General features: G+C 38.1%; 2 protein-coding genes across 8 annotated transcripts in view; both read right to left on the bottom strand.

Moving 5' to 3' along the window:
• Positions 1 to 14402: 14402 nt before the first annotated feature.
• rad18 (RAD18 E3 ubiquitin protein ligase) lies at positions 14403 to 67653 on the bottom strand. 6 transcript variants are annotated; one of them, XM_058403079.1, is made up of 14 exons: positions 67497 to 67653; positions 65138 to 65216; positions 64697 to 64758; positions 64426 to 64496; positions 52191 to 52528; positions 50136 to 50235; positions 49630 to 49674; positions 48168 to 48349; positions 46143 to 46213; positions 45968 to 46028; positions 40237 to 40359; positions 39636 to 39774; positions 24602 to 24648; positions 14403 to 24511 (listed from the first exon to the last, which is right to left on the bottom strand). In XM_058403079.1, exons 1-13 carry the CDS (start codon positions 67545 to 67547, stop codon positions 24624 to 24626), a joined length of 1347 nt encoding a protein of 448 aa, XP_058259062.1. In that variant the 5' UTR covers positions 67548 to 67653; the 3' UTR covers positions 14403 to 24511; positions 24602 to 24623. The 6 variants fall into 6 exon arrangements, with proteins under 6 accessions (XP_058259062.1, XP_058259061.1, XP_058259059.1 ...); XM_058403078.1 differs by having other exon boundaries at positions 14403 to 14629; XM_058403076.1 differs by lacking the exon at positions 24602 to 24648 and having other exon boundaries at positions 14403 to 14629.
• A 41790-nt stretch (positions 67654 to 109443) lies between these two features.
• Positions 109444 to 133860, bottom strand: part of srgap3 (SLIT-ROBO Rho GTPase activating protein 3) — a 129749-nt gene continuing 105332 nt past the window's right edge. For both annotated transcript variants that reach the window (XM_058402764.1, XM_058402765.1), the window contains exons 13-22: positions 133395 to 133455; positions 132149 to 132226; positions 131253 to 131387; positions 130950 to 131055; positions 128871 to 129098; positions 124702 to 124775; positions 120709 to 120889; positions 117697 to 117846; positions 117091 to 117406; positions 109444 to 114820 (exon numbers count right to left, since the gene is read on the bottom strand). In XM_058402764.1, the coding sequence (XP_058258747.1) occupies positions 114380 to 114820; positions 117091 to 117406; positions 117697 to 117846; positions 120709 to 120889; positions 124702 to 124775; positions 128871 to 129098; positions 130950 to 131055; positions 131253 to 131387; positions 132149 to 132226; positions 133395 to 133455 (1770 nt within the window). In that variant the 3' untranslated portion in view covers positions 109444 to 114379. The remainder of the gene's footprint in view (positions 114821 to 117090; positions 117407 to 117696; positions 117847 to 120708; positions 120890 to 124701; positions 124776 to 128870; positions 129099 to 130949; positions 131056 to 131252; positions 131388 to 132148; positions 132227 to 133394; positions 133456 to 133860) is intronic.

Raw genomic sequence — 133860 nt, 5'->3', positions numbered from 1 at the left:
TCTATGGGTCACAATTAAAAAGTGTAACCGATGTACACTTTAAGGATGAAGTCTACAAACCTCTGCTCCCACACAAAATTCTATTTTTAAGTCCAAAAAGGTTTTGCTTTTATCCAGATCCTATTTCTGGCCATCTAAACCTTTTAAAAACCTGCACCCAGGTTTTACTCCTGCCAAGCTGAGGCCTATAAGCTCCTTTTCCTATAGCTGGTTACTAAAAGGCACTGCTCCTTCTTTATTGATTGACTGTGAGTTATGCTGAATATGTCTCCTTTGCCTACTGTGAGGCAAACTTGTATATCTGTATCAGCACTGGCTTTTAAAAATGGGCTATTAGGGCTAAGCATCTCTATCTCTTAAAAAACATACAGAATGTTATGAAGGAGCAGGGCTAATTTCTTTCTAGTCCAGACTGTAGCTTCATACAGCCAATCAGTCATGTGAAGTGATTACACAGAGTGAATCCATCTGTGTGCATTCATTTTATTTAAGCCTGTGTCCTGACACATTTATAACACATCATCAGCAGTGATTGAGAAGGTGCATGGGTTTAATAACAAGAAAGTAACGGATTATTTTCTCAATCACAGATTTTTCAAAATGCTTCTGGATCAGAAATAGAGGTTCATAGACTATTAAAACACAGTACAGATTATGTTTAGGAGCAAACGGCAGAATTGTATATTTAGTGAGAAAAGAGCTGACTAGAAGCAACACAGCTTTTCAGACTATACTTATCATTTAGAAGAGATATGATTACAGAATTAAAAATGCTGCACATCTGTCTTCCAATTTGTGTGCTCTTATGAGATCTTCTGCTTTAAGACTCAACAATAATGTTTTTTTAATAATTGTATAGCATGTTACTTTCAATTCAATTCACTTTGTATAGCACTTTTAACAATGGACATCGCCTCAAAGCAGCTTTACAGAACATACGAAATATAGCACAAAAAGTTCAAGATTAATATTAGACTTATATTTAAATTTATTTGTATTAATCCCGATACTTATGAAAAGTAGAATTGTTTTAGCTCTCCAATTCAATATGATAACCAGCCATTACTGATTAATAGATTTATTGTATATCGTTAACCAATACTCCAAATAGACTGAGATAAAAAAAATAATCTATAATCCAGTACAGGACAAAGGAGAATTGGCTTCACCTGCATAGAAATGGTTTCTGACAAGGTTTCTTCCTTTTCTCTTCCATCTTAGGGAGCTTTTTCCTTGCTGCTGTTATCCTTGGCTTGCTCACTGGGAATTATGATATAAATATAGACAACGGATTATAGACTCAGGCTTCTAAGCAGCTCATGGTAAAATTGAGTAACCCTCCAGAACGTGTTAGCTTGGAAACATGACTGAATCACGAGATCCTGATTTATTGGGTGCCCTTTATTGAGTGCACACAGACGATCAATACAGCATCATAGTCTATCATCAGTCTATCTGTTGTTTACGCACCAGAGCAGAGACTTTAAATGGACACGGTGTCTTGAGAAGGAATGACCTTGTAATTATTTTTTGAACGACTATACACACTCACTCTTTCACTGTACAGGAAGAAACAGAGCTGACACAGCATAATAATAATAATAATAATAATAATAATAATAATAATAATAATAATAATAATAATAATAATAATAATGGTGGAACAGTTGTGCATTGGGCAGCTCCTCTGACAGACAGACAGAGAGAGAGAGAGACAGAGAGAGAGAGAGAGAGTATCCCTACAAGCTCTGTGACATGAAGACACACAGGAGTTAGCCTCCTCTGATAGCTGACCTTTTCCAGAGCAGACATAAGAACCGATACAGCAGAATCAGCCAACACTGAACATACACATTACTATTAGCAACAAGGCATCCACTATAATTATCAATATCAAAATATGCTATAGCCAGCATATTTAGAATTTTCCAAGGATAGACATCATCAATGTCGACCGTCTTTAATGACTGACCTTCAGGATGCAATTATTAATTCCTAAGCGAAGCAGCAGGGAGAATGAGCTATATTGAAAGAAAGAGGGCTCTGTTTCAGCACTGCTGAACTGTAGCTAGGCTCCAAGGGGCTTATCATCTAGCAATTTTAGTGGGAGTAATTTCAACATGAAATCCAACACTCTGAACTGTAATGTCATGGGGCTTGTGCAGTATCCAACTGATGGACGGTTGTGGGCTTTAAAGCTAGAAACACACACACACCAACACACAAACACCAGGTATGTGAACAAAGAACAATGATAATTTATTGTGGTTAACAACAGCAAATGGTTCATGGGTGAAGGTGTCCTATCCAAACCGGGAAGCCTGCTGCAAGACACACATCAGCCAAGACATGATCTGTGCCACAACAGAATGGATTTAACTGAGTGGTTTAATTAGCATGCACAGATAAACAAACTTTTACAAATTAGGATCACGCGGGAGCAAATACTTACACACCAGTGTAAAATCATATTTAACACAAAGCTGCTACATAACTGAAAATAAAGACACTGAACAGACAGAGATTATGTATTTTATTTGTGTGAGGACAAAACTCCATATATCAAAGCCAAAATGCTGGGCAATGGCTTGCAGACTTTTGTCAAAGACAAAAACACAGCATGCTATATTATAGACCGGAGGAGATGATTCATTTCCCTCAGTCTATACTTTACTAGCGAACGAGGTCTTTATATGCTATTTTAGCTACATTCTATTAGCACCACTAGATTTTACATAGGATTCAGGGGAACCAAAACATGGAACCAAACTAGAGCCCAGTTACTTGCCCAGTTACCTAGCTAATGAATTTATGATTTGTCCACCTTTGCCTTAGTTTCCATCATGTTTTTATTCTCATCCTTGGAAGACAAATGGAATATATCCTCCAGACAGCTACCTCAGCTGTGGCATAACCTGGTGATCCATCTTCCTAGTGGCTGTATGACTTTCACTAAAAGTGAGGAAAGCTGAGTACATGTGAGAAAGTCTGGGAGCTTAGGCAAACTGTCAGCTCCAGCGTAGTGGCTGATTATTAATAACTAGCATAGATATTTAGTTTCATCTAACACTCATGACTCATAAATGCTCATTTACTCAGTGTTTAGGATTCATAGATGCAATTTACTAATGAGAATGACTGAAACTGATGTAATATGCTAGTTCTAGTGGAACTGTCGAACAATGAGTGATTTATGATTTATTTTGTTTAATCATTATTCATGCACTCGCAAGGAACTGTACAAGGGACATTTTTACTCGCCTGCATCACCAAAGTGCATACTTGGAGCATTACCAAACTGTTTAGGGCACAATTTGGAACAGAGCCCAAGTCAGCACTTAACTCCTGCTAGCCCTTAATGTCCGTAACCTTAGTTACAAACACAGAGAAATATTAAAATGTGCGTCTTTGCTGTCTGTAATATATTAAAAAAAAAAAAAATGCTTCATAACCTTCTTGTCATCATGTTACCTGCAATTGCAATTTGATCACAAATTTCCACAACGGGAGAAAACTGGTTGGCAAAAGAGCATGCAGCACTATATCAAATGACTACAAGGCTCTAATAATTTCATGGCTGAGGTTAGTGGCTCATTTTAAGTTAAAAGATAATGTTCAAGAAGTTAAACATAATACATTTCAGTAGAGCAATGATTTTGAGTTATAACTGAAAACAGCCATATGGTGGTGGATTAGGAGGCTATGTAAGCACTTGCACAGTTGATGAGGAAGTTTTGTGGGAAACAGCCTGTCTCTTTCTACATGCAATATAGTATATAAAATGTTTAATAGGAACCTTTAATCATATGATGTCTTAGTTAATATGAGGAGACAGAAGCTCTGGTAACAGTACTCAATCAGAAAGTAAACACTGATAATGACATTGTTATGCTGTACAACTATATCTTTTTGTAAAACATGTATATGTTTAATTAGAAGTAGAATATATTGTATGCATGATTAACCTCATCATGATTAATAAACATAAATGAATTATTAATAATTATCTAAGCAGTAACAGCAACGTTTTCTTCTAGTTATTTTGTTTTTCAAGAGTAAAACATACAGTTTAACTTTCAAGGACTATGCTACAGTACACTACACTACAATACACTATACAACACTATGCTACAGTACACTACACTACAATACACTATACTATACTACACTACAGTACACTACACTACAATACACTATACTATACTACACTACAGTACACTACACTACAATACACCACACTATGCTACAATACACTATACTACACTACAATACACTACACTACAGTACACTACACTACAATACACTATACTACACAATGCTACAGTACACTACAGTACACTACAGTACACTATACTACACTATGCTACAGTACACTACAATACACTATACTATACTACACTACAGTACACTACACTACAATAAACTATACTATACTACACTACAGTACACTACACTACAATAAACTATACTATACTACACTACAGTACACTACAATACACTATACTATACTACACTACAGTACACTACACTACAATAAACTATACTATACTACACTACAGTACACTACACTACAATACACTATACTATACTACACTACAGTACACTACACTACAATAAACTATACTATACTACACTACAGTACACTACACTACAATAAACTATACTATACTACACTACAGTACACTACACTACAATAAACTATACTACACTATGCTACAGTACACTACAATACACTATACTACACTATGCTACAGTACACTACAGTACACTACACTACAATAAACTATACTACACTATGCTACAGTACACTACAATACACTATACTACACTATGCTACAGTACACTACAATACACTATACTACACTATGCTACAGTACACTACAATACACTATACTACACTATGCTACAGTACACTACAATACACTATACTACACTATGCTACAGTACACTACAATAAACTATACTACACTATGCTACAGTACACTACAATACACTATACTACACTATGCTACAGTACACTACAATACACTATACTACACTATGCTACAGTACACTACAATAAACTATACTACACTATGCTACAGTACACTACAATACACTATACTACACTATGCTACAGTACACTACAATACACTATACTACACTATGCTACAGTACACTACAATAAACTATACTACACTATGCTACAGTACACTACAATACACTATACTACACTATGCTACAGTACACTACAATACACTATACTACACTATGCTACAGTACACTACAATAAACTATACTACACTATGCTACAGTACACTACAATACACTATACTACACTATGCTACAGTACACTACAATAAACTATACTACACTATGCTACAGTACACTACAATAAACTATACTACACTATGCTACAGTACACTACAATAAACTATACTACACTATGCTACAGTACACTACAATAAACTATACTACACTATGCTACAGTACACTACAATAAACTATACTACACTATGCTACAGTACACTACAATACACTATACTACACTATGCTACAGTACACTACAATACACTATACTACACTATGCTACAGTACACTACAATAAACTATACTACACTATGCTACAGTACACTACAATACACTATACTACACTATGCTACAGTACACTACAATAAACTATACTACACTATGCTACAGTACACTACAATACACTATACTATACTACACTACAGTACACTACACTACAATAAACTATACTACACTATGCTACAGTACACTACAATACACTATACTACACTATGCTACAGTACACTACAGTACACTACACTACAATAAACTATACTACACAATGCTACAGTACACTACAATACACTATACTATACTACACTACAGTACACTACACTACAATAAACTATACTACACTATGCTACAGTACACTACAATACACTATACTATACTACACTACAGTACACTACACTACAATAAACTATACTATACTACACTACAGTACACTACACTACAATAAACTATACTACACAATGCTACAGTACACTACAATACACTATACTATACTACACTACAGTACACTACACTACAATAAACTATACTACACTATGCTACAGTACACTACAATACACTATACTATACTACACTACAGTACACTACACTACAATAAACTATACTATACTACACTACAGTACACTACACTACAATAAACTATACTACACTATGCTACAGTACACTACAATACACTATACTACAGTACACTACACTACACTACAATACACTATACTACAGTACACTACAATACACTATATTATACTACACTACAGTACACTACACTACAATAAACTATACTACACTATGCTACAGTACACTACAATACACTATACTACACTATGCTACAGTACACTACAATACACTATACTATACTACACTACAGTACACTACACTACAATAAACTATACTACACTATGCTACAGTACACTACAATACACTATACTATACTACACTACAGTACACTACAATACACTATATTATACTACACTACAGTACACTACACTACAATAAACTATACTACACTATGCTACAGTACACTACAATACACTATACTACACTATACTACACTATGCTACAGTACACTACAATACACTATACTATACTACACTACAGTACACTACACTACACTACAATACACTATACTACAGTACACTACAATACACTATATTATACTACACTACAGTACACTACACTACAATAAACTATACTACACTATGCTACAGTACACTACAATACACTATACTATACTACACTACAGTACACTACAATACACTATATTATACTACACTACAGTACACTACACTACAATAAACTATACTACACTATGCTACAGTACACTACAATACACTATACTATACTACACTACAGTACACTACAATACACTATACTATACTACACTACAGTACACTACAATACACTATATTATACTACACTACAGTACACTACACTACAATAAACTATACTACACTATGCTACAGTACACTACAATACACTATACTATACTACACTACAGTACACTACACTACAATAAACTATACTACACTATGCTACAGTACACTACAATACACTATACTACAGTACACTACACTACAATACACTATACTACACTATACTATACTACACTACAGTACACTACACTACAATAAACTATACTACACTATGCTACAGTACACTACAATACACTATACTATACTACACTACAGTACACTACAATACACTATATTATACTACACTACAGTACACTACACTACAATAAACTATACTACACTATGCTACAGTACACTACAATACACTATACTACACTATACTACACTATACTACACTATGCTACAGTACACTACAATACACTATACTATACTACACTACAATAAACTATACTACACTATGCTACAGTACACTACAATACACTATACTACACTATACTACACTATGCTACAGTACACTACAATACACTATACTATACTACACTACAATAAACTATACTACACTATGCTACAGTACACTACAATACACTATACTACACTATACTACACTATGCTACAGTACACTACAATACACTATACTATACTACACTACAATACACTATACTACACTATACTACACTATGCTACAGTACACTACAATACACTATACTATACTACACTACAGTACACTACAATACACTATATTATACTACACTACAGTACACTACACTACAATAAACTATACTACACTATGCTACAGTACACTACAATACACTATACTATACTACACTACAGTACACTACAATACACTATATTATACTACACTACAGTACACTACACTACAATAAACTATACTACACTATGCTACAGTACACTACAATACACTATACTATACTACACTACAGTACACTACAATACACTATATTATACTACACTACAGTACACTACACTACAATAAACTATACTACACTATGCTACAGTACACTACAATACACTATACTATACTACACTACAGTACACTACAATACACTATATTATACTACACTACAGTACACTACACTACAATAAACTATACTACACTATGCTACAGTACACTACAATACACTATACTATACTACACTACAGTACACTACAATACACTATACTATACTACACTACAGTACACTACACTACAATAAACTATACTACACTATGCTACAGTACACTACACTACAATAAACTATACTACACTATGCTACAGTACACTACAATACACTATACTATACTACACTACAGTACACTACAATACACTATATTATACTACACTACAGTACACTACACTACAATAAACTATACTACACTATGCTACAGTACACTACAATACACTATACTATACTACACTACAGTACACTACAATACACTATATTATACTACACTACAGTACACTACAATACACTATACTATACTACACTACAGTACACTACACTACAATAAACTATACTACACTATGCTACAGTACACTACAATACACTATACTATACTACACTACAGTACACTACAATACACTATATTATACTACACTACAGTACACTACACTACAATAAACTATACTACACTATGCTACAGTACACTACAATACACTATACTATACTACACTACAGTACACTACAATACACTATACTATACTACACTACAGTACACTACACTACAATAAACTATACTACACTATGCTACAGTACACTACACTACAATACACTATACTACACTATATAAGATTCTTTTTATGAAATACACTAAAATGTATTATGTCCAGCACATTTACAATAAGGCAGAAGACTATGAGCAGGTCATCATGATTCCTCAGTAAAATCTTTTGTTTGTTGAAGCTGAGCGTCTACAGTGTTTCCCTGTTATGTATCCCAAATCCTCCTGAAGTATAATAGCTGTTTAATCCAGTGCAACTTTGTGTTTCTGTACCTTTATCTGTTTAATGCTCCAAATATTCATATTTGTATCTGTCTCTCTTTAGTGTTCCAAAATATTTAGATTTAGATTTGGATAGCCAGTGCCAGTGGGCATATGCTAAACCAGGAGGTTTTAAATTGTATATGACCCCAGCTCCCACGTGGTGCAAAAGAAAAGCATTTACCTTATTGTCTAGAGATTGCAAAATTGCCTTTGGTCTGTTTTTAGCAGACCACTCCCCTGTCCCTCAGTGACTATAAACTTTCGTGGGCATCTGCGTGATATGGCATGCCTGCAGAAGGAGTGGGCAGTGCTTTCCCCTGAGAATATTTCGCTGTCCTATTGCAATTCAGTTGGCTGGGTTTGTGTGTCTCGGAGGAAGCTGTCATATGAAAGGGCAGGCATGACTTGGGGTGTGAATTGGCCAAAAGTAAATTGGGAAAATCAGGGAAAAATTAAATATGCAAACATGCCAGAAATTGAAATGCCGGCACTGTCAGAATGTTATAAATAAAGGCTGGAAATGCGAAACACAACATGCTATGTTTTTTTCTTTTTATCTTCTGTTTTATCTTACATGAAAGTAAAACTTCCCACTCGCGCATCATTTTTTGGTGCATCCTGCAGTCTCAATGTCAACCAGATGCTCTGGGATGTTTAGTCATAAGCTTCATAAACTCACAAATTCATAAGTTAAATTTGGAAAAAAAGCACAAATATTACTGCTCCTATTCGACTCTATTTGTACCTATTTAGAACATGTTATACAATCTAAATAATATATTCGGTTACATCCCTACTTTATAGGACACTTAAAATGTATTTTTTTATTTTAAGAATACATTAATGTCACAGTGGATAGCAGAGTAGCACAGTGGGCAGGACTGCCACCTCACAGCTCCAGGGTGTCTGATTCAATCCTGAGCTCATGTCTTTCCACTAAGCTGAACTGTCCATAACTGTAAATGTGTGTGAATGTGTGTGTAAATGGTTGCATTTAAATCTTTTAATTTGATGGTTGAGTGTAGGAAGCTTGTAACCCAAATAATATAACCAGGCAAATTAAAATTATTAGGGGTTTTCTTTATATGATATTAATTACTGTCCCTCATTTGTACCCAGGAATGTTTGAATACTTCAAATAAATGCCAAATGTATTACGGTTAAATACCTACCGTTTTAAAATGCATATAATTGACTTTCGGGAATTCAAGCAAATCCATAATCCAACCTCTGACACTACACAGTAAAATTTGTGTTTGTATAAGCTCTGTCTCAATGCTGAGCGACAGCCCTGCTCTCGCTGTGTGAAAGAGATAGAGACAAATGTACTGCACAAATAAAGGATGAGACTGAGGTGTGTTTTGTTCCTAATACAAGCTAAAGGTGTGTATGCATGCACCCAAATGATTTTTATTCCTAGCCTAATCTCCTGTCTGTCTACGTAGCTGCCAAACCCTGAGCTCAGCTCTGCCATGTGTGTACCTGCTGTGAATGATAAGTACAGGATACATTTTACTAGCTGACAAAACGGTGAGCAAGACGGATACTGTAGGTAGCATAAAAAAAAGGTGAAAGACAGTGTAGTAGTGAAAAGGAAGGAGAGAAAAGTGGCTGAGATGAAAGAAAAGTCAGACAGTAAAAGGAAAATTAGGAGAAAGGAAATGGACAGAATGCTAAAGTGACAAAGCAAAAAGGTGAATTTTAGCAGCTGAGTCAGCAACATTTCCAAACTGAGCAGCATCCCAACTGCTTTTCCCTTTCTACTTTTCCTTAGCTTGATGGTTTTACATTACTAGTTTAAATCTCAAATGTTCTCATGTTTCCTCTCATCTTTCTTACGTTGAAAAGAATAATTTCACGGCACATGCTTCCGAACAAACACAGAATCAGTCTGATGGCTATTTATAGTCAACACCACATATGCTCGGATCAGCTAACAGATAACTTCAGCAGCTTTATGCCTCACCAAGCTGCACATTCGACCTGCATTATAGTTTGGATCAGGGGTAGTGAAGTAAAAATAATGAAGGAAAAGCTCCATAAAATTCTGGATCATTCTTCATAACAAGATCTGAAACTAAGCAGCTAATAAGGCTGACTAGAGACAGCTATTAATGCTTAACCACTCATAATTAGCTCATGCCTATAAATAAAGCAATTTGTTGTGTTTCCCGATTTGCTTTACCATTTTTAATTAGGACCACAGACTCTGAACAAATGAAAAATGTTGAACTTAACTGAAGCAAAGAATAAAAGCATACCTATCTGTCCAGTCCACTTTAAACATTCTGCTTTTCAAGTTGACTTTTTCTTTTTGAACAAGCCTCTTAGTGTCTTCAGTAATCAGATCACAGAAATAAAGGACATACAGGTACTTCTCAAAGGTTAGTACTGCTATAGTGTTTTTAAGAACTTAGTTCCGTCCACTGAAACACTTTTCTGGGTCTACCAGGAGACAACGCCACTTGTTTACTGAAAAGTAAACAAGAGATCATTTTCCTGCTCTTGCTATCACCAGGTGGTTGCACATATTAAGCACATGGTTGAATGGCTGAATACTCATGTGTCAGGCCTTTCTGAATGGATAATAACATTTATAATCCCAAACATCAAACGCACCAGTGAGTGGTTACACAAGTACGATTTTATGTGCTTACTGTGTTTAACACTATACCTGAATTAAACGTAGACTATATAGCTATACTATAGCTACATTATATATACCTTAAACCTACATTAAGCATATACTATACCTATACTATACAGTTGGGTCCATAATTATTTGGACCCAGTTTTTGTACTTTTTCCATGATACACCACCTCAAGGGATTTCAAGTCAAGTCAAGAAGCTTTTATTGTCATTTCAACCATATATAGCTGAGACAGTACACAGTGAAATGAAACATTTCTCCAGGACCCTGGTGCTACATAAAACAACACAGAGCTAAGGACTTAAAGTAAGTTTTCCTAGCCACATAAAGTGCATTGTGTGCAGCATGGAATTTGTACCTTAATGAAAGGGATTTAAAATAAAGCCACTTTTACAGTCCCCCATTTTCACTGTCTCAAAAAAAATGGGACCGATCAGGCATAACATTATGAGCACTTAGAGTTGAAGTGAATAACACTGATTATCTCCTCATCATGGCACCTGTTAGTGGGTGGGATATATTAGGCAGCAAGTGAAAAGTTTGTTCTCAAAGTTGATGTGTTAGAAGCAGGAAAAATGGGCAAGAGTAAGGATTTGAGCGAGTTTCATGAAGGGCCAAATTGTGATGGCTAGACCACTGGATCAGAGCATCTCCAAAACTGCAGCTCTTGTGGGGTGTTCCCGGTCTGCAGTGGTCAGTATCTATCAAAAGTGGTCCAAGGAAGAAACAGTGGTGAACCTGTGACAGGGTCATGGGCGGCCAAGACTCATTAATGCATGTGGGGAGCGAAGGCTGGCCGATCCAACAGACGAGCTACTGTTGCTGAAATTGCTCAAGAAGTTAATGCTGTTTCTGATAGAAAGGTGTCAGAAAACACAGTGCATTGCAGTTTGCCTCTATGGGTCAGGGCTGTTTTGGCAGCGAAACAACACAATACAATATTAAACAGGTGGTCATAATGTTATGCCTGGTTGGTGCATAATAAAAATACATTTTTAAAATTTGGATGCAAAGCCAAAGATGTCAATGACTGCATACCATAGACTTAACAAATATTAAGTTGCTTCCTTTCAGATGATTTATCAGGTATTTACCACAGACAATATAATTTAATTTCTTTCCATTCCATTTCTGTCTTTAAAAGCTCTTGGGTTGCATTCGTGGTATGTTTTTGGTCATTATTCATGTGTACTGTGAAGCGTCATAACATCTAAGAAGTTAGAAGTCACATTATTGATAAATGCCAGTGACCCAGTTCCTCCACCAGATTTAACAGACACTTTGGATCATTAGCTCTTCCTTTTCTTCTCCAGACTCTTCTCCTCCCATCATTCTGGTACAAGTTAATCTTTTTCTTTTCTTTTTTTTTTTTGCATTTTCTGGCAACTTATGTAATCCATCAAAACTTAAATAAGATGACATTTAAATCTTTTAGTAGGCAAAAGGCTATACATGTTAGACTAATTTAAACTAGAAAATCAACCAAAAAATGCAGGGCAGTGCATGCCCACATTAAATAAACTACAACTGAAACAAGAGATTTAATGCTTGCGAGTGTGTACGTTGGGTAAGTGGTCAGAAAATAAACCTCAGCAACACTGCTGATCCTGATTCAAGTTCACAAGGCAACATGCACTACTGCTGTGCTGGGAATAAGGTCTGGTCAGTGTTGTTTGTTATGGTGATCCTTTTCTAATGAATGGTGTAGAGGGGATATCAAACATGCTTTAGTCAGTAGATGATTACCAACAAAGTGCACCTGCTTTATGTGGATAATGAAGAAGATATTAAAGCTTTAATAAACTACCAAATCAAGAGCTTGAAAACTTTTGCAGTCAAAGAGAACTTACCAAAAATATTAATGTTAAAGTAAGTAGCTAACTAGCTTTCTCTTCCTCATTTCCATTCATATTTCAAGCGTGGCCATCTGGCTTTAATAAGACACAGGTCAAAAGGTACCTCAGAGCCTACAGTGAACACTGTACCATGATCCCCAAAACAAACAAGTCAAGTTCTACCTTAAACTCCTTACCTTTGCTTGTTGTTTTTAGATGTTTACCTAAATGCATGTGCCAAGCCATGTATTGCCTTTAACCTTTTGCAGATGTGAAATGCAAGCAAAAATATGATTTTCAAACATCCTGGCTCATGACTGAAGGAACAGATAGCAAAAGAAACCAAAAACATTCACTGAGAATCCCCATATCTTTCTTTTTATCAAACATCTGAATCTTCAGCTAGGTCAAGACAACTTTTCTTTTTGTTCTTTACAAAGAAGTACGCAGTTAATCTTGTTTATCCTATAGGGTACTGTTAATCCTTTTTGCCCATAAGAGGAAAGTGGGAACATAAGTGAGTCAAGTTGGAAAAGACAATGGTCTTATAACTAAGCAAACAGTAAGAAGAGGCCCGGGGCTTTTGTATGTGAAGATGGAATTGGAAAAGTGCCAAATATTATGAGCATCCAGGCTGGGTGAATTATGCCTCTATCAGATGTTTTAAATTCAGAGTGTTATAGTGTGTATAGGCTTGATTCAGATAGCTGGCTATGATGTACACATTAGTTATCTAATTATTTATCTAGTGCATTTAGACAAGCTAATATGATCATGCCATTTTTGATTGTTTTTATGACAAAGTGTGGATCCTGTTTTCATTTTTGCCCAAATACAAACAAATTAATACATTGTTTAAATAAACAGTGCATCAGCATCAACAGCAGTAATTAGTAAGTCATCATATGTAAGTATTTAATAATAATCATAATCACGAGGAATAATTCAATGGGACACAGACATTTAAAAAAAAAATAGATTTTATTGTTCAAAATCTATGTTCAATTCCCATAAAGAAAATAGAGAATCGTGTGTGAAGGTATAAAAGGTCTATTCAGTGTTAATTTTAAATTAAGTCCAGGTATCATGCTGGTTCTGTCTAGCCTTGAGTGCATGTTCCCCTCGCAATAAAGGATTCATCTCTCAGGAGCCTGCGGCTCTGCGTTAGCCTCTTGGACCACTTTCTGGGACTCTGTGGATAGAAAATCAGAGTGTTGACCTGTCTGGCCCAGCAGTAATACCCAGCTGTACTGAGCAGAAGGAGACATAATCGAAGAGAAATGAGTGTTTAAAAAAGGAAAGAAACATCAAACTTTTAGACTTGAAAAGCCAGAAGTAAACTGCATATTGAAATAAGTTAGCGGTTCCCTTGAGTGGTTTCATTTTACTGCTATGATCAATCGGGATGATTTTCTCTGTGAAAGCACATCATTCAGCTCTCTAGACAGTGTAAGTGGCAGTACCAGACCAGAGGGTCAGATTTTTCTGTATCTCTATTTAAAGTTCAATTCAAAAGCGGCACAGTGGAGCTGTCGGTATCGCTGCTGCCTCACAGCTCCAAGGCCCCGGTTCCAACCTGACCTTAGATAACTGTCTGTGAATGAACTTTCTCCATGTTTCCTGAGACCTCAGTGGCTATGCTAAATTGTCCCAATGTGTGTGAATGTGTGGGTACGGTGCCATGTGAAGGACTGGCCCATCTCTAGTCTCTAGGGTATGGTTCTGGGATAGGAGCTGAAACCCCAGTGACCCTGACTAGGATGAAGTTCATGAAAAATAATGAATGAACTTCAGGTCTAATTCTGTTTGCTGATATACATTTTAGTATATGTATATAATATGGATGCATATGTGTATGCTATTAGTTACATCGCTACAGTATGGAAGACCTAAAAGGGCATGTGTTATATTTTTCTTGTTTTCATGACATTTTTCTCATGATCTCGACATAACAAAAAACACAATGCAATTGTATTGTGAGAAAATCTTGCACTTTGTGAATGTTTCTGGTGTAAATCATGGGGTATGAGAAGAAGGCACAAGTGTTGGTCTCATATGTGGACGTTATGTCAATCATCGACAGATACAGAGCTATGGTGGGCAGTGATAGATCAAGTGGTTAAGGCTCTGGGTTGTTGATCAGATGGTCAGTTCAAGCCCCAGCACCTCTAAGCTGCCACTGTTGGGCCTCTGAGCAAGGACCTTAACCCTCCTTGCTCCAAGGGCACTGCATCACAGCTGACCCTGTGCTCTGACCCTAACCTCCAACCTTGGGATATGCGATGAAAGAATTTCACTGTGCAGTAATGTATATGTGACAAAGACGACATCATCTTCAGTTTGAGAGAGTCCCTAATCAAAGTAAAAGCAAATGAGATCATCCATGATGCTGTGTTACTGTGCTTTCACTGGCTCAAGACGGGAAAACAAGAAATATATAAATACATTATAAATGCGCATACACAGGATTAAACAAGACTACACAACTCTCAACTAATTAAAGAATGAAAAAAATCAGGCAAAAACTGCATCAGTACAGACGATAATACAGTGAAGCATACAAGATATTCAAATTTGTTTTCAGAATTAATAAGAGGATTACTGTGAGTGTTAAGTAATGTGTTCTGACATGGTATTATATACAGGGTCTTGCTTTCCTCTAGCAGTTCTGCTAGAGCCTGTTCATCATTTTTCACCCTTCATCTTTCTCTCAGCTCAAGTGCTTCTCAGAGTGCTCACCGAAATCACATGGCTCTCTTAAGAAAACTTTTCACAATTAATTACCACTACAACTAAGTGGCTTCAAGGTCAATAATCCACCTTCATCATTTCCTGCAAGACAAGTCAAAGAGGTGTGATTAGAAAGGAAGTGGGATAGGAAGCATGCAGGAGGCAGTGAAGTGAAGAAAACCTGCAGGAAGGTAATTTCGGGAAAGTTCAGCACACAGCACTTGGGGGAGAGCGCAGCCTGTGAGGAGGTAGACGGCACCCATGTATGAATTGAAGCAGAATTAACCACCGCAATCCAGCATCAGCTTTACTAATGGGTTCTGGGGAGTCTAGCAACACTTGATAACTCTTGGTTTTAGATTAGATGTAAGGACTTGCCAGAGCTGCTACAGCCTCAGCACTCAAGTGTTTGAAGTGAGGCTCCTGTCTCTAATAATCTGGGTAGATCAAGGCCAGATGTGAGTTATGTCTACTTCTGGTCTTGTTTCTGAGGTTTGATTGTGTCTGGCATATGTTAAAACCTAATTTCATCACCTTATGCATTTCAGCTCAGATGTTAAATACACTGGTGTAACCTTGAGCAATGACTTTCCTTCACGTCTGTTTTTAAAATACACTTCACGTTCAATCAGCAGAAAGAGAGAGAGAGACGCACAAGGACAAAAAACTCTAGAGATTCACCTTCAAATGCACTCAACAAGAATTGGAGCATACATTTAAGGAGAATTCACAGATGCAATCTGTGATTTTTGGATTTCTTACTTGTACAAATAACCAGCAAAATGTGTAGAAGTGATTATGTTTGTGTGTTATTTGGCTGAGAAAACCCATTTGGAAAATGTTTTATGATCCATGGCACTTGTGTGTATTTGGTTGTGCTTCTTTTCAGTTGTTTTACAGACACTTGCTAAATCCCATTCAATCCATACATTTCAGTCTGAAATTAGCAGGTGCCCAGTGCAGCCAGATGATTCTCTGGTGCGCAAAAAAAAAAAAACTAAACTTAAAGAAATAATAATAACCTAATGACAAGAAAGCAGTAAAAGCAGAATGAACACTGCCAGCAATTTTCCATTATGGACAACAGGAGAATCTGGGCACAGAATCTGTAATCTGCTCCTCGAAATGTCTGTAAACTTGACCTGTATAACGCTTGTAATTGTCTGCATGGACTGTTTACATAGCAAATCAAGTAATGTATTTTTTCATCCATTAAAAAGTAAATCAGGAAAGCAAAAAAGCACTTGACTTTTCACATAAATTGTTGTGAGCCCAAATTTTCTAGTTTTAACTTGGTCATTCATGCAGCAGAATGGACTGTCACATAGTTTAAAGTTTTAACACCAAACTGTAGACGCTCATAACCTTATTATAAAGCAAACAAATAAAACAGCAAATGCACTTGTGATTATTTTTTTTTTTTTTATAAATTACTGGGAATCAGCTGCACATGTGAAGTGACTGGTAAAGGAGCTCAGCATGTCTGAATGACAGACATTGTACACTGTACAGTTATATAATATGTAATATAACTGTTTAAAAAAAGCTTTTCAATGTCTTTCAAATGACACTGGGACCTCGCACCACTGAAACCTCCAGTTCTTGAGAAACAGGTCAAGAAATTGTGCATTTTATCCAACTCTTTACAGCTGAAATGACGCCTCAGACACTGCAGAGCTCAGAGTGCTCATTCTCTATCAGCTGATTATTCAGATTTTGGGGAGAACATATACATCTGCTTGTTTACTGTTAAGATATAGTAAACTTGAAGATTTTGTTTCAAATATTAAATTTCATTTTATACAAACACACAGTCTGTGACACAATGTGTTTATATAATGAGAGAGGAAAGTGTAAAGATGTGTTTAATTGAATTAATACTTCATTTTTTCCTCTAGAAAGCGTATTTCCACATTCAGTTCTGACTCATTATATCTTTACATAAATGTAGTAGCTTCAGAGAAATAGAGAACAAGATTATACGCATTTAAAAATGAATGTAATGAAACCACAAATGTTTGATATACATTTAAAATGTTCCTGCTAACACAAGAATGATGAAGTAACCTGGGATGCTCTGGGATGGAAATAATGTAAAGCCTGACAGTTTTAGATCCTTCTACCTAGATTCTGCACTGCATAAACAAATAAAGCACTGCCGTAATCTGAACACATGGAAAAAGGGGATGCTGGTCACACAGCAAGACAGTCGCCTTGCTAGCTGCACGTGGCCAACAAGCTGCATGGTAAAGGCCAATAAAACCCACTGTGTGAAGGTGACATCTCCTCTGCTTGACATACACTCAGACTGATGACACTTTTATTACGACAGCTTTACTGTAGGAAAGCGAAAGGACCACACATGGATGTTTTCATTATATAGGAACGGCTAAAGCTCCTCAAAGCCGCTCCTCAGGGTGAAGCATGCAGCCCGACTATTAATCAAAGTCAACAAGCAGCCACGGAGGACAACGTGACCGTTTGGAATACCATAAAAATAATACCTCACTCTGTCTGCAGAATTATCTGTGGAGAATTTTCAACAAATTAGCCAAGTCAAATATTTTTCAGATCCGTTCCTAACTAGTGGAACTAATCAATTTGAGACATCTGAAATGGGCAGTGAGAGATCGCGTGCCAAGGACTTTTCTCCACGGCTGCGCTGGCAGAGTTAAAATTCTAAAGAGACATGCATAAATGGAGCAAGTCCTTGGATTGTGTATTCCAGGCCATTTCTCAGACTAGAAATAAACAGAATGGTGCGTAATGTAATTCTTGTAAACCACAGAATTGAATGAATAGTCTACTGAGAAAATTGTATTTAGGAAATGCACAGAAATTATTGTGCGCTTTCTATTACCTTTGCAGACATTTAAAGGACACACTAAATATATCATTTAAGAACAAAATCCGCAGTGATTATATAAACTAAACCAATTTAATACATTAATACTTCAAACACAGTGGCTAGATAACATTAGCTTCAGTTTAACACATACTGGTTTATGATGTTATGGCCAGCTGCCATCATATCCACCTTTTGTGTAATGTGATATCTATCCATAGCAGTGATGGATCAGGATAATTGCTATCAGACCAAAAATGGAAGATCCCCAGCTGTAATTATGCCCAATATTGATGTGGATCTGTTGTTACCATAAAAAAAATCTGGTAGGCAGAATGGAGAAGTAGAAGAAAACAACAAGAACAACAACGACAAAACAAAAACAAAAAAGCAATTTACTGGAATTTTTTTTACTAGTGTGTGCTGATGGAAAAGAAGGATAATTATTATTATTATTATTTTTTACTATTATTTGTATTTGTATTTATTATTTATATCCACATGTTTTTATTTATATCCTCATATGTATTATTATGATGTTTAATTTTGCACCAAGCAGCAGTAAGAAAACACAGACAAAGTTTGGGGTAAGTCGGGGGGTACTTCTTCTGCCATGTGAATTTCAAACAGTGCTGGTTTTAGCTGTGTCCCATATCAACATAGCAAGGGGTCAGCTGAACCCTTTATGTTTACATATCTTCCCCATCAAATACGTAGGTCCATGGATTGTGTACAAACACACACAGTCATAATTAAATCTGAATTTCTGTTTGTGGAAATTATGAGTTTAGGCGATTGTGATTCTGGCTGAGGTCAAATCCAAGAAATGATGAAGCCACACACACACACACACACACACACTATTCCCTCCTCCATCACCTCTCCCAGCTCTCACCAGACTGACAGCGCTTCAATTAACAGCTGTGTCAGAGGGTTGATGACACAAGCTGAAAGTTGCAGATAAGGTTTCTCGTTGAAGAAAAACTCGCATAGGTGAAATCTTACCCAGAATGTGGCACAAGGGGTTCGCTTCACACTCCCAGAGCAAAGGAAAAACAAATAACACAGCTGGGGTTCAGTGACAGCAATGGTTAAATTACCCTTTAGACTAATCTGAGATGGAGCAGGGAATGATTCACAAACACAAAGATGAAGTCACTGTGAAGACAAATCCATTATCAAAACACACCACCACACTAAAGCCATTTTAATTCAGTGGAAGTCATTAAATCTAGCGTTTTACACTTAAATCCATAACTGAACTCCTGAGATCTTTACAGAGGCGTCTTTCTCCTCGCACTCCCAACTACGCATCATTAACAAGTGCAAGGTTCTACCTTCTTTTTTTAAATGATGAATCTTCCTCTCATCACTCATCATTCTATTATAAGCAAATGGACCATCGGTGGCTCTCGAATTTGACCCGAGGTCACATGATGACATCTTTCTGAGAAAACTAAGTCAATCATGCAGTTAACAACGTCGTTTGTGGTCAAGCTTCAGAAAAGAGGTGAATAATAATATAGATAAATGATGGGTATTTCTAACAGTGATGACTAAAACCACCAGTTAATGTTTAGAGGTCCTAAATGTTAATAGCATTTACATAATTTACTAGGGCCATATTCAGAGTACAGACTGAAGTCAGTTCAAAAGTTATGATGTATATTTTTTTTAGCTTGGTGTTCTGGGAGGCCCATTCAGATGATTAAAGTTACATGAGTCTAACTCACACCTGTCATATTTGATTGGACTATAGGCCACTTGCTTTACATCACAAAGGCTGATAAAGCATATCAAATTTACTAAGTAAAATATGCTGTATATTGAAATACTATACAGCACAAAAAGGGTGAACAAATGTTCCACAAATATGAGGAATATTGCCAAAAGATGTCAACTAATCACATTAAGTTAGGCAATTACACTAAATATACAGCAAATTTAATAGAAATACACAGCAACTGTTAACACATCAGGGTAAAGAGATACTTGACCAAAGGCAACAGGTGACTCAGCAGGTAGGGCTTTGGGTTCAAGCCCCAGCACCACCAAGCTGCCACTATTGTAACCCTTTCTGCTCCGGGGGTGCTGTATCAGAGCTGACCCTGTGCTCTCACCTTAACTGAGATATATGAATTTCACTGCCCTGTAATAATGTATATGTGACAACTAAAGCATGTTATCCAAGTTGCAAAACTGCAAGAAGTCTAATTGAATATGCTGCTGATTACACTGTAATCATACACCGATCAGGCATAACATTATGAACACAGAGGTGAAGTGAATAACACTGATTATCTCCTCATCATGGCACCTGTTAGTGGGTGGGATATATTAGGCAGCAAATGAACATTCTGTCTTCAAAGTTGATGTGTTAGAAGCAGGAAAAATGGGCAAGCGTAAGGATTTGAGCGAGTTTGTCAAGGGCCAAATTGTGATGGCTAGACGACTGGATCAGAGCATCTTCAAAACTGCAGCTCTTGTGGGGTGTTCCCGGTCTGCAGTGGTCAGTATCTATGAAAAGTGGTCCAAGGAAGAAACAGTGGTGAACCGGCGACAGGGTCATGGACAGCCAAGACTCATTGAAGAACGTGGGGAGCAAAGGCTAGTCCGTGTGGTCTGATCCAACAGATGAGCTACTGTTGTTCAAATTACTGAAGAAGTTAATGCTAGTCTGATAGAAAGGTGTCAGAATACACAGTGCTTGATGGGTCAGGGCTGTTTTGGCAGCAAAAGAAGGACCAACACAATATTAGGCAGGTGGTCATAATGTTATGCCTGGTCAGTGCAAACTGTCCACGCAACCCAGGCTTTATACATATTTCATAATTTCGCAGACTTGTGATTGCTGTGGCTTTTTTTTTTTTTTTTTTTAATTTGTGATGCAACTTGGAGTTGTTCATGCTTTTTTTTTTTGCAGAAAACTACTTGAATTAGAGATACTGAATTAGAATTAGAGATATTGTAAGCACAGGACACTTCTTTTAAACTCCTACCAGTGCAGACACATATGGAATTACTTTCTGTGATAGTTGTACTCATGTTTGATGCATGTGATTGGAAGAGAGCTTTGGCTGAATGTGACACACAATGTCTCTTGGCCCAAATCTGTGGAAAATCTGCTCTGTGTTTGAAAAACTGCAAGCTCCCCTGAATATCACAGAATTTGCTTGATTTTGCGTTAATCTCTGTACTCATAAAAATCCTGGTGAAACTGATTAGCTATTAACTAATACATTAGGTGAAATGAACCATTAGTAACCCTCTCTGATATGCTAGACTATTACAACTAGTTTTCTAAGTAAACAAGCTAGCTAAGACGAGAGCAAGCTGAAATATGCCTGATAGTCATTATCACAAGTGTCATACTTCATGAAATCGTATCTCCAACCTTCACTGTTTAACTTGGCATCACAATTGTAAATTCATCAGCATCCACATTAGCCTGTTCATAAAAAAAAAAAAAAAAATACAAATTATTAATGTTATGCCAACATAACAACAGCCAATGTTATTCTTCTTGCTTTCTTTTGTATGATTTCTGCCAAAAATCACTCCTGCTTGTTAAAATCCGTATAAATTTAAGGGTGGACACACTCTCTTGCAAAATCCAAAAGGAATTGAGATGCTGCTCGAGACCTGGAGTGCAGGTTCAGATGTGTAGTCCGACTGTGCTCTATTTGGAGCAGAGTATCACAAACAGCTTGCCTAATTTAATAACTCTAGAGAAGGGAAATTTAATAATCTAAAAAAAACTGTGATGGATATGTAGAGGCGAGCAGGAATTCCAGCAGAACAGGACATTACCATGAAGAACAGTACACTCGTGTAGGACAGAATAGAGTAGGATCCCTAAAACCTACATTTAATAACTGTTAAAGCTAACATTTGTCCTGTCGTGTATATTTTGATAGATCAGCTCTAAAGATGTACTGCAAAGAAATTTGGGGCAAAGCAAAGAAAATGAAAAGAAATGTTTGTATCACTCCAAATGCATTATTATTATGTCAGCAATCTATTGTTTCTTTTTGCTCTGTAAACTAGAGGCTTAAAGATTTTATTTTTTTTTCCTTCGTCACATTCTAGTCCATTCTTAATCATTTCCTGCCTGCAGTCTGTTCTCCTTCATCTCTCTCTAGAATCAAAATCAAATCTGCTCATGCTGATCATGTATCTGGGCTACATATAATATGATATAAATCTCATAATTCTATATTCTCTGTAAATCTCTAAAAAGAAAAAGCTCCTTAACTTTTTTACCTGGAATATCAAGGAGGAGTTCACAACCTCGAGGTCAGCACAAAGTTCTGCTGCTTTACTTTTTAAATACGCTGTAACCCTAAGAGTAATTTAGTAGATTTCCATAAAAACAATAAAATACTGTATCTTTTACATATACAGCAGGTCTCGTTTTTCTGTCTGCTTCAGCCGTTATACAGTGTTACAGTGTAGAGGCATTGCATTCTGGGATTGATTTTCGTCATGCAGTTCTAGAAGTTTCTAGGTCCAGCAAATTCATTGAATTTCTCTGGCTGACCTATAACGCTGATTAACGTTCACACACGGGTTATTCTTTGTGTGAAAAGATCACTGATATATCACAATGAGCCGGCTTGTCACTAGCCAAACGACAAGCTTTCATGGAAGACATCCATGTTTTCTGCACTTTTGTAGCTAGGAGGTCGAAAATGAATTAATTTAAAAGTTTCGATTTCCCACTTCTAAAGCGAATGCACCAAAATCTAGCCCGGAGCATTATATAAAACTCCTGCTTGCAGAAATGCAGTTGTACTTAGTCCAACAAGGATATTAGCCAGACATGAATAGTATATTAAACATATGATGTGAGAACACTATAGCTAATGGCCAAAGCATTCGAAAACAATTCTTACTTCTTGTAGTAAGCATAAATACAAGTGTTAGATGAGGAGAATTACTATAGCTATACAAAATCATACACTTCATGCAACAAGTCATATACGCATTTGTCTCCTATAGTCTTTAGTAAAGCTCAAATTATGTTAGTTATGACTTGCTGAGACTTCAGTTTCAAGTTTCACGTTTATTGTCTATATACAATGAAATTCTGGTGCTTCAGCTGTGCACGCCGACCCAGACAATATTATAAGTAGGGTTTTTTTTGTATGTAGTACAAAAAGCAGCTAAAGTAAGCAAGGGAATTAATAGTAAACTGTATACAGTGTGTTCAGTCATACAGTGAAACAATGGGAGATAATACAAATAGAGTATTCCAAATTATTCATGTATTCGAATAAGAGAAAATAATAATATTCTTTGAACAATGTAACACTGTATGCAGTCTAAAGGTGTCACAGTGGGAAGTCTTGCACATATACAGTACAAGGACAGTCAGAGTCTGATTTTAGTAGGATCCATCAGTCAGAGTCCAGTGTAGATGTGAGGGATAAATGAGTTGGATAACTTGCTTGGATTTCTGCATAATTCATTTATTACGATTTATCCACCTGGCTATTGCTATCAAAATAATTAGAAAATAATGTGATTAAAAATAAATTCATCAAAATTCATATTCATAAAAAATAAATGTAGATTAGAAGAACTTACACAAGTAGCTTCCTTATGGTCTTCAATTGAACACATCAGAAATGGAGCTACAACACAAAACCAAAGAAATGTTTACTTGGCGTTTAAACAACATGGAAATTAAACAGTGAGAAAGGGCATTGTGGCATAGCAGAACATCCGAGCAGTGATCACCAGCCCTGTTCCTTCAGATACACCCACAAATCAGTTTCCAACACTAATCCAGCTAAGCTGATCCAACTAATCAGGGCCAGGGCTGAGGATCACTGCTACTGCTACAGAAGGTACAAAAGGACAAGAATGCCATCATGAGACACAGGCTTAGGCAAACCTCAAGTGATGACATGTAAGAGAGTAAATACACGTCAAATGTGTTTGGAATGAAGCTGTCTGCTTAGATTATTGTGTCTCAAGCGTTTGCCGGTTCTTCAAATTCGAAAGTATAGTAACAAAGAGAAGGCAGACAGAGCCATTATTTGAGATGGAGGAAGATTAAAGAGCTGCCACAGCAGACAAAATTAGTCAATGATGGACTGCAGATGTGAGCGTTTTCCTTTAGCAGTTTCATCTATCACTGTGCAAGTGTTCAAGAGAAGCATCTGTTTTCCACATTTAACTCGTACGTAATACCTTAAAAAACACAAACAAAAATGAGGTGGAAAAATATACTAAGCGGTTTCGAGGCACTTACACGTAATACAAGACTTGTAACACAAGAGTTAGACATACACAGGATCTCCACAATATACTGTAACAGCTTCAGAATGTGGCACGCAGGGAATGAGAAGGGCTTGCCTAAAATCCAGGTCTCCATGTGTGATGATGACAATATTGTGCTGCACTAATGAAAAGCATACAAATAGAACAAAACCACTTTCAGGCCAGAAAAAAGTGAGGAAATTGCAATGCTGGAGGTGGAGTGTGAGCAGAGAGGCAGTGCTGCTGGTGTAATGAAGAGACACTGCAAGCAAAATTGAGGCAGTGGAAGGAAAATTGAAAAGTCTTTGGCTTCCTATAAAGTTTAAAAGCTTGTAGGTAATTTCATGCAGTCACTCCAAATGTATTACTTGATTCTCAGTCTATTGTTACTTGGTCCTCTGTAATGTTCAGTATATTACTATACATTTTTTATATTAGTCATACTTTTCCTTAGTCACATTCTACTCTATTCTTAATCTTTCTTTGTCCACATTTTCTCATCTTCCTAATCTCCTTAAGAAGGAAAAAATCTCACACAGTGTGTGTAGATTTTTTTCCCCCCACTCTTTCTTTTTCTTTCTTCAAAAATGAAATAAATCACTTTGCTACCTCCTTTCAGAGCTTAGTTCACTTAGAGCAGCTATATTTTTTAAGAGAGCAGGTGGAAAAAGGAATGCTGGCTATGATTAAAAAAAAAAGACATCAGAACACACTGCATCACTGCTTAGATAGCTGCAAACCAGACTGAGTTCACATGCTGACCCCTGTCCACCACCTAAAATGCCTACAATAGGCACATGAGCATCACAACTGGACAACTGAGCAATAGAAGAAGATGGCCTGCTCTGATGGATCATGTTTTCTTTCACACATTATGTGGATGGACAGCTGCATGTGTGTCACTTATCTGGAAAACAGATGGCACCAGGATGGAGCATGGGAAGAAGGCAAGCCAGCAGAGGCAGTGTTCTGCTAGGAAACCTGTGGTTGCTACCTTGACAAGCAGCACCTGCCTAAACATTGATGTAGACCATGTACACTGCTTCATGGCAGCATTATTTCCTAATGGCAGTGGCCTCTTTCAGCTGGTTAATGTCACACTTTCATGTTCTTCAAACCATTTCTGAACATTTTCTGCAAAGAGATCAAGGTGTTCCCCAGATCTCAATCTAATCGAGCAACTGTGCTGCACAAACAAGTCCTATCCTTACAGGACTTAAAGAACCTGTTGCTAATGTAGCACAACACACCTTCAGAGGTCCTGTGGAGTCCATGCCTTACGGGATCAGAGCGGTTTTGATGGCACAAGGATGAACTACACAGTATTCAGTGGGTGGTTATAATGTTATGCCTGATCTCTGCATGTGTATACACCAACCAGACATAACATTATGACCACCTGCCTAATATTGTGTTGGTCCCCCTTTTGTTGCCAAAACAACCGTGACCCATCATGCACTGTGTATTCTGACACCTTCCTATCAGAACCAGCATTAACATCTTCAGCAATTTCAGCAACAGTAGCTCGTCTGTTAGATCGGATCACACGGGTCAGCCTTCACTCCCCACGTGCAACAATGAGCCTTGGCCGCCCATGACCCTGTCACCAGTTCACCACTGTTCCTTCCTTGGACCACTTTTGATAAATACTGACCACTGCAGACCGGGAACACCCCACAAGAGCTGCAGTTTTGGAGATGCTCTGATCCAGTCATCTAGCCATCACAATTTGGCCCTTGTCGCTTGTCCATTTTTCCTGCTTCTAACACATCAACTTTGAGGACAAAATGTTCACTTGCTGCCTAATATATCCCACCCACTAACAGGTGCCATGATGAGGAGATAATCAGTGTTATTCACTTCACCTCTCAGTGCTCAAATGATTATATTATTATATTATTACATACATATCATTTAAAACACGTGCACACACCTCGTCATGGCTGCCTCACCTGTTCATAGTGATGAACTGAAGCTGCTGTATCAGATCAGATAAATCAGTGACGGACTACATCTGTGATCAATTTACTTCCAGCAGTTTCATACACACCCATGTTCCCAGAAAACATTTCACAACTCGCATTAGATCCATGTTAATACTTTTAAAAAGGAGCATAACACAAGCATGGAGAATTATCAAAAGAAATTTGGACTAAAATTAAACTGATTGAAACTTGCAGAAAAACAAAACTTTTGGAAAATGTAATCAAATGTACACATAGATGTCATGACCTGAACGCTGCAATCTTGTCATGTTTAAGTTGTCACCAGAATAACAATGAAAACTGACAGCAAATTACATGACCAAAGGGCAACACATGAAGGAGAAACCCAAGAACCGATCCCAGGGAAATGAATTTGCTCATGAATGCCTTTGCATCATCTGTCTGTTTGATAAGCAGCAACGTTTACTGATCTGAGAGGAAGAACTGAAGCAGGTCTGGGGCAGGTCTAGGGGTCCAAGACTGCAGGGTCAGCTCAAATCAGGACATCATTCATTATGCAATACCCATCTAGTTTCAGCACAAAGATCACACAGCTCTAAGCAATTTAGTCCTGCAATTACTTGCTCATTTTAGATAGACAGAGTGAAGAACCTACCATCAAATTGAGCAGGTCTTACCCATGTGAATTTGTGTGTGTGTGTGTACTGATAAAAGAAAAATGAAAAAAAGTTTCCTCCACCAACTAAAACTGTTGTACTTTACTCATGTAAGCAACAAAGAGTGGTTTAAAACTATTACAATGCAGCAAATTATGCCAAACGCTGCTGTTTTCTACTTTCCTACAAAGAGATTTTTACTGGCACCCGTCTAAGGAATCAACAAAAATCATCATCTTTTTTTAAAGAATTTTTCTGGCATACCTAGCAAGAATATTATCTGGTAAGATTTTCTATCAAACAAAGTTAACTAAACAGTAACAAACTGTACGCTCACATATCCAAGAGCTTTAAACCTGCTTGTACCATAATTTTACATTTTAGCTAGATTCTATGTTTAGAATATACAGTTTTGGTAATAAAATCTGATTAGCTGTGCTGTGTTCAAAGTCACAAAATCTGCATTCCTGTTGCTGCAATACAATACAATAATTAAATTCTGTATTATTTATCCAGTTTTAACAATAAAATCATCACCTTTAAGACTTTGTTCTCTCCATGGAACGCCTATGGGCTTTTGTCATGCCGCTTTCCATCATATACACGCCTCTTATGGCTTACTGCATACGTATTTTAGCGAAATGAGGATCCAGATAAACTTCCACCATCTTGTAATTCACAGTTAAACCGATCCCAAATGCCTTTCCATTCACTAAATACTGTATGTATACTCACTACATAGGGTTTGTAAGATGCTTTCATAAGGCTACTCGCTCTGCAGCAAGCACATGTCTTGCTCATCACGTTCTACCATCCCTAATGTTAATGAAGCCGCACTGGTTTTCTCATGTGTAACTATGCTAATTACTTAAAAGTTCTGTTCTAAAATCAAAGCACAATAAAAATAATGTACAAAAGTTTCATTATTCAGAAGTCAAAGGTTTAAACAGCGAACGGAATTATGCATGAGGAGCTGAAGATTTTACTTTTAATTCAGCAAAGGCCAGAAACTGAAGTTCCACTGGAAGTAGCAACATCTTAAGGAGTTAAGAGACACTTCTGCATTCTCAGGGTTGGGGCGCTGTTCAGTTTGGACCATTTAAGAAAGGAAAACTTGCATGCACTGAAGTGTTACTATATTAGTCATGAGATATGACTGTTCAGGTCTTTTTGACCTTGCAGTGACCTTGACCCTGTTGAGATAAATTACAAAGTCTAAACTGTTCATCTGCTGGGTAAAAGAATAAGTCCATATAAATCCAATAATATTCAGTAAATCAATCTGGAGCCATTGTGCGAACAGATGGATGGATGGATGGATGGACATAAATAAATAAATAATAAATACCTTCATCACCCAGTGGAAGTGACCTAAAAATATCAAGAGTGGGTTTAAACTGGACTCTATTAATGTCAATGCAAAGGTCAGAATGGGCACTAACCAGACAGATTAATTATATCTGTGATTGAAAAAACTTCTGCTTTGTCAAGATTGAGTGTAAGGAACTCATCTAGATCTCAATACTGAGGTTAAAGGCGGTAAGAGAGAGTTAGAACTGAAGTAGATCCAAAAATCGTCAACATAATGATGATAAATTATGTAACCAAGGAACGGTATGAAGACTTCCACAGGGAGAAAACATCCCCAGTGACCTGAATGACCTGAACAGATGGGGATTTGCTGTCAAATAAGGTCTGTCTGTAAGGTACATTTGTACATTTACAATATTTTGGCAGATGACCTTTTCCAGAGTGACTTACATTTATCATTTATATTCATATCATTTACATTTATATCATCTTATCACTTATCATTTATTCAACTGAGCAGCTGAGAAATAATGGTCTTGCTCAAGGGTCAGTAGTCCAACATCTTAAGCATTGAGCTACCACTTCCCAAGGTGGGACATAAACTAGTGATGTGGTGCCAGTAATAGCATGCGCTAAGGGGAAATGATCAAATCTAGAGCTGACATCAAAGAGAAGTAAAGCCTGAGCATCAGATGCAAGAAGGAATGAGTTAGTGACCCTCAGATCAGTCTCAGTGCCGAGGAGGGGATGGAAACCAGATTAGAAGTGTTCAAAAAGATTATTTGTTGCCTGCACTTGGGAGGCATTGCACTCTTTCCAACAGTTTAGCAACAACAGGTGGGTTCGAGATTAGCCGACAGTTATTTAGATCAGAAGGATCTAAATCAGATTTCTTACAAATTGGAGTGACTGCAGCCGTGTTCAGATGTAATGATACAGAGCCTGTGGTAAGTGATGCATTAAGTGACATTAGACAAGCATTTTTAAAACAGAGCAGAGGAACAGAGGCATTGTCAGGGATTAAAGCCTTCTATGGTCTTCATATTGTGCCAATAAGAAATATTTTGTACAACATACACTCACAGAACAGTTTATTAGGAGCACTATACTGGGTAGCGTCTCCCTTTGACCTCAATTCTACATGGCATGAATTCCACAAGATGTGCTGAAGGCATCGCCTGATTCCTGCAGTTTTTTACACTTTCATGCTTAATTGCCGATTCTACTACATCCCAAAGGTGTTCTCTACTGGATTCAGATCTGGGAACTGGGAAGACCATTGTCATGTTCATAAAACCAATTTGAAATGACCTTTGTGACAATGTGCATTATAATTGCTGGAAGTAAACATTAGAAGATGGTAAAGTGTGGTCATGAACGGCTGCACATAGACAGCAACAATATTCAAACAGGATGTGGCATTCAAGCGTTGGTATTAACAGTCCCAAAATGCAAAGAAAACATTTCCCACAGCATTAGACCACCTCCATCAGCCAGGACTGCTGACACAAGCCAGGTTGGGTCCATGATATTTACGTGCCTCAGCTTTGGTGAGCCTGAGCCCACATTTGTCTTATTTGAGTTACTGTAGCCATTTCTAGGAGCACAAACTATTCTTTGATGGTCTCTCATCAATAAGGCATTTCCATCCACAGAACAGCCCCTCACTGGATGTTTCTTCTTTACAGCACCATTCAACTCTAGAGACTGTTGTGTATGAAATTCTCAGATCATCAGCTGCTATAGAAATACTCAATCCTGCCTATCTGGCACCAGCAACCACTGAGATCTCATCTTTCCCACTCATTCTGATGGTTGATGTTAACATTACCAGAAGCTGCTGGCTTTATTACCTGTATCTGCATGACTTTATGCACTGCAGCCACCCGATTAGCTGATTAGATAATTGCATGAATGAGTACTCAGTGCACAGTGAATGTAAATAATCATTGTTGTTTTTCAATTGGTATGGCAGGTCCTGCAACAAATCTGCTTATTGGTGCTGTGAAAGCTTAAAATAAAGTTAAATAAAATCCTGATTGACTTGTGTTATCTGCAGGAAATTTTACAAATCATTTCAGGAAAAAAAGCTTCTATTATGTTGAGCTGGATTTCTTAATTAAATTCGTGCTGAATGATGGAGATGTGAGCAGAGAATCGGGAGAGATCAACCTATCTGAGAGGTCAGATAGGTTGATAGGAAAATCTTTTAAACTCTTAGAAAGTGAAAGAAATGGGATTCTCATAACTCAGTAGAGTCTGATGTGGTAGAGGCAAGAGGGCATATCAATTTACTTATGATAAGGGATTACAGCATTGTTAATTATGGATTATTATTATTGAGAGTGATGTGCTCAGAATTGGTTATAGTATGCCTATCAAGGCTGTTTTTTTTGGTGTTTTTTTCCGATTACAAGGCCCTTAATGCAGAAGTAAACTAGGTCCAGATGTGCGGCTGTTAGAGTTACAGTGGAGACGCATAAATAGTGACACTGCTTAGAGCAGAGGAAGTGATCAGATTAAGTATGTGATCATGACCGAGTAGAAAAATTAAAGTTCACAATTAAAATGAAAACATTACTACAATCAGAGCAGAGGAAAAAACAGAGACAAAGGCAAGTCGGTTTGTGGGTTAAGTGAAAACAGATTAAGATCACAATCAGGGGGTTAGCTTCATGCTCTTAAATACTATATATTTAAAAAATGTACATGTAATTGTGGGATCATAGTGTTTAGATGACGGTGACTGACAACAGCAGGAGCTCCACCTAGATATCAGATGAAGCTTTGAGCAGGTGCAGGTATAAATAGTCATCACCAGTTTGCCATGTTTCTATAAGAAGCAGCATATCCAATTAATTGTTGGGGATTACGTCAATGTGGCTTTTTCAATTACGGATTGTTCAGCAGAGCAACAATGACACTATACTAGATCATCTCACAGCAGGATGAGTTGTCAGCAAATCTACATTTATTCCAAGATGTTTAAATTAAAAATGTCCAAATTATTGGAGCAGACAGAAGGGACTGCAATGTGTCCCTTCTCCCTTCCAATTCCAATCTCCTTGCAAGAACTTTAAATTAGAGCCATGAAGGGACTAAAAGTTCAAACTTGCAACTTGTAGCTTCCCAGGAACTTTGCACAAACACAGATCAATTATTTATCCAAAAGGCACAGGAGTGGCTAAAGACTTACAAAAAATTGCCATATGTTGCTAGAACACAGCACCTCATAGAACCGTAGTTTCTAGCCGGTGCTGTGACAGAGAGACACCTAACAGAAGACTGATGGAGAAAGACGAAGCACCACATAAACACCAAAAAACTCAGCTACAAAGAATGGAGGCTCAATCCCCATCCATGCTAAAAGGATGTGCATCACATCAGGGAGCAGCCTGGCAGTAACTTATGGGCTGGCCTCAGAAAAAAGGTGACAGTTAGAAGAACTCAGGATATGCAGGTACAAGACTTATCGGGAGTCACTCAGTTAAATCTAGGCCAGACCCTGACAGGGAAGACTTGTGTTTAGGTGCAATGGATGGAAAGTGACAGTAGTGTCCTATTAGGATTTCAGATAAAGTGATGGTACTCTTCTCGAAGACCAATCCAGTTAAACAGACTCCACAATGTCTTCTGTTACAGTTCTGAGATTTCTTGGGAATACTGAACAAGGGCAGAAAGAAACAGCAGATATTTAAACAACCAATGCTTCCTAAAAAAGCTAACCAATAAAAATCAGACTCATGCATCTTCATAGAAATGTCATTAAAATTATCATTGTGATATAGTCACTTTTGAATTTAAGGCAATTAATAATATATTACAGCAGTGCACAGTCATCTAATATTACTTTTATTGCTGCTTCAACTGAACATCTGAAACAAACACATAAAACCTGACAGTCCTCAATTGATAGAAAGCATAAAAAATGAAAGATTAACTAGACCTCATGCTTATTACAAATTAATTTACAGTGGCTGTGCAAACAGTGATAATCTTTTGACACAAAAAAATTGAACCATAGGTTCTACACATATGCTTAATCAATATTTGCACTGATAAGTACCCTGCCACTACAACAAATAGATGGAGAAATATTAAGCAGCATAACCCAAGCAAATATGTATGACTTATGTCCTACAACTTAAACTAGTATAAACACTGTATTTAAAGTGTTCCAGCTCAGCATCCTGCATCAGTGGAAAAACAGTATGATTAAGCATAAAAAAGTTGACTTGGCTCTAGAAAAGAAGAATACTTTTCAGCAGTTACTGTAATTGGACAAATCCGACAGCATAATCCTGCTTAAATCCAAACTGATTATTTTCACTGGCTAACAAGTGTGATTAAGTGCACGGTACAGATAAATAGATAAACTTCATGCTTATGTGCCTCCAAAGCCTGTTTTGTGGTCATAAACAGATCATACAATGTAAATCATTTAAATGAAATTAGACCAAAAACACACAGCATTAAATACCCTCACTTGGTTTGCAATTTAATATGACTAAAGTAACTAATTAGATGCTGTAGGAGCCACTGATGTAACAAAATGAAGGATGTGGCATTTGAGATGCCAGTGATGCTCTGATGGAAAGGTGGATAGGTGACTAATGCAACATTAGGGAATAAAATGCAGAGCAGGAAAATGTTAAATCCAGAATCAAGCTATGCCTTATGAATGTGTGGATATGCCTGATAAAGATTTCAAACAACAGAGCATTAACAATTAAAATACAAAAATACTAAAAAAAAATAAATAAAAAATAAAAAAAATACCATGTATTAAAAACACCATTGTATAGAAAGATATTATTAAAAGAATGCTTAGGCATCAGTAAGCTCATGTGTATAGAAAATGCTTATGGTGGGATTGGGCAACAACTATAAGCTATGACTACACAAAGTGCATGTGTGTATAGATATATGTATAGTGTGAACATGGATGGATGGAAGGATGGATGGATGGATGGGGGGGAGAGAGAGACAGAGAGAAAGAGAGAGAGAGAGAGAGAGAGAGAGAGAGACAAAGAGAGAGAGAGAGGGGGGAAACTGGAACACACTCTACTGTAAACAATCTTTTCATTCGATTGTTACTGACTAAAATACAACGTAATCTCCTGCCTCAGGCTCCAAGCAACAGTCTAGGAAAGCACAGATCTCCCATGACTTTCCTCCACATATTGCACTTCTGGTGACATACAGCATGTCTTCAATTCATCCACAGCCCTGTCAAAAATGCTTCAGATGTGCACTGAGATGAAGAGATCATATTTTCTTTTTTTCTGTAGCACTCTCTCTGGCTCTGTGCTTTCTGTAAGGAAAAAAGAAATGTTTTTTAAAAAACAGTTCCAGAAATATTCAAAAGAAAGGTGCCAAGTGTGTGGCACACAAAAGGCTTTTTATTCATTCACCTTAGCTTAACCATTCTACTTCTAAATAGTGCAGCAGCGAAACTACACAGATCCAAAACTCAAATTAAGCATCCAGGCATCTCACAGAACTCAAACGGAAATGGTGTTGGATGATGCCAAATTGATAAGAACAAAAGAACTTTCCCATGCCAATGGACTTGACCTTAATTTCTTCAGACATGCAACTGGAACACAGGCTTAATCAGAGATATGATGGACGTCTTAAAGCTGAGAATGAAGGACTGCTTCTAATGTGTGTGAGAAATGGGGGGGGGGGCAACTAATAAATACTACATATATACAAAGAGAAGACTTGCACATTATGATTTGGCTCAACACGATCATATATGGCACAAATGTGATGGTAATGCTAGCTCTAATCAATGTCTTGAGGTAGACAGAGCAAACAAGTATATACCAGATTTTACTGTTTACTTGGACTCATGATCCATCATTTCTCAGGGTGTTGAAGAAAATTCTGATGACCCAACTATCTGTGCGGTGGCCTTCCAAAACCCATTACCATCACACCCATCTTAAATCTTCTTATGTTACATCTGAGAACTTTTCTTAAGTGAAAGATCTCTATCTTCTGCACCAATTAACCAAAATGAAACAGAAAAAAAAATGTAAATTCCCTCATGGAAAAACGACACCCTGATAGAACGATGAGAAATGAGCTTTCTTTGATTTTCAGCATCATCCACATCAGTCTCTGTCTCACCACAGTCATTTAAACACGAGCCTCATCTTGCTCTTCAAATAACTAATACCTAGCTCACACCACGAACAAGATCTGTGGGGAAATAATCACTGATTAATTCGGTCAGTTCTGTTGACTAGATTTCTTTTAATTAAAACTTTTATTTTGTTATGTATATCCAATATCAGATTACAAACTTAATTAACTAATCTTGTGTCAATATCATTAAAACAGGTAAATCCTAGCTGGCAAGCTTACAGACAGCTTTAGATACTCTGTATTACGTGTGTGTGTGTGTGTTAAACTGGCTCCTGTTCAGACTGCTGATCACAAGGTCACAGGTTCAAATTCCAGCACTGCCACTGTGGGTCCTTGAGCAAGGGCCTTAATCCTCAACTGTTCAGAGGTTTAAATCAGATAAAATGCAAGCTGCTCTGAATAAGAGCCTCCACAAAATGCTGTAAATGTATCTAGATATAGATATTTGGTAAAATAGATTTCTTCCCTTAAAGCGTATTATTGTGAAAACCAGATTTGGCCAAAAGAGGTGCTTCCAGACCACCTCACAAACTGCTGCACAACAGTGTGGTAATAACAGATGATTAGAGCCCAGACTCTATTCTATGTACATGTGGAACATATTTATTTCTCTTATGTAAGGTTTACCTACTCTTGGTGTATGTGCAATTAATAAAAACAATGCAAGAGTTTTTAAGTGTGAGTAACAGAACAATTTCTAAAATATACACAACACACACAAAGGTTACACATCAGCCTAAAACTGCCGCCATCCATCTCGGCTTCACATCTTTGATCAATTATGTAGAAAAGTCCCTAAAGCAATTATGCAGACAAACAGATCGATAATTCCCACAGCAAGAGGAACTTGCGTCACAGGTTTACTTCTATCAACACTGCTGCAGGACATGCATCCCTGGCTGTGTTGAGCATGGCATCAGAAACAATCATTACAGCGACTGATAAGTCATCATAATGATGACACTGACTGCTGCCTTTTGACCTACAAATAGGACAATAATATATTCTATATGTCAAGGGTTCAAATGAACTGAAAGCAAATATGGGTATCCCTGGAAAGAGGAATCACATACTCAGAAATGCATTAATATCCGCAGGGAGATAATTGAGACATTTAAAAAAAAAAATTAAAAAAAAAAAAGATATGAGGAGTGAAACTGGAACTATTATGTGCCATTTACTCTGTCAGGGAAGAAAAAATGAAAGGGCAAATGTGCTAATCCATTTAACACAAGATATTTAACAGCGCTGTCAACACCCCTTGTTCTCTAATAGAACGTAATGTCTAGTTTGTGGGTGCCCATTTAATAAGCATTATTACTCATTTAAAGCTTTTCATAAGACAGAATATTTGATTATTTTGGGATACACGAACACCTCAGGAATGCTTATGGACTAAGCAAATGATCAATATTCTCTGTGTAAGTAAGCCAACACCATTCCAGAATAATTACATACGATGATAAACAGCAGTTTTATAAACAGTGGAGTCGGTGATCATTACTGAAAATACTTCTATTTTGCATTCTTATGTAATTTCATGCAATTTGTTTCTTTATATTTTCAGCAATTACATAAGTGAAAAGGAGAATCGTAGAAATATTTACAGGAATCGCATAGGTCCTTCGTAACAGTCACTTCCCCCTCTGCGTTAATGACAGTGTGTACTTGAGCCGACACGTATTCCACAAGTATGTGTAGTTCCTGATAATCCATGTTGGATCAAATCCGTCAGAGTGTCGCCTGAACACGTGCTTCAATAAAGAGAAAAAGCCTTGGGCTCACAGGGTGGTACAACAGATACGCAGTCGCTGTATCGCCTGAGGAACGCACGATCGAATCTCACCGATGCCATGACATTAAATCCTGATACTGATATGTTGATTTTGGGACACTGCAGTCGTTAATAAGAAGTTGCTCCTCAGCAGACTGTACGCTAGTCTACATGAGTGTGTGAGAAAGTGACTGACAGTTGAGGAAACAGACGGTACATCTCTCTCCACTCACTTCAAATATAAATAAATAAATAAATCATTCTTATCAGCGAGACAACTGACGGAGCACAGAATTCTAGAGAACATAATTAATCAGATTGCTCTCATACCTGAACGAGTTCTCGACCATGCAATTCAAAAGCTTTTAAAATTCACTACAGGCAGAGAAATAGGTGCTAAAGCACTGCACGTTAAAAAAAAAAAAAAAAAAATACTATCTGCTACTCTGAAAAAGACCAGGACATGAATACAGAGTGCAGAGCACAATGCAAGCTCAGTCTACATTTTGCTAAAATGTTTCTAAATTGTCACAATACATCAACTCTGACTGAGACAACTTGCCAATTACCTTTCTGTGGAAGCTTGTAGATACTTACATCTGTCATGAAAGTGCATACCGACAGTAGTGATCCAGTCAGTCATGCAAGCTACAGATTACACACACTCTCCTGATTAAAAGACATTAAGGGATATTTTTAGACTTCTGTGCAGCTCTGTGTATCCTGAAAGAAGTGATACAGCATAAAAATGTGGTACTGATTGTATGTTCCATTAATCATGACACTATTAAAGGACACAAAGCTTCACATGCCAGTTAGGGTGGCCATGATGCTCACATTATGGGTTTGATATCAATACCAGGGTTAGTATCATAAAGTGACACAACCTGATAAATAAATAAACACAATAAAAACACATACGCAACATAAAATAAATTAATAGCCCAAAGTCCTATGGTCAGATTGACAGTCAGACCTCTGTGGTACAGCATTATGTAATATCCTATAAATATACAGACAGAATCATTTCCTTTTCAGCCACAATTCATATAGCGTTTAATCAAGGCTCTATAGGTGGCATTTTGTTCCATGTGCCAAACACTTAACAGCAGAATTAAGTCCTACAGGTGATTTGGTGTGTGAGCATCTGTGCTGCCTATTCCCTGTTCAGACAAATTCTTACAAATGTTTTCAATCTGTGGTATGTTAGTCAGGTAATATGGGATCCATATGCTTAGAGGCAAACAAAAATCAAAATTGCACAGTGGGCTCATAACAGCTTAACCAAACACTGAATCAATGAGTGTGAAGGCACAAATCCCAGCCCTTCAAAGTGCAGCAAAAATATTCCATCATCCTAAACCATGGAGGGAAATGTCTTAAGGTCTGGTGAGAGGTTTTGGCCATAATTCCTGAATTCTAATATATGTTTGGTGCAAAAACACCACACATCATCCAAAGCTCAGCAAACCCATGTTGGGACACTGCTTCTCTTCAGCTGTATTAGGTGCTTAAGTCAAAAAAGAAGGGATAATGACTATCTTCAAATAAAGTCATTTTGGCTGCTGTCCTTCACCATGCTGAAGATGAATATATATGTGCTTTAAGCCAATATAATGGCTTAAAGCACACCTTATAGGTCAGCCAATGAATGCTTTCAGAAAAGTGAGATTTTCCCAGATCTTAATCTAACAGAGTGCTGAAATGACCTATAGAGAACCTATTAAAATAAAACTCTGGAGACCTGAAAAGAGCGATGCCCATGAGACCTTCTGGCAAAGATCATCAACTTTCTGCAAGGAAAAGAAGGAAAAAGTGTGCAATGTGATCGTGATAGCGTTCACACCACACCCTGCTTATCACATTGTTAATTCTAAATACTGATAAGCAAGTAGTTCATGATGGATTTTCCGTTAAGGGGTTATCACAAGAAAACAGAAGCAGATTCACTAAAAACAAACAGCAATCAGTTGGAACTGAGAGTTTAAACAACACAGATATCACTGCTGGCCAAAGACTAAGACCACAGAAGCAAACAAAATGAAATAAAATAAATAACCAAAGGACACAGAGCTGTCTCTGTAAAAGGCAGGGACAGAGATTACGCGTTTGTGCTGACCTCACCCATGAGCTCCCTCTATACGGAACAATTACATGAAGTAAATATGCTTTTAGCCTAAAAAACAAATGACAAAAGTCAGATCATCTTGATTTAAATTGAAAATAATCACGACTCAGGAATCATGATTCCTCCAACATTAAAGCCTTTTGTTTCACATTACTACATTTTATTTAACTCAAACACTACATATCCCCTACACCCCAAAGAAAGTTACAAATGTGGAAAAGAGCCAAGTCATTTTTTAAATGATTTTTCAGTGATTAAGAGGAATACAGCAGTTTCCAAACATTTACTTGCAGTAATGTGGAACATGAATCCCTAAGTAAGACTGCACTTTAGTGTGCTGAGTTACACTCTGTGCCAAAAAGCGAACATGGAAATGTGAATTTACCTGCTGACAGACACGTCACTGAGAGTAGGGCTCAGTGACCTTGACCCAAGTTCTATAACAGTTGTCTCCTCATCGCTTGTAATTTCCAGTGTTGAAGAAACCTGAGGCTGGGTTGCGTTTTGGTCTACTGTGTCATCAGCTGAAAGACAAGGTCAAGCAGTTAAAATATATAATAATGTACAGTAATAATAATGGAACTTCTTGACTTGACTGCAGTATTAAGTGTGCAACTAATCAACTGTTTAAACAGATAAAACATTTGTTTTCTCTCTATCTGAAGAAGACACGTTCTCTATTTTTGATTAACTTCACATTTATGCTCCTTAGTAACAACTAAATACCAGGGACTAGAGTAAAAACTTTACTTTCTGTGACAAAACTTCATGAAAATTCGGTTTCCTCTAACCATTTGAACAAGTATGTGGTAAAGTTTTAAATTAGTTTAATTTAAAATATTTAGTTTGACAAGAAACAACCAAGCAGGCCAATGGAACTGAATGGTATAAACCATAATCCACTTTTACTTATTATCTACTCCTTCACTACAGCTCACTTGTTTTGGATAGAAAGCACGTCTCTGACAGAACAAACATGTCCTTACCACTGCAACATGATTCCTCCACTGATTTCTCTTCTTCCTGCTTAATTTTTGCTCTCCTGGAATTTTCCAAACGACCTCTGACCTGAGCAATTAATCGGGAAAACTCCCCACTGTGCTGTTTCCCTGAGAAAGACAGTGATAGAGATTAGTGTGGTTAATATGGTTGTGTGTTTAATCCATTCCAACTGGAATCCAGGATTAAGGGGTTTTACATAATGCTAGAACAGAACTACTGGATACTGTTCAAAACATAAGTTAACAATAATTGAGCACATAAAAAACACACAAATCAGCGGGAAAATAAAGACCACGTGTGTTACGGTCCAAAGATCATAAAGACAAAGCAACTTGATGAGTTGAAGGTTGAAAAACAGACCAGATCATGACTAGCAATCATGATGAAAGTGATCTTGTACATGCGGGTGTCCGGATAATGCTCTGCATATGGAATTACTGGCACCGTGTTAGAAAAAGCAAAAGTTAAAACTGATATCATGGTAAAATCTAAACTATGATGTTATTCACAAGAACTGAAGCTAAGTTAGATTATATAAAAAGTATCCATGCAAGTCCAAACAATAAGTCTACTAGCACTGCTCGACTGCTCCCACCATCTCTCAGGGTAAGAGGTAGGTTTACATCAAGACTGTTCTCTGTTCTGGCACCGTGGAGGTGGAATGAACTTCCCCTAGATGTCCGAACAGCTGAGTCACTGGCCGATTTCAAACGACGGATGAAGACCTACCTCTTCCCAACACAGTTTTAAGGCTGATGGTATCCTAAGTGTGTGACCTACTAAACCAATGTTAATGTATTCATTGATGGAGACTTCAGAGCACTCTTGTCCGTCGCTCTGGATAAGGGTGTCTGCCAAATGCCACATATTTCACAAATTTTTCATATGGTCCATCGGTTGTTCTCAATGTTACTGCTTATCAGAGCTCCAGATTTACCAATGTGAAGCATCTCTCCTTAAAAATACCCTTGAATCCCCAAATGTTCCACCAGAGGAAACCTTGCAATTACAGATCATCTAAGCTTCTGTCTTTCTCCTCATAAAGCCAAAATGAAGAAATGTCATGTGTCAGGCAAATCAAAGCTACCATCATATACAGACGGCTCTCCTGCCTGGCTAGAGCTGGAAAATTTAGACTTGTGCACAAATGTCACATTGCCTACTCTGAAGAAATGCCACATCTCAGCTCCTGATGTACATGGCTTCACACTTTTCCTGTGCAAAGCTTAAGCATTGCCTTCTTACATAAAGTTTTTTAAATCATACAGGAATTGTTAGATTTGTTAGCTTTTAATATTGAAGTGTTATATGAGATTAAGTGTTGAATTCTTGAATCTGATTGGTCAGGAGATGATTTTCTCTAACGGCACGGACGACAGCTCTAGCTGAAATGAAAACTATTTACACAATGGTTTATATTCATGTGCTGGTTTATAAATGTTAACATATCTTCAGTAACAACTCATTCAAAGGCACATGTACACAGGATACTCCACATAATAGAAATCTAAAAAATAATTTTCTGCATGTGTTATTGTTTAAAACAATGTTGTATGGTAAAGCTTGCAGATTAGTCATTAGTATGTTAACTGAAGACATGTCAGGTGTCAATGCTTTGCTAGGTTTGTACATTTCCCAGCACAGACGAGTTTTAAAGCTAAAGGACTTTCCTCAGTAACATGACAACCTGCATTCTTCTTTTGTCTCATGTCGTAAACACTTCATAACATTAAAAATCAGGGATTGTCATTTATTAATAAGCTATAAATTGCACTTGTGGGCAGATTGCAGTGGTGTAAAAGCAATAAAACCTTTTGGGATGTGCTCTTCCACTTTAGGGATTTTTGCACTTCACACCACCTTATAGTGATTATTGTCCTATAACTAGATAGCTCATTGGGTTTTCTTCTGGGATTTGAATATACCAGAGCCTGATTTTAGTGCACTGGCTCTGTTCTATTCCTGAAGCTGAAAGAACGCCAACATCTGCAGTGCTTAGGACTTCCATGTCTGCAATTAATAAAGCAACATTACATCTCATCTCAATCAAGAACCACTGTTCCAGTAGCTGATAGATATTAATTACCATGCTTATCGATTCCAACATATGACCTATAAGTTTTAAAATGAGGGGGAAAAAGTGATGATAACACAAATAAACCTGTTTTTATAGTAGCGTATTCAAGTGTGAAAATCCTCACAGCTTGATCTTGCGTGTTTCTCTAAGACAGGGTTTTAGACAGTCTGGAAACTCCACGTCAGCACAAAAATCTATTGGAAGTGACTGTGTGAGTTTTCTGCAGTTTCTCTTTGCACTACTTCGCGTGTGTGACCTTCAGTTCAGCACATCTGCTCATTATGTTTGACGCCACTGACTCCAGTCTATTGTAGACCCCAGATGCCACACGCACGGTGTAATCTAAAGCAGAAGCAGAATGCAAATATTTGCATATATATATTTGTGTTAGTTTGACACTGTTGACAGAGTTCTGTAATAGATTAAGAATCTCGGTGCTAAATCAATGAAAGAATGAAAACACACACACGTTTCAGAATCATCTTTAGTGCAGTGTTTTGAACATATTTTGTGTCCACTAACTAATTTTTGCAACTGGGGAATAATGAAGAAAAAGCCTTACATAGGACCTGTACTCTCATGTGGGATGGTTAACACTTAACACTTGAGTGGTTTTGGGGGAAAAAAAAAAATAGGTGCAGTCAACGATTAGCGGTTTTTAGCGAATCACAATAACGTACAAACAAAAACAAGCATGAATTCAGGCATGTGTGTAAACAAAGCTTTAAACAGCACTGAACATTCCCTGCTGACATCTGCCGAGTTTAATCTCCTGAGTAACGAGCACAGACAGCACTTGTTACACAAAACACACATGCGTGAAAACCAAGGGGGGGGTTAAAGATTTTGCCGGCTTCTTCCATCTGAAGGCATGTCAAAAGGTTCAACTGCTCCGACGCTGGGTCAGAGAAAGTATTCCTTTGTAAAACCCAACACATTTCAGACGAAGAATTTAATGGTGATTAAGGCCATACTCAGCCTAAGGACAAATACTGAACAATGAGCCTTCATTCAGTGAAAAACTAAAAGCTTTATGCCTGTTCATGACCCATGAATACCTTTTTGCCCAAACACTTTAATGTGCATGTTGTTCAGATTTCCAACTACACAGAACACCACAGAGCAACCAGACAGATGAAGCAGATAAAAGAAATGTTTTAACAGAAACCCTTCTTTTTGACCAGCAAACCGGCAGCCTTAGCAATGTCAGTGTGTTTGTGTTCACGCTCTTCTCATTCACTCTCTCTCTCATGCTCCCATTCATCATCTCTTCCACCAGGCCAGTGAGTGACTCATCATGCCTTTCGCTGATTATTCAAGAAGTTATCTCGGTAGGTCTGCTATTTATAGAGACCCCCCGATGCTGTGCATCAATATTTCAACATCCTTCCTAACGTAATACTCTTCCTGCGAGCACTATTACACATGGCAAATACCAACTGACAACTTCTTTACCGCAATAAATTAAAAAAAATAATTAAAGAAAATGATTTCATTTCTTTTATTTACTTCAGGAAGCAGGGCATTAGGGCAAGCTGCACAGAGGGTTGCCTTCAGCTTAAAGATGTGAGCTGTGCTTTATATTTACAGCACGGTGAAGGGTGGAGTTTGATATGAAGCTCATTTCAAGCTTCTATACACACACACAACACACACACACACACAAACGGTATATAGTACAACTAGAAGACCTGGGATTAAATACAGCTAGTCACACACATACTCTAGGCATTTAGAAGACTTATAGGATCTAGAAAGAGACTTTTTTTTTTTATTATTATTATTTATTACAGCACTCTGTGGAAATGTCTGAGTGTGATGCATGTGCAATACACGGCATACCAATATTGCATCCTTAAGGAACGTGCAAGCTGTTCAGCATCTTAAAATATTGTATGAGGGGAATTTTTCAAGGTGGTAAGCAAGATAGCAGTAGACACACAAAAAAACATGACCTGTATATTATATATAAATAAAAAATAAAAAGCAGCATACATCTTGCATAAGAGTGGAAATCTGTCGCAGAGAGAAAAATAACTAAACGGCATAACAGAAAACACTGCTGAGGGCGCTTTCACGTATGTAGTGTTTAGACTGTTGGAATTGGACCCTGGACCATCGTACTCAGCTGTGGAAAACCAGACGCTTTGAACGCAGTGGAAGGGGGGGAGGGGTCTCGTATCATCCCAACTGCAGGAACATGGTGTATATTTGGATCACGAGAGACAATTTGATGCGAGCTGATAAAATGATTGACTGTGACAACAGCTGGAGAAACTCTATGTATTCTGGAGATTTGAATAAAAATAAAAAACGGTGGATGTGATCACAAAATATTTGCATTATTATTATCTAGTCATTTATTGAGCCTTGGCTCTGTGTTCTAAGGTGGTTTTTTGCATTTCTATGCCCATTTGGTAAAGTGGATCTGTTCCCTATGTATGTCTTTTCAGCCTTACAAGCACTCCAGCTAGTGATTTTCACTTTTTGGCTCCTTTTACTACATGTAGTGAGAAAAGAACCTGAAGCAAATAGCAAACAAACTAAAGGTATCATAGATAGCAATGGACTAATATGAATGTAAATGCCAAGAGAGATATATGACTGAAGGTCATTTATACTCTTAGTATATCTTAGTTAAGTGTTTGTTAACACTGATCCCACGTCCATTTCCCCAGTCCTCTGCTCAGAATCCGAAAGACCAGAATAAAAGAGGTAGTGCTAATGTACTTTAACTTAAGAGCTAATGTAATATAATCAAAAGTTCAAAAGTCTCAGCTATGAGCTGTAGTGTGTTTACTTCACAAATTGCACATCAAGTTACTATTCGACTCTATTTAGTCTCAAAATGAACTGAGAGGTGACTATGTGCTGCATTGGCAGTGAGCGTATACGAGTGCCTCGGCTCTGTGGCTTATTCTGCTGGTTTTCATCAGTGTTTCCACATACCTGCGTGTTCCTGATTCTGAAAAGTCATCAGTCCAGGCTAATTAAATCCGCCTTGTAAAAATAGTCTTACTGACAGGCAGACTGCTCGGCTGATGTGTGTAATGCAGCAGGCAAAACACACTAATGAATAGTCAGAAACAAAGTTTAACAAAGTGCAGAAGTAGAAGGAAAATAAAATCCTGTTGCTTCGTGCTCACTATAAGTGACTTGAATGAATAAGTGTATTGCCGAAAACTTTTCCCATCTCTAGAACTTTTAAAACGGAGGAAAAGAAATACTTTTTACTTAATGACCAAGACAGACTTAGACATTGAAAACAGGGCACACGCATCTCTATAAGAATTCACATCACACTGCTCTGACCTACACATTTCTCTCCTATTACTAATACACCTTTTATATCTAAGACATTAGAGATACCTTTGTCCAAGAGTCTGTGCATGTTTAAAAAGGAATAAGCCAGTGAGATTTAGTCTCGTTTCTGGAAGATTTACAATACACAATCAGTGCTTGCTGTTTGCTTCGGGCTGTGGAGATTTTTTTGGACTTGAGCGACACTACTGACTACCAGTGATATTTTAACAGCCAGGCCTGAAAGCTTGAGGAGTTCTTTCAAGGTTTAGCTGGAAGAAAGGTGTGTGTGTGGGGGGGGGTGCATTTGTGAGGATGGTGGGGATACTTCAACTTACGATAATTAGAGTGCAACTGTTCAATTTCATCAGCTGTGTGGTTTTTAGTGATGAGTATTGCCTACAAAGAGAAACACACACACACATTAGCTTGTGTAGAACATTGTAATAATGTTGGACTGGCACACATAATTTACACACTTCATCGTAAGAAAAAGCAAGAGAATGCACATACAGGTTTACTTTTATTCTCTAGCAGATTCCTCATCTTCTCATTGTTTTCAACCTCTCTAGCAATGTCCTTACCTGTCAGACAGAAAAAGCAATATTACATTAAGAACACAGTGACTGATGCTGACATTTTACTGACCACAGTGATGATTACAGTCATGTAAACGTATAGCGTCGCCTGACTAGAAGACTGCAGGTATATTGATAGGAGGCAGGTTGAGTTATAAAAGTACTAAAACTCAAAAATGCACCTCTGTAACAGGTTTCATGGATATACTCAGTCAAACAAACAAACAAACAAAAAACCTCTCTGGACATTTGGCTGGGCAGTATGACGATACAGTATTAATATTGCGATTAACACAACACTTTCCTCAGATTGTGTCTACCATATTAACTTTTTGCAATTTTCAGTCTTAATATTTGCTCACAGTAAACAAAAGTATCAGGTTTCTTTTTAAATGAAACACTGCTGGTAGTTTGTTAGGAAACCCATAGGAATATCTGAAAATATCATATGTATCATATGTGAAATATCTGAAAATATCATGTGAGAATATCATATTCTGTCATATCGCCAACCTTTAATGAGTATATGTGACGATTAGATCCATAACCATAATTAAACCATACTATCCGTCTTGACATGGGCAGAAAAATGCAATTAATATATGTTTCTCCAAGCCATATAAATATTAATTTCCCGGTTTTAAAATTCCAAAATGTGCCAGTTATCCTTTGCCCTAAAACTGAACCAAAATGTAGGATTTTTGGCTTAGTCAGAGGACTCGCCTACTGCATTTGGCAGATGGCCTAATCCTTAGCACCCTTTACTGAATGCACACCACAATATTTAAAATTATTATAGAAGTCAATATATACTCTGCAAATTTTTTGCTGTAAAAAAATAAAAAACGCTTGACACTATCAGAGCTACATTGTTTGCTTGCAATTATAGAAAAATCTACTGAGAAAAAACAGTGTAGTGTACATAAGACTTAATGGGCTATACTTTATCAAAACCGATCCTCATGATAGCACAAAAAAAAAAAAAAAAAAAAGAGGCCAGGCTCAGAGAATACTATCAAGCGAGTAGGAATTAAATTTAATCCATCTAAACCCTTGACCCTTACTCTTTCTATCAGCTTCTACCACAAGCTACCAGAGGGGGAAAAAAAAACAGAGTAGACTCTTCTGAAAAACAAGGTCAATACAAAAAGAAAAATCTATTCCACTTAAAAGAAGATGCCAAGTCAAAACATATTTGGCGAGGACACGACAGCTGACAGAGGGTTCTACTAGATTCACTGCCCTCTACAGAGTGACTAACTGCACAACTATAAATCCCCCTCCAGCAAACCTGTTTTTGTAAGAAAAACAAAGCAGGTGGTCACATTTTGACAAAATACTTTTTAATGTCATTTACAGTGGAACCTTGGCATACAAATGCTGTCACTTACGAAATTTCACCTTAAGAATTGATATGAAGCAAACCAAACCCGGGCTAAGTTGCACGTATATCCGGGATCTGTTCAAAACTTCAGTATAAAGTCAAGTGAGCCAACCGAAGCAAGTTTCCGAAATTTTTCTTCTGTCTGCGAAAGCTGTTTCGAAAGAGTCAAACAACAATACCAACATTGCCTTCGGCATTTGTTCAAAAGCTATATGGTTTTTTTGTGCATATTGTTTTGTAGACAGATTGGTGGCATGGCTGGTCTGTTCTATTTTTAGCCCAAGCTTGGTGGCACAACTTCCTGTGAGGAGCCTTGACATGGAATGCTTGGCTTGGGTCAGTTCTGTGTAAGCAGCCATACAGTTTCCATATGCTTCACACTGGTAATATTTGTGGGTGTCTGGAAAGGATTATCTGCATTTACATGATTTTTTTTTATGCAAACATTTTTCACAATACACATTTTTTACTTTAGGAACTCACCTCCAGAACTAATTACATTTGTATGCTAAGGTTCCACTGTACTAGGCTTAAAAAAAGTGGAGCGTCATCACTTATTGAACGCCAAAGACGTACTTGATCTGGGGTTGAGCGCATCACACTGTGCGTTGTAGATATGTACGAACTCCTGGTGCCGTCGGATGAGCTGATCTCTGGAGCCTTGCGTGGACAGATGGCACTCTTTCAGCCTTCTCTTTAACTCCACCATTGTCAGCAGAGTGTACACCAGCTTGGCCATCGGCCTGCGCTTCTGAGAGCTGAAAACATACACAAAGGCCCAAAAATTGTCAATTTCAAAACGGAACATGTGCTGGGATTTCAACAAAACTCTTAAGAATAATGGTAAAATAACATTTTCAACATGTTAAAATAACATTTCCAAGGTTAGACATCACACTAAACCAATGTGTAAGGCCAAAGCAAGCTTTCTGAATAAGATGCGACTTGACTTTAACTCCATTAAGTCACTCATCATAACCTGTTTAGGCAGAAGGCCCAAAAAAACAGCAGGCATTAAGATAGAAAAACCATGCATCATGTTTCCGTTCATCTGCCATCAATCTCTCGGTCTGTGTGCATGTGGAGTGGTGGGATGCGCTTAAGGCCATCAGAATGCTGAAGCACAACCACATTCATCAGTCCTTCCATGAAATTCTGCCACAAAGCCAATCAGGCCAACCTCAGCTGCCAGGGTGGAGAATAATTGGGCTGCGCAGAAACACGTCCACATAAACAAAATCTTGGCGTCGTAACAATCATCTTTTACTATTCGGAGGGCAACATTTCTGCATAAGGCAAAGAAATAAGTAAACGTTTTAGAAGTTTTTAGAAGTTGGAAATTGGCCACAATGCTGATGAAAGAAGAAATTCAGGGAAAAGATAAAAATGTGCTATCTAAAAATGTTACTGTGTTCACTGATGACAGAAACACAGTTAGTTAGAAAATAGATTTGATCCATAAATCAAACACTTTTCATCAACAGATGAAAAAGACAACGCATGAAAAGACAACACTGCCTTTCAATGCTGCTTTTTTTAAAAAAAGCTTTCCTTCCCTTTCATACACAGTAATCATGCTCTTTATAATCTGAGCAATGATCCATGACAGTATACATCTCTCCCATCAAGGAAGAGTTACAAACACTGTCACATGAGAACGCTCGAGTGTGCTAGTGTTGAAAATCTCTATGTAGAAGATGTTCTTGTTTCTTTACACCAGTGAATAATCTGTGGACAGCAAAGCAGCTGGGTGCTTATCGCATCTTCAGACATACAAATGAGAAACAGAAATTTTTACATCACCTGCCCAGATGTTAGAGGGATGGTATAAAAGGGCAGTCCAATCTTATCTGCGAAGGGCCGGTGTGGGTTTGCATTCTAATCAAGCAGGAGCCACACAGACCTTGGCTTTCAGTAGGTTCGGGTATATCTTCTGCTTGGTTAAAATGAAACCCAATACCCACACTGGGCCTCTGCCCATACGACTGGAGAACCCTGTTCTAAACTGTGTTACTTTAAGACATCCGTGGACACTCACTTGGACTCTACAAATGCAGAACTGGACAAGCCTAGTTGGTCAGACCTAAGGGGAAGATAATAATATATTTTGTAATTCACAATAAAACCCATCTTACACAACGCTACAAAAAGCTTATGTAGAAATTCTGTGCCCGTCACTTTAGTACGCTGCCACCGAATGGTTTCTGTCTTCTGCTGCGAGGGTATTCACAACCAGAAACCTTACTTTAAAACAGGTCAGATTTCACAAACCAGGTATGGAAAACAACTTGTGTGTTTTACAAAGCTACTTCATGGGTGAGGCAGAAAGGAAGTGGCACAATTATCCATAAACACAGGAACTCTGCACATGTACAGATTACTCTGAGTTCCACCCTACAGGAAGATCAGATGACCATAAAACAATAGTAACAGTATTGAAAGGTACTCAATTCCTTTTGCGCAATAAAGTAAGTAAATGTCATGGCTGCTACAGCAATTACATGCAGCTTTCAATACATTCAGTCAGCAACTTAATTTACAAACCTTCTGAGGCTATCCTTCTTCTCCCCTCTGGTCAGACATGTATCCAGATGTTTATTTATGTGTTGTTGAGGCACTTCCACTCCACACACTGGACAATCCACTGTAACACAAAAATCAAAGCAGAAACACAATTTTGGTAACATATCTGTATTACAAAAGCTTACACATCATACAAGTCTGTGTTCTGGAAGCAAACAGAAACGGATAAAAAAAAAAAAATAAATGGAACGGAAGACACGATAATACTTACAAAACTCAAAGACCAACTTCCAAGCACAAAAGTTTAACAGCTGAACAGACGAAAGGAGCAATCCAAATGATAAGACAAGTGGAAGATGAGAATTAATGAAGCGAAATGAGTCAGTGTGTGTAATTCACACACTGAAGGAACAGGTGGAACAAACACCTCAGAAATCAGACAACAGATGGAGTGTAAAAATTTGTGCCAGCGCCAATAAACTGATTAATACGTTTTACTCTAATATTGGTTGTTTCTGATTTACATCATTTTGTTGATGCGAGTTGCTAAATTTACATACAATTGTCTGAAAATGATCATTTCTACCCAGATCAATATCACTTCAATAAAAGATTCTGAGACCCCATAACACAGCAATTTTGAGCAGCTGTAACAGAGGTGGAGTGGCCACTGCTCGGTTCACCTCCTCTGGATATGAAAAGCACTTTCCAGAATGCGAATGAAGGAGTAAAGTTAAGCGAACGTTCAAAAGGTGGCATCAGATAAAGACATCATTCAAATTCAAAACTCATCAGCACATTTAAGGCCATGGAGAAATTTTCTCTGCTCAGAACTTTACAGCACAGCACAGGGTAATTAGATGGAGACGTATAACATTTACATAATGAGCCGCTGGAGCTGCGTGTGGCCAACAAGAAGAAAATGATTGCCGAGGTTTCTGAATGACCACAACAGTTATAAAGGTTTTGATTAAAATGACATAAAACGTCTCACAATATTTCATGGTTGTGCCAAAACCTTTAAAAAAATGCTAAGCAATTTAGAAATTACAGAGGAGTTTGCATTTGAAGTATGTTTTCAACGTTCTGTGCTGAAATATTTACGCCTTCTCTGCCAAGGAGACTTGTTACTCTATTACGGTTTTGTAGCAAGGCATGGTGCTGACAAAAAGGAAACAGTTACTCCATAAACAACTCAACAATGTGGCAGCAGACGTGGTGTTCTGAAATCAATAAGGAGACGTGTTTCTTAGCAGAGCAGTCTGTGTGGCTTAGTAGTCTATTGTTCTTCTAATCACCAGCTTGGCTTGGAAAATGACACACAACCTATATCGGCAAATATACTCTTCGGTATGACATCTGTGACATCAGGGAGTTTTATGCCACTTTGATAAGGACTCACTCTGGTTACACTAACGGTGGTAGCTCCAGATGAAGCATCATGTCCTGCTGAGTGCTAGCTGCACATGCACTAGGTGTAAGATATTGTGTGGTATGACCTGGGAATATGTTGGCCATTCTGAACTAGCACCTCCAATCATAAGATGTTGGATGCTGTCTAAGGACACCTCACCCCTGAGAGGGGAATACAATCTACCAACATGGTATATTAAAGTGTGTGGGAATTACATACTCAGTTGAGAAGAACGACAAGTCCAACCACTAACTCTGTAAAATGCACTAGTGCTAAAGCATTACTTCTGTGAAGTCAGAAATGATTAAAAAGATATGGGGAAAGGATATTTTTGTTGCATTTTTCATGAAATTCTCTTTGTAATATATCAAATTAAATACATAAGTGCTGGTGTTCTCACACAGTCTTTTTTTTTTTTTTAAATCCTCATTTTTACCATATGCTTGTGTGGTTTTAAAAGTGGCTTCATTTTAGTCATCATACTGCCACTGCCAAGTATCATTCTGACTCCTCACGAATTTTATTTTACTGGAATGCTTTGGCACTTAAGTATAAAACTGAAACATTTTTCTTAGTTTCTTTCCAGCAGTCCACAGAATAAAGCGATATTAAATTTATGCACAGGAGTTGTCCAAAACAGCATGAATATAAGCGTGCATCACCTCTGAGCACAGGTTTAATATCCTGAGATGTGGAGGGAAAAGCAGACACATCCCACTTCTTTTCTTTCACTGCTGTGGTCACAGTCACTGCACTCTCTGGCAGGAGAGCTCCCTGCATACACACCTCCATGGGCTCTGATTTCACTGGAAGCAGACCTTTAGAGCTTGTCTGTGCTCCTGTGGAAGAGTTGACTGGGGCTCGTTTCTGGAAAAACTGAGTCAGAGTGGTGCCCTCTTTCTTAAAGGCTTTCTGCCTTGCTGCTTTTCCTCCGACGACCATCGTGGGGGTCTTGGGAGAGATCGGCGGTGATTCAAAATTTGTTTGAGATAGCTGTTGCCTGGAGACACGACAGAGAGGTACACAGCATGTTAGTTAATCTGCAAAATCAACACACAATCACAATGGCACCTCGCATGTGGAGAAAATGATGAAAGGAAACCCTGCACACAAAGTATCTATATGTATTTATAAATTTGCTATGCTGTAGAGTGCGAATATGATTGTGAAGAACTGACACTAATGAGAGTGCAAAAGCACTAGACGACTGCACTCTTTAGATGCAGAAGGCAAAAAGCAGACTAGGTATTTGTGAGACCATTTCAGTGCTATAAACAGACACACTGAGTGGTGCAGTGCTCTGATTTCCCTGAATTACAGCATTCTTATAATCACTCATTCCTAGGCACCTGCAAAAATAAAGAAAGAAGGCATCTGCCTTCCTAAGCGGATAGAACAACACATCTAGGATTGGGTTAGTGTCAGTCTGGATGGTATGGAAGTTTAAATTCATTTCGATGTGACCCACATGTATCAATACCATGTTGAAATCTTGCACTGTACTGTTATTTCAGCTCAGCTTTTGGAAATTATGTTACAAAGCAAGCACATCATCATGAAAAGGTAGTCCTAATCACAGCTATGGATTTGACTAGCAAACTAAATTCAAACATTAACCTGAGAGAATAATAATAATAATAATAATAATAATAATAATAATGAGTGAGCTTTTCTGTGTTGTGTAGTCTAAGTTGAGACTATATGATACAATTGTACATGCGCTAGGCTGATAGAAATTTATGCATTGACATATTTTCCCATATTTTCTATATTGCCAATGCCACAAAATCCAAATTCTGGTGGCCTTCCGATACTTCACGTCACTAAGATCAGAGCTAGGTCCTACTAGAGGTGTAAAGACGGAGCAAAGATGCTGACAAGACCATATTAGGATATGGGATTTTGTCCATCTCACCTTGCTCTAGTCTGAGTGAAGGAATAAATACAGACTACAACTTCCATAAAGTCCTCCAGTGCATTAAAACAGTCCTTATTGTGCTTTTTTTTCCAGCTACACCAGACTGCGGTAAGGATGAAAACCAAAAGCAATCATTAGAATTTGAGATTTTGCCCCATCTACGCAGCACGGATTACAGCTGACACATGATGACTATCATTAAAATTAACATTATTGCAGGATGGCTCACCACCAGAAGCTGTATGAGCAGCTTCCCACCAGAATAGCTTCATTCACAGAGCAAATGTTGTAGTTACTACAATACTACAAAAACTAGCTCAGTTTCAGAAAACCATGACCTTGACTTTTGCTTTTTTTCATGCATAGAAGCTTAAGTTCTCCGACTCAAATGTTAAGTCAGCTCTGTCCTTAATGAACAAACATAAGGGACCTACAATTAAAGCCTGGCAATCTTTTTATGCAGGAATTCATGGCAATAAAACGAAAACAAAAGGTGAGAACTAATACTTTCTTACTAATACCACAGATTGTAATTTCCCAGTCTAAACCCAGTCTCTTATATTACTGATATAAACTCAAGGGTACGCTTGATTCTACTGTTTCTAAACGTCATGAAATTACACTGGTATATATATTACCAGTGTAATTTCATGTCGTCCTAGGTTACATGCATAAAGCGAACTTTTCTTATTTCCAACCTGCATAAGAAGAAACGTATTGGTGAAGAGCAAAGACAAGAGCACTTCACTCGGCAGTGTTTGCTGTGCAGCATTCATAATTTACTTTAGCTGCTCAGTAATTAAAAATGTAAGGGTTTTTTAAAAGAAATAAACCACATTATAATCAAATTTTAATTCAAGATTTACCATTTTTAATGCATGCATGCTTTTTGTTTGACTCCACAGTATAATTAAAATTTAACACACTTATCCACTATGTTCATAATTGATCCTATTCTGGAACTTCTGGGGGGAAAATAAATAATAATTGGCCATAGTCTCTGGAGTACATAAACCTTTTAGCTAGCATGGGAAACCTAAGCTATAAAATGAACTGCTGATGCAGCTATAACCTTCTGCTTTTGTTATTTTCTGCTGATACAAATAACCTTCATACAATGCTAATATTAATTTAATTATTAGCATAAAATATTCAAGGTAAAATGATGCTATACTCCAGAGATGACTGATAGGCATAAATCATGCTTTAAAACAACAAAGCTGTAAGAGTGTGTGTGATTAACTACTGAACATCATTAAATGCATGTTTTACCAAAGTTTGAAGGCACTGGTGTCAGTGACGGATTTAGACTGGCCAAGCTAATCATTACACCTTAACCCAAATGAGCAGCTTTTCCCCTCCTGAATATGAAACTGAAGAAATAATCTCCTCAAAACAAACAACTGAAAGCAGTACAAGCCTGGATAAGCGTCACAAAAGAAGAAGTGTCTCAGGCTTGATGCAGTTATCACAAGCATGGGATCTGCCACCAAATCTTAAGTGTTATTTTTAATTCTTTTCAAGACTTGTGTTTTATACTATTTAACACATGTAGATGTTAACACCAAAGCTGAAATACTAAACGCTTGTCTCGTATCCATCTCAAACCCAAATGCCTTTGGTCAACAGCACAAATAATGAACTGTCCTTGCTGTTCCAGTGTTTTCAAAGGGGACCGCTACTAGCCATTGTGTTTATTTGTAGGAAAGCTGTAGAGTTTACATGTAATCAAGAAATTTCAGTCATTAATAAACAAACTAAAGTTTTAAACCAAAAACAGAGCTTTTCACTCTGTACACTGCTGTGTGGAAGCTCATTGATCAACCACAAGCTGTGGGAGAAAGAGGAGAGAGCAGACGGGTCAAGAGCAGTGGCAGATCAGAGAGAAAGTCGATACTTAAGCCAGGCACCTAATTGCATTTCCCGTGTCCCTTTGGGCCTGATTCAGCTCACTTATGGGTAGAAATGTAAATAGGCAACACCTACAGTCATGAATGAATGTTTGTGCATCCACTGCATGATTGGGTACTATTTGGATAAAAAAAAAAGTATATTTAATAAAACACAGAATCATATTTATTTATATATTAAGATGAATGCAATAAAGAGTAACTTAGCAAAGAAGTGGACTTACTCCTAACATTTATCTCCCTAGGGCCACAACGAGAATAAATAATGCAGAGATCTCTAAACTTCCTATATGCCTCTGGAGAATCAGTGCAGAATAACAATAAGATAAACAATAAACAGAAACTGCATGCCATAAACAACCCACTCTGTCCCAAAAACAAAAACAACAACAACAACAAACAACATTAAAATAATAATAATAATAATAATAATAATAATAACAACAAACAACATTATAATAACAACAACAACAATATTGTGGTTGTATACAATTCAATTTTACTTGGACATTATCACAAATCAGCTTTACAGAAATATATATATATATATATAAAATGACTGTACATGTGAAAGTGAAGAAAGATAAAACCTTATCCTGACTGAACATCACTGTGAATCAAGTGCATAGACATCTGGCTGTATTTCTTAATCCAGCCTGTGCCACTTGACTTTATCAGAGGAATTTTGAGAAACATTTTGTCAGTCCATCAGTTTGAAAAGTTAAACCAGGCACAAAGCATGGGTTTCAGCGAGGCTTGCGAGATATAGATTTTTCATTTTGCCTGCAATTTATTCCTTTTAGAAAAAAATGAAATACAGTTTAATCGCCTTGAAGCTAATAAAACTTAAGGACACAAAAATGACCTAAAAGCTTTTTTACTCACGCAATCCATTTAGATAAAAACTGAGACATCACGTTATCACCACGTCAGATTACTTAAAAAAAATAAATAAATAATAAAACACTGATTATACTCCACGTTATACAAGCCTATTGAATCCAGCTAATACATACCTTTCTAAGCAATATATCTGATCTAATAAGATCTAAATTAAATAATAAAATGTTGCCAAGTAGTGTAGTTATGTAAGCTGATTTTTATTTTTTGAAGAAACTTGCATGAAAATATGTCTTAAGGGCAGAAACGTTGACCGTGGTTTTTGACAAGGTGCTAGACACTGATGTCTGCCTTTTCCACAAATTTGCAAAAGACTGCTTGTGTTTCTTTCATTTGCAGTAACACATTATTTGCACAGCAAATATTGAATATCTTATTTTTTCTCCTTTTGTATAACCAAGGCCTATAATGCAGATGTGAAAGTTTGTAGTGGTAGGTGGTGGAGAAACTTGGTTTTACATGGTAGTTTAGTGGTTATTGAGAATATAAGACTGAAGCAAAACATTGTACACTTTTGCTGTGTTTAAGTCTGTAATGTTAAACCCCAATACGCAACCGGTATATGCACACTTCATTTCCATTATCCAGCTGCAAGAAAGTTCTTCTCTGCTGTAACACTGATATGATTTATTGATACACTTCCACATGGGGAGAATGAAACAGTTTGTGTTGAATTTCCTCACAGATGATAAGATTTTGCATCAAATTTGTACCAAATTCATTCAATGTCATCAATGTTTTATAATTATCTTCTTCATTTGGGTTCAAACATGACTGAAGTAAATACTTAGAACTTTAACAACTTAATACTAAAGGCAAAACCAACAGGAAAAAAAAGAAAATGTGTAGTAATGTAATATAATGCAGTTCACATCATATACTGTGCATTAACATCTATATCAATATAAATGCACACTCATCAACAGAACAATAATCATAAACATGTAAGTCTAAAACTAAAAAAGTTTAGAGAGAACAGCTTCAGAGCTGCTGATGTGAAAAAGCCTGGCCTGAATCCTATTGCTGAATCCTATTGCTGTGGCAGGACCTGAGGAGAGCTGTTCATGCAAGAGATACTTTAAGACTCACAGAGCTGGTGGAGATTTTCTAAAGACAAGTGGAGAAAAAGCTACTCGAGAGAGATGTTAGAGACTGATAACTGGTTATAGCAGGCATCTGAGCAAATTTATTACAGCTACAGGAAAAGCCACAAGTTGACTCACTAAGAAGCATTACCTTATTTACCTTGGCTTAATGGCATTTGTTAAATATTTGTTTAAATATTGCCAAATAATAGTGCTAAACGGATAAATTGTCGTGATCGCTGAGGTTAAGTATGACAAAAGATGATTCCATTTAACCCACACCAAGCTGACCTGAGATAGCTGGACCACTGCCACTTTATTTGCACAAGCATTTAAATGCAGGATATTTTACAAATTTGCTGAAAAAGGAGACTCTTTGTTAGGAAAAATTTATGATGAAAACTCTTTTTATTAGTTACTCTTTGGTTTCCTCACTTTAATAATAAGGGTGTAAGGATACATCATGACATTATACATTGCAATGCTAAAGATGTGAAGGTGCAGATATGCATAGGGGAATATATGAGTTATCAGCACTCTATTACTTATACGTGTATTATACCCATTTGAACACCCAATCTGTGTACCTCATAGAGTTAAAGTATATGTGCTTCTTTTGTGGAGAGGCTGAGAGATTCCCATCTCATTATTATGAAGGGAATCATTTGCACTTGTAAAGTGAATGATAGCCCTATAGCTCTGGGTTACAACACGTTATACATTATTTGATGGTATTACCATTTTATACCATTAAAATAGAACTCTTAGAAACTTTCAAACAGCAGTAACCCATACCTGTGTGAGCGACAGTGCCCTAGAAGGAGGCAGTGGAAATCAACCATTTTAGCCGAGTTTAAAGCTCTATTTTGCTACAGACCTTTTCCACAGATCAGACACTTCAAACTTTATTCGGTTTGATTCTCATAGCATTTGAACAGTGAATGCAGTAACTTTAATCGAATTGTGAGGGAATTTAATAATGAACGTTGGATTATGATGTCGGATTCGAAAACAGTGGTCAACAAAGGCACTTAATATTTTCATTCCTTGGCAGAGTGATATATTGTTAGACTGTCTACAAGATTGTATACAATAATCAGTGGTTGTTTGCTTGTTATTTAATTTAATTTTTATTTTAAACAGAACTCTTTTTAAAAAGACTTTCTGCTTTTTAACAGCACTCATGAGATGACACTATGGTTCCATCATCTCTCAAAGCTGATTGGCATGAAGAGGTGGTGTGGTAGTGTTACCTCTACTCATTCAGTGCTTTCTAGCTAATTAATTATCTGGCAGCACTACAGTGCATAAATTCATGTAGATACAGGTCATGTGATTCAGTTAATGTTCACATCAACCATCAAAATCTGATCTCTGGAACTCTGAGCAGTGATTCAGCGAGCAGCAGTTCTGCAGGGTGGAAACACCTCGTCTTGTTGAGTTAGTGACATTAGAGGATAATGGTCAGACTGGTTCAAGCTGACAGGAAGGACTACTTCAAATAACCACTCTTTACAAGCATCATGAGCAGAAAAACATCCCATAATGCACAAAACAACACACTCCTGTCAGCCAAAAACGGGAATATTAGACTACAGAAAGTACACACTCTATTAAAAAAACAAAAAGCCTGGAAAAATATTCTGATGTCTGATGAACATTAATTGAAGCTCTTAACCTGTATCTGCATCATTTTTGTAATTCCACTGCTGCAATATGACTGGCTGAATACACCAAATGTGCAGGTGTATAGATATTCCTTATAAAGTGGTTGGTAAGTGAATTCACAAGTTCAACCTCCATAACATTCCACACTATCAGCTAAATCAAGTCTCTGAATGAACACACACACACAATCAGATCAAAAGAGGATTATACATATTGCTTGTAAGGTCTCTGATGAACTTTGCCTTTCGCATCGACAGGCGACAACAGGAAATTAAGCAAGTGAGAGCAACAGCAATATCTAAGGTACTTCTCTCACCAGACTGATGGCCATCTCTTTTCACCAGCATGCCGTAAATTATCCCCTCACACACCAGACAGCATTGGGAAGACTGATGTTTGCTAGTGGTCCAGACTCAAAGCACAATGTTTGAGGAAGTCAGTGTTTCATTAGTAACTCGATTTATATGAAGAAAAGATATCGATTTCTCATCGGTCACTTTTGCCTCACGTTCTCACCACAACAGATTTTACTACATCACCACATCAGTCTTATAGAGGTCATGTCTGAGATCAACATACATTTGCAGGACTTGAAAAATAAGGTGTGTGTAAGAAGAGGTGGTTCACATTAAAGCAGCTTTTACATAATTCATGTTCACATTCTTACACATCTAAATGATACAGAAACACCCTTGTTTGTAGCACTCATGAGTGTCTTTCATTACAGCTCTCTGATCTTAGAATTGCCTCACACTTGTTTCTGACAGAAACTTTGGTCCTGATCCTATCAGAAGTGCCCGGTGAGACAGATATCTGTTCAAAGCTGGGGCTTTCCTGTCTCTCGACTGCATCTCCACTGACCAAATATGATTGTGTTTCATCAGTAGCAGGGTGCCAAATCTGCCAAAAGCAACCGGCTGTCATTTCAAAAGCATCCTCGACAATACTAGCCTATGTGTCTATATTCAGCTGTTTTATAAAGACAGTGCTTTATAAATAACCCCTCAAAACCTGTACTGATACTGGCATCTGGCTGTTCGGTAGCCAATTTTGTGCTAATCACACACCATGTGCTTTTAACGATCACATACACCCACATAAAAGGAGAGAGGAAAGTAACAAACAAAATTAGACGTGAGTGCCATGTAGACAGCGCATAGTAGGAGAGCAATCACACACTGTCAGTGTCTGAGGATTTGAAAAAGAAGAAAAGGGGGAAAAAACAGTCCCTCAGACAGCCCACAGGGTTATAAACTCACATATAACACTGTCCCTGTATTCAATTTGTGTTTTTAGAATTCCCAGCAGAAAGGAAGTTCAAACTCATGTAAATATATGCATGGAGATGTATTTGTATGCTTTCTGGTCATTCACTGTGTTCAAAGGCTTCAATACAATTTTACTGTTGTCCAACTTTATTTTAATGTTTCCTTTAGAAATGCTATCCAGTGGCTGCCCTTCCAACCCCTCTACATTATTTTAAATCCTAACATCAAGACCATCGTTATATAATTTGTTGGAATTTTCTAATATGCAATAGCCTGCAGTATTTCTTAATAAAATAGTATTTTAAACACAAATTGCCTATAGTATATATAGCAAAATGCAAAGTATATAATGTACACAAAACACATAAAGGACAACCGGCTGGTTATGCATCAGCGCCATGGCTGACCATTTAAAAAAAATAAATAAATAAATGTAAAATTTACATTTGTAATACCTTACACTCATACTTTACACTCAAAGAACAATTTTTGGGTTGTGTGATCTCTTTTAATTGATCTGCAGTGCAATACTTGTTTATGATATTTAGGTTATGTATTGTATCTCTCACAGAGTTTACAATTTTAGCTAGTTATTTATTTACTTATACTGTGATTCAGATGCTTTGTAATTTCGTCCTGCTTTTTATCTAATGCTATGTAGTTTTGAATAACGATAAATTGAAATTTCATAGAAACTGATCAGGCGACAATTATATTGTATATTGTGATCAGGGATTCATTGTTTTGCACACTACAAATATAATGTGGTCACAAGCATCTCTGAAAACACCTTCACAAGTGGCCTGAGTTCCCCGATTACAAGAAACATTTGAATGGGACCTGGGTCTTTCCGTAGTCTGTCCCTTGCAGCTCCTTGACAGCTACATGCTTAGGTTGAATTCTGCCTCACATGTAGGTAGATTTGAATAAAATGCAACAATTTTAATGACAGTAAATGTTAACTTACTGATCTTTCTATATTTTCATACACTTTCATCTAAAAGTGCCATTTCTATAAATACCTCTTATGGCTGACATAGTAACAGACCAATGCAATATTTTGTTACCTCACACACAGTATTTTATTTGTGTGTGCATGCAAGGTGGGCTTCCACAGACAGGATGTGCATTTACTGACAGGCCAAAATCAAAACCAAATTTCAGAGCTCAGGCGAAGATTGCCCAAAACACTACACTCGAAACATATTCATATTAACACTTCATCTCCACATCCCGTCTGCTCTTGGTTTACGTACACTGCTATAAAGATGACCCAACCACAGCCCAAGAACAGTCTGTTCATGTCTAAAGAGAGCCACATGCTCTAGTATTAAATCTGACATAATGGACCTGACCACAAGCTCCCAGACCAATACAACAAAACATTCCTAATGATGGTGCTTTGTAATGTCAGCAGTGATCTGATCAACAGGGAACAAAATCAACATGGACAATTAACCAGCCATATTGACCAGAAAGTGATCCAAAATTCATTTTAAATTTCACTTTAATTTGTGATTTAATTTAATACACATCACAAATGCAATGTCTGAACTCTGTAGATTAACAGCATGTAACTGTGCTGTATTCATAGATTCTGCCCAGATGTTGCTGGCAGATTCACCTGGAAAAGCAAATTATCTATTACCTGTTCTAATCTATTATCCTCCACGTTAAAATAATGGAATAATAGCTCAGGTTTAAATAGGGGTAAGGGAACTCATGTGAATATGGGAAGACGGCACACAGACAGTAACGCAAGCTCGGGATCAAACTGTGGATCTTGGAGGCGTGGGCCAGCAATGCACCCACACCACTGAAAATTTCTTATTGCTCTAAATGACGTAAAACACAAGACTCATGAGCCAAATCCAGCCCACAACCTCATTTCTACCAAGGTTGGCTTGACCGCAGACTGACACACGAGTTAGTGGCTGTATGATGCAAGTCACACTCATGCCTAAAAGCTATTCAGGAGCACACTGTGTGCTGTACTGTTAGCGGTGGCACCAGAAATTAAATCTGGTGGGATGAGTAAATATGCAAAAGGAAATCGGGGATTGTTTTGCTGATATGTATGATGTTTCATTGCTTCATGTGATGCACTCAAGTATTTCAAGTGGATGCACCTTTAAACCACCTCCACAAAAAAATAATTAAAATAGCATGTAGTAAGGAAAAATGAAACTTTATATTATAAATCCTGTTCCGCTTTTCTTTCGCAGTAAACTCTAGCAGGCTACTTCACCAGCTTTCACCTCTATATCTTCTTTGGTGAGATGCTTTCAAACCGAAGCAAGAAAAAGGCATCATCCCAGCAGACTAATCCTGTTTCTCATCAGCAACTAGTATCCAATAGAATGTGTTAAAGAAATTCATTAAAAAATAAATAAATAGAAAACTTCTACTATAATCAACTTAATGAATTTTATTACATAATATGGCCCACACTTTGTTCGTATAGAAACATACTATAGAGAGCTGCAGGCCTGAGTCAACGGATTTAAATACCTGAAATAAGGTCTGTGTTCAACACAAGCGCAAGTTATTTTCACGTTTTTGTTCTACGACATAAAATAAAATCTCATTCAGGATTTTTAAGCATTTATATGTCTTGAAAAAGACAGCTGGCTAAATGGGACTACAGAAGTTGTCAGGGACGTTAAATGTGAGCACACCGAGCTCATCTACAGCCTTATTGTGTTTATACTCACACGCTTTTCATTCATTCAGATTCATCCATCAAAAGAGGATGTTCATCAGGGAGCATGTGTATGAATAAAGATTAACTGGAGCCTAGCAGTAGTGATGTTGAGGTCATGTGACAGTGGTGTAGTTTACAGCTTAATATTAGATTTTTATCTCTGGCCATTGGATTTAAGCTTCAAAATTTATCAAACATTGTGTTCATTTGTGAAGATAAAAACATACAAGAATCATAAACTTTTGTTGGCCACAGAGCTTTTTTGCTGAAATACTCCAAAAGTGGAGGAAAAACACCTACTGGCATTTTGTTGAGGGAACAGGATGATGCTTATTTCTGAGATGGCCTACAAAAATACATCATTCCTGCAGCATTCAATTCTTATTTCAAAGCCTACAGATTATTGGTGTTAAATCTATATTTCACAAAACATTTTGCAAATTTTGATTCTATGTTTTGTCTCGGTGCCTTCAATTAAGTTACTCTGACTATGACTCTCAATCATCTGTTATCCAGTCTTTTAGAGTACAAGAACAGCGAGATATATAACGCCGTATACGCAATTGACAAGCCTCTAATCTCTCTCTCTCTCTCTCTCTCTCTGTGTGTAGATCAGTAACAGTGAATGGGAAAAGGATTTCAGGCTTGCGTTATCTTGTGGGACTGTAAACAGATGCTACTTTTCAACATTTGAAAGGGATTCATTTCAAAAAACGTCTCCGACATTTACCTAAGAAAAAGATACAACCCTAATTAAAAGCCAAATATCCATGTTTGATACTGTGATAAAAATCAGTTCTCTTGTCATACTTTTGGAAACATTGGACGTGTCCTTAAATGTACAAGTGCCTAACTATACACTTAGTTCTAACTATACACTAAAACAGTAAGAACTAATAATAAGAACAGAGTACTTTATACAACTGTAATATTTTATGTTAGTACAGTGGCTTAGCCAAGGCAGGTTTGGTATGGAGGGTTTACTTCTTTAATTCTGCACTTCACCTATAAGGCTAGGTAAGAGAAAGCAAACATGTCTGTTTAAATAATGGAGTTAAACATGTAGCTTTATTGCAACTATAACAGTCTTCTCTGTGGTTATGAGGATCTGAGACATGAGACATGGAGCCTTTGGTGTAATTGATTTTAAGTGGTGATATGAATGGAGATCCCTTGTGTGAGAAGTTAGTACATAACACTTTACAGACTTTTACAAACTTTCAATGTACAGCGGATATGAATTCCCCGGTGCTTATTTGAATTCATATTTTCATCATGGACAACACATTTATCACAGTTTTTGCTGCTCAGACTAGATTTTGAAATCATGACCCTTTATAAGAAACAGGCTTGTCTTCTCTGTGGCTGTATGGCAGATCGTGACCTGTAATGAGAATGAATGGTCCTGTCTTTCCTACATATCACATCAAAGCATAAATGGTACCTCGCAGCTTGGAAGCTCTGAACAAGGTCATCCAGCAGTCTGTTGTTTCTCAGCTCTTGTTCAGTCACTGGCTGAAATGTAAAGATATCCAAGTAAGATTGTGACATATTCATGTACAAATATTGTAATTACTCAGGGCATGACTTTAGCTCCAGCAAACTAGATGAACAAATAAATGGCTTATATCCAATAATGTGATACAGAACAATGAAATAACCTATAAAAAGACTCATAGTCATGGTATAAGTGCTTACTGATGTGTAATACCCACCGTGTTGCAAACTGGACACAGCAGCTTGTAGGAAAGAAATTTCCGTATACACAAGGAACAGACTATAAGAAAATGGAAAAAAAAAACAACTGTTAAGTCAAAGATAATTTGGACATTTTGCCATGTTTCAGTCATTTAGAATATTAAGAATAAACTAATAATCTTTGTAACGGAAATTTGTTGATTATTTTGGTTTACAGCAGCGTGATTCCAGGACTCTGAAATTGAGTAGCAAACATCAGGAAGTAGTATGTGGGTTAAATCCAACTTTCTGTTCCACTCCATATTCATATTATACCACCATATCCCATTTTACACTACTTCACTTCACTAGAATTCAGTGATGATTAGAAACATCAGAGCAATGGATGAAAGCTTGCACCCATAAACAGCATACGTAACACTTCACCTATGTGACCAACATCTGAGGTACATACTTACAGTTATGAGAACACTGCGTCATCATGGATATATTCAAGTAGTCAAAGCAAATGGGGCACCGGAGCAAAGTGTCGATATTCTGCATTAAAAAAAATATATAAATCATGAAGTGTCAAATGATAAACAGTGGTTACTTGCTCATAGATACATTTTCTGAAGGGTTTCTGAACAGTAAGCAACAAATCAAAACACAGACAGCACAGTATGGTGTACATTTCCGTATCCCATACATACGATCTTATACAGTAAAACAGTAAATCACACTTGATAGTTTCATATTAGACCTAGACTAGCATTAATGTTATTTACTCCTGTTTTCCTTAACACAAGAGCCTCAGACTCTGCGATGATCAGATTGAGATAGATTCCCTAGATGACATTAAAATCACAAGTGTGGTTGCTGCGGTCCAAATCAGAGCGTGATTGTTCCTGGTGCCCTCGCAGCATTAGTCTGCTTTCAGACATACTTAATTCTACTGAACCCCAGTGCATTTAGGTTCATGTTACATCATCACAAATTCATTATTATACACTGATCAGGCTTAACATTATGAGCAGTGAGAGGTGAAGTGAATAACACTGATTATCTCCTCATCATGGCACCTGTTAGTGGGTGGGATATATTAGGCAGCAAGTGAACATTTTGTCCTCAAAGTTGATGTTTTAGAAGCAGGAAAAATGGGCAAGCGTAAGGATTTGAGCGAGTTTGACAAGGGCCAAATTGTGATGACTAGACGACTTGGTCAGAGAATCTCCAAAACTGCAGCTCTTGCGGGGTGTTCCTGGGCTGCAGTGGTCAGTATCTATCAAAAGTGGTCCAAGGAAGGAACAGTGGTGAACTGGTGACAGGGTCATGGGCGGTCATGGCTCACTGATGCACATTGGGAGCGAAGGCTGGCCCGTGTGATCCGATCCAACAGACGAGCTACTGTTGCTCAAACTGCTGAAGAAGTTAATGCTGGTTCTGATAGAAAGGTGTCAGAATACACAGTACATGACAGTTTGTTGTGTATGGGACTGCATAGCCGCAGACCAGTCCGGGTGCCCATGCTGACCCCTATGCACAGGCGAAAGTGGCAACAGTGGGCATGGGAGCATCAGAACTGAACCACGGAGGAATGGAACAAGGTGGCGTGGTCTGATGAATCACGTTTTCTTTTACATCATGTGGATTCCCAGGTGCGTGAGCATCGCTTACCCGGGGAACAAATGGCAACAGGATGCACTATGGGAAGAAGGCAAGCTGGCGGAAACAGTGTCATGCTTTGGGCAATATTCTGCTGGGAAACCTTGGATCCTGCCATCCATGTGGATGTTACTTTGACACCTACCTAAGCATTGTTGCAGACCATGTACACCCTTTCATGGAAACAGTATTCCCTGATGTCTGTGGCCTCTTTCAGCAGGGCTGTTTTGGCCGCAAAAGGGGTTCCAACACAATATTAAGCAGGATGGCCATAATGTTACGCCTGATCGGTGTACGTCTGCGGTCTTGCGAGTTCTGTGTAACTGCTCCTGTATCTTTTCTTCTCATGGTACATGTCTGTGATGTGGAAACTAACGATGTTGTCCACGGCTTCAAAACCAAGCGCAGATCCACGTTCTCAGGAATCGCAGCACAGTTCAAGCTCCTAAGACTGATTCATTTTATAAATATAACTCAACTCTCAGTCTGTATATAAACGTGTGCAATAATACTTGGTTTATTTAGAGTTTTTATAACTGAAATTTTTACACTTGACCATTACAACTGATATTAGGTCAAAGTGAAGAGTATTTACATGTCTATTTTTTACATATTTATTTATTGTTAGTTATTCAGGTTTGGTCCATCAAACGACTTCAAATGACCAGTCGAAGAGGTCAGTAGAAATGATACAGAATAACTTGTTAACAGAAAAACACAACACAGGAGTATTATAGTGAATACTTAGTCACTCAGCCCTGTCCTATTTACCACAGACTGGTGAGATATAGGACTTTTGGAGCAAATCCTACTTATTTAAAATGCATGTAAATTGGTAAGTGCAGTTTTTAATTAAACCGCTACTCTCTTTAAGGCCCATACTGAATTTCCCGTGAAATCCACTGAACTGCAGAAATTGTGCAGAGAATGTTATTGTCCTACATTCAACACACTGACTGCTCATCTGTCCTGTTTTAATAGACCTTAACATTACACCATACCAGTGTTAATGACAACGAGGGAAACGGCGATCTTCTTCATTTCAGCTGTTTTATTAGATTAGACGCTAACCCTGAGTTTACACAGGCAGCTAGTCGTTTAGCTTGCTAGACAGCTAGCTACCTGAACCGGTCTGAGGAGTTTAGCGAGCAAAATATCACGATTTAAACTTACTTTCAGACATGATAAGTTCGCTGGTAAATCCGTTTCCAGTGAATGAGACATTTTACCCAACAACTGTCTAACAGAGTTTATTAAAATGCGCGCTATCTATCGCTATTAGAATAAAGAAATTCCCCGCGCACGTCTCCACGTCATGGGCCGACGTCATTTCCGCTAACATCCGCTAACGTTCTTGGCGCATTTTTTGTAGCTGGTTTGTGGATGTGTTGAAGAAACGCATGGTCGTTTTATTATTATTATTATTATTATTATTATTATTATTATTATTATTTATGCAAGAGCTCAGTATTTTAATTTGGCTTGATGTAAAAAGTTATTTGTATTTGTTAAAACTATTATAATAAGAATATTATAAAGTGCGTGTTTTCATGATGTGCAAACACCACATACATTATAAGTATCCTTGATCAAGATGAAATCATTTATTCATCTTATTTTTAAAGATGAATAAACTGAAAAACTATTTTGTCTTTCAGAACACCCACCCTCTTAAATCAAAAGAGCTTTTTGTACCCTGTTCTCTTACTATGATGAACACTAATACAATAGTATGTGCAGAAAAAATAGATTTTGAGTTCAATTAAATTTTTTTATTTTTATTTTAATGAAATTTTAGAGTTTGTCACATTTAGGAAAACCTTAAATGAAATTTCTTTGTACAATTAAATGCTTTCCAGAATCTAGAATCCCGCTCCCATAGACAGGCCTTGCTGTGCTTCATTGCAAGTAAATCTGGTTCATCTGTATGTGTTTGGCCATGTCTTCCAGCACATTTATTATTCCAACCATCTATGCTCACTATTCCAACCATCTCTTAGTTCAGAAGAATTTTGACGAGAGAGTAATATGTTTTTTTCAACTGCATGCTTTTGTGAAAGAATCTCAGCATGTTTATCAAAGATTGCTCAGTGCTGAAATGTCTTAGTACAGTGATCAGACATAACATTATGAGCACTGACCGGTGAAGTGAATAACACTGATTATCTCCTCATCATGGCACCTGTTAGTGGGTGGGATATATTAGGCAGCAAGTGAACATTTTGTCCTCAAAGTTGATGTGTTAGAAGCAGGAAAAATGGGCAAGCGTGGATGGCTGGGTGCATGTGCATCGCTTACCTGAAGAACACATGGCACAGGGATGCACTATGGCAAGAAGGCAAGCTGGCAGAGGCAGTGTTATGCTTTAGGCAATGTTCTGCTGGGAAACCTTGGCTCCTGCTATCCATGGGGATGTTACTTTGGCATTGTATGCCAAGCATTGTTGCCGACCGTGTACGGTCTTTCATGAAAACGGTATTTCCTGATGGCTTTGGCCTCTTTTAGCAGGATAATGCACCGTCCCACAAAGCAAAAATGGTTCAGAAATGGTTTGATGAGCACAACAACGAGTTTGAGTTGTTGATTTGGCCTCCAAATTCCCCAGATCTCAATCCAATTGAGCATCTGTGGGATGTGCTGAACAAGTCCAACCAATGGAGGAGTCAAACCCCACCTCGCAACTTACAGGACTTAAAGGATCTGCTGCTAACATCTTGGTGCCAGATACCACAGCACATCTTCAGGGATCTAGTGGACTCCATGCCTCGACCGGGTCAGGGCTGTTTTGGCAGCAAAAGGGGGACCAACACAATATTAAGCAGGTGGTCATAATGTTATGCCCGGTTGGTGTATATCAGAATGAGTAAGACCATGTTTTACAATTTCTTTATCAAATAGGATAAGTAATACCATTTTACTTACTATTCAAATGAATCCTCATGTGGCTTAGCTCAAAAATATCTCCAGAAGCACATCACCTCATCATGTCATAGTCGTTGAAGTTGACAAGAGTGCATGAAGGCCACAGTGATCATTCCTACACATTTAAGAAAAGGATCGATCTACACTGTTTGTTGTTCTCCATGTTTATCTAGTTGGTTAATGAATTGTCAAGTTTGTTTAGATTTGGTACAGATGTGTGGCATATGTCAAATGCTGTTTGCTGTGGAGTTAATCAGTCAAGCCCTTTAACACATCATCACTCTGAAATTACTCAAATATGACTGGTAAAAGAACAGACAGCAGCAAAAATGCATTTGCAGAGAGCAAACCACACAAGAAGACTCTGTTCAAGTCTCCCGTTCAACAACACAGCAAAAAAATATTTCACGACTTTTGAATATATATTTTTTTCTTTCTCATATCCAGGTTAAATGGAGATACACAGTGTCTTCTTACATTTTGTCCTGAACTCTAGTCTGGTGTTTGAATAAATCAAATAAATATGTTTTTACTGTAATAAATTGATTAGATAAGTTTTTATTAGTTAGGACACAGTGCCTATGGCTGCACAGTGGTAATGGGACACAAGTAATGGGATCAAGATGGGCTAATACTGTGACATAACCTTAGTTTTGCCATGATTATTATGATTACTATCACATGATTACTGTTTTTATTCTGCCAAAAAAAACATGGTTATACCATAGTAATCATGGTAAAAGTGGTGTCTGAAAGTTTGAGATATTTTTTGACATTAAATGACATTTACAGTAACCACTAAATGACAAGCTAAGGTTAAAAAAAAAGGAGAAAGAAACAACCCTATTCACCAGCTCTCATTATGCTACCCACTTTTTAATGGGTGAAAGGATATACCTCAGCCGTCTGAACAACGGCTCTTCAGCCGAAAAGCAATTCACTAGACATTGTACTATGTATGTTTGCGTATGTGACAAATATAATTTGTATTTTATTTTTATTTTTTGATATATGTACACACACACATACGTATATACACCACATGAATGGAAATCTTAGTAATAAAGGAAATGGAAAGGAATGCAAATTCTTAGTTCTCTAACATTGTGGCAATAGGGGAAAGCCAACATATGGGTGTAATGGTCAGGTGTTGAGCAAGTGTGCAGTGGATATTAAAAGTCTATAGAACTCTGTTAAAATGGCTCTTAACAGGCTTTTTTTTTGTATAAAAAATAAAACCAAGATAAATCATTGCAGAACATTTTCTCATCTTTATTGTGAAATTGTCACATATATTAAAGTGAAAAAGAATAAAAATTTTAGTGGGAAAAATAATGAAAACTACAATAACTTGGTTGCATGAGTGTGCACACCCCTAAACTAATACTTATTTGATACCCCTTTAGATTTTTTTTAATCTTTGTGAGTGAGAGTCAATCAGTTTGCACATCTTGACTTAGCAATATTTTGTCCTTCTTTCTTGCAAAAGCATAATAACTTTGTCAGATTGGCTGGACATCTGTGCACAGCCCTCATCAGGTTACCCCACAAATTTTCACTTGGGTTAAGATTTGGACCCTAGCTGGGCCATTCCAATACCTTGATTTTGTTTTGGTGATGTAAATGTTTTATCTGAAGCCTCTGAATATTTTGCACCGAAATTGACTGGTATTTAGAGATATTCATTATTCCCTCCACCCTGATTAAAGCCCCAGTTTGAGCTGAAAAAAGCAGCCACAAAAAGTATCATGCTGCCACCTCCATGCTTCACTGTGGGGATGCTGTACTTTGGGTGATGTGCTGTGTTGTTGTGTTTTTTGGTTTCATTTTTTGTTTTTTTGCTCGAAATATATCTTTTGGGATTATGGCCAAAAAGTTCACCTTGGTTTTCATCAGACCATAATGCATTATTCTAAAAGTTTTTGGTAGATTGTATATTGTTTTAAAACTTTACCCAGAAAGGATGTTTTTTTGGTTAAAAAAAATCTTCCGTCTTGCCTCCCTTCCCCATAGCCCAGACATATAAAAAATTCAGGAGATTGTTGTCACATCTAGAGGAACCAGTACTTGTCAGAAATTACTGCAATTCCTTTAATGTTGCTGTAGGCCTCTTGGCAGCCTCCCCAACCAGCTATTCTAAAATCTTCACTTTTAGAGGGATGTCCTGTTCTAATGTCAATGTTGTGTCATATTTTTTCCATTTATTGATTATTGTCTTTACAGTGTTCCATGGTATATTCAGTGTATTGGAATGTTTTTATAACCCTCTCCTAACTGATATTTTCAACAGTGATATCCCGTACCTGCTTTGTAAGCTCTTTACAGCCCATGGCTTTTCCGATTGGATGTTACTAGAAAATGTCAAGAAAATCCAATAGGAACAGATGAATTTTATTAGGGGATAATTATACAAGAATATACTAATTAGTATTTAACATGAGTTTGAATGTGATTGGTTCATTTGATTCTGACCATTGCCATGTTGCCAGTTATAAAAGGGTGTGCACCTTTAGGCCGCAAGGTTATTGTACATTTTTTCCCACTAAAATGATTTTTATTGTTTTTGTCATTAATATATAGGTTACAGTAAGGGTGCCAAGGGTTTTCATATGATTTATATATATATATATATATATATATATATATATATATATATATATATATATAAATCTATATATACATATATAGAGAGAGGGAGTGAAGTAACTGTTCATTCATTCATGTTCTTACACTGGGCACAAGGTGGACCTATTCACTCCTGTTGGCATGCCAGTCCACCACGGGACATTATTCAGACACATTTTTGTATTCCTTCTAAGGACAATTAAGCATAGCCACGATCACAATGGAAAGAAAACCGGAAGAAACCAACACAAACCCAAGAAGAACATGTGAAAATCCACACAGCTGCATCCCTCTACCACTCCAGTGGTATTAAGTAGTTTAATTTTAAGTTTATAAAAATTTTGGCAAATTACTAAAATAAATTACATTTATTATACTTATAATTTTCTATTATGTAAGACAAAGGTATCTTGTGAACATAGTGGGCAATAAACAATTCACATAAAACAGAAATAATATATATATTTCCATTGATTTCAAAACCATTTTAGCACCAATTTATTGTCGAGTTTTTAAGAAAGCAGTTCAAATTGTGCCTTAAAAATGACCCAGGCTGTACTGTAAAGAATAAAAGAAAATGAAAGAAATTGTAGATTGGTTTTGTAATTACTGAGTATTTATTTCATTAATGATGGTATATTCGGAGATCTCAAAGATTACGCAAAAGTGACATCAGCTGAAATGATAGCACACAGACTGTATATGAAATGGGGATTGTTGAGACAAAAAACAGTGACTGTGAACTGAAAACCTGATAAGCAGCAGTGTTCCTCAGAAGGCCAAACTGCAAACTGCAAATTAAAACAACAAGAATACGCTCCTGTTGCTTCAGCCTGAGAGACACAAGGGCGGCTTGTAAATCTTAAATGGAGCAAGAAATATTTTTGCCAACAGCAGAAAGGAGCAACTGTAAACAAAAATGATGTGTTATTGATCATAGAGAAAGAATAGGAACAACAACACGGTCAGTAATCATCTTCTGGCTGCTCTGCCATGTTTTATTTCTATTTGCTCGTAAAATTAAATGTGTTACAAATATAGGTGTAAATATATGTCCTGTCTAGGGTCGTCATCTCTAGCAATGCTTTATTAGTTGAGACTGATATAATTCACTTGATGCTTCACGCTGTGGATCTCGTACAGAATATCAAAATATTTGAGGTGTGAACACTACATGGTTAGACAAATATTCATTGATAAACAAAAGCAACAACAATTCAAGCCCTTGAATATTTATGAAATGATTCATTTTGCTATGCTTCTGTCTGTGTGCTAATTATGTTGTGGCTCTATTTATATCCTTCATCATGTTAGCTAGCTCACACACTGCAAAGCCTAGGCACAGTATAGCAGACAATCCAAAACCTTCTCTCGACCTGGTAGTGGGACAATTGGTGCATGGCGATCCCACACAGTGAAGACTCTGTTTGTCCAGTGGGTAGAGATGTGAATTGTTTCATCGGGTTGTTGGTTAGGGGAGATGAGGACAGGGAGCCCATGCTGCTCTGCCATTGGGCAGACTTTTTCTGGTTGGTGTAACAATCTGCTCCCTGATCCATCCAGACAACATCATCACCCTTTAAGCAGGCCAGTGGTGTGCTTTACAGCTGAATGAGCACGAGAATGTGCATCAATGTAGCGTCTCTCCTCTGCAATATGGGGGTTAGGGAATGAAAATGAGAAGTACTTGTACATTTATAGAATAAAATTGCCTCCAATTGACAGAAACTGTGTCATATTCGGACTAGGCACCCTTATAGCAACATGTGTGCAGTCAGTTGCTCTGATTATGTTTGGGATAGCAAACATTGCTGCAAATTGCTTTTGTTGTTGGCCTGTTCAGCCACTTTGTAAGGAAATCTGATGTACTGCCTTCTACTGTGTATTTAATAATAGCAAACAATATGGCTGGCGTAACTGAGCTTAAGAATGGCTCTGGATGGATATCTTTAACCTTGTTCTTTCTAGAAGCAACCAGTTGGCAAGTATCATGTGTTGCTAAGACCTGTAAGTGGACAGGTTTTTACAACACAACTCTAAGCCAGGGCCCAACTCAGCATATAATTATTTAGGTGTTTGCTAACGTCAATGAATACCAACCCAACATATGAGTAGCTATTTTAATTGGGAAGGTGATTAAACAAATTTTAGGCTGCAAATAGTTATGTGGCACAATACATAAAAAATAATCAGCTTAGAAAAAATATTGTTTAGGCTTCTTTTCATTATCAAGTAGGCTGTATGCAGTTCTCATGGAGCTACGTAACATGATATGAAGTGTAACGTGTATAATTTGTAGTGATTTGCACATTGAACTGTAATTCCCTATTTATCCACAGGATGTCGCTTATTCCTGCTGTCTCTAAAATGTGATATATCGCTCTATGCATGGGTTTAAGCTACCCTATGTACACTGCTCAAAAAAATTAAAGGAACACTTGAAAACACATCAGATCTCAATGGGGAAAAATATCATGAAATGATACCACATCATTTGATGGAAATGAAAATTATTAACCTACAGTGGGCTGAATTCAAAGAAATTCAAAGTGAAAAATTGATGCAGCATGCTAGTCCATTTTGCTGAAATTTCATTGCAGCAACTCAAAACTCAGTAGTTTGTACAGCCCCCACGTGCTTGTATGCATGCCTGACAACCCAGGAACCCAGGACCCACTGCACCAGCATAGGTTCTGACAATGGGTCCAAGGATTTCATCCCAATACCTAATGGCAGTCAGGGTGCTATTGCCTAACCTGTAGGGGTCTGTGCGTCCCTCTATGGATATGCATCCCTAGACCATCACTGACACACCACCAAACCGGTCTTGCTGAATGATTTTACAGGCAGCATAACGTTCTCCACGGCTTCTCCAGACCTTTTCACATCTGTCATGTGTGCTCAGGAAGAACCTGCTGTAAAATTCTGAGCACTGAGAGGTGAAGTGAATAACACTGATTATCTCCTCATCATGGTACCTGTTAGTGGGTGGGATATATTAGGTAGCAAGTGAACATTTTGTCCTCAAAGTTGATGTGTTAGAAGCAGGAAAAATGGGCAAGTGTAAGGATTTGAGGGAGTTTGACAAGGGCCAAATTTTAATGGCTAGATGACTGGATCAGAGCATCTACAAAACTGCAGCTCCTGTGGGGTGTTCCCGGTCTGCAGTATCTATCAAAAGTGGTCCAAGAAAGGAACAGTGGTGAGCCGGCGACAGGATCATGGGTGGCCAAGGCTCATTAATGCACGTGGGGAGTGAAGGCTGGCCCGTTTGTTCTGATCCAACAGATGAGCTACTCTTGTTCAAATTGCTGAAGAAGTCAATGCTGGTTCTGATAGAATGGTATCAGAATGCACAGTGAATGTTGTGTCAGGGCCGTTTTGGCAGCAAAAGGGGGACCAACACAATATTAGGCAGGTGTTCATAATGTTATGCCTGGTCGGTGCATATACACACCCAATTTCCCATCAAATACTATTTTATATAACATATTATATCATTTACTATATTTCTCTATATAATCCTACTTTCTGCATTAGAGGTTGGGTATGCACATTCCAGACCCATTTTGAGTGTATGCATGGTTTATAAATGTGTCCCCAGGAGATGAGAGGGTTCTAAAGGGTCTACCTATGAATGACAGGGGAGGGGCCATGAGCAGGACACTTTACAGCAGAAAACTTAGCTCATTAGGAGGCCAATTAAACAAATCAGTGGGTCCTAATGACACTGTCAAGGTGGTATAAACATCAATTCTGCCACTAAACACTGGAGGCATAAGGATACTGCTGTACATGGATGACTGGCTTATATGTGACCCCACCAAGGGGAAGATCATCTAGAACACATTCACCCTCCTCACTCACGTTCCAGTACTTAGCCTCGCTGTGAACTTGAAAAAAAGTAGCAGTCCTCACAATCCATTGACATGAAGCAAGATTTACTGAGAATACTGGCCACCCTATCACCCCAATGTGTTGCAGATATTATTGTGCAATCAAAATCTGGCAGGTCACTATTTGTGGTACCAGCTCCTGTTGAGGATGCTAGACTTAATTGTTAACCGCAGCTGCAAAAGTAGTCCCTCTGGGCCTTGTGGGATTGAGGAAATATCAGAAGTGGGTTATTACTGCCAAATTTCAGTAAATTTCCACATACTGTTTTGAGTTTGACTTTGCCTGTGTCTAGGCTTTTTATGCTGCATTTTCACATCAGCTGGCCAGATTCTTACAAAAAAAGGGTTATATCCTTGCACCCTTAGGGGTTCCATGGTTCTATGGTTTGCCTCAATGTGGGGAGCCTTAGATTTGCAATCTAAGAAAACCCTATAAACCCTACAACAGAGATTTTTCCATATAGAAAATGCTTCCAATGAAAAAAAGCTTGGAACCATAAAGCTAAGGAATCATCAACCCAAACACACACACACACACACACACATACACACACACAAAACACCTAAGTAAAGCAATGTTTTCAGCAGATATGAGATTTATTTGCCATGTCCTATAACAAGAATAGAGTTGAACCTATATCATTTGGTGTGTGTATGTGTTATTGCATAGAATGTTATTTGTTCATTTCCACAGCTCTGAATAAAGCAGGATGCATTTTGATATGCACAAGGCAACATCCAATATCCTTTTGCCTTATTCAGTAAGAGTGCACTCCATCTCTGCCTTAGAACATCAATGCTTTGTGACTCTATCTCCCTCACACAGCTTACCCCAGGATGCAGAAGCATAAATAACTGCCCGTAATGCTAATGAAGAATGTAATCAAGTTGTTGTTGTATACTTAATATACATTCAAATACCTAGAGCGCAAATGTTGATTCTAAAGAAAAAATGATTCTGTTTTTTTGGTGTCTCTCTATCAGCGCAGCCATAGAAAACATTGGCTGATCATTTGAAAAGTACTATATTTTACTTTTTTGCTCCACTTTGCTCCATATGAGTTACGTACATTACGCCTAGAATGTGCATGGGTCACAAGCATGTGTAACCCACCAAAAAAAGACGAAACTGTTAACCCAACCTCGAGTCAGCATTTAAGGAACTGGAAAATGGGAATTGCACACACGGAAAGTACACCACATGTCCAAACCACTATATAGCCTGAGCAGGATTAGCATAATTATAATGAAAAATGATACAAGCTGATTACTGGTCCTGTGCCAACTTGCTGCAAATTGAGGCAAGGGGTGTAGTTCTGTACACCTGTGATACTGAAAATAATTGAGGATTTTTGTCTGCAATGCTGATTAGCAAAATTATGTCACATAGAAATGACGAAATCTCTGTGAAATTAGTCCATATGGTGGCTGTGGTGCACTGAAGTGCTTTCTGTATGCAGGTTTGCCAGGTTTCAGCAAAGGTTTCAGCCCAACATCTAAAAAAGTGCACAAAAACAATTGAAATTAACCTGAGCTAAGAAAACTAACTTTGATTCTTAGAAAGCATGTCCACAAATTATTTTTAAACTAGCATCTAAAAAAACACTACACAATTGCATGTTCTACCTACAACCTTGTTCACATATTAGCCAAAATTGTTAAAAAGCACAACACTGGCAACCCTGTCTACATATAACTGTATATGTATAAACCTAGCATATAATATATGCTATAACATTTTCAATAACAGATAAAAACAAGTCAAGTGCCAGTCTTCTACAGAGCGTATACATATTGGAATGAAATTGTTTCTCTAGGAGCACAGTGCAACACAACACAATACAGCAGAACAGAACACAAGACTGCATAAAGTGCAAATACACACATTGTAAGACAAGTGCAGACAGTAAATACACAGAACCATGAATACACAGGGCAATAGATACACAGGACACAGAACGTTGTGCGGGAAGCTATTGCACAATGGAGTGCAAACTGCTATGTATTGTAGCAGCAATAGAATTTGCTGCATGGGAAAGCTTTTGCACAATAAACTATTATGTAGTGTAACCCTATTACAAACTACAGGAACATTGGCAGCAAAAAAAAACTTTTAATACAAAAAAAGAAGTTGTTGCAGTGAAGTGCAGGTGTGCAGTGGTGGTGAGTTAGGTGACTGACTAGCCCAGGTGAGTGCTGGGAAGCAGCAGAGTGTTGAGTAATCAGACTGCCTCAGAGAAGAAACTCTTGTAGTGACTGGCGGTGGTGCCACGGGTGCTCTGGTACTTTCTGCCAGATGGCACGAGGGTGAAGAGTAAATCTGAGGGTTTGGAGGTTCATCCACTGTGCTGGTGGTTTGCGGATGCAGCATTTCTTGTATGAGGTGACAATGGTGGCTTGTGAGACCCTGATGACCTTTTCAGCTGTTTTCACAATTTGCTGTAGAGTGAGGAATCCTGGTCAGGACACTGTCTATTGTTCTTCTGTAGAAGGTGGTGAAGTTGGGAGATGGATGAATGTGGAGCTTCTGGGTCTTCTTGGCTAGCCAGGTGGAGTTGAGAGTCCAGCAGAAGGTCCTCTGTCATGTGCAGACCTAGAAACCTGGAGCTTTTTGCTATCTTAACAGTTGTTCTATTATATGCAGTAGTCAGTGGTCTACAAGTCAGCAATCATCTCTTTGGTCTCATCAACTTTGAGAGATTATTGTCTCTGTTGTCATTCTGTGAGATGCTCCATTTCCTTCCTGTATGCTGACTCGTCATTGTTGTTGATGAGGGCCACAACTGTAGTATCATTAGCAAACATGATGATATGATTTCAACTATATACTGCAGCACAGTCTTGAGTCAGCAGGGTAATCAGCAGTGGACTGAGCATACAGCCCCAGGGAGCACTGGTGTTCAGTGTGGCAGTGCAGGAGATGCTACCAATCCTGAGTGATTGAGGTCTCCCAGACAAAAAGTTCAGAATCCAGTTGCAGATGTTTAAGGTGTTTAAACCCAAAGTTCACCCTCCCTATTAATTGCTGTGGGATGATTGTGTTGAATGTTGAACTGAGGTCTATGGAGAACATCTTTAGATAATTGTCTTTTTTGTCCTGGTAAGTCTGTGAAAAGTGGGTGGTACAGTAGCAGATATAACATAATCAGAAGAAGAAATACATCACATATACGTTACAGCACAGTGAAATTCTTTTCTTTGCATATACCAGCTGGTTAGGAAGCTGGGGTCAGAGTACAGGGTAAGTCATGATACAGCACCCCTGAAAAGGGCTGAGTTAAGGGACAAGGCCTTGTTCAAGGGCCCAACTTACTCAAGGGCAGCTTGGCAGCAGTGGGGTTTGCCCCCCCAGCTACCCCCTAAACCATTGCCTTAACAGTTTGGTGTGTGGTTATGATGGTAGGTGTACTGAAATGCGTTTCATTAATAGCCCATCAAAGCACTTCATGATGATAAATTTTTGGTAGTGACACAGATAATTACTTCGGTACATGGATGATGTAAGAATTCAGTAATAGAGCTGTAATAGAATAGTTATAAAACTGTCTATAATTTGCACTGTTTAGCCTCACTACTTAAGAAAGCCAGTAAGTCTGGGATAATATCAGTCCAACAGATGGTCAGACCATCTTCTAATGCTGTGATCCTAGATTTCTGGTAAAGCTGGTACTCCACGGGGCTAAACGAGGAAAGTCTGACTATCTGTTAGGCCGATCTGCTAAAGCTGAGGGATGAAGTTGTTACACAGAGAAGCACTTTTATTCCTGAGAGTCTGGCAATCCTGGTATATAATTTGTCTGCATGTAGCATGCCAAAGCGCTCTTCTTCAATTCTACCATTTGAAAATTGAAGCAATACACAGGAAATTGAGAGTGGCTTTTTGTTGCAGTGACTTCAGCACTGAATGATGGTGAACTAATTAGACATTATGACATGGACCTGAAAATTCAGTTATGCCTGTCATAGGTCTTAACACAAATTGACATCTTTTCACAAATAAGCTGTCTAGTTCCATAAAATGTTTATTTTTAACATTGGTATACGGTTTCAGACAGGATTTTTAAATTAAAAGCAAAAACGTCAGCTGTTACTGTTCTGCTGTAATTAACAAGCTAAAAGTACATCCAAATAATCACACACACTGCTGAATAAACAGTGGAAAATATTACAGGTTCCGTTTACATATTCTCTTGGTTCCGTTTGTGTTTGTAAAACAAGATTCCTGGTTGTTTAACAGGTAACTTATGACAAATCCTAGATACACTATATTGCCAAAAGTATTCGCTCACCTATGCAAATAATCAGAATCAGGTGTTCCAATCACTTCCATGGCCACAGGTGTATAAAATCAAGCACCTAGGCATGCAGACTGTTTTTACAAACATTTGTGAAAGAATGGGTCGCTCTCAGGAGCTCAGTGAATTCCAGCGTGGAACTGTGATAGGATGCCACCTGTGCAACAAATCCAGTCATGAAATTTCCTCACTCCTAAATATTCCACAGTCAACTGTCAGCTGTATTATAAGAACGTGGAAGTGTTTGGGAACGACAGCAACTCAGCCATGAAGTGGTAGGCCACGTAAACTGACGGAGCGGGGTCAGCGGATGCTGAGGCGCATAGTGCGAAGAGATTGCCAACTTTCTGCAGAGTCAATCGCTACAGACCTCCAAACTTCATGTGGCCTTCAGATTAGCTCAAGAACAGTGCGCAGAGAGCTTCATGGAATGGGTTTCCATGGCCGAGCAGCTGCATCCAAGCCATACATCACCAAGTGCAATGCAAAGCGTCGGATGCGGTGGTGTAAAGCACGCCGCCACTGGACTCTAGAGCAGTGGAGACGCGTTCTCTGGAGTGACGAATCGCGTTTCTCCATCTGGCAATCTGATGGACGAGTCTGGGTTTGGCGGTTGCCAGGAGAACGGTACTTGTCTGACTGCACTGTGCCAAGTGTAAAGTTTGGTGGAGGGGGGATTATGGTGTGGGGTTGTTTTTCAGGAGCTGGGCTTGGCCCCTTAGTTCCAGTGAAAGGAACTCTGAATGCTTCAGCATACCAAGACATTTTGGACAATTCCATGCTCCCAACTTTGTGGGAACAGTTTGGAGCTGGCCCCTTCCTCTTCCAACATGACTGTGCACCAGTGCACAAAGCAAGGTCCATAAAGACATGGATGACAGAGTCTGGTGTGGATGAACTTGACTGGCCTGCACAGAGTCCTGACCTCAACCCGATAGAACACCTTTGGGATGAATTAGAGTGGAGACTGAGAGCCAGGCCTTCTCGTCCAACATCAGTGTGTGACCTCACAAATGCGCTTCTGGAAAAATGGTCAAAAATTCCCATAAACACACTCCTAAACCTTGTGGACAGCCTTCCCAGAAGAGTTGAAGCTGTTATAGCGGCAAAGGGTGGACCGACGTCATATTGAACCCTATGGATTAGGAATGGGATGTCACTTAAGTTCATATGCGAGTCAAGGCAGGTGAGCGAATACTTTTGGCAATATAGTGTATATGTGAATGTTTTGCAGTCCAAATGTGTAGTGATCTCTGATGGGGACTTTCTAGTAATACGTTGTGAGTAATGGTCATTCTGAGTGGATATCTGTGATATTCACATGTGAAATGTGGATGATTTCCGTTAAGAAACAGGAGAGTATTTTAAAAACACCATGAGAGAACTCCAGTGATCACTTCTCTGTTTTTCAAGCTAACTTTTGTACAACTCTTTAGTGTATGTGATGAGCACAAACAACTAGAGATTTCTCTGTATTTAATTACACAGTAAAATATCCTGGATTTGTAAACTAAATGACGAATAGTACTCCATTAAAACCATTCAATTATCATCAGGAAATTTCCCATGTTAAGTTAAAACAGTTTTTCAATTTTTGATTTCAGCAGCTATACCTTAATAAAAGAAATCAATCGCAAAATCAATTCCATAGTAACTGAAGACTGAGATAAATGAACTGCTGTACAGTACAGTGTCTGACTTATTTATAAATAATCACACTCCAGTGAGCACTGGAATTCTGAATATGCGTCTTATCCACAGTTTCGTTCTATTATAAAATACAACATTTAATTACTTTTTGAAATCCATTGAAAGTCAGTTCACATGAGCTGAACTTAAGAAAGTAAGAGTAAGAATATGAATTAATATGGATAGTAACTTTTTGTGAGAAAGCAATAACTGTTCATACTGATTAAACAATTTTTAAGATCAAAGTTATTTTCTTTGTGAGAGTTTTCCATTCACTGATGGTTCGAGCACTAAAATAAATTTTAGTCATTTGTCATCTTCAGTATTTGCTTCATCCTATTTAGGGCTGTTTTGGATCCGGAGTCTATCCCAGGAATGCTGGGAACAGTCCACTATGTCACGCGCACAGACACTTGGAGAATAGATGCAAATGCAGGTCACTTTAATCAGAGCATTTACAAAAATTGGAACGGTTCAAAATAATAGAAAGCAGTTCAAAATTAGGAACAGTTAGCAATAACAGGCACAGCAAACAATCCGACAAATATTAGGCAAAAAGCAGGGTCAAAATAGGTCCAGGTCAAAACATGGTCAAGAGAAAATACAATAAGTCTTAAACCTACCCGGAGAGCAGAATGGCAGGTTAATGCCAAGGACACAAGAGGACTGAACATATACTTCACCAATAATAAACTGAATCAAATCACTTCTAACAGAACATACTAATTAATCATAGATGGTGACTGGGAACAAGAGAGTGCAGGTGGTTGCTGGGAGTGTAAGTCCAGGGCGGTCATGTTTGGAGGCTGTGTTGAAACAGGGTCTGTGACATGTGAAGTATGTGACAGATTGCAGCAAAATTATTTGTATAAAGGTACTTTTTTATTTTTAAGAGAGAGCAAGAGCATGTTTTAACTACTAATGTATAAAATTCTCAGTTGATACTGATGTTCAAAGTGGCTTGGAGGGATGTGTTCTCTAGTGGCTGGGTTTTACAAATTAGCTATGTTTTAAAAAATCAATGTAATTGGTTTTTTTTGTTTTTTTTTTAAATATCTTCTTCTTCATCCTAGCGTTGGTCCCGCACAATGGCAGGGTCCACTGGCACGATCCAAGGCGTCTTCTGGGGCGGCATTCACGTGTCGCATATCCAAATATCTTATGATACTAAATGTTGTTTCTTTCTCTGTGGTTCAAATGTTCAAATCATTTAAATTCCAATTCCAAAAGAAATGACACATTAATTGAAATAAATTTGGTGCTGTTTTATGAGAATTTTTTGAGTATTTCAGAAACTGCTGATCTCCTGTGGATTTTCATACAAAAACAAAACACCTCCAGTGATCATCAGCTCTGGTAGCAGAAATGCCTTGTTGATGACAGAGTTTAGACTAGTTCTAGTTCACAGGAAGGGCATGGGAACTCAAATAATCAATTTATACAACGCTGGTGAGCAGAAAATGCATGTGAGATTGTACAGTAATCAAACTCTGAGGCAGATGAGCTACGAAAGAAGCTTCTAGATGATATGCTGTCGACTCTCAACTGCATATTACAGGGTTACTTGAAAAATTCACTAGATCGTAGCCTATAACAACTCACATGTAATAGCTTCTCTACTTAATATAGTTTGAGGCTTTTTAGATATTAATGTCGTCCTGTGTAACAAACATCAGTGAGTTGCTTCTGCTGTTTCAAAGCAGCTATGAACCTAACATTTGCTCATCCTGGCTGTTGCATTAATACTTAGCTAGCTTATTAGTCAACTGTCACTAATGGCAATACTACAATTGTAGTATTTTTAAGAAAGCATTCTTCTGTGGTTCAATAAAAAGGCTTTTTATTATTGCTGTTTAAGTTAGGTTGTATATCTGAACCTAATGGTTTATTCAGCATACTGAACATAGGTGATTCCTCAACTGTGTCTGATTCTAAACTGCGTTGGCAATGTAAGATTAGTTGCATATTTTGTCTGCTTTAATAATAAAGTGTTCTAAAATTCACAGTGGAAATTGGAAGGAGAAATGAATTGTAAATAGAGGATTAGTGCAGGCCATGCCAGCTTGTGTTACAGCCTAAGAGCTTTGGACCCAGAAGAAAAACACACACAGGAGGTTTATTTGAAGGATAAGTGAAGGTAGAGATGTGTAAGGAGGAAGCATGGCTTGGAACATCTGTCAAGGCCAGGATTTCCACTCGAGTATGAGTCAGGCTCTCTATCTGTTAGCCACAGGGAAGGCAAAGAAGTGCTGGAGAAGAGTATAGAAGTGTGGAAGAGTACAGACAGACAGGTGGGCAGGGGGAGATGAGAACCTGGGGCACAGGAGAAGCAGGATTAGACTGAGAACAAGACACAAGAGAACAAAAGTAGGGCCTTAAAATCAAAGATGGAATTAGCATCATTACTGCACTGGCAGATGGAATGGTCTGGCATTGAATGACTGGGTAAGTGGATTTTTTTGTTATATGCTGCAGTCTGATGAGGAGATCAGGTGTGTTCGCTGATACAGAGGTATGAACTGGAGCACCACACCCAGACACACATACACACACACACAAGCAGGAAGTGATGGAAAGATGAGCACAGAAGGACAAGGAAGTGGGTAAAGGGCAAAACACCAGGAAACAAGGAGACCACATGAACCTAAGCCTGGACCATGACAGTTTGTGCATTCCTGCTACTGGCCAGCCAGTGTTCATAGCATCTGATGAAGCATCTTGGTCATGTTTCAGAAAATCTCAAGCGTAAACAGTGACCAGCTCATTACAATACAGAGCACATAATGACCATGTCCATTATCTCTCTCTTGGTTGTTCTCCTTGAGCTGCAAGCAGAACCAATCATCTCAGCATTTTCATCTATATAAAAGCAGTGGTTTGTTCATTTGCTCTTTTTTGAGTTGAACTGGTATGTTAATGAGGCAACAATCAATCTAGGAGCCATTTAGCTCTCTGTTTCTCCATAAGAGATGAATCAAAGGGCTTGGCTCATTAAAACTAGAGGTGACTAAAAGCAAACAAAGCCATTTAGTCATGTCCTTGGCCAGCAGCTCGTCTATAAATCAGTTGCTTTATAGACAATTTTGTCAAGTTGTACTTTATGAGGTGTTAAAGGAATGACACATCCTTATGTGGGCTTCCATAAAACACATGAAAAACAGCTAAATCTGACACATAGATAAATGAATTTGACATCCCTTTTATCAACTGATGTTTGCCTATTTATTTTCACCTTTTCAGTTCTCTATATATTATCTTTATTTTCTAAATATTTTTTTCATTTTATTTAAAATTCATTTCCTTAATCATATAGCTACATGTCTACTTCCCTATTTCTTTTCATTTCTGTATGTGTTTTTGTCCTTCTGACAATGATGGAGCTCTCAATCAAATTTGTCTTGTTAACTATTAGACTTCACAGATCAACTGATGAACTTGTTGCTTTTGGTATCTCGCAGTACTCTTATTGACACCTCCTCCATTTCAGATCTGACAGACTTTGAACTAGTAATTGATTGAAGTCCACCATCACTCAGAATATATCAGTGTCTTTGGATGCCTTTCAGATGCTTTCTTTGTGTCTTCTGTGTTTATTAATACAGTGAATAATGTAAGCTTGCAGTATGATCATCACAGGCATGCTGTTTGAAGACAAAGATGGGTCACATGCTACTTAGATAGGGGTGAGATGTGGGCTGGTATCATGCGCTATTTAATCTATGGTTCCGGGAGTGTTAGGAAGGCATGATTGAGTGGAAAAATCCATTCAGAGCTAGTTGGAACTGGGTATGCATGTTATGCGAATAGAGCTGAATGGTGTTAGGATAATGTGAGGAGTCTATATGGAATCATTTGCACTAAGTATGTAATAATGGTGCCAGTGGGAAAGCTACAGCCTTACTCACTCTGGGAGACTGGTATGACTTTGGATGCATAAGCATTCAAGACTGAATGCTGAGCAGAGTAATCCATGAGCATAAGCTACAAAAGTCTGGATGTTGAAAGACCCGAAACATCTGATGACCCCAGGTTACACCACTGATGATTTGTCCAAGCACATCATAAGATCTCATTTAAAACCAGAAAAATATGAAAGGTACTGTGGAAGCAGAGCTGTGTTTGTGAATGGAGGACAGAGATGAAGAAGAGGAGTGATAAAGATCACCTGCAGGGAATTATATGATTAATGTTCTGTGTAGCAGTGAGCTCTGGTGAAGGTACAAAGAAGAGAGACAAGCACTTTAGAAGAGAGAGAGAGAGAGAGAGAGACAGACAGAGAGAGAGAGGAGCAGTTCAAAGCTGTGAGTCTGCGTATGCATGTGTGTGCATTGATAAAATCGCTGAAAATCAAAAGTAAAACTTCTAAAATAAAGCGTATTCTGAGTTGTTTCAAGCCTGCCTTAAGCTTCCTCATTCCCCACCCACACCCAGGAAGTGTTACAGGTTACAGGTACAAATAGAAACCTTTGAAAACATGTTTGACTTCATGTAGTGCAATTGATATAGAAAAATCATTGAAAACATTGAAGCAGCCAGTTTAGTACTACACCTTGTTGTATATTTGCCTTGTGATACTACTGGGTTATAAGTGACATTATATTGAGCAAGGACATCTTATTTGACAAAACCATATGTCAATGATTCCTTTGCATCTCGTACTCACATACTCAGAAGAAGAAAAGCAAAGATTAAGGAATGCAATGGAAAGAAATGATGCAAGGATGCAAACATCCCATCTCACTGGAAAAGATATAAACAAGACAACCTTAAGAAGGTATTTCCTTCTTTATAGGTTGGTATTGAAATCTGGGAATAGTTTTTTTTCTCATGCATATGAAAGCAGGTGCTCAGATATGAAGGGCTAACACAGAGGTAATATGATCAGATGCGTCACAGTGCTCACTTGGCCTGGAGTGATGTGTTTACTGTTCATTCAATCCTCTTCAATACCTGCTTTCTCCTGGTTATGGTAGCTGTAGTCTAGATTATTATACTCATTTCTTTCTATTATTCTTAAAAAGAACCAGCTAAGGTCATAGAAAAACATTGCAAGTGTGTGAAATCAAAAATATCAGCAGGAGCAGAAGGGATTGGTCCCTAACCCCCCAAGCCAACAACATAGTCACACACATCTCACACCTCTATACTGAAAGCCTTATACCAAACAGTTGCTATGGAAATGCTCTGGCACATTACAATGACGCAATACAAGTCTGTTACTCAAGTGTACAGATATTTACATTTATATTTATAGTATTTAGCAGACACTTTTATCCAGAGCAACTTACAGAAATGTTTCCAGCCTTTATCTAAAAGATATTAATACATTCATTTAGTAAATGAACAATACTGACGCAGGAAATGAAGAACACTTCTAAAGGTAATCACATATTACCCGATCCTATAGTCTGATCTGCATCCTGATTGTGAGCGTACAGCAAAAAATCAGAGCCACAGCCTATAAATACCCAGACTGCCACAGTCAGTGCAAACATGAGAGGATTTTTGTCACACCTTTTTAACAGCCATTTCAATAACCTACATTGTTTAGTATGATTATTTTGCATGTACTTAGCTTATTTCAGTACAGAGTTGTATGTATCTCTATAGTGGTGTAATGCTGATGGTGTCGTGTCTGTTAGATAAGGGCCAACAGCAAAATTCCATACATCATGTTTTTGTGAAATGTTGCCATTGGCTACATACAGATTTTTGGACTCTTGGCTGAGATGAATACAAATGCCAGTCCAGAACATTTGTATGGTCTTGGTCTATTGTGTGGCATTTTTGACTAACAATATGCTTTATTTCTGTTTGCTGCTCCTACTGATACAGAAGGTGGGCATCAATTTGAAAGAAGTGCCTTTGCCTTTCACTCCAAAATTCAGGATATTGAGATATTCTTCTCACATGCTGTTAGTGAAAGCTCAGAAAAGTAATTTATTGGCAGCATTTATTGTCTGTCTTCCCAAGTAAACCTTTTTTTGTCATTGGTGAACAAAGAACTCCATGAGCCGAGGTCCTGAGGCTGTTACCTCCTACCGTCCCTTCCTGCTATTTTTGAAAAGCACCTCAGGTAAGTAGCATGATATAAGTGAGTAGATAAATAACACTGCTATTGTTAGCTCTTTCTGTGACTGCACTCACTGCTCACTCAGTGGAACAGGAGAGGAGGAAATTCTCCATGCTGCCCCGGCTACTGAAGACATTCTGCTGGAGGCACCAAAACAACTAATAACTATCAACAACTAACAACTAAGTAATCAACATTCAGTCAACATCAACAACCAATTAAACATACTGTGCAAACATCAGTAAACAAACCCAGATTTCCCCCACCAGCAAAACAAACCCAGAATTCACAGCTTTCATCGCGAGGCTTGAGCAATTCAGACCACAATTCCCATCTCTGACAGGATGAAAGCCTACCGTTGATTTCTCAAGCTCTTTGATAAACTTTAATTAATGCTTTTGAATTCGTATGTTTTGTGCCTGTCATTAAAATGATTATTTCAAATAATAAGTGCCTAAGTAGCCCTTATTAGTAGTAGTAATAGTACTAGTACAACGAATTACAGTTTAGCATCTAACTAAAGAATGCAATATTAGAAAACAGTGTATACAATTAAAAGAATGGCAAGATATTCATTACATGTACAGTGAGAATTAAATGTACAGATCCAATGATTAATATATACAGTGTAAATATGTGTAGTGGGGAAATATTTTATATAGGTGGTTGTGATGGCTGAATTGGTTAAGGCTCTGGGTTGCTGATCAGGGTTGCAGGTCATGTTCACTGTTGGGCTCATGAGCAAGGACTTATCCGTCTCTGCTCCAGGGACACTATATCAAGGCTCTGTGCTCAGACCCCATATATATATAGTATAAAAATCATAGGGCTTTGTTAGGAACACTAACTAATACTGGGTATGTCATCCCTTTGTTTTTTGTAGAAAAAGGGTTGCAAAGTTGAATGCTGGCAAAGGCACCTAGGAATAATATGTGAAAAAGGAAAGTTTTTGTATGTAAAGGTCCTTGGCTGATGAGTGTGATGCTGATGAGTCATGTGATTACAGAATAAACCATTAGTTTTGGACCTTGGCATTTGAAAGGTGATGGAACCAAGAAGCTTTCTGATTGCTTTTCTGTAATTAACTGGCATCTTTGAGTATATCAAAGATGAATGAAACATTCACAACTGAACAAAGACTCTGGAATAGTTTATCTCCAAGGCAATTCTGCCAGCCCAGCACCCAGCCTGCAGGATGAATAGCCTATACAATTAGGGAGAATGTAATTATTCGGGGAGAAACGGCAGCGAAGATTATGACAGGATAGGGACAAGTAGTGCAAAGGAGTGTCTTAAATGAGAGTGCAAGAGGAAAAAAGGTCTCTCACTAGTGCAGCTGAGGCCTATAATAAATGTTGCAGTGCTCACAGGTTCTCCTTCCATTTGTCTCCAACTTCTAGCTATCATATCACAGTAAAATTCAGTACATAAATCCTTGTCCTGTTCACCTTCATGTACTCTTGACTTCATGAGAAAAATCTGATGCACAGTTGAGTATCTTTTAATAAATCACACAGTGTTTAATCGCAAACAAGAAGGAATATTTATCATCACCTTCGACAACTGTTATCTTACTGAGGGTCATGAGCATTTTCTAGAAACACTAGGAATTTCACAGGACGATACACTGGATGGGATGCCAGTCCATAGCAATGCACCATGCATACACACATCCTCACACTCATTCATGCCCAGTGAGAAAATAAAACAGCAAACCCAAAGCACAGGGAAGACTTGCAAAACTCCACACAGACAGTAATCCAAGCTCAGGATCAGACCAGCAACCCTAGATCTGTGAGGTAGTGATCAACACTTCCTGCCAAGCCACTGTTCCAGTATTAAAGAAATTTGATATATGGAGTACTGGGTCTATATTACTCATCCCTTCTCTCTGTGAGCGGCAGTATGAGTCCATTGCCTTAAGATTGTACTCCTTTTTTTAAGCCAGACTCCAAGGCCATGGATGAGTAAATCATGAAAGCACTACTGCACACCAACACTGACTGACCACTATGAGTATGTTGTCATACTATGTGGACTGTTTAACAGTCTGCTGTGTTCCATAAATGTGTCAAATTTCTCCGAACAAAGTGGCTATGAACATATTTATGCTTCTGTACCTCATTTTATTCTTCTTTATTTCTTGCTCATTTTAGTAAAACACCTAAGTTCTTATACCACATCTAATACACTATTTATATGGAAAATCTTCATTTTAGTTTATAAATAGTTAACACCACATTCTCTTCCAAAACCTCAACAGCCAAAATCACAGATACAAAGTTATGGACTTTATCACCTGATTTCCTGTAATTGGTCAGGTGGACAAGTTTTTTTGCCCCCTCCAATTAAATATTAAAAGGACACACAACTTTTCTCATTTCATCACAATTAAAGTTCTACTTGGTCTTTTTTTGTAAATAATAATAATAATAATAATAATAATCTTTGTTCAGAATTTTCCAGCCTGACCAATAGGCATACTGAGAGGGTAAACCAGGACAGGAAAGAAATGCTTACACTGCATCTCCACAGAACAACGAAGGACACAGAGATTTGGACATCGATTGCACACAATCAGCTAGGACCAGCATGTCCCTGTATAAAGATTAGTCAAGGTTCCTACACTGTTTCTTTCTTTGTTTTATCAGTAACCTCAGGTTCCTCAGTGGAGGCCAGTCTCAGTTCAGATCGATTTTATTGATGCATTGTGACTTCTACTTATTTTGAGAATTTTAAATTGCCACACATAAATGCTAAATCGTCACCAATAATATCTGTGAAACATACAGGAACAGATGCAAATGAAGGTGAGTGATCTTTAACTGAGAATCAGGCAAACAATTCTAGACATTAACAAAAAAACGGATGTTCAGGTGATCAACATGCAGCACAACACAGGAAAAGACAAATCTTAGGAAACATGGGAACCTAGGTCTCCATGGTTAAAACCGAGAGATTAGAACAATGAAATTTCAGCCATGGAGAATAAACTGAGCAAATACTTGAATGTGTGTGTTTGGGGAAGTATGTGTGTGCTGTGGGGAATGCCATAGCAATCATGTTTTAAGGCTGCAGTGTTTACTAGGAGTTGGATTTATGGATGATGGTGACATGACACATACTGTATATCACAGACATCTCTGACATTAGCCATGCAATTACATTACTGAGAATGACAGGACCGATCATGACTTCAGGACGTTCTGAAGAGTTTAACATCTGAGAGTCTTAGTATGTAAGCATTATTAAATGTTTTTTCTATATATCTAAGAACACACATAACTCTTATTTTTATTTTGCCATTTTGGTGTGCTATTAAAAATGTACTGTTACGTATATATGCTACATATTATACAACAATATAAGGACTTTTGTTTTTGTGAAGGAAAGCTTTAGTATTCACCAGATTTAGAAATAGTACAGGGAACATAACACAAATTAAGTAGAAACTCTCTGCCATAAAGAGGATCTGCTGTTCTCCCACTAATCATTTAATCACATGTATTTATAGGAGTGAATTATATCTGTGTTGATTTTCTCCAGCGTTCATTTAAAATGTTCTTCAAGGCTGCTGTGAGGTTATGTAACATGACAGCAGGTTGTAAATCCATGTGCAGAGGTTTTAATTAAATTAAACTTTTGCAAACATTATCAAAAAACGGGAACAGGAGCGGTCAGTGCACAAGCACCATAAAAATACAATGTCCCAAATATCCAGATATATATATTGAGAAAACAGTCTAAAATCAAAACATGAGAGATAAATCCAGAAAACATAATGATTTGACCTGGATTTACAAAGAGATTGTCAACACTTTGCAAGGACTGTGATGCCTGAGAGTCCTTAAATAGAGCAAATAGGATGAGGTTAAGGAATTAAGGAAAGCAAAGGTATACACACTGTAGAAAGGATTATGTCTAAATCAAACTGGACCAAAATCATCTGGGAAGAGAGAGAAATTTTCTAATTAGAATTTAATAACTCTAATTGTTTAGCTCCCCTGTATTGGTTATAATCATGAATAGGAAGAACAACCCAGAAATAAGGGTAGAATGACCTTTCTTTGGATCATACTGAACCAATTTTGGGTAGTTAAAGAATTCAGCACATTGAGTTCTACATGTCACAGCATGTGTTTCAATTAGCACAGTGTGATTTCTGTTATACCACTTGGTTAAAGAAGTGACTCAAATTGGGTGGCATTTAACCCGGCATTTTAGAGTGATGTATTGACCACTAATCAGTCAATAAAATTGTTGCTTTTTTAAGGTATGACTGTTCCACATCACTAAAGGAAATGCAGTTGAACGAATAGATTTGCTTTGACCAACATTTCGTAAGGTATGTGTGATGGAGAAAAGGGTGAGACATGCTGTCAGAGCTCCCACTGGTTTCCTTCCTCCTGTGCAAACCGTCTTAATGTTAACAAAAAACAGGTGAAAAACAGTAGACGCTGAGTTTGATGAGGGTTAAAGATTTTGGCTAATTTGACACCTTAAAAGGCTTTAAGGGTTGGTGAAAATTAGTAATAAGTGTTTTGCTCCCTCAAGCCAGTGTCTGTATTTCTCCAGTGCTGCTTTAATAGCTTCTGAGAGTTCTTGGTTTTTCAGTGTAATAGTAAGAGTTCATCTTTCTCAAACAGAATATGCAAGGTACAAGTTTGCCTAAGTGACATGACATTGAGAGATAATTTTGTTTAGCATGGAGCACTGATGAACTTCTCATTGAGAGCTAGAAAGCCATTTTCCACTCTCTTTGATCCACTTCTGGCAAGAAAAGTTGGGCATTCTGTCATGGTTTTGACCTTTTCCTGCATGTAAGCAAGGAAAATTTGCTCTGAGGTAACCACTCAATGCACACTACAAGCATTGACCTTTATTCTGTCCTCTTTGTTTCTTCACCAGTGAAAGTTTAATGCACCAGACCTCCATGTCTCCTCTTCTTTTTGGGTGGCTGCCTGTGAAGACCTATAGGAGAATATCATTGTCAATCTTAATGACCAGTTGAATACATTGGGACAGTGTGAGGTGGTTATCCTTTCACAGCAATTCTGCTTGAAGAAAATGACACTATTTTGGGATTCCATTCACTGTTGGCAGCAAACGTGGAAGCTGAGTCTATAGTTTGCTGTGGATCTGTCGACCTTGGCATAGTGGGAGTTTTTCCACACGGGTCTTTACCTGATGTGGGATGGCTTTGACCTATGACTATGATAATTGGAAAACAGGTTTGCAGTGAAAGGATGTGATAGAAACGTCCATCACTTTGTGATTTTAAATGCAATCCGAAGAGATTGGCCGAGAAATGCATAATGCATTTCATGAATCCCTGAAACTGCCTGGAGAGCCATTACACTTTTCTGGTAGTGCAATGCAAGTGCAGAGTAGAGAAAGCTGAACGAAACCTCCTCTTAGAACGTAAAAATAACAAGTCAGTACTCATTCATCAGTCAGCAATATAGCCAGCAATGTACAATGTACAGCAAAGCACAGCTATATTTACAGTTCTGTAGCACTTTGGAGGTTTGCTGGATTGACACACTGCTATCTTGTACAGATTCATCCCACCCCACTTCACATTCCTCAATCTAGTAGACTTCTGACATATACAGTACTGTAGGTAGAAGTATATCATCAATCTTATAGCCACATGTCTAGCTGCTTGTGAGGGATGGCATAACAGCAACATAACAGCTTGCATAGCTAATCTTAGGAAGTACCTATGGTTATAGTAAAGGAAATATAATGTGGTTCCAGTAGTTCCAGTCATATGGTGGAGGAAATGTTGATGTCCTTTTTATAATCACTATTCCATGTGATATTTTCTACATTTTTATCTGTTTTTTTTTTTTTTTTGCACAGTTTGTCAAGCTTTCTTTTTTGTGCAAACATTTTCCAGTTAGCTGTAGAATTTAATAGATAAATAAAGGCAAAATTTGATATTTTTAATAAAGTTTACGCCATTTGGCTGACACCCTTATCCAGAGCAACTTACATTTTATCTCATTTTATACCACTGAGCAATTGAGGGTTAAGGGCCTTGCTCAGGGGCCAAGCGGTGGCAGCTTTTTGGACCTGGGATTCAAGCTCACAGCCTTCCGATCAGTACCCCAACACCTTATGTTATGTTAAGATGTCAAAGTCACGTATGCTAAGTCAACTGAAAGCTTTTTGAACACTAAATGTAGTGCTGCACAGTATGATCACATTTAATTGACTGCTCAGACATACAGAAGAGAAGGTGGCAAACTGTGGGTTAGTTTACTCTAAAACTAAACAATAACAGTGACAGACACCTTAACTTATAACTTGCAAATCTATTGTTATATGAAAGCTAATAACATGTGATAGCAAACTGAATCTATCTCTACCATGAAAGCTGTAGCTTTTGCTTCATTAGAAAAAAATCCTCCCTTCCTCCTTAACAAAACACGCAAAAGCCACACAACACAGTAGAAAGAATTTTAGCTAGAATACATCAGTCACAGTTACAGTAACTAGCTAGGTTTCTATATACACTATATTGCCAAAAGTATTCGCTCACCTGCCTTGACTCGCATATGAACTTAAGTGACATCCCATTCCTAATCCATAGGGTTCAATATGACTTCGGTCCACCCTTTGCAGCTATAACAGCTTCAACTCTTCAGGGAAGACTGTCCACAAGGTTTAGGAGTGTGTTTATGGGAATTTTTGACCATTCTTCCAGAAGCGCATTTGTGAGGTCACACACTGATGTTGGACGAGAAGGCCTGGCTCTCAGTCTCCACTCTAATTCATCCCAAAGGTGTTCTATCGGGTTGAGGTCAGGACTCTGTGCAGGCCAGTCAAGTTCATCCACACCAGACTCTGTCATCCATGTCTTTATGGACCTTGCTTTGTGCACTGGTGCACAGTCATGTTGGAAGAGGAAGGGGCCAGCTCCAAACTGTTCCCACAAAGTTGGGAGCATGGAATTGTCCAAAATGTCTTGGTATGCTGAAGCATTCAGAGTTCCTTTCACTGGAACTAAGGGGCCAAGCCCAGCTCCTGAAAAACAACCCCACACCATAATCCCCCCTCCACCAAACTTTACACTTGGCACAATGCAGTCAGACAAGTACCGTTCTCCTGGCAACCGCCAAACCCAGACTCGTCCATCAGATTGCCAGATGGAGAAGCGCGATTCGTCACTCCAGAGGACGCGTCTCCACTGCTCTAGAGTCCAGTGGCAGCGTGCTTTACACCACCGCATCCGACGCTTTGCATTGCACTTGGTGATGTATGGCTTGGATGCAGCTGCTCGGCCATGGAAACCCATTCCATGAAGCTCTCTGCGCACTGTTCTTGAGCTAATCTGAAGGCCACATGAAGTTTGGAGGTCTGTAGCGATTGACTCTGCAGAAAATTGGCGATCTCTTCGCACTATGCGCCTCAGCATCCGCTGACCCCGCTCCGTCAGTTTACGTGGCCTACCACTTCGTGGCTGAGTTGCTGTCGTTCCCAAACACTTCCACGTTCTTATAATACAGCTGACAGTTGACTGTGGAATATTTAGGAGCGAGGAAATTTCACGACTGGATTTGTTGCACAGGTGGCATCCTATCACAGTTCCACGCTGGAATTCACTGAGCTCCTGAGAGCGACCCAGTCTTTCACAAATGTTTGTAAAAACAGTCTGCATGCCTAGGTGCTTGATTTTATACACCTGTGGCCATGGAAGTGATTGGAACACCTGATTCTGATTATTTGGATGGGTGAGCGAATACTTTTGGCAATATAGTGTATATGTATGTGATTTGGTTAGCATGCACATGCTAACTTTGAAAACTTTTTCCTTTCAAAACTCTAAAGTTCTAATTTGTGTCTGTAACAATAATGAACAATGGAAACACAGACGTTATCTCGAATATACTATTAATGGATTTTGAATCTAATACATTTTATTATTGTAATATATATTTTATCTAGAAAGTAGCAGAGTACAATATAACAGTATAGGCTGGTCATCAATCAATCAATCAACATTTATTTGTATAGCATCTTACAACAACCTAAACTGAACCAAAGTGCTTTACAGTGTTAAAAAGGTGACTAAAACAATGTCTATGTAACATTCATCATACAACATTATTTGTCCCTAAATCTTAATTTGACAGTGTGCTTCTCATCAGGAACAGGTACTAAAGGTAGTTTATTTATACTATGTGTGAGGCTAATAAAAATGATTCCTCTCTAGCTGGTGCCTTTAATAATTCAAGGAAAACATATGCACTCAAAAGTATTTCTGAAACACATTAACGGTGAGCCAGGAATTTCTGAGAAATATTTACAGAATGTTGTGCTTTCTAGCAGGAAGAACATTTGACAAGATGACACAAATCTATGAGTAATCTTCTATTTCTTAAAATAACATGATGCCTGTTTTTTTTAATCAATGAATATGGACATGATTCTTCATTTTCTCTCTTTTTCTCTGAGGAAACTCGTAAATGTCACAGCCAATCACTCCTGTTGTGCATCTTGTTAGGCGGACTGATTAAATACTGTAGCTGTAACCTAGGAAGATATATCATCAGCACTCACTTTTTCTTTCAGCGGTGCAATAAAGGACCCTGTGAAATACTGACAAAGCCTATGTTACTGTCTCATTTGTTCTGACTTAATTTTGAAGTGAGGGTTTATTTGTTCACCTGACAAAAGACCACTAAGGTTCTGCTATCTAAAATCTGCTGTCTGATGAATAGCCAGAGGATCGATCCACCTCTATCAAAAGAATTCATGTACATATTTAAATAATGAGCCTAATAGATGGGTTATGCTTATTAAAAAACAGTGTAGCTGGGGTCTAAGGAATTTATTTCACCATTAAAGGGTTACTTGGTTGGCAAAAGTTAGAGAGCCTCTGTCGCTGTGGCTTAGAAAGTAGAACATAGTTTTAATACGACTCAGGCTGCTATTTTCATACTTTCACAAATGAAGCATTCCCTGGCAGGTATTCACAGTTAGAAAGCACACACTAAAATAGTCAGGATAGACATAAGATTTACTCATTTAACCAGATTATACAATGCCTCTACTAAATAAACTCATACAGTGTGACTCTATTGATAACATATTGTGAGAAATGGTGTGACAAACAGGCAGTCACTGCAATGTTCTTACTGTCCATCTGCAGATTTTCTTGCTAAATTTCTGTTCAAATCACTGTCACACAGTTCCTTCTCAACTGCGACATCTCCAAGCACACATGAACTGTTACCTAACCCTAAAACAAAAAAAAAAAATGTGGAGATAAAACGGCACACAATGAAACTGTCACGTCTGGGAGATGGAGCCTGGAGATAGCAAATCTGATTGATTGTATAACTCTGTGTGTGTGTGTGTGTGTGTGTGTGTGCACATGTACTGTATTTCTGTGACAAAAATATTGAATATTTGAAGTTGTCTGTCGAATTCTCTTTTACAGTACTTTTTTGGTAGGTAGGTTGGTAGGTAGGTAGGTAGGTAGGTAGGTAGATAGATAGATAGATAGATAGATAGATAGATAGATAGATAGAACATTGTTATAGGCATAACATTATGAGCACTGACAGGTGAAGTGAATAACACTGATTATCTCCTCATCATGGCACCTGTTAGTGGGTGGGATATATTAGGCAGCAAGTGAACATTTTGTCCTCAAAGTTGATGTGTTAGAAGCAGGAAAAATGGGCAAGTGTAAGGATTTGAGTGAGTTTGACAAGGACCAAATTGCTAGACGACTGGATCAGAGCATCTCCAAAACTGCAGCTCTTGTGGGGTGTTCCGGTCTGCAGTGGTCAGTATTTAGGCTCATTGATGTATGTAGGGAGTGAAGACGTGTGATCCGATCCAACAGACGAGCTACTGTTGCTCAAATTACTGAAGAAGTTAATGCTGGTTCTAATAGAAAGGTGTCAGAATACACAGTGCATCGCAGTTTGTTGCGTATGGGGCTGCAGTGCTTCAGACCAGTCAGGGTGCCCATGCTGACCCCTGTGCACCACTGAAAGCACCATCAATTTGCACATGAGCATCAGAACTGGACCACAGAGCAATGGAAGAAGGTGGCCTGGTCTGATGAATCAATTTTCTTTTACATCACGTGGATGCCCTTGTGTATCGCTTACCAGGGGAACACATGGCACCAGGATGCACTATGGGAAGAAGGCACGCTGGCAGAGGCAGTGTCATGCTTTGGGCAATGTTCTGCTGGGCAATATTGGGTCCTACCACCTACCTAAGCAATGTTGCAGACCATGTACACCCTTTCATGGAAAAGGTATTTCTCTGATGGCTGTGGTCTCTTTTGTTTCAGAATGTTAAAAATGCAAACCTTCTGTTTATTTCTATTTTTTTTAATCAAATTTGTAAAAACTTAGCGTGGTCTCAGACTTTTGGACCACACTGTGTATATACGGCACACAGAGGCCTTCACGCTCCTGATTGTTCGTATTCAGAGACTTTATACGCATTTTCCCCAATGTGCCCCCTTCCATAAACAAAAAAAATGCCTGGCAGAAGGTGCCTTACATAATGCTGAATAAATTTTTTCAGTGCATTCAAGTTTACACCCTAACTTTCCATTAATACACTGCAAAGCTGATTGCCCTTTCCTCATTTCCTTAATAAGAGAATCATTCATTAACTGAGGAAACTTTAAAACTCTCTATAAATGGATTGCAGTAAACAAAAGAACCTTTCATATATTTTTTATTATGATGAACAGGGCAATTATTTCAAATGGGATAATAAATGTTTTCACTGCATTTGGAAATAACTGCTAATGAATGCTATCACTCACTTTATTATCCTTTTGGGTCTAGCTGGACCAGTTGCCTTGTAAAGACCTCATCAGTAATACATGGCCTTCTCTCAAAATGCAGTACTAAACTCAGCAGGTAGCAGGTCTTTTTAGGAGCTGGTAAAACCAGCAAAGGCAGTCTGGAACAAAGGAAGCAAGGGAATGAGTTATTTTCCCCGTGGCTTTCAAAAGTACATGAGACTAAGTGTGCTTGTAATTCCAAATTCATGTAAATTGCATTCATGGAGAAATGATTCACTTTCATTACAGGCATGTTACATCATACAGGTCTGAGCCTGAAATCAATGCAAATGAGAAGTATTTCAATGTAAGAAAGATTGTATGAACAGTTTTTAGTGCCCTAAATATGAAATAGAAGTAAAAACTTAACAGCTGCGTATTAAAGCCAAATTGGGACTTTTTCTAAATCTTGCCTTACATGTGTCAAACTGATTAGCAGTGCAGTGATAAAAGCTAACACTCCCGGTCACCTAGTGTGCACGCATGAGACACCACGCATGGATGAGTGACACCTCCTGACTGTCTGTGGAATTGAATAGATGACCTTTGTGAGTCATCCAATTATCTGGTAGTGAGCTATCAGGCCACTCTCCCTTTAAAGCTACTTAGAATACTAACTGGGCGCATCTGTCTTAACCAGCTATTTATTTGATTTGTTTGCCCACAATTCCTTATGACGCCTTTCATTCAATCTGGATAAGCTCTGGGCATATGGTCAGATGCCTGATGCAGATAGTGTATTCATAGCCAAGAGGATGTCACTGAAATGAGTCACCATGCAATCCTGTGAATGACTCTTGCATCTCAAATCAGGAGTATTTACTCTCTGTGCTGAAGGAAGTTATGTTAGCATCTGTAGACACTGCTTTGGCCAACAGCTGGCCCAGCACTGACACAAGACAGGACAGATGGTCCAGTGTTTACCTCCCCATGTGATCTAACTGCCAGACTGCAGTCACCTTGCTGCGTCCAACAAATCATACAACATGTATTTCACAGTTGGTCAGTTTCATGTACTTCAATTCAATATCAAATTATATTCTAATATTAATATGTGGCATTTACTGTTTCTTAGCTTATTTCATCTACCATCGTTGCTGTCTCCTATAAACCAGAAGACTGCTAGACATTACCTTTTCTGTTTTTCCCTTTCTTGTGCCTGCTGTTTACTGCCGTGTGTGGTCCTGGAGCACGTCCCATTCCCTGATGCCTTCCGTGATGGAAGAGATAGCCACAGTGCTGCCTTTTGAGCCACAGAGTTGCATGCAATCACCTGGCCCTCCTTCCAAGAGCGAATTTACAGACAAAAACATGTTCCCTTTATATCTCACTTACAACCACAGAACATGTTCCTTTCACAAGTAAACAAGCTCAACCACTATCCTATGCTGTGTGATTTCCAAGAGCGATTTGTACGGAGCCAAAACGCTTGGATTGATTTATTATCAAGGCCATAAGGATTATGTCTGTATAAACTAATTGGATCAGGTATTTAAATAATACACGGTGAGCAGATATGTACCAAAGACATATGCTTCATAATAGCTCATCAAAAGCAGATGAAACAAAACAGCAGAGTATGAAACTGGCAGTACGTTCCTTACACAGTGACAAGATGTTATGTGCTGACTTAAAGTCACATTCAAACAAAGGAATAGCATCAATCGCAACCACTTCCCTTTCTCAACACCTTTATGTTTATTCCTCTGCAAACATCTCTGTTCATAAATATATATTCTCACAGTTTTGTTGATTCATACACTTTTTCCTGGCTTTTCAGCATGAGCGTGTTCTTCCCTTTCACTTTGTGCTATAATTAGCCAGCTGTATTGATCTGTTGAATGCATCCTGAATTCAGGGCAGCAAGGCATCTGCCAAACACCTCTAATTCAGACCGATTACAGCAGTATCAGCGACCTCAAAGCAGCAGCGCTGCAAGGAAGTGGTATGGTTGCCATAGCAGCATTATCACGACAACACTAGAATGTTAGCTTGTCAAAATGTAAGCAGCGTATATCAGTTATCAGAGATATGAACATGCCTTTTTTTCTTCATTTTTTTTTAAACTTAATTTGGATTTTTAGCATTTAACTTGACCCAGTGTCAATTCTGTAGACATACCTTTGACTACAAGTCACCTGGAATCTGTTTCTATCAGCTTTGCTCATCGGGATTCTGATTTCTTTGGCCGTTATCCTTGGCAAAATTGCTCAAGCTAAAGTTGATTGGGTGATGTCCTTTCGTGAATTGAATTTTTCAATCCTTGCCACTGATTCGCAGTTGGATTGAGGTCTGAGCTAGGACTAAGCCATTCCACTGAGTTTTTCGGTTTTGAACCACTCCAGTCTAACCCTGGCAGTATTCCTAGCACTGTCCTGTTTGAAGATGAATCATTACCTCAGTCTGAAGGCTCCACCTTGCTCTATATCCCTGACCAGTTTCCCAGTCCTACTGATGAAAAGCAATACATGGCCATTTTATTCAATCAAATCACATGATTGTCACTACACTATAACCACAAGTGTACAGTTGGAATAAATCTTGGGTGTATCTCTGCAGCTGTGCAGTTTAATGTACAAGTATATAGATCACAATAACAGCTGTACAGTATGTGCAGTATTCTCGTAATTCAGTATACACAGTATACACTGTAACACAGAAACAACTGCGAGTTGATGAAACTCACATTTTTCCAGCTTCATAATTAGTTTTTAAGAGAGACAGAACCTCTAAAGCTGGAACAAAGATCTTATAGAACTTGATGTTGAACTTGAACATGAATGTTTTTATTGGATCTCAGATGACCTAAAATATACTGAAAAGCATTCGCACCTATATATATATATATATATATATATATATATATATATATATATATATACCTATATATATATTCTATAAGTAGAAGCTCTGCAGAAAGATATTCCGGTTTCCTGAGTCTTGCTTTACACACACACACACACACACACACACACACACACACAGCTTATTTTTCACAAGAGCTACTTAACATGTAGATGATGTTGGGTGATAATTACAGCTGTACTTAATTACTATGTGATTACAGATTTTTTAAATGCTAACAAGCATGAGCCACTTTTACAAAACTCCTCATACATTAACAACATGAGTCTTGACCAAACAGTTAATCTCATCTCCAAAACTCGGTCAGAACACCAAAATATTTCATTCATGTCTCAAAATATAAACTCATTTGACATCATCACTGGCAACAATTCTTATTTCGAAAGCACACAGTCACTCATAACACACTGACCAAAAAACACCAACAATAGCGAGCATAAATGATGAGTTTTTATCTTTGAACGATATTTTAAAGAACTCAGTGTTTCATTATAGAATAAGAATAACACCTTTACACATTTAATTGTGGTAAAGTATATGTAACAAGTATGAATCAGAAATGCTGCAATTTGCTTCAATATCTTTCTTGTATATCTTTGTCTATATTCCTCGCTACAGTCGCATCAGGCTTGTACGTTGGGAATAAATACAAATAAATTTAAATATAAATAATAATAATATAACTAATATTAATCTTAAATGTTTTGTCTAATATTAATCTTGAACTTTCTGTCCTATATTTCTTATGTTCTGAAAAGCTGTTTTGAGACATTGTCTCTCTATTGTTAAAAGCACTATACAAATCAAATTAAATTGAATTAATTTACACGAAACTGGAACAAAAAAAATCCTGAAATTCCAAGACTGTAATAATAATCACAAAATACCATGTCAAGTATAATCACTCATATTGTGTGTGCATAACTGTGAGGGTTTTAGTCCTCATCAACATCACATCTTATGTCTTCTCTGGGAATGCCTCTTGGAAATCTTCTGGAATGTTTAATCCACCCCTGGCAGTCTCCACAATACACATTTATGGCATCCAGTAAAGACATCTGGTCATGTGGATGGAGGTCATAAACCTCCACGCAGAGAAAAACTCTTCTATGGGGTTCAGGAGGGGGGGGGGAGCAGAGGCAGGAATAGTACTGACATCCTGACATGTGCAGGAAACCAGTCAGTGAGTCCAGAAAGAGTTGTGGAATTCCACATTATCACACATAACAATGAAGTTGGGGTTTCTTGTGTCTCTGCTTCTCTCTTCTACTGGCACAAGGTCGATTATGCAGGCGACCCAGAAAACAAATGAGCCTCTCTGTCTTGTAGAGGCCAATGAACGGTTTGTGAAGGATCAAACCATCACTGGACAGTGCTGCACACACTGTGATGTTCGCTCTGATCACATTTCTGCTCCATATTTTTGCCAGGTTGAATCCAGTGTCATCCAAAAAGATGAGCATTTGCACTGCTAAGTATGTTCTATTAGAGACACATTCCTAAAGCAGTCAATAAATTCTGAATGATTTCTCTGTGTTCCTCAGCAGGAGACAGAACCATGCTGTCAGCTATTCAGTCTGAAGAACCGTACTCACTTAATAGAATGTTCACCACAGTCCTTTATCAGCAACATGCAGTGTATTAAACACTTTCTCCTAACAGTTTGATTCACAGGAGGATTTTACAAAAGAAATTCCTATTGATTCCCATTAACAGACTGAACAAGCCACCACAACTGTCTGCTCTACAGAGAGGGAGGTGTGTGTGTGTGTGTGTGTGTGTGTGTATACCGATACCTATGATTCTTCTCCCTTGGAAGATTCTTGAAAGGTTTGTCATCTTTGTTGAGTCTTTATACTCTTCATAGATGTGCAGTATGTTATTAAAATCCTTAATACCTGAATACTTAACCTGACTCACATGTAATAGCAATAATAATATGATATATAATGTCTTTTTAACAAAATGATATCAGCCTTTATGTTATGGATACTCTTCCTCTATCATGTTTTGAAATAGATCAAACAATAATGCATCATTTCAGCTAGATTTTTGTTCACTGTTGTAGATCTTTCTCCGCTGAGTCTAGCTCTGACTTTCAGCAGTGTACACAAAACCACCTACATGCTTACAAACAAATTATATTCTAATGCACAACTGTGTGCAAATCCACTCTGCTGCTTAGTAACAACTCTGCTGCTTAGCAAATAACTTGAATAATCTTGAATAAAGGTAAATATATATCTAATATCAGTATTTCTAGTCATATTTGTAATATTTTAAAAATTGAACATGCCTCATTGTCTTATTCCATTGGAAGACCAACTTCTTTTAAGCATCTGTTAATTAAAAGATAACTGCCTATGCAATAGGTTCGTTTCCCTGAAATTACTTTATAGCTCCTAGTTGTTTGGAAAGTTATAAATATTCAAAGTGGTTTTACTTGCTAGATTTTTTTTTTTTTTGCAGGCCACAGGCTGTTGTTGATAACACTACACTACTTCTGAGTGGTATTCAGAGTGAACTTGACAGTTTCTGAGAGAAGCACAAAATCCATGCATACTTTCAGACCTGCAAGATTTTTGTTTGTCTATATTCTTTATATTAAAACAGCTTTTCATTTGGTAATTACCCGGCAGTTCATTCACCCCAATAAAATAAAAATGAGACAGGCTAGAAAAAAAGCAGCGAGGAAATTATCATAATAATCTCTACTTCAGACATAAACAATTCTAATTACACTGAATTAAGAAAAGTGCACATTTAACACCACTCGCTTAATTGCTGCTGAGGAAATTCCAAATTAGACAAACAGATTTCCTGCCCAGTGTGCATTTCGGCGAGTATCCAACATTCTCCAGTACATGTTTTGTCCTCTCTTTGTTAATGCTCTCAGGATGGACAAGGTTCAAGTGGAACACAGAAATGCTGATTCAGACTGGCCTATTGTTCTCTTGCTGGACAACCGTTTGGCTTAAAAAAAAATCGAATCAGTCTAATTTAATTTCTAAGCCGTCTAAGTGAAGGTTTACTGCAGACTCATTATGCAGCCACATGTTGGCCAATTTATATTAGATAGCCTACTTTTTAGTCTCTGGATTCATCCTGTATGACAGTCAGGGTATAGAGAGTTTGGAAAAAAACTCGCCAGCCATGCAGTTCTTTTTGCAAGCTGTTAATAGTTAGCTATCAGAGAGATGACCAAATTATTCATAAAACCTGTTCTGAATTAGATTTCTTAAAAGGAAACTGTTTTTGTAAGCCATAGCATGAACATGGCAGTTAACACGATTCAAATAAGCACTTTCCAAGCACAGTGTTACAGAACCGCTTCAAGCATCTCACACTGCCACAGGTTGGGGTAAAGGCCCAAATGTTATTCTTGAGTACTCTTCTTCCTCTTCAAGTGCTTTCCTTTTTAAATCCTGCCCTTTTTCTGTGCTGTCTCTGGTCTTTGTTCTTTTTCCCCTCTCCACTGTTATATGCTACACTGCACCAAGATGTGAAGTGAAAAGTCAGAGGCATAAAAAGAAATCATTTCTATGCGCTTCAGTCTAGGAGACTTTTTATTTGACCAGTTGCAATTCTAAGACATTTTGCAGAAATTCAGGGGTTTAGCCTGGGGTTTGCTGGCTTTCTCCCATAAATGACTACAAATTGATTTAGTTGATGTTTACACAAGTAGCTGTATTCATAAGCGTGACAATTTCCCACAGTAATCAGCCCAAAATATTAGTACCACTAACCACATTCCTTTTCAGTACTGTTAAAACAAAAAAATCTGACCTACTGTCATACATCCACTGCTCACGTCGTATCTTTAATCCTCTGGATAATTTATAGCTCAAACTCAAAAGATGTAAGACTTAGATATGACTAAGAGGTAGGAGTTTCTCTACACCATAACTGAATAGGTAACCATGAATTTTATAGAGAAACTATATTCAAAAATTAAACACAGCCCATTATCTACCTTTCATTCTCTTTTTTTAAGACTTCATGTTTCATATAGAAGAGATTGGAGAAAAAGAAGAAATATTAACTTTGAGCCCTTTCCACTTACAGGAAGCTGTCTGAATTGTATTAACTCTTTGCTATTTCTGCTATTTCCATTTGTACATCTATTCATCTTCATTTCATATTCACCAGGATTCCAGAGCCAATTTAGACCAGCTACCACAGGTAATCCTTAATCCTTATGTGTTGATGTATATTGAGTATATATATATATATATATATATATATATATATATATATATATATATATATATATATATGTGTGTGTGTGTGTGTGTGTGTATGTATTTTCTCCTCTCTTTTATCTGGCTACTGAGATCGTTCCTCATTTTCACAAGCATCAGCCTTCAGTTACAGTCCTGCAGGAGCCCCGATCATCTCTAGACTTCAAAAGTGGATCCTGCTTTTTTTTATATTTCTCATTGAAGATCTGAGCTTCCCTAGTGTTTATGCACTAGACAGCAGTCCGGTGCATAACCTTACATTCACACATCATAAAAAGCTCCAGAGCTTCAAACTGCAACACACACAAATCCCATTCATTCCACTATATGTGCCTCAGACTTAATAATAATATAATATAAAAATATAAAGTAATAATATAACATAAAACGGATACTAAAATGGTCTTATATATTTATAGTTTGCAATACTGTGGTTCTTGTCAGGATTTATTTGGTACTGGTAATGCATGAAGACTTGTAATGACTAGAAATGCAGCAATAATCTCACTTTACCCATGATCGTTGAATTGGGAAATGAAAACAACAGGTTCAATAGTGAAATAAATTGTGTTTTCAGCAAAAATAAGGACTCATAAAAGGACATTGAAATATTTTCCCCTTTAACTTTTTATTTATTTATTTATTTATTTAATGAATTTGTTATTATTATTAACAAGTCCCATGTGTGTGAGAAATGGGATTTTGTTTCCCTGCACTCAGTGGGCATCTATATCCCGATAAATCTGGACAAATGAATAAAATATTAGCCTGTATCTTATCTTGGAAAAAAGACTTTCTAAAGCGCCAGCCTTACAGAAAATGGAATGAAATGACTGCTAAAGTTCACATCAGCAAAAATAAATCAGAAAACACTTTGTCTTATGCATTAGGTATCTCTAATAAAGCTGTCTTTAAAATCTCAATCTAACACACTACTGCCACCATGTGGAAAACTACTGCAGTATGTTGCCAGTGGCTGGTTAAAAGGGTGGATGTTTTTAAAGGTAGGAAGTTAAAAGTAAAGCCAAAATGTCTCTGAGGTCCTCTAGTGGTAGGTTGCAGTACAATTTCTATCCCCGCCCATTCCCATGTTAGTGAATGTGGAAATTTGCAATGGAATTTACATTCTGATCAATTATTTTCTGAAATAGTGTTCAGACTTTTTCAGAAGTTCATCTGACTTTGATTTCTTTGATAAAATGACTGTTGATGAGGTGATTGACAGTTTTTGTTGAGGCTAGATGACAAGATGAGGCCCTACCCATTGTGCACAATTGCATGCACACACACCAGACAATTTTTAGATGCTAATCATCCTACAACACATGTCTTTGGACTGGGGAAGGAAACATAATATTCAAACTCCATGCACAGAGGGTGGAGGCTGGAATCAAAGCCATCACTAAGCCATCGTGTCCCCCTCCATTTAACATTTTAGAATAACAGTTTAGATTAACAGCTTCATACTAAGCAAACATCTTTCATAACAAAATTACAACTTAATAGACATTTGAGAGGGATAAATGGTGATCTGGGCATTATAGGTATTACAGGACAAGTTTTCAGAGCTAAGCTAGTAAGGTTCATCATTGCATACATTGACAAGCTCTTGATTTTTCCACCCTTTCTTGAAATCCATGTTGAGAAAGTCCTGAATGAACATACTGAAAGCAAAATCTTGGGATGTGAATATGTTCCTATGGTGACTTTCCTAGGGTATGTCACAAATAAGAAGAGGATATCCATGGATGAAGGTAAAAATAAATACTGACACTGAAAGGTCAATGCTTAAACCTATCAAGGACATTCGGATATTCCTTTTGACAATCCATGCGTTATTCATGGATTCATCTCAATCACCCTGTAAAAAGGGGGTATATACAACCTCACATGGTATGCACAGGTTGAGGTATCTCACCACAAACCCTAATTCACATACCTTCCCATGACTTAATTGGACATAATTGATGTAAAATTGATGCAATTGACCAGAAATGAATTAAAAACTCATAAATCTACACTACACATTACACGTCTGCAACAAGGATGGGAGCACTGTTCCAACAGCAAGGAAAAGATCCTCCTCCTCCCACCTTTGCCTAAAACTTCACCCACTGGCCTTGTCCTGGAAATTCTCTCCAGCTGAATGTAATTATGATTGTAGCAACAGCAGTGAAACTAATTCTGGAGGTATGGCGACATTGCTTTGAGGAAGCAGATCAGGGATATACTATCACATACTCTCAGAGTATCTGAAAACGTCTATGTGGAAGCTAGATGTTTATCTTCTATGAAGCTAGACTTCAGAGAAGCTAAATGTTTTTTTTTCTCTCTGTTTTAGTTCATGAAGGACCAGGTTCCAAGTGTACCAGTGCTGATACTCCCCTGCTCCTTCCAGAAAGATCTGAAAAACTATACTAGTCATACTTTCTTCCTCAGATAGATATTCAAATGCTCATGCTTACTTTGTGACCAAGCCAAGGTCCACAGATCTTTGCTGGCCAATCAGCTCCTTCTCTTGTTTCTTTACCAATATCAATGATCACACAGGTCTAGAGGTGGATTTTCTCTCAGGTCCAGCCTCATGTAAGAACACTACCATCGTTTTAGTCACAAACATTGTCATATTTTAGAATTGCAGAAGATTCACAGTTCAACCTCAGTTCATTTCAGATTGTTTGTGTAAAGCAGGGGTGGTCAAGCTTATCCAGAAACGTTCAATGTGGGTTCAGGTTTTCGAATCAAGCAGAAGCAACACCTGAGTCTACTGAAAGCCGTAATCAACTGATTAAACAGGTGGAATCAAGTTTGACTCCTGTTTGATTGGTATTAAAACCTGCACCCACACCGGCCCTTTGCAGATATGACTGGACACCAATGGTGTAAAGGTTACTGGTCACAGTGAGTTTGTAGGGTATACAGCAGTCAAATTGAATCAGACTTTGTAAGGATCTTCTGTGACAATAACTAACAGAACTGGTCCTGTTTCCAGTCCTGGGTTGAATATACCCAAAATTTCCTCCATCACTCTGCCATCCCTGCTAACTCTCCTCAACATCTATCAAATCTTGAAGGTCAGTCAGCTCACACCATTAAGGGGAGGTGACTTATATGACAGGCTGACAGGTGAGGGATTTGACCATATCACTCTTTACACATCTGTGAAGCTCAGTCAGTGCCGGTGCTTTTTCTTTTTTTTATATACCACTGAACTCCTACTATACATACTGTAATATCCTTCTCCATGTGGGTGTTAAACTGCTCTTGCTGACAGTCTGGTCACATCCTACATTCTCGCTAATTCTCAAACGTCATAGCTATTAACCTAAGTGCAGACACTGACTGCTGAAACTCTGCCAGTTGTACTAATCTTTTTTGAATTACACTCTTGCATCCCCGTCCTAATAATGAACCTCCTTTCAATGTAACTCAAATTGTTTTGATCCAAAATTGCATTTAGCCTGGCTAGCTCAGCAAACCACAGATTATGTTTAGATATCATTTGTTTAATTCTTTCATGCACATCTATATAGAAACATCTGTATTACTTCTCCACTCATTTCTAACCGAGAAATAAAAATATATTTTCAGTGATCTGTCTGTGATTTTATTTAGCAACCAATTAGACTAAGAATTAAATATTTGTATTGTATATACAGTACACAATAATCACAACAAGAAAATGCTGAAGGTTTAAAACATAAGATGTCAAAAAAATGTCATCTGTTTTTATTTTGGATTCGAGAATTCTTCACATCCAAACAGTGGCATGGTGTACAGTTAACCTACATCATAGGGAGGAATCAACCATCCAAACACTCATGAACAAACAGCATCATTAGACAAAAGGGTTAATAGGAGGGCGAAAAACAGTATGTCAATATTCACAACCCACTAGTACAGACAGACGCAAGTTTGGCTTAATGAATGCTGTGTCTATAGAAAGGAGGAATTCTGTTACCTTTAGCATACATACAATCAAGCATACATATAATACACACCCATTAGAGCATACGTTCTCAAACCGACAGAAAAAAAAATCTTCCAGAATTTATGGTCCATGTACAGTCCGTTAAGGACGGGAGGACACAGAGTGCCTCAGTAATCGTGCAAGTACCATAGAAGATTTGACTAGGCCTTAAATACTGCGATGCATTAGCTAAAACGATAGGTAGAAGGATTATACAAGGAGCAGGAAGTCAAAGCTTTTGTGCAGCACAGTCTCAGGTCATACAGAGAGGAGACAGGAATGATAAAGAATTACTTGACACACATAAGAAACAGATGGGGATTATTAAAACCTCAGGATGGTGGGATATGGACTGCAGTTTTCACACATCTGCCATTAATCTCTAGTAACACGTTCAACTGCTCCTACTCACAAGCACTTTCAAGAATCCAGTGCAGGAACAAGCTTTACTGCTAGCTGAGGATTTGATCAGACGTCCCTGATGGTTCAAATTCTAATATGATGAACTCCAAAAAGAACCGTGATCATAATTAAGACATTTTATCAAAGTCAACAAAAATTGATGTGCAGCAAAATTATTAAAGGTTAAGTAAAAAACATAACATATACTGTAGATCATACAGTCAATGACTCTGTGGCAATTTGGAAATGTGTTTTTTTTGTGCTCCTATCAGGCACTGGAGTAGATGTTAGTGGTCAGTGCTTCAGATAAGATCAAGAACAACCAAATTATCATTACTGATTTAAGATCAGGACTAACATCAGGACAGAGTGGAGGGCAGTGTGTCTATATACATTGTGAATTTATTTATTTTAATGTAACATTTTATTCTACACAGACAAATTGTATTATTCTGTATGAGACAGCTCTCTGATTAAACACATTTATCCAGCATTTTCCAGAAGAGGGAGATGAAGGGCACAAGAGGAAAGTCTTTCTGGCCTCCAGGGGGCAGTACAGGACCTGCTGCCATGCAGAAGACAAAGTACCCTGGCTTTCTAAACAAAGACGCCAGAGGAATCGCCATTCGGGAAGAAACTGGATCTAATGAACGACTTCTCATCAGCCTCATCCCGATTAGATCCGCCACTTGTAAATAAAAGTACTAAATTATATTGTTCCTCACTGAAGTGGGACCCTCAAGGATGCACCTTTTATACCTGTATTATTATTATCCAGAGGAGCAGTGGGTGTGAAGCATGGATGGGTTGCCAGTCCCTCACCACTTGAAGCAATTTAGTCTAGCCAGTCAACCTACATGCATGATTTTTGGGCTAGGAAGAAACCCAGAGAATCCAGAGGAAATCACTGTGTACGTGGGGCTAACATGCAACACTCCACACAGACGATAACCTGTGCTCATGTAGCTCATGGACTACTTAAGATACATATTTGAATATTTGAAGCTGACTGAAGCTTAAAGACCAGATTATATAAGTTTAAGAATTCATCCTTGAAGGTACACTACATTTAAACGTGCGCCTTTACAGGTATGAGGACCATAGTATAAAAGATGCTCACTTGAAGGTACCATCCTAAGGTTAAGGAAAGACACAGTTTAGAACCATTCACGTAGGGGATGAGTGTTTCTAATCCTCTGTCAGTGGTGCTTTCTTATCAAGGCACCTTAAATCAGCCTCACTGCAACTGTATCATTGGCAAATTTGTATATTAATGCCTTTCTCGTGTTTTCTAGCTTGACATCATATTTTATATGTATAAATTAGTGTGAAGTGTCACAGTAATGCGATGTTAGTACTAATGAACAACCCTCCATGTTTCTTTTTAAAGGACTGTGTGGTAGATCTGAGAAAGGCACAACTGCGTTGTCTCAGCGAATCACATGCACATCCGTCACCCGATCATGAGCAATGAAAGTCCGTGCAGAAGGTGAGGCTGAGCTAGCTGAGCAGTAATTAACGACTGGCCACTAATTACTGGTTGCTAACACAAGCGGGTATAAAATGCTGACAGTAAGATAAGGGCCAAGTCATTGTAATGCAATGTAAAAAGAATGGCACATTGATCAGGGCTAAGACTCAGACACAGATGCCAGTGCGTGTTTGAACCGAAAGCCTACCTAACTAACGAGACAGATAAAGATGTCTGTGCTGTTGATACATTAAGACAAGGGCTCCACTCGCTAAACATCATCACATTGCAAACCAAGCAAAGTGTGCAGTAACAGTACTTTTTCCCAGCAGAATTTTTCTTGCAACTATACAAGCATTTACAATTAGAGCAGAACAGGCAAGAGTCGGCAAATAAGAGGGCAAAAAAATGTGGCCATGTTTGATCATCTGCGGTGAAGATGAGATTAGAGACTGACTGAAGCGGATAATTGGTTCAGTCGGGCAATCATCGTGCCTGAGTAAGAACTCCTCCTCCAAATGCAGTGAGCAGGAGGAGGCTGAGAACTGGAAACCAGCTGAAGATGAACTGGAATTGATGTGACAGAATGGGGGCAAGTGAGATGTTCCCTGCAGGATCTGCTATGCATTGGTGGGAATTATCAACGTTGGATTAGCATGACTCTCCATATCTCTATATAACCCCATGTGTTAGAAATACAGCATACTCAAGCCCTTTAAGATCTTGGGGAAAACAACGGCTCACGTTAATAACGATATAAATAAGAACACATTGATGTTATTGAGGATTAACTCGTCATGTATGTGAACAGTTGTACAATATGTGAGTCTAGAAGTGGTTTGTAGGTTTGAGTTTAATAAATTGACTAGATACTTTTTATTTATTTATTTTTACATGTGCCACTTGTCATTTTTTCTATAAATATTTCAGTAGGCTACAGCACCTCACCTACAAACGGTGGAAAAATGTGTGGTTACACATTGTCCTTGGAAAGTATAGCTATATTTATCTATTATGTCTTTTTTTTTTCAAAATAAGATTAATATTATCCTTAGGTGACATCAGTTTCCTTAACTAGTTTAAAAGGTTAAGAAAAGGTTAGAGGAGTTCCTGGGCACTTCTCGTCCTGCTAAGTACAACAGAGAGTTTACTGATCAGAAGAGTTTCCTCATAGAACCCTTTCAGGAAGCTAAGCACCCTTAAATATACTGTTGAGGACCAATTTTCTAAAAGTGCACCCAAAAAACTTGAAGGCTCCTTATGAAAAGCTGGGATTGTTTAAACAGGAATAACCGGCTTGGTCCAGTTCTAAGTGTGCTGAATATTTATGAGTTTCAGAAATGCTTTTTTGATGAAGACAGAGTAAAGCGGAATATATTTAGAGTAACGGCTCAGACAGCGAACACAAAGTACTCGTATTTATGAATGCGATCTTTGTTTGCTGGTTGTGACTGAAATGCCATCTATTCTTGCCTGTTCTGTCCCCAAATATACATGTTTAACATTAAAAAAAAACAAAAAAACATCCTACTTAAAAATTATATACAAAGTAAACTATATCTTCTTTACCACAGGTTTCTTACAATTAGTTGGTGATGGATATTGGTTTCAGTTTCTGCATCTCATATATGTTTACAACTTGGCTATGTTGTTATTTAACTGAACATCCCTTATACTACAAAACAAAAGGCATTACCAGTTCAAGTACAGTATATCTCTATTTACAACAACCCATGTGGGCGGGCTTGGAGTCACAGGATGCTTTGAGTGACAGTCAGGTTCTAGGGGAGGGGCTACATGGGACCACCTTCTCTGAGAGAGAGAGACAGAGAGCTCCACCCCCTCAATAACAACACCTCTGGCCGAGCAGTGCAGAGAGAACAAACAACAATTTCGTGTAGTATTGCTCTACTGTGTGACTGGCCGAAGAGGGTGAATTATCATTAACATTTCAGATTAAGATGTTGATATATATTTAAATACATATATATAGGTAGTGATATATGTGTGTATGTGTGTATATTCATACAGACACACCTCTATTATATACTAATATATACTGTAGGGTCCAAAACTTACTCCACTTCTAAAATGTTTGTATTTGCTCCACCTATTAAAAGCAGATATTCCAATCCTCTTTGTTAATATGTATTACTCAAGAATTTGGAAGTTCATCATACTACACATGAAATATCGCTGAATATTCAGTTTGCCTGCCATTTGCTTCATTTTTTTAGATGTAAGGATGAAAAATGTTAAACAGGACCACTGACAATAAACACAATTTTTTTTATCCGGCTGAACTTGATGATGGTTTAATTATTATGGCCCTCTGTGTTAGGCATCGTAGCTACGGTTTCAGTAAACTGCAAACGTTCTTTCTTTGTAATCCTGTTGGAGAAACATAAGCTGACAAAATGTATTCACTTATATATTCGAACTAACACAAATAAAATCAGTTTTTAGTAGTGGATTCTTTTAGACCCTACTGTATGTGATACACAGCTGCTATTATTTTCCAGTATTTTTTTTACACCTCATGTTTTACCACACTGAGTGCTATAAAAGTAAACTTTGTGACTTCATATGCTTGTTGCCTTAGTAACCACAGCTCACTTCTGAAGTATTCTGAGGCTCATTCTGAAGAAAAAAACAAACAAACAAACCCTAAAATAAAAAAAACAACAACTGTGAAACATTTCCCCCTTCAATTTGGTCTTCATTAGGCCGGCTGAATTACAAATCGGAGAGCCGACCCTGACCCTGACACTTGGTGGAGCTACATACTGCCACCGTGTTTATCAGCTGTGTTAGAGGAGGGGCTGCTGGGAAAGCTCTTGTCGGTGGGGGTGATGGCAGGGCTGCCCACTCCAGAGGAGCCTGAGCTGCTTGAGCGCTGCTGTTGAGAGGGCACGGGGCGTGCGGGCCTGATAGCCGGAGGTCGCAGCTGGGCGCTGGGCAGCCTGGCACACAGCGCTGGCTTGAACGTGCTCATCATCATGGTTTCAGCAGCACTAGAGGAGGAGCTACTCCCACGTCTCAGAGCTGCCTCGGGGTCACGGATGGCGATGGTGTGTGAGGGGCTGGCTGGCTCTGAGCTTACAGGGTTTTTCAGTGGCTCCAGTGTGTCCAGCACCACGTCCGGGGCCTGCTTGGCTGTGTTCTGACGTTCCAGCTCACGCAGCTCGTGCAGAGCCGTGCTCATCGTCTTCTCTATGTCCTGCATGATACATAGAAAAAGACATTCATTCTCATTGAAACACCATGTAGTATCATAATAACCAGAGTTATTTTACACTGGTAATGGCTTTTTAAATTATCAAGGATTTAGGATATACTATAGATCCATCAACTTATTTCCATAATTAACTTTTTACTGCTACATATAATGTCTGAGGTGAAGTTACTCTCTTATTCTACTGTGCCATGAGCAAAACTATATTTAGTAGAAATGACATCAGATTCACCAACCAGAATTAGCCATCTGCTATATCAGCTCTTTAACCCAACAATAGAAGCTGCATTGACTTCTACCTGCTCAGTGCATCCTTTTTGTCCAGAGTGTGAACAAAACTGTATCTAGTTCAATTTTTTGTTACCTTTTTGTATAGATTACTTTTTTAATATATTTTAAAAGTGAAATACACTATATGGGCAAATGTTTGTGGAACCCTGATAATAACATTCATATGAGCTTGTTGAACATCCCATTCCAGATCTAGTTTCCCTTTACTGTTATAATAACCTCCACTCTACTGGGAAGTCTTTCCACGAGATTTTGGATTGTAACTATGGGGATTTGAGTTCATTCAGCCAAAAGAGCATTAGTGAGGTCAGGTGTTGATGTTGGGTGAGGAGGTGTGGGGTTCAGTCAGTTGGTGTGAGGCTGTGCAGGACACTCGAGTTCTTCCACTCCATGGCAAACCATGTCTTCATGGACCTCGCATTGTGCACAGGGGATTTGTCATGCTGGTTTTGGCCTCCATACAGGGTCTATACTTTTGGCCACATAGTGTACATGAGAATTATCAAAGTAGCTGTACTATGATTAAGGTCATCTTACATATTGTAAAAAAAAAAAAAAAGGCAAGCTGTATTTTTATCTAATTTCCATACTCATTATTTACTCAAGACTTTTTTCTTTTTTTCTTTTTTCTTTCAGAGTTTCCTGTTCATGTAATAAAATCTCCTGATCCCATAAACAAAAGATAATCAGATATTGCCAAGCTTCACTGGCGAAACTCACAGTTAATAAGCTGCTCACTGTCATGTGATACTTTTAGGCAATTAAACGGGGGTACAGTAAACCCTACGTTTTTCTTGCGGCATCACCATTGTTATCATTGCTGACATTATCAGTGAGATGCCTCTGCCCATCTTTATGTAATCTGACATACAGTTCTGAAGGCAGAAAAAAATTATTATAATTACTGTTTTTAATTAAAGTGTAGTTAGAAATATATGGTCAGTTTAGTATCACAGATATTATTTAAGCATTTGATATAGCTCCGCTCTAGCAAGACGTTCATCACTCTCTGGAATACTGTCTGTAGTTGCAGAACAGATTTATAGCAGGGGTTTGAGCTTTGGCTTGGCTGAGTGCTAGGCTTAGTCATAATTTTATCTCAGGGTCCCATATGTCACTGCTGTACTTTATCTATGACATGTATACAGCGCCTCAGCCTGGCCTCATATGCTATAAAACTCAGTGCTCAGCTTCACTCATTCAAACCAATGGGCCTGGCTTATGACTCCACAAGCTGTATGAATGCTGTAATGATAAGAGGTGTTAAACCACACAAGCACATGGACACAGACAGTCAAGATCATTGAGATAAGGTACACGCAGACATTCACTCAGACACTGACAAGACAGACATTAAGCTATTTATAAACTATTAAGGGAACATAGCCCTCACTGGTAGAATAGATAATAATAACAGGCTGAGTTGATCTTTCACCTCATCTTTGTGATTATCAGTGCTATCAGTAAACTGAGCATTCCTGAAAAAAATGAAATACACAACCCTTTTGGATTTAACATAATACTTTTATCTCATAAACTCTGCCATTGTGTAGCCCATTTGTTTCCCATTAGCTAAAGTGCAAACACTCACTGAGTTGCTGAAAGATCATTAGCTGTGCCCTGTGCCTTGGTGCTCATTATTAAACTGATGCTGAACCAAATGGATGACTCCGGAGCAGAGTATTCCTGGTCACATGTACATGTGCAGAGGATTCATAGACTCTTATATGGTAAATGAAGCATACAGTACATAAGCTATTTAAAGGCCAGAGCAAAAAGCTTTAATCAACAGCAGGTCAAATAGGCATGACCTAGCATTTACTAACAGGTTAAATATTTTATGGCAATAATCTTTTTTTTGCTTTATCAAATTTAAGCTTTTAGCTGTGGATAATTAAATTATACATACAGTAAAATATATATTTTGGGCTACATATCCGGCAAATTCTTAGAAAGTTCCTCACCTCAGCTAAGGCCTCAGCCTCCAGGCTCTTATGGTCTCCCAAGCTGCTGTGGCGTGTGCCAGTGCAAGGTCTCAGTGGATGGCCCTCTCCATACACCTTTCTCTCAGGGTAATTTATAGTGCCAGCACTGCCAAACGTGCCCAGGCGTCTCTTATCAGGACTTTCCACACGGTTCCTGCTGCTCAGCATGGCTTTGTGAGGGCTGCTGGGACAGGCGGCTGCACGAGGAGGTGTGTCAGAACCACGTGGGGGACTGTGGCTCTCTGTAGCACTGCGGCGCCGTGGGATAGCCGCACCATCCGAACGCAAACGTACCCTTAAAACAACAGCAACACACACAGTTAATTAAACCCTTACATGGGTCATAGATGAATCTTAGGGTTTCTGTCAAAATTTAGATTTTTCCTTTAATCTGTCACCTATCAGTATGTATACAACTACATTCACATTAACCGCAGCCACCGTTAAAAACACATTACACTTCTGTATTTCTGTAAAAAAATAATAGAATCTACTACACTAATATCCTGTTTTCACTATCCATAGTGTCAGCAATATAAGTAAGCCAGCAGGAAGTCAGCAAGGCTATGTGGTATTGTGTCTCACCTGCCCATCACTGCACTGAAGTTATAGTCTGGTGCTGTCTCACACGGTGAGTGGAGGTCATTTTTAGACGAGGACTTGTCATCTAGCAGAGGCCCGCTGCTTGCCTCACTGTCCGCCTTCTGGCTTAGATTATCAGAAAAGGCGTCGTCCCTGAGACATGAGGGCACAGACAGAGAAAGAGGTTTAGGATGGCTGAGAGCACATACTGAGAGGAAGTCTGTTCGGAGTTTTATTGTGATTCAATGAAACCACTTTTTTTTTTTTTTTACAAATCCATTGTACATGCGAACAATTTTCAGAAATTCATGCTCTTTCTACATTCATTGACTTCTGGGGTAAAAAGAGCCTTTGAAGAGAGGCTCTGTCTGAACTGACACCGAACAAGGCCATCAAAAGCACTTCATTTTTTAATACTTACCAAAACATCAGCACATTTATATTAGCAGTTCAGAGACATGAACTGTATTCGTTCCAATATGTCTCTCAACCACAAGCTTCCACTTACTAAGGGCCTATCATTTTTTTTCTATATCTGGCTCAAAATTCAGGCTTGATTGGCTCCATTCAACCAGACCAAGCAAATAACAAGACCAAGAGAACATAGTGATCAGCACACATCGCAGTTTCACATGGCTAGTCTTCAACTGCTGCTCAGTGACGGCAGAAATGGAAAGGGATTCAAAAATATTATTTGAGAAATTGCCAGCATGACTGGCTGCCCTCCTGAGACAAAGAACTTTTAACCCACAGTACAAAAGGCAGTTGATTAGACACATGCTTTTTATTTGTGCTGTACTCTGAGGAACAAAGTTTTACAGGAAAAAATGATGTAATTATGACATGACTTTCTGAATAGCTCCGTAATGGTGTTTTATTATCTACTGTAGTGAAACTTCTGCTTTAGGAAAACACACCACCACCTCCTCCATAGTGAATGGCCAGCAATTGTGCTTCAAGGTATACTTATATTCAGGCCCTTTTACCTATTACAAACTGTATATGTTTTGGATTTAAACTTGAATGGATATAATGCCATTTTTACCCATTAGTTTACACTTAATTACCCACAATGCCATGCAATGCCATGTTCCAACAATGCGGTATAACTTGTGTTCCCTTATAAACTCTGTTGTGTGCCTTCTAAACTATTTAAATTGCAACATGTTGAGATATCTCAAGGATAATCAAAGCACAATTAAAAGCAAATAAAACAGGATGCACCTCACCACAATTTGAGCGCCACAGCATGTACGAATTATATACCTGTCAATTTCAGTTACTCTTCTCAAAAGTTTTCAGTTTTTCATTTAAAACATATTTTCACTTCATCAATATAGGTGGTTAAGTGCAGACTGATGAGTAAAAATGCCAATTATATCCAGTCCAAAATCAAATCCCCAACACAATCATGTACAGGGGTGTCAATACTTTCTGAATCCACTGTATATCCATTTTGTCTTCCTAGCAGCTATGGTGAGTTTTAGTATTGTTTCAGGTTGTATTTTAAACTAGGTTTTCCACAGTGACATCAACCAGTTCTTTAGGAAGCATGTCGTGGAGATAAACACTACACTGTACAATAGCTAATTACATTTTAATAGTTTATCCATTTGAGCAATATGGAAAACGTCAGAGAGAAGTGATTCAGGCGTTCCAGTAAAATTTCAAAACTTATGAATCATGTAATACTTCCTGCCATACTAAAATACAGGTTATGTATTCATACCATGCTTTCGCATAAATATATCCATTTCACTGATGCTCTATTGTGTTACTCATGAGATCATAGCCACCACTACACCACTTCACACTACTTCATTTCACTCAAAGTGTGAAGCTCTTTCTGCTTAAGTGCCATAAATGTAAATGTGTTTATTTTAAAGGGCAAAACTGTCCATTCAACTTTTACTACTTGCTATTTAAATTCAATTCAATTCACTTTTATTTGTATAGCAACTTTATAGAAGCCTGGATGCAGCTATAACAGAGGTACCAACATTACTAACAAGAAAATCCTGGCAGGCAGAGAGAAATCTGTGCATTTTAACACCAAAAGCCCTAGAGGGAAAATGGGACAGCTAAATGCAATACATGGGTGAAATCAGTGCTTAATAATCAGCAGCTTCTCCATATTTTCTATTAAAGAGACCACATGTTTTCTGCATGTTTTCTAGATTAAGTTGGTGTGAAGAGGAAGTAACCGCCAGAAGCCAATGGACGTCTTTTATTTCCCACATCCTGTCCCCTTCAGAGAGCTGGCTTTTCTACTGGGTGAATTTTACTCAGTCTGAGAACTGCTTTAACTGAGAAAAAAATCAGTGTAAGTATCATGTGGTTTCTGTATCACTGTAGCAAGAGGTCAAACATTTCCAAATAAAACAATGATGGCACTTCTGCATATTGATACCTTATGAGCAAGCTAGAGTTGCAAAATACATTAAAAAAAAAACAAAAAACTAAGACTACAATAGGAAGAAACCTTTAGAGGAACCAGACATGAAATGGAATTTACTTCTCTACCTCTGTATCAGTAAATAGCCAAGAATTTCCTAATGTTTATCGTAACCCATGTGTCTGCCTTGCTTATTAGGCCATGGATTCAGGGATCAGTGGTTATTTTGCACGCACTTCACTCCACATGCTGTCTTACCTTTTTAAAATAATTTAGTTTATTAATAAAGGAAGATTCTCAATTTATATATCCAACAAAACATAATAATAATAATAATGATAATAATAATAATAATAATAATAATAATAATAATCAACCTTTTTCTTTAAACAAACCAATACACAATTTATTATTACAAATAAATGGCATAACTCCATAAAAAGTCCACATTTATAAAAGTTTTCTTAACAAATTAAGCTTCAGATTTAGTTTCTAGATATAGCTTCATTCTTCACAATATCTCTTCAGCACGACTGTAAACACTATAAATCTGTCCTAACTGTTTTAGCTTGATGTACAGAGGTTAGTGCAGTGGTGTGTGGAGTTGTGTGTGTACTCACAGGTCCTGTACTACGATGTACTGATGAGGGATGAGACCGTCCACGCCGTTGTGTCTGCCTTCCCACCAGTCCTCTGACGCTCTATGGTAGAGCAGCAGTGATGCGCCCTTCTTAAAGGACAGCTCTCGAGGTGTGCGCCCTACATAGTCGAATTTAGCGATTGCTTCTATCTGCTCTACCTCTGGAGAAAGAGAAGGAAAATGATATACAAATTCAGATAGATAAAGAGAAACAGATGGAAATGCAAATAGATGTAAACCGAAAAGTAATAGGAAATATTACTATAAATAAGTCATATATTTGAAAAAGAAAAACAAGCTCAGCCACACACACACAATCTCAGAAAGATCCCAATGAAAGATTACAATACAAAAAAAGCCCTTATATTAGAAGTCCATACACCTGGGGATGCGATTTCATTTCCTGCTTAAAAATGACCCTCAGATCTTTCAATCTCACCAAGTTACTCAAAATGCAAAGTGGAGAAGGGGCTTTATCCAAACCCTAGCAAATTGCCACCTCACTCTGTATGCATGTCATTATTCTAAATAGACAGCAGGCTGCCCTTCTACCTCTTCAGCTCTGTGTCTCTGTCAGACATGGATGGAGAGCTGGGTCAGGAGCGGTTAAATACATGCACAAAATAAATAGTTTCCCAGTAGGGAATATCCCCTTCAACCAGCAAAGCCAATCAGTTCCATTAAGGGCTTCAGTCAGGGGTGAAATTACCTACAGACAGAGCGTGGAGGGATAGAGGTGTGGCGAGCTCTGCTGCTTTATCCCCTGTGCATTTGAGCAGAAGGTAATGCTCTGACAGTAATCTCTGTCTGTCAAGTGTGCTGGAAATCTGGGCTATTAACAAAGGCAGAGAGGGGATTTTATAGTGATGTGTTGACCACAGCAGAGTGGCATGGTTTAAAATTTATATTATACATTTTACTGCATACTGAGTTCAAAGCGTAGTTTTGCAGCATATTTTGGCAGAGCACAGAGAGAGAGAGAGAGAGAGAGAGAGAGAGAGGCAGCATATCCCTGCTGGCAAGCCAAAGCCACTGATTCACTGAATGAGATGTGAATTAGGAGGCTGGGTTGTGGAGAGAGCTTTGCTCCCTTTGCTGACTCTGAGGTACTGGATTAAATCCACTAAAAGATCCACATTCAAATTTGTACCATGAGCTGATTTGGTCATGCACATGTGTTTTACACAAGTGAACAGACTGAAAGGGAATACAGATCAAGGCGGTAGACTAAGGATGCATCGATACTGATACTGGTGTCTGATACAGTTCTCATTTACACAACACCAGGTGATATTTATATGACATAAGAACCTAGTATATGTTGTTGTGCTCATCAGCGGGTGACACAAAATGACAGTGTTCTGGATGTACTTCATGATTGCTGACCAAAGCAAAGCAGAATGCAAATGTGCTCTGTGATATAATATCAGCTTATATTATGTCGTACTTGATGACTGGATACTGGACATCTGTCCTTGACAAAGTAGTGACATCACTGATTGATTAAGACTAAGTAATGGCATCACTGATTAATTAAGACTACGTAATGACATCACTGATTGATTAATACTAAGTAGTGACATCACTGAATAAGAATACAGTAAGTAGTGACATCACTGATTGATTAATACTACGTAATGACATCACTGATTGATTAATACTAAGTAGTGACATCACTGAATAAGAATACAGTAAGTAGTGACATCACTGATTGATTAATACTAAGTAGTGACATCACTGAATAAGAATACAGTAAGTAGTGACATCACTGATTGATTAATACTAAGTAGTGACATCACTGAATAAGAATACAGTAAGTAGTGACATCACTGATTGATTAATACTAAGTAGTGACATCACTGAATAAGAATACAGTAAGTAGTGACATCACTGATTGATTAATACTAAGTAGTGACATCACTGAATAAGAATACAGTAAGTAGTGACATCACTGATTGATTAATACTGAGTAGTGACATCACTGATCAAGACTAAGTAGTGACATCACTGATTGATTAAGACTAAGTAGTGACATCACTGATTAAGGCTAAGTAGTGACATCACCTATTTGATTTATACTAAGTAGTGACATCACTGATTAAGACTAAGTAGTAACATCACTAATTGATTTATATTAAGTAGTGACATCACTGATTAAGACTAAGTAGTAACATCACTAATTGATTTATATTAAGTAGTGACATCACTGATTAAGACTAAGTAGTGACATCAATGATTGATTAATACTAAGTAGTGACATCACTGATTAAAACTAAGCAGTGACATCTTTGATTCTTTAATACTAACTAGTGACAAGGTTAGTACACTAGTGATTAAGAATACAGTGAGTAGTGACATCACCTATTTGATTTATACTAAGTAGTGACATCACTGATTAAGACTAAGTAGTAACATCACTAATTAATTTATATTAAGTAGTAACATCACTGATTAAGACTAAGTAGTGACATCAATGATTGATTAATACTAAGTAGTGACATCACTGATTAAAACTAAGCAGTGACATCTTTGATTCTTTAATACTAACTAGTGACAAGGTTAGTACACTAGTGATTAAGAATACAGTGAGTAGTGACATCACTGATTTAGACTAAGTAGTGACATTACGGACTGATTAATGCTGAGTAGTAACATCATCAATTAATAGCAGTGATTATTAATAGGATTGATGTAATAATCAGTAATTAGCAATTCTAAGACTGATAAAGAAATTCTTTAATTCGGTATTAGCATTGGTATCAATAAACACCAAAAACAATGCTCTCATGCTCGTGACATGCCTGAAAAATTGTCATTGATGCATCCCTACCAAGAACTGTTTTCTAAGCAAAGATAGTGAAGGGCGAGGGAGAAAACAGGAGCAGAGAGATAAGAGGCAGAGAAATAAGAAGCAGATTAGCAGAGGGGAAAGAGAACCTGCAATGAAAATGGCTGGATAAGGAATGTCCTTTTCTCCTCACTGTTCATTGATTAAAATGCTGGAAAAAGCACTGAGCAAGAATCTTGCCAGCAGATTAGCATTTGTGAAGGAGGAGTGTGTGAAGCAGACACAGAGATAGAGGGAGGTTAAGAGCACGAGAGAGATCAAGCCCGGTTCATCTAAGGCTCTTTCCAAAACAGTCATCAAGAGCAATTTAAGGTCTGGCTTGATATCGTCTCACTGCCTGCCAACCAATGAGACATCTCGCTTGCTCTCTGCTGATGGAAGGGCGATCTTAACGGCTGTGAGGCGAGTCAGTCAAACCAGCACATGCACAATAACAGCAACACAAAAACAACAGCAAGGCACAAGCTGGACTGCAGTCACAGCATATACCCATTTCATGCACAAATTATTTATATGCATATCCAGATTACTTTTATGTTTTCTCTTTTTACTTCTATGATATATGAATTTTGATTCTGTCTAAGTAGTGTTTATATCCAAAAGAAAATGGATAGCCCATTAGTGTAATATAATATTAATAATAATAAAAAAAATCAGATCTAAAGCATTTAATGTTGCAGACAATTTCTGAAGAAAAATAACTCATGAACTACAATTGTTCAAAAAATATTTTTTCCATTAATTATATTAATTTTATATATAAAGTTAGTAAAGCCTGAGAAATAATCTAGAGTAGTCTAGAGATAGTCTGTAGACCAAAGCTTAAATAAATTTACAGTAATGTTCTCAAGTGATTTGGAGGTGAGTCGCATCATACATAATTTACTAAAATATAAAAAGAGCCTTAAATAATTGTATGGTTAGTGTGGTTAGTGTGGAAAAGCTATGAATGTGTGGGTGCAAGACAGTGTTGTACGACATTGATGTTTTTAGAGCTTGAGCTTGTTAAAATAATTGTACAATTTCACGCTACAAGCCAAATGAATCCTCAGGAAAGGCTTGTGACTGGATGGACAGATGAACGAACAAATGGGAAGATAAATAAATAATACGTGTCTGCTGTACCGTCATCACTGGTGTGTGGCTCAGTTCCATTGTCCGCCTCATCAATGGTGCCTGGTTCACTGTGCGGGCTATCACTACACACACACACACACACACACACACAGAGAAACACAGATGTCAGTATAAAGAAATTTGCAATATTAAATAAAAATTGATTTCTATTTTTAAAATATCCACACACTGAAAGGCAAAAATCTGTATGTTTCCAGGTTACACTTTCAACAGTACTGAATCTGTGAACTCTGTGACTCTCCCAATGTATGTTTGGCCTACAAACATTGCCGCACCCGACTCCACATCCCATAACACACTTCCACTTCCTCTTTCACAGTGAACGGATTTCTGATTCCATGTAAGGTGTTCCAAATCACACATCCTGACACTTACTGACTCTTTATATGCCACATTCAGTTTCTAGCCGGATGTGAAGTATACACTCAATTACACTCTGTCCATGATGTCTGTCCTCTAAGTTTGTCCGGCTTTTTGCCTAATATTTCCTGATTCCTGTGTTTTGCCTTATCTTCTAAATACTGTGTGCCTGTTTTTGATCGTATATTTTTTTTCCCTCACATTTCAGATCAGTTTGTCTTTCCCTCATTTAAACTGCTTATGCTGCATTTGTATCCTCTCAGACTTGCATTACCCGTACACTACAGACTTCAAACAGGTCAGATTCGGTTACTTGTCATTCGCAATGCAGACGTCAGTCTAAAGATCAGATTTATATAATAAATTCGATTTGCCCTGCTGTCTGACTTACATCGCTGCTCACTGAGCACTTGCTCACTAGCACTATGTGAAAAGAGCTTAAGTTTCACCTTTACTGCCATTAGGGTTTCATGAGTATTTTCATAACACAAGCTAATAAAATCACCATTTCATTTGGAACATAAAATTCAGTCAGTTTACTACCGCAGGGTGTGTATCAGTGTTCTGGCCCTCTGGCTCTTCTGAATTCGTTCTCTTTGTCATTCAACAGCTGCCCTCCGACACACAAGGGAGGAAACATCCTGGACTTGGTCTTCACCTGTCCTTCCCCAGCTACAGACATGACTGCTACCCCACTTCACATCTCAGATCATCGCTTGGTATCCTTCACTATCACTCTACCTGTCCTACCTAAACGTAACTCCCAGCATTCTTCTCTCACCCGCCAAAACCTTCACTCTATCTCCCCTTCCTCTGTAACTTCCTGCACTCTTTCATCTCTTCCTGACCATGACTCCTTTTCCTCCCTACCCCTAGACACAGCTAAAGACACTATTCTCTCCTCTTCTTCCTCAACCATGGACCTTCTCTGCCCTCTGTTCACTAAATGCAGGAAGACTTCTTGTCCTGCTCCTTGGCTGTCAGATGTGCATCTTCTCTGCACTACTCAACCCCTTTGACTCCACCTGCTCCATCCTCCCTGACCGCAGCAGATTTCGCCACTTTTTACACAGAGAAGATTGAGAAGATCTGCCAGACCTTCACACCTGCCCCAACTTCATCTACATTACACAGTCAGGGTTCAGCTACTCCTTCATCGAAGCATCTTTCAACCATAGTAGCAGAAGAGGTTTTGCAAATCATCCATCCTGCAATCCTACCACCTGCCCACTGGATCCTTCCCTTCCACTATGCTCCAGACCATCTCGCCTGACCTCCTGCCCTTCATCACCACAGTCATCAATGGATCCATAACATCTGGTGAGGTACCAACTGCCTTTAAGGAAGCAAGGGTTATCCCCATACTGAAGAAACCTGCTCTGGATCCCTCTGACATCAATAACTACAAACCGGTATCACTTCTCTTCCTTATTTCAAAAATTCTCGAACGCATTTTTTATAATCAGCTGTCTGCCTATCTCCTGCAGAATAACCTCCATGATCCCAACCAGTCTAGCTGGATGGTTGCTCATATAAGGTAACATGGAAGGGATTGACGCTCCACGCAGACTCTCTACTGGTGTCCCACAAGCCTCAGTACTTGGTCATCTCCTTTTCTCCCTCTACACTCACTCTCTTGGCAAAGTTTTATCCTCACATGGCTTTTCAAAACACTGCTATGCTGACGACACCCAACTTATCTTCTCCTTCCCTCCCTCGGATACCATGGCTTCTGCTTGGATGACAGATCATCAGCTGAAATTCAATCCCAGCAAAACTGAACTGCTGGTCATCCCAGGTGATTCATCCCCAGCCCAGGATCTTGCATTATCTCTGAACAACTTCATAATCCTCTCTTCAGCCACTGCTCGAAACCTTGGGGTAACCATGGACAATCAACTGTCCTTTTCCTCCCATGTTGCTAATGTGACACGCTCATGTCGGTTTCTTCTGTACAACATCAGAAGGATTTGACCATTTCTATCCACACAGGCTACTCAAGTGCTTGTTCAGTCTCTGGTCATTTCAAGACTGGACTACTGCAACTCTTTACTGGCAGGTCTTCCTCTGAATGCAACTGGTCCACTGCAAATGATCCAAAATGCAGCTGCGCGACTTGTTTTCAACCTGCCTAAGTCCTCCCACACCACCCTATTGCTGCGCTTCTTCCACTGGATTCCGGTAGCTGAACGCATCTACAAAGCCTTAGCCTACAAAGCCAAGAATGGACCAGCATCATCTTACCTCAAAGATCTTATTACTCTTCTCATTGCACCTCGTTCCCTCAGATCCACTAGCATTGCTCAACTGGTCCCACCATCTCTCAGGGTTAAAGGTCAGTATACATCTAGACTCTTCTCTGTTGTGGTACCGAGGTGGTGGAACGAACTTCCCTTAGATGTCCATACAGCCGAGTCACTGACTGTCTCCAAAGACGACTGAAGACCTACCTTTTCCTGAAACATTTAAACTAGCTCTTATTTTTTCCTGTTTTTATGTGATGTTTTTGTTACGTTAAAAAAAACAAAAAACACATCAACCCAAAATCCTAATATAATATAATATTAATATATTCATTGATAGAGACTTAAAGCACTTTTGTACGTCGATCTGGATAAGTGGGTCTTCCAAATGCCAAAAATGTAAATGTAAATGTATCAGAAGTAAAACATCAGACAGCAAATAATTATTCTACTGCAATAGAAAAAACACTAAAGATAAAAGCAGCAGTATTTGCGTCACTGGGGATGTGTGATTCCTCTTAACAAAAAGTGGCTGGATGTTTAACATGCACACAATGCTGCAAATAGATACCTGTCACCATCACAGCAATCCAAGTGCTAGTGTGCGAGCCAGTGTGCATCCATCAAGCACAAATTAGCCTCATGTTCAGCTCCCATGCTGTAAAGCATATTAAAGATAAAGTGCGGTATTTGTGTACTGCATGTAGACTAGTTTGTGGCACAGAACCTGTTGACTGTATATTTCCTATTTACAAGACAGACAAAGATTACATTTGTAATTTACTAGTTAAAGTCTAGATAGTAGTTAAAAGTAATCTAGTAGTCTAGATACTAGTTAAATGTGTAAATACACAATAAATGGTACGCACAAATATATAAGAACTCTGGTGGAGCGGCTGACTGTGTGTATTCATATTGTCTTCTAATAATAATTCTAATGTGGTACATCCTATTTGCATATTTATGAATGTTCCAACATGTATATTAATTAAAAATTCAATGTGTTTGCTACTGTCTTTTTTCCTTTTGATTTGTTTAACTTCAAGAAAGTTTATGCTGATGGGCTTTTTGATTTTGCTTAGTTTTAGTTTACTATAGACAGGGCATCAAGGTGCATTACATTATGTTTATGCATACGTATGAAATGAAAAATCCATCCATTTACTGTGCTGCTTATCTTATACAGGGTTGCAGGGAACCTGGAGTCTATATCAGGGGACCGGGGTACAAGCCATCTCAGGGAAGAATTGCAGAAGCATTCACACACTACAGACAATTTTAGAGATGTTAATCAGCTTACAATACATGTCTTTGGGCTAGGGAAGGAAACTGGAGTATCCAGAGGCACCTCTGAGGCACAAGGAGAACATACAAACTCCACATGCACACACACACAGGGGTGCGAGGCAAACACGCTAGCCACTAAGCCAACATGTCTAAACAAATTGAAACAAATATCTCTTGTCACAGGTGCAAGATACAAAATTTATCATGACACATTAAACTAAGACACCCTCAGCAACCATGCTAAATCACTTAAGGTCCAGTTCTTACCAGTACTCCTCTCCTCCAGTCATGCACTTCTCATATACAGGGCCCTCAAGTTCCCGGTGGCTTGGGAAGATGACCTCACTGTGGATGATGATGGTCTTGATGACTTCGTTCACATGGGCCTGACAGGCCACAGGGTCCTGGCCGTCCGGGATGGGCATCAGAGTTGGGCCGAAGCAGATGGCCAGGTTGTAGGGATCCATCATATTCTCATCACTGTACTGCGACAGACTGGTGGTGGTGATGGGGTGAGAGAACAGACAGACGCAGATAAATAGGCCTATAAATAAGTTTCTGGTCATATGGGGTATCTGGAAAGCTCTAGTAGTAGCATGCTATAACCTTGGTACAAGGTTTGAAGCATCAGTTAAACTGAAAGTTGGGAAATTTTATTGCAAAAAAAATGTGATGGCTGGGAATTTATGACCATAAAAGTGTAATTTTAACTATAATTGTGTATATTTAATACATATACGAGTCATTTGACGTATCTGGGTATAAGTCAACTAGTATCTTTTTATTTAAAGGCAAATGCAAAGAAATTAAGTGAAGGCATTTAAAGGGATACTCCTTTTCAAAACCCAATCTCTATCTACTGGACCTGCATATGTCCAACTTCCATAGGCAAGATGATTTTCTGTCCTGAGTAAATAACAGAAAACCTATGTATTCGTTTGTTAAGCAAATCTAAGGGTGGTTGTTGAGCCGGTCAATATGTAAAACAAATTTTTGTAGAATGCTTTCCTGAATTCATTGGTGAAAGTAAGGCCTTTCTGTTTAGGCGTGCTCTTATATAATTTTTATTGATCTACTATCAATCTCTCTTTTGCACACACCTTGCACTCAACTACTTCTTCTTATGTCTTACTATTTCTATTTATTCTATATTAACATCTTAAATCTAGTCTATTTATATGCACATTTAAAGGAGAAGTGGTCGGCATTTTCATTTCACTGCAACTTGTATGCATATTTTACTGTGTATGTGACAAACAAAAATCTTGACTCTTGAAGTATCTGTAATCAAGCTGTATTTCTATATAAGAAGAGACTAGTGTTGCAAATGGAAGGTTTTGTGGTTATACTATACCAAGCTAGTCAAAACTGCTCAAAGTAAACATGGACTTTTTTCAGTTTCTGTCACATAACACACCACAACACTAGAGGGATTTCATAAGTAACTACAGAAGAAAACTGTGTGCTTGTGAACTGAAACATTTATCCTCCTGACCTGCACAGATGTTTATGATTTACAAAGCTGTCCTTCTAACATCATCTGTCATGTTCTTATTACATCGACCGTGCTAGTACATTTCCTCTGACAGACAAGCTAATAGCACACACTTAGCCCCAATTTCCAGGTGATAATTTTGTCTGGATTTATTGCACCACTGTACAGAAATCGCAAGCTCACTCACTCACTCTAGATGTATGAAAAGTAAGGTAAGGTGCAAGTCATGATTCAAAGACCCACAGTGGCCTGATGAGGCAAGATGTATTGACGTATCTTTCCATTTTCTGGCATTCGAGGTGTCTACCACCAATTGGATTCGCTCAACTCAGTTCCACAGTGACATTATACTGCATCCAGACACCACTGTAACTAAACACTCCTGAAAATGGAGGCTTAAGTGTAGGTAAGCTGAAAACACTGCAGGCCCAGCACAGTGAAAAAGCGCATAAATAAAGAAGCTGTTCAGATAAAACTTCAGGATGCAAAACTGAATTTTCTGTTCTGCAGGGGAAAGGGTGCAGCAGAATCATTAATAATAGTATAATAAAACAAGACAGGTATAGTACAGCAGAGAGCAATGGCTTTGCACTGGCATAAATAACTTCTCAAGTACTGTAGACAGTCAGACATGGCAATGAATAGGACATAAACAGTAGAGGCTGTTCAATAACTCATAGGAATATAATGAATGCCTGTGTGTTTGACTGCAGTTATTCATACACCTGCTGATTTACTATGAGTCCTGCACATACAACACAGGCACAGAGACATGTGTGAAACTAATCACAGACACACTCTCCTACTGAAATCATACAGTCATTTGAAGAAAGTGAAACCCGCAGACTCACTGATTGAGAAACGCAAACAGGTATCTCATGACGATGATGATGGTACGCGGAAGAGTGACTATGATCTGCTGAAGATGATGGACTCTTTCAGCAGATGACTCGAGCTCTGAAACAAAACCCACAAGTAAACCATTTTCAGACATCACATCTGCCTTACTGAATCACTTTATCGACTGTTGCCAAGTTACTCTAAGCCATGAGGATTTATTTGGCGAAGTCTATTTCTTTTCATCATTCAGGTAAATTAGCAAAAATGAACACTGAATGAAGACAAGCAGGCATGTGGCACACAGGAGAACTCACTAATGGTGGAGATGAAATCCAGGAAGCGTTCCTTCGGGAAGAGAGGGTTCTCCAAGCCCCTGAAGTACAACTTCAGAACCCCGGCCACTGAGTTTATATCATGATCACTCTGGTCATCAATAAGTGGGTCTTCGCCTAAAAGAGGAAAAGACTTTAGTGTGTTCATAGTTCACGAGGCTGTACTAGTATAGAATTTGCTCAACAACAATTTCCTTAGGTTTATCCATTTATGTTGCATGAACATGAATACACCAATCAGCCAAAACATTAAAACCACCTTGTGTTGCTCTTATTTGTCAAGACATGGAGTTCACAAGCTCTCTGAAGGTTTGCTATGGTGTCTGGATCCAAGATATTAGCAGCAGATCCTTTAAGTCCTGTAGGTTGCAACACAGGGCCTCCATGGATTAGACTTTTTTGTTCAGCACATCGATCAGACTGAGATTTGGGGAATTTGTAGGCCAGATCAACACCTTAAACTCTTTGTCTTGTTTCTGTGGCAGGGTGCTTTATCCTGCTGAAAGGGATCACCTGATGTACTTGGTCTACAATAGTGTTTAAGTAGCGGGTATGTGTCAAAGTAACATCCACATGAATACCAGGAGCCAAGGTTTCCCAGCAGAACATTTCCCAGAGGATCACACTGCCTCGGCCAGCTTGCCTTTTCCCATAGTGCATCCTGGTGTCATCTCTTCCCCAGATAAGCGAGGTGCATGCTTTCTCCTGCTTTCAACACTTCAATTTCTGGAAGTGACTGTTCACTTTTCAACGATTTGAGAGCCTTGCACCAAACTATACAATATTGGTGTACTGATACCGTTTGTTAAGAAAACATAACTTTTTCTGACATCACCTAGTGAGTTAAAGAGAGAAAACCAATTGTCCTGCACACCCACCTCTCTCAAATGAATTTTTAATATCGTTGACTTCAACCTGAGATCCAGGAACTCGAAATATGCCTTGTTGCTGCAGACCTGAAATAGAAAGCCAAAGATATGACACCAGAAAGACTCACGGCATGCCACCTTCCATCTGAACCTGCATAACACAAAGCAGGGAAATGCAATATGGTGTCTTTCCACTCCATGAAGCAGGCTCTTTCTTGTTTTTGAGGGACATGTGGTTTCTATGAAAGCTCCTCTGATCAATTTCTGAGATTTCATTAGATATGGAATGCCACTAGGCCAGTGCAGACATGATGTGTCAGGTAGATCAACAGCACAGCGAAGATGAACGATGTAATCTGATAAAGGAAATGAAATGAGGATGGTTATCTGATTCATAAGCCTACGTCACAAGAGAGAGGAGTTTGGAATGAAACATGGAGACTGGTGATCTGCTCATGGTTGTATGTGTTGACATGTCCTGGAAAGAGAAACCAGTACACACATGCAGAGAGCTCAGCTGAACTTCATTTGCATCTTAGAAGACATGCAGTAAATGCTTTACTGCTGCCCAGCTCTCAGCCCATAATACGGCTTCTAGTTTACTTAATACTGCATGCCTTTTTATTACCCAAAGGACACAGATTACTAACAAATAAAAATTCAGCTTCAGCGCCATCAGAAATTTGCAGTGGCAATAAATCTTGGAGGGACTACTGAACATTTCAGTATAATCTGAATGCTCTGAAACACTGCTGTCTGCATCTCAAAAAATACTTGAACATAAATCATAATACTCTACTGATACATGGCTGCTGTTTGGGTCGTTTGTGGACAAAACCCTTTCTAAGAAATGTTATACTCCAGAAAGAAAAATCAATAACTACACAACGGCTTCCTGTATCTAATCAATATCACTGCAATATCTAATCAATTTCACTGCAGATACCAATACTGGAAAAGCCATATTCCACTGACTTTATCTCACCTGCTTACCAACAGATGGCACACTGGGAGAAATGTCGCCCTACAAAGCTCTCAACAACCACAAAACTTTTAGCAGATGTATCTGCACAGATGAGTGTTCAAATTAGCATCTGTGCTAAATCTACATATCCTCCACCCTGTCGTTTAGTGTGCATAGCACTCTGCATGAATGATAAGAAGGAGTTGTGTTTATATTAATAAATCAGTACTCACTTACAGTCAATAAGAGCTTCTAAGGCGTGCAAAACAAACCTAAATCTGGACTGCTTACCATAGAGATTGATGTATCGAATACAGCTTTCCACTACAAGAGGAATGGGCTGACCTGAATCCTGAGAACGGAGATAAAAACAAAACAAAACAATGAACACATTATTACATGACATGTTTAATGATGGTAAGTCTTCACTTATAAGAAAGTAGTTGCTTAATAGTTATAGAATAGAAATAGAGTAGATATCAGAAGTCTACACACCCATGTGATTTTTGCGAAATAACAATAAAACCAAGAAAAAATGTCAGGTCAGATTTTTTCCATCTTTAATGTGACATAACGACAAACAAAAAATTTTTTAGAAAAGAAATATAAACTTTTATGAAAGAGAAGTTTGTTAGCTTTTGGGATGTTTCTTTTTTGGAATCTTGAATCTTTCCTGAAAAAGTACTCCAGATCTCCAGCCTTGGATTTTTACTTCGGTCTTGTTTTAGAAGATTTTTTTCCCCTTCATCCTCAGCTG

Source organism: Hemibagrus wyckioides, linkage group LG11 (assembly GCF_019097595.1).
Source record: "Hemibagrus wyckioides isolate EC202008001 linkage group LG11, SWU_Hwy_1.0, whole genome shotgun sequence".
Classification (NCBI taxonomy): Eukaryota; Metazoa; Chordata; class Actinopteri; order Siluriformes; family Bagridae; genus Hemibagrus; species Hemibagrus wyckioides.
The sequence above is the reverse complement of the archived record's forward strand: the minus strand, read 5'-3'. Positions and strand labels throughout refer to the sequence as shown.

Excerpts from the sequence above, each read along its gene's own strand:
- rad18 (XM_058403074.1), bottom strand. The coding sequence starts at position 67,547 with ATGTCTCATTCACTGGAAACGGATTTACCAGCGAACTTATCATGTCTG. Across the intron at positions 52,529-64,425 it reads CAGAGCTTCCAAGCTGCGAG|GCAACAGCTATCTCAAACAA; the intron begins GTACCATTTATG and ends TCGTGTCTCCAG. Across the intron at positions 49,675-50,135 it reads AAGAAGGATAGCCTCAGAAG|GTCTGACCAACTAGGCTTGT; the intron begins GTTTGTAAATTA and ends TCTTCCCCTTAG.